This window comes from Emydura macquarii, unplaced genomic scaffold (genome assembly GCF_026122565.2).
Source record: "Emydura macquarii macquarii isolate MOO-44397 ecotype Brisbane River unplaced genomic scaffold, CSIRO-AGI_Emac_v2 contig_2897, whole genome shotgun sequence".
Taxonomy (NCBI): domain Eukaryota; kingdom Metazoa; phylum Chordata; order Testudines; family Chelidae; genus Emydura; species Emydura macquarii.
The window spans coordinates 35,924,546-36,068,724 of record NW_027133034.1 but is presented as its reverse complement, the minus strand read 5'-3'; the positions used below and the strand labels follow the sequence as shown (position 1 = coordinate 36,068,724).

The 144,179-nt window shown below is 40.5% G+C and overlaps 1 protein-coding gene across 5 annotated transcripts; it reads left to right on the top strand.

The window, feature by feature from the left end:
- The first annotated feature begins 45,010 nt into the window (after positions 1–45,010).
- Positions 45,011–143,885, top strand: CAST (calpastatin). Of its 5 annotated transcripts, none has more exons than XM_067569262.1 (32): positions 45,011–45,234; positions 57,043–57,108; positions 68,231–68,302; positions 97,454–97,513; positions 100,200–100,265; positions 102,634–102,684; positions 103,985–104,041; positions 104,175–104,267; positions 107,419–107,532; positions 107,624–107,692; positions 109,092–109,190; positions 110,352–110,432; positions 110,716–110,769; positions 111,349–111,441; positions 111,534–111,629; positions 112,360–112,461; positions 113,588–113,671; positions 115,400–115,447; positions 117,982–118,077; positions 118,506–118,607; positions 119,408–119,509; positions 120,692–120,775; positions 129,417–129,464; positions 129,663–129,758; positions 130,367–130,465; positions 132,141–132,242; positions 134,633–134,722; positions 135,565–135,618; positions 136,369–136,458; positions 139,166–139,240; positions 140,548–140,614; positions 142,580–143,885. In XM_067569262.1, exons 1-31 carry the CDS (start codon positions 45,160–45,162, stop codon positions 140,596–140,598), a joined length of 2,469 nt encoding a protein of 822 aa, XP_067425363.1. In that variant the 5' UTR covers positions 45,011–45,159; the 3' UTR covers positions 140,599–140,614; positions 142,580–143,885. The 5 variants fall into 5 exon arrangements, with proteins under 5 accessions (XP_067425363.1, XP_067425366.1, XP_067425365.1 ...); XM_067569263.1 differs by lacking the exon at positions 45,011–45,234 and adding an exon at positions 46,150–46,254; XM_067569265.1 differs by lacking the exon at positions 57,043–57,108.
- The last annotated feature ends 294 nt before the right edge of the window (positions 143,886–144,179 follow it).

The following is a 144,179-nucleotide window of genomic DNA, read 5'->3' as shown; positions in this document are numbered from 1 at the left end:
TCTCACAAGGCTCTGCTGGTATACGCGACTGGCTCTCCGGCAAAAGAATACACCCAGTCCTTTCTCTGATGCATTACACTGGAGTGCCAGTGCTCTCCTGGCTGGTAGGACTATAGGACAGGGATATCCATTATTATTTGTTTCAGCATGTCAAATGCTTCCTGTTGGGGACCTGTCCAATCCCACTCAACATCCTTCCCTGTGAGCTGACATATGAATTCTGCTACTGCAGTCAAGTGCAGACAGAATTTGGACAGAAAATGTATTATCCCTATGAAGTGCTGAACCACTGTCATATCCACTGGAGCTGGCATGCCCCTGACTGCCTTTATCTTGCTGGCATCTGCTTTCAGTCTCTCTGCTGTGAGCAAATATCCAGTGTATGTGACCTCATTCTATTCGAGTCACATTTTTCTGGGTTGAGTTTTATGTTCTTGTCTCCTCATCACTGTGGAAAGCTTGTCGTTTTCTGTCATGATCTTGTTCAGCTTCTGTATCATTGCTCCCTTCAACTACAATGAGGATATTAACTGCAATTATTTTCACCCCAGCACTGGGATGAATCTTCTCTGGAACAGCTCTGGTGCTTGGCTTATGCCCTTTGGCATGCATGGCCATCCACAGCGACAAAATGGTGTTTTGCAAAGGTTTTCAGCATGCTGGATTTTCTATCCAGGCTTGTGTGCCAAAACCTGTTCTTCACATCACAGACCGTAATGATTCTGGCTTTGGAGATTTCTGGCAAGAGGTCATCAGTTGTGGGCAGTGGACTGTGACATCTTTTCAATGCCTTGTTCAGTGGCTTTGGGTCTATGCAGGTGTGTAATTTGCCAGATTGTTTCCTTACTACCACCATGCTGCTGACTCAGGCTATACTGGCCTCTACAGGTGCTATGATACCCCTGCTCTCCAGAGTTTTGAGTTCCTTGCATACTGGATTACGTAATGCCAATGGAATTCTCCATTTTGGTAACACACAAGTTCCACAGTGTGATCTACTTCCAGTTGCAGCTTTCCTTCCAGGCACCCATCACCCTTGAAAATATCCCCACATATTATTTTAAAGTTGTCTCCATTGCCCATACGACTCACCCTTTTGCTTCTTGCACAGCAGCTATAAAGTTCTGATGCTGCATCCTGAACCCATGGTTTGTATGGCTATATTCCCCAACAGGAGTCTGTGGTGCTTTCCATCCAGCACCACAAACTTCAGTTGGTACTGTCTGTTATTTTTCAGTTAGTTACTTTGAGGTCACATTTTCCTACAGGCTGCATTATGCACTCACAGCGCATTATTAGACCGTGACTGCTCTGGGTGTATTCAAGTCCATTTCACACTGCAGGAGGCCCCACTATCCAGCTGAAGTTACACAGAGCATTTCCCTATTAATATAGTTGCATGCAAGGAGATTGGTATTATCCCCTGTTGCTTGCCTGTCCCAACAGCCTGAACCTGATGTGCTCTTGGACTCCAGAAGAGAGTCATGATGTCAACACTGCTTTCTGATGTGCCGTCCTTCTCTTGTGCAAGTCTGCCTGAATCTTTCTGAGAGCTCCTGAACACAGTGTCAAAGTGGTTCCACTTGCCACATACCTTACAATGCTGTCCTAGTGTAGGGCCCTTCTCCTTTACTAATCCATGCTGTCTCCCACGGTAAATACACCTCACTATGGGTATGGATCCCTGGCTACTTGCTCTCCTTTGCTGTTGTCTCATGACTCATGTACTTCTGCAGATGTTGTGCCTCCTAGGGCTTTTCTTTTGAGGCTTCCACTGCACGCCCCATGAGCAAGCATCTGCCTAATGCGAGATAACCTTCACAGAGCAGCTGCTTGCCAGTGCTGCATACTATCCTGTCCCAAATTACAGTGTCTGTCAAATCCCCAAAATTGCATGTAGCAGTCAGTGTGCAAAAGGCAGCAACATAAGAATTTATCCACACTTCTTTGGATTAGTCTTTAATGACAACTGTGTTGTTCTACAGTTTTGTTCTGCTTTGGCGAGCAATAGGTTCCCAGGGCTCCTAGGACGGCTGTCAGGCTTGGGGCAGTGGTGAGCAGCAGAGTCCTGCAGATCTCTCTGCTTTGTTCCCCAATCCCTATAAGGTAAAATAATACTTTTTCTTTCATGCTGTTGTCCTCCTGCATTGCCAGGCCTGTGCACACCTGGAACTCCTCTTTCCCCTGGATCCATTGCTAGGTTTAGTTTGTGCCTGCAAACTCCAAGGCTCCGGAGCGCTTCAGACCAAGTTCCATGTCTCACACTGCCCGCTGATGCACTGCAGAGCACTCACAGCTCAGTCCATGTGGCTGAATTGCTTCTAGCCTAACTCCCTGCATTCCCTGTTTTTCTAGTGTCCCCTCAGTAACAGTCTGCCCTCCAGGAAACACACGCCTTCTGACTCCAGTTCAACTGATAATGATACACAGAGCACTGTTAAAATATCTCCATGACAACTCCAGAAAGAACATAAATTAATCTATTTCTTCCACAATCCACCCTGAAGAAAAAACAAGAAGCCCATATTGTGGAGGATGGCTGTGTTGTGCAAGGGGTATTTTCATTATATGCAAATTTAAAATGGATATCATGTATTGACACAATATATTAATAAATAATGTAAATAGCTGCTCTTCTAAAGTACAGTGGTGAACAGATTAATTAAGGATCACATTCCAGTCCAACATTCTGTTCATTCACTTTATGCTCTTTGTAGTCTAACTTCACCTGGGTGTCAAGATGTTAAATAAATCAAGGTGCCTTCACTTTGAACCTTTCAAATTATAAAACAGCACTGTGCAAATTGAAAGTGTCTTGATGAACCCATCCTAGGAAATATAATTAACAATTGACCCCATTATGCACATCTAATAAGTGAGATACAATCACCAATAAATTGCAAGAAATTTCTCAATAGAATGTTTCCCCAACACAAAGTGTAACAAAGCTACTACTATGTATTTACAAAGACTGGAAGATCATCCTAGTGAATTAAATTCCTTGAATGCCCCCATACTATGAGTCTCTGGTTCCATAACTAATGGTGTCAGATTACAAATTCTGTCAGACCCAGGCCCGCTCACTACTTAATCACTTCTGTTCTTGGAGGTATAATTTGATGGTAAAGTGAAGTACCAAAGTTAATGTGTTTGCTAACAACCATCAGAACTCACCTGAGCTTTAGTCATCAGAGTTTTAATGATTTTTGGCCTGCATTCTTTTTGACCCTTTCATCTAATCATCCAACTTTCACAATGAGAGTTAAGAACTGTCCTCCTAAGAGAACATGGGTACCTTGCAATTTATTTGCCTTCAGGTGTAGCACAAAGACTGGCCACTAATGTTGATTTAGATTGGGGTGTGATCTGTTTTTTAGGAGTCCTTTCCTTCAAGTCTTTTGAATTTTCTCTTGTTTCTCTTTCTGCAGTGTATTGAATCAGTAAAAAGAAAATTGCAAACATTGTGTTCCATATAGTGTTAGGGCAGAAATTCTCAGGGCACTCGACTCCTTATCTGTTATGTGCTGGTAATAAAAACAACAGATGTCTGCGCATCAGACCCAACTAGTAACCACCCTCACAACTGTAATGGGGCTGATTTTGTTCAGGGAGGGGAAGGGCGAGGTAAGGACACCATTCTGGACTTCTGTCCTCCCTTACTTTGGAGATTAATTGCAGGCAATATGTCTGTGGTATGGCTGTGGCCTTTGTCTAGCTATTTATTATGAAGGTTTACTTAGCCTGGCATGGACTAAGTTTTTTGCTTTTTAGCTGACTACAGGGGACATCCTGCTCCCGGTGCACAACCTTAGTAATCAGTTTGTGCATTGTGTGGGCTTTTTGACTGGGGTGGAAGGAACCCTTCCCTGCCTCAGCTGCAGAGTTGGGGCAAAACCACTCTAGCTGTGACTGGAGCCCTAAGTTTGTGATAGGCTGTGTGACTACGGCTTTCCTGCTGAGTGTGGGGAAATGGCTGGTGGATCCACTTAGGGGTGGGAATGGTCTCACTGGCACTGCTTTCCCCTTGGCACCAATCCATAGGTGCCTCACCAGTGCAATCATCTTATTCTCCCCCCACTCTACAGTACAAATCCCCACCCAACAAAATCACCCCACAGGTAGAGCCCTCCATGCTCAGAAAAGGCTATTCAGGTTTTTGCCCCCCCCCCCTTTTTTTTTTTTTTTTGCAAGCGTGCTAACCAGTGTAAAAGAAAAGGCACCAGTTGCCTTCATGACAAAAGGTAAAGATGTTAATATAATCAGCTAGCAGGGCTAGATAAATCAGATTCATTCAGTAGGGATTCAGGTGCCAGAACAGGGGAGTCAGAATTTAGTCTGTACTCCTACGACGTAGGCTACTGGATTTGTTAACTACTGCAGCACATCCCTGCTAGAATAATTCTAAACCAATTTAAATGAACTTCCTGCTATCTAGAAAGAGAAGAGAGATAAGTTCTAGATTTAGCATTCAGAAGAGCAGATTGTCACAAAGGGTCAGATTCTGACCTCATTAAAACCAGAGTAAGTCAGAGGTAACTCCGCTACTCAGACCAGCCTCAGGCCCAAAGTGAGCAGGGTACAGAGATCTGCAGCCTGCTGTGCTCTGTAGTGTTCAGTTACACATTGAAAGGTGCATAGCAAGAATGAGAAATGGAACGGGATGTTTGCTTCATGTTTGTTTAGCAGTAGCATGGTAATTAAGAGCCTCTCTACAAAACCCTCATGTGTGGGGATTTAAGACCCACAGAAACTGACTGTGAGTATAACATGGCTCAGCAGCTGACCATCCAGTAACATTTCTTCCCTTCTCCTGCCTTCCAAACAAGTTCCCACAGGTGTATAACTTAAGTACAGGGGGCCCAGGTTACCCATTCTAAGTGAAACTGCAGCTTTTTGTATCCAGTAGAACCATGAGCCAGGGATGCTGGAACAATTTTTATAGTGGGGGTGCAGATGATGGAAACCATGGAAGCCCCATATTTGGTGTTTGTTATTACTACTTCAAGTCACGGGGCACCATAGCACCCCCAGCACCTCTGGATCCAGCACCACTGCCGCCAGACAACTGGACAGTCTGCTTTGTCCAGAATCTTCTGTATAACACATACCAGATGCTGTGACAGCTCCTTCAAAGTCACTGTGTTCTGTCTGCTCAAAAATTAACTTCTTTAATGTATATTTTAGTAATTTAGAAAGATGCTTTTTGGCACATTGGCCGATTCCTCAGCCCAGCAGTAAATTAAAAAACGAGCTTCTTGCAATTCAGGGTACAAACCAGGCCAAAACAAAAGTCCATTTCCAACGTGCAAGCCGGGTTACATCACAGAGTAGGTTGCCATTGCACTCGGGAGCATGCCTGGCTAGACAGACGTACTCATTCTGCTCGAGCTAGACTAAAAATAGTAGTGTGGAGGTTGCAGCACAGGCAGTGGCAGGAGATAGCCACCGAGCCCTGGTACTCAGGCAGCTAGCCTGAGCTGCTGCCTGTGCTGCAACATCCCCATGACTATTTTAAGCACACTAGCTTGAGCGTAGCTAGCATGCCTGTGTACCTAGGCTGGGAGGCATGCTCCCAGCTAAAGTGTAGACATACCCATATTCTCTGCTCACACTAGCTGGTCCCCAGCCCTTCCAGCTGCTGAAAGGCCAGATCTCAATGGTTCTCAAATGGGCTGCTCTTGGCATGCCTCTCTTGGCAGGCTTAGAGATTTAATGATCACTGCTCTTGTCCTTTCAGAGTACTGTTTCCTGGAGTGAGATGAATTAGAGCAATGGGGTCTCCAGCAAGAGGCCACAGAGGCCTGCTACATTCCATCCCATACCTTCCCCTGCAAAAAGGAAACAGGTTATTGGTAGTGTCCCAGGTAGCGTCCCCTCTAGTCATGAAAAAAACCTGTGTTCCCATGTTGGGATCACGTCATATTGTGAAACCACAGCAGCCAGTTACCACCATGTAACGTAGGGACTGGTGTCCTTCATTGCCTGCATCCATTTTAAAGAGGGCATGGTCTGTGATTGATTTGAACAAGGCTCCTAGCAGGAAATATCGTAAACCCACTACCACCTTTTGTATGGCCAAGCACTCTCTCACTCTGGTAGAGTACTTGGTCTCCTAGTGTTGGCGTTTCCTACTTAAAATAAAGAACTGGATGTTCTACTCCTCAGAAGTTTTATGAAAGTACAGCTCCTACGCCCACTTCGGATGTGTTAAAAGAAAGATAAATGGTAATGAAAAGGCTGGACATCATAGCACCAGTTGCTGCCCCAAGGTTCTGCCCCTTTATTCTTTGAAAACCTACTTGACATTCCTGAATCTACAGAATCATTTTCTGTGCTGATGCCTTTGTAAGGTCTGTTAACGGAGGGTCCTATGTCATGAAATGAGATACAACAACAGTAAAAAATAGCTAGACTTAGAAAAGCCAAAATTTCCATGTTGGTCTTCAGAACTGGGGTTTTCCTCATGGTCTGAGGATCCCACTTGGGCTGAGGCAGGAGATAGGACTCTGGACACCTGCCTGAGGTGGTAATATTTAGCCCCAGAGATGGAAACGTAGGTATCTAGGGAACATTTACAGTAATCATTTACATGCCAAGTGAGTTTAAGCACCTGCAAGGTTTGGGAGCTGCTGAGTGGAGGTTTTGTGGATCACAGCAGCATCCAAACTTGGGGTTTAGGCACTTGGATCTCTTTGCAGATCTGGGCCTATGGATAGGTCTACGCACTGCAGCTGAGTGCAGGCTTCCGAGCATGGGTGGACATACATGCGCTAGCAGTGTGTCCACAGCAACATGGGCAGAGACTCGGGTTAGCTGCCCACATAGGGACCCACGGGAGTGGGCGGGACTGTAATCAGAAGGCTAGCCTGAGCTGCTGCAGCCACCCTGCCATTATTCATGGGCTAGTTCCAGTAGAGCTAACATGTGTCCGTCTACCCACACTCCCAGCTGCAGTGTAGAGACACCCTAAGTGACTTGCCCAAGGCCACACAGAAAGTCAGAAGCAGAGCAGGGACCTGAATGCATATCTCCCAAGACATAAGCTAGCATCTTGACAGCTAGACTATGCCTCCCTTCCCATCAGAGTGCTGGATTGACAGCACTGGTGATTTTTGTCATGACTGTCAATCAGGGAAACTTCTGGAGTTTGCAGCCAACATTCTGAGGTTTACTCTGACCTCAGTTCTTGCAGATATGTTCATAAACCATTTGTATTAATAGAAGTGATCAGACACCCTGGGAAGGGTAGACCTCTCTGCTTATACATAAATATTAAATAGGAAAACCTTTCTAGCCTCCTTGAGGAGCTCAAGTAAAATAGAGGCAAAGGAGCTCTGCTACTTCTCTCATACAAATTTAAAGGACAACAACATTTTTATTTTGCTAAGAGAGCTTTTTGTTTTCTCAGAGTATCAATAACATCCCCGGTTGCCTTATATGGAAACACTCATTTCCTTGCTGGTTGTTGCCAATTACTAGAGAGAGCTGATCAATAAAATATGATGGGATGCATGAATTTTAAACAATTAGACATAATTTACGGAACATGCATAATTCTAACAGCTTGGAAAAGAGGCTGCTATAAAACTGCACACCAATTTGCAGACTTGAGGAAAAACAAGCCAAACTACTTAATTTGGTTAACGAAGGGAAATGCTAATGTACTGATTTATTTTATTTTTTTTAGCAGTCAGCAATTGTGAACATGGTCAAGATTTATGACTATTATCTTTTTGCTTACTGACGTAAATTAGCTTTCTGAGAAACCTAAGGTTATTTCTCAATATGCTCTTAATGGTCTGAGTCAGAACTGCTGATGATCTCTTTTTCTTTACAAAGGATGTGTAGTAAAAACAAATGGGAAATTATGGGAGCTTCTGTTGTAAGGGCTATAGAAACAGGGACAAATGTTTCATGAGTGTGATCTCATCCTCCAGTGTATTGCAGGTGCAGTTCAATAAATATGACTAACCATGAAAGCACAGTTTACTTTTCCAGTTGGGTCAGAGTAATGATCATTATAATCATTGACATTTGTCTCTGTAAACAAGGAATTTTATTATACCACAGAATGACAATACCCCGTCCCTTACCCTGATGGAAAGCTTCTTGTGTCTAATGTATTTCATATACTTCACTACTACAAGGGGTAAAGTGAGTGATGCACTTTACATCCTTTCTGGAGACTTTAATATGATGAATCTTGCGAAATAAGTTTCTTATCTCTGTTCAGTTCCTAGTAAGCAAATGTCCACATCACACAAGCTCCCATCACAATTGGTACTAAAGAGCACATTGTTGGCAATTGTAGCCAAAAGGGCAAAGACTGGTTGGACTGAAAGCTGAGCAGTCCTCATCAGCAGAGATTGTTCCTCCAAGTCAAGGCTGAAGCACAATGGCAGGGTGGGGAGCTGTAGCTTTATTTCTGCTTGCTGAAGTCTATTGTGTGATTAGGTATGGTAAGGTGTTGTCATTTACCAGTTACTAAATTAACTGAATAAAGAAGGAAAAAAGCCTACCCTATGCAAACTTAATGGTCTCTTCTTCACCGGTGGACACCTGTCCACCTCACAAAAGTCACCATGCAGTTGGTACAAGAGGTAGTCTTTGCTCAAGAAGTCAGGACAGAAATAACAGAGGAGTTGCATGTCAGATGGAAAGGTGAACAGACAGAACTCCCTGGGATAGTTTGCAGAAATCATGTCTGATTTATACTTGGCGCTAGTCAGTGCTGTTAGTATCTCAGGGCAAGTTTATTTTTAAAAATTGATGCCTAGGTTCTTTTTTGAATGGCTCCATGTGGTCACCCTGGACCAGAGAAAAAGGAATAATTAACCTAACATTTTTCACATCTTAACATCAGGCAACTAGACAGCCTACTCCCTCAATATATATCCCATTATGGCAGTTTAGGTCAGCTGAGAAGCTCTTGCTTTTGACTCATCAGTGCTTATGAAGTGAGAGTCCTCTTTGGAATATGCCATCTGCCAGCCACATCTTTCCCCTATGCCACAGACACAGCCCCTCTGTTGGCTTTACACTACATAGGAAGACCCTCATGCTAAAGTTATGAGAAGGGCCTGCATTACAGATAGGAAGCTGATGCTGTGATTCTTGCACAGCTTGTTAACATTTTTATTTTGGGAACAGTTTCCACTAGCCCTGCAAATATCCAATGTTTTACATAGCACCATGCCCATTTATTGTGATAACTAGATCAGAGCAAGGCTATCAATTACACCACATCTAATTCCAACTCTAAATTAGCTAGTTAGCTGTTCGGATTCATATAACTTAGTATTAAGGCATGTCCTGTAACAACTGTTAATTCATACCTAGCAGCTAGTTTCTTGGAAGGAAAATGAGCATCTCTCAAGGTATACATTTGGAGAGAGACTTGAAATACTTGCATGAATTTGGCTAATAGTTTGGCACCCACCTCAAGTTTACAATTGAATTTACTGTCGCAGTAGGTCTACACTACATTGTAAAGCCAAGTTTACAGGACCCACAGCTGCAGACCCATTCTTTCCAAGCTTGCATTTGAGCATCCACAGTGCATTACTGTGGAAGTGCAAGCCTCATCTCCATATTAATGTCAACATGTCCATGCTGCAATAGCCAGATTCAAGTCAAGACTTCGTTGGTCATGAGAGTGTATCACAGGGTTCTTAGCACCCTTGCTAGCCAAAGCTGCTTGAGGCCTTGATTCAGAATATATTATTGAGAGACAACTTGTCCGGAATTTGACTGGAAGTGATCTTAGCCTGCCAACACATTCACCCAAGCCATTTTGGGGTGGGCCTGCTCCCTTCAACCAGAGTCAGCAACATGGATCCACCCCTGGGGAACAGCTCTTGCTCATGATTTCACTTCCATTTCAGCAATCAGCCAGAGCATCTATGAGATACTGATGGACCTGCTGGTGGCGGTATTTGTCCTAGTAAAGATGCCTCTTGACGGGGGATATAGAGATGGCAGCCGTGATCCAGCTGATGCAGCTTGTGTTTGGTGCCCTAACTACAGATTCCCAATATATAGAGCACAGCTTCTGGAGCAGGGGCACAAGCAGACTGGTGGGATCACAGTCATGTGGATTTGGGATGCCCAACTGCAGGTCCAGAACTCTTGCATGAAGCAGATATTCCTGGAGCTGTGTGATCAGCCTGCCCTTAGCCTCCAGTGTCAGGCTACATACATGAGAGAGGCTGTAATAGTCCAGCCATAGGTTATTATGGTCATCTGGCAGAGAAGTTGGCCACTCCAAACTACTAGAGGGCTCTGACTAACTAGTTTGGTGTTGGCAAGTCAACTGTGGGGTGGTGGTGAAAGCTTGTGAGGTGATCAGGACTACGATTATGACCACCACCTTTGGGTAAATCAGTGCTCCAGAAAGGATTGCCAGCTTTGAGAAAATAGGCTTTTGAAACTGCACTGGACTATCAAGGGGACTTCTGTGCCCAGAGTTTACCTGCTGCAAGGAGCACATACGTGCAAAGGGTACTACTCCATCATTATGCAGGACCTGATTGACCCCTGAGGCACGTTCATGGACACCAGCATGGGATAGTCTGGCAGGCTGGCTGATACCAGAATTTTTCTGAGATTGCAACTTCACCTTCAAGGAAGAAGTTGGACCAGTATTCTCCCAAATGCTATTTTTATAAATAAAGCCCCATTTACTGTAAGGGACGTTGCATACCCCCTTTTGCCATGGTTTATGAAACCATACCCTGACTACAGCGGCCCTGCCAAAAGGTTTGACTAGACACACAGTAGCGATAGAAGGGTGCTGGAATGTGCAGTTGGCACTTGTGAAGTCTGACTGCCACTACCATCAAAACACTGTGGAAGCTAATGGTATCCACATTCCAGTGACACTACTGGCTGAGAGGACAACCGTGAGCCTTTTCACAAGGAGTAGACTAAGCCATTGCTGAATTGCAACATGCAACCAGACAGTGTACCTATCCTTACAAGGTGAAGAGCCACCTATGTAACAGCAGTCAGGGATGGATTTGCATGGTGCAATAGATGGGGTAAATGAAACAGTAGTTGTAAGGGGCCACACTCATCCCACTATTTGTAGGGCAGCTTGGGAAGTTGTGTTTGTGAAATTTTGTGATGCCTTTTACACACACTTTATGTAGCTCACAATAGTTTATGAATTACTGTGATGTTCCATTTTAAAAAACACAATAAAACCAGCTTTTGCAAATATAACACTGTGCATATTTAAAACAAGCAAGTGACAAGTAACCATCTAAATACCTGATGGCAGAGCAGCTGCCATCCACACATAAAGCAGTGCATATTAAAAACTTAAACAATGCAAACCAGTCAATGTACATACACTGTCACCATAACAGTGTCGCTGTTCTTAGGCGTCCCCTGTCCTCCTTTGCCATCGTTTCATCCCTGACTCTTCCTTCTTGTGCATTGGTTCCTGGTTTCTTTTCTCTGGCCAATGGAGGTGGAAGTGCACATTGTCTAACACAAGAAAAAAATTCTACCATTTTCCCCCTGGGCTGCACCACTTTTATTTTATTCACACAAAAATCACTGCCCAGCTCAAGAGGTCCTGCAAGTCAACACACATGTAAGGTGCACATATCAAAAAGTTAAAATCAAATTATGGGGATTTATAAAATGTCCTAGGGCTGAGTGTAGAGTCAGGGGCTTCCTCTGAGGAAACCCATCACCAGCTATGGTTGTACAATCCTTTCAGGCATGGCAAGCTCTAGGACATGGATGTTCTGGAGGTCACTGAATGAAGGCATGAACTCTTCCTTTGTGTGCCTTTTTTTTTAATCTTGAGTAAGTGGGTGTCTTATTTTACTACCACTAAAATCAATGACAAAACTCCAATTGACTTCAGTAGGATCAGGATTGGGACCATCTTAAATTTAAGAGTATTAAATATTTGTAACACTTTAGAGCTGTATGGAACTGTTAGTTGCAGCTGAGATCTTTTACATGGCACTCTTCCCTGGAGTCAGAGAGAAAGAGAGAGTAAGTATATCACTAGCATATAGTGCACAATTGACACACTCTACAAGTCTAGAAAGAAGCCCTGAGATCAGACTCTGATTCCTAATCCCAAAGGCCTTTCAATATGAGAGCTCACTGCGCCACCTCATGGTCACTAATATTCTATTTACAATGCTTTTTTCAGACATTTAGTGAGTAAGGTCGTTAGTTATAGAGCTCACATTTGCAAATGACTCATGGAAAGCAGGGAAATTAGTCATATGCACAATTCAAGCTTTTACATTTTCAAAGAAACTTCAGTCGAGTTTTTCCAAACAAAATACATTCTTCCTACATAGACCTATCCTGAAAAATGATTTTTCATTTCTATAAATTGATGGAATGCAATACAAATCAATTCTTACTAGTACCTGAAAGCTCATGCTATCACATGGGTGTAATTCATAGTCATGTATGGAAAAAAAGACAAAAGTGGCTGAGAACTTAAATTGGATTGACAACAGACCACAAATCCCAAGCGATGATTGAACCTGGTGATATTCTAAACAAAGAGAGCTCTTAGCCATGCTTGTAGTTGTTTCCATCACTTCATGCCGATTCAGACTCTATGCTTCAGAGTGACACAAACAGCTGACAACCCTAGAATCCTATAGAGATCAAACAGCCATACAGATGCTCAAATATTAAATTAAATGCAATTATTGAAGCTGATCAGCCAAACGTCAAAAATCCAAAAGTTAAGGAGTGAAATCCTGAAGGCAATGGGAATTGTGTCATTGAAGACATTCAGTGGTGCTGAATGACCCCTTTACTTTCTGGTATACCTTTTAAACCCAAAAGACAGATAAATGAAAACCAGCTTTGGACATTTCAGCCCAAAATAAGTCTGTCAATCTTATAGGCTACTACAAAGGGGATGCAATGGGAGTTGCCTTTCAAATTAACTTGAACATATGTTATGCACCCACTTTAGTACAGTGCATTGCTGTGTTCATTGTGTGTGTGAAAGTTTGAGCTAAGTGGTTCAGCTCCTTTTGAGTTATGCATGTATAAAACAAATTGCCCATGCAGGATTCAAATGGCTGGACCTCTCCCCAAACTTGGTTTGCTTTGTAGATCTCACTGAGCAAGCCAAGCCTGGCCTGTAGGAACTTGAAGGGTGAGGTTTAATGAGGGTAGGCTATTTTGAGCTGAACTGTATAATTGTTAGTTCACCTTTCATATCACTTGGGATTTGTGGTCTGTTGTCACCTCTTGTGGGGCTGCTACTACTTGGTTTATGTTAGTTAAAAATACAATTAACCACCATAACTAGTGTGTACAATAATAGATCTTATAAACGTTACTAAATAGTAATTGGTTAAGTAGTTATGGAGTTCTGAATACCGAATCCCCTTTCCTGGCCTCCATGTACAGTAGCATTTTCAGTTACAGCATCATCTAAAAACAGCCTAATTATTAAAGTTAAGCTGTATATGTTTTGGAGGAGACATTCTAGTGGCTGTGGTACATCCTTACATGTAGCATATGGTCAAGGAGCAAAAAAGCTTAGAGTCAACAACTGCCGCATTCTAGTCTCATCTCTGCCACTGTTTTGAAAGGCTTTACTAAATTGACACCCAACACCCCCAGGAGGTCTGTAAATAACTATAATCCTCATTTTGCATAAGACATAATGAAGCTTGGTGATATTAGACTTCTTGCCAAAGTCCCTTTTAGAGCCCTGGTCTCATCTTCCATAACACACTTATTCAACAGGACCACAGTGCATTCTAGGCATTTAGCTTAAGATGGGTCTAAAGGTTCCTCCATCAGTAAAGTGAGGCTCATACTCATTTGCCTCATCATGGGATTAGGATTAGTAAATTGAGATCTGTACAATACTTGAAAAACAGACCAGTACAGAAGTATTTATCATGAGGTGCTTGCAGAGAGTAACACTGAACTGCTAGAGAGACTACATCTGATCCTAGTTCTATTGCCTTCTGGAGAATCCAGGAGTAGGATGGGTGAGCCAAAGGGAACTTGGGCATGGGAGGAGAAGGATTATTTGGCAGAGGCATTTTCTGGCAAGAGAAGCAGATCTAAAATCTCCCCTTCTGCTCTTTTTGAGGTAGTGCTGGAGGAGTTGGCTTTATAATGAAAGGAGGACTCTGCTCTGAAAAGTCACCCTGCTGGGGAAGAAAACGAGGCCTCCTGCGCTTCCATCTTCATGACTATTAATCCAGAGCAAATCTACTCACTTTAAAAGTGGAGAGGAAGTAAACTCTTCCCCCTTTCCCCTCCCCCAACTGCCAGCCCCCTGTTGATTTGCCAGGTGGTCTGAGTCAAGCTGGGTTCTTTGTGACTCATGCATCATGTCTGTCCATCCTGATTCTTGTGCCACCCCATCTGAAGGCCTAGGCTCCAGCTCCTGTGCATTGTTTGTGGGACCAGAGAGGATCCCAGGGGTTGGTTGAATGGCTGCTGGGACTACTGGCTTGCAATGGGGACACAGACAAAATTAACTGATCTTTGATTACTAGCAGTAAATATACCCAATGACCTGGGATGGGATATTAGATGGGGTGGGCTCTGAGTTAAACAGAGTTATACAGAGAATTCTTTCCTGGGTGTCTGGCTGGTGAGTCTTGCCCACATGCTCTGGGTTTAGCTGATTGCCATATTTGGGGTTGGGAAGAAATTTTCCCCCAGGGTAGATTGGCAGAGGCTCTGGGGGTTTTTCACCTTGCTCTGCAGCATGGGTCACTGGCTGGTGGATTCTCTGTACCCTGAAGTCTTTAAGCCATGATTTGAGGACTTCAATAACTCAGTCATAAGTTAGGGGTCTGTTACAGGAGTGGTGGGTGAGGTTGTGTGGTCTGCATTGTGCAGGAGGTCAGACTAGATGATCATAATAGTCCCTTCTGACCTTAGAGTCTATGAACCTAAAATTTAGGAGATTAACTCCCAGACCCACTAAAGTTAATAGTGAAACTCTCATTGACATTGATGGGGCAGAAATTCACTCTAAGCTTGCAGGATTGGTGATCTTGGACCTAGAGATCCCAAATCAAGCAAAGCTGGTTCAATCCTTCAGCATTAGATAAACTGAATTTCATGCTGTTCACACTAGATTTTTCAAATGAGAATACCAGCCACACAGCAGGTGGGACAAAGAGCCTAGGATGCATTTTGTAACCATTTGAGCCTGGCCAGGTTTCCTGTAAGCATCTGCCCCACTTCTAGCTATAGCCCCTTTATGAACCGGTTGCTTCTTTAACTGAACTTGAAAATTACAGCCAGTTATGTTACAGAGTAATTATTTCATTCTCGATAATATACTGCCAGCAACTTGTATAGTATCTGCATATTTGTTTATCAAAGAGACTGTTATACGTCAACCTTTCTTGCTTGGGGGTCAGCACAGGTTGTGGGGGATCTAGGACAATGACCCTTTCACAGAAACGGGAGCTAGCAGACAGAGAGCCTGTGCCCAAGAAGCATGCCAAAGAAGTCAAGGAAAGACATTGCTGCAGCCTGCTCAGACCAAGGGAAGCTTGAGGGCATGCAGCTGTCCCCCCGCAGTATGAGGCCCAAACCACAGAAACCTGGAGAGAGAGTCCAACATGATCTTTATCATGGGCTCAGACATTACCCCTGCTGTAAGCAGGGCAGGGCCCTGTTGAAAGTCAATGAAGCTAGGCCCGTTTACAGTACTGCTGAATCTGGCCTTTGGAGTTTGAAGCAAGCCCGTGGATATATTAGCACTGTAAGCTGCCAGGACTGGCTGGAGAAATGCTTTTTATCGGTCTGATTTTTTTTCTCCTACAGACATGTGGCTGGAGATAATGAGAGAAGCAAACACAGCTGCCCTTTTTTTAACAGAAAAGCTGTTTGCTCATCATCATGTCTGAATTCAGGGATGTCACAATCATTTTGAAATAATTATGTTCTTTGACTTACTTAAAATAGAGGAATTAATCTCAACCTTCAGGTCAGCTGGCCAGTCTGATTAAAAAAACTTGGAGTAGTTTGTGGGGAAAAGGTTAGGAAAGAAGCTACTGGGGTGAACTGGCAGCTTCCAGAATGCTAGGCTGTGCTCTGCCCACACTGATACCATGAATATACCCACTGATCAGGAAAACGGGGAGGGCGGGGGGAAGAAGAAGAATAAATTGACTCTTACTCTCAACTGGTTTACAAAAAGATGAGCTTTCCCAAGGCTTGTTTTAAGCTGTGGAGGTCAAATATAAAATAATTGCATGCATTTCCCTGCTACCCAGAGCCTTCAGGATACTACATAGCAGGATGAAAATAAGTACATTATACAAACATGTACAACATTCCCCTCTTGAGATACTATTACCTAAAAGGAGGTCCAATTTAAAAAGAGTTGGGAAGGAAGAGTGGCAAATATAGGGTTAACTCTGAGCAGTCCATAGAAACCTTAGGGAAAAAATAGGTTGAGATAACTAAGAACAGGGAGGAATGAAACAAGGAGTTCGGGTGGAGTAAATTTGACATTGTAGTCCCCACTGCAGCAAAACTGATCATTTGCTGACTTCTTACTGGATTGTGCTGCTTCCCTAAGTGACAAGTGATCAAACATCTTCAACAAGGTCCCTGTGAAGTGGCAACTTCAATAATGAAGCTTAGTGATTAACACTGGAACAACACGTTCATTCAGGCCACACAAAATAAGGACCCAGCCAACACAAACTGTCAGATGGTGTTAGCCCATTGGGGGCCCTAAGCAGGAATATTTCCCCCCAACACAAGAAAAAGCAAAACAGGGGACTCCCTCTAAGCAATTGCTTAGGGCCCAGAGCAGCTAGTCTGCTTATGCCTAGTGCTGGCTCTGCAAACTGTACATATATAAAGACCACATGCACCATGTCCAACACCTAGCTTCCGTGGAAAGAGCACAATGAGAACCACCACCAAAACTCAGCCTGATTCTGAACAAATCCCTTCAACCAGCAGAGGTCAAAGGGAGGAGTGAATCTCCTCTTATTTCTGTTCCCTACCCAACAGCGAAACTTCTGCTTTGAGGCTTGAGGATGTCCTCACAGTCAGCTGGCAAGGCCAAGTATTGCTGCAGAATAGAGACAAAACTTGTATGGTCCACCATTTAAGAGATATACAGCGGCACATTGTGATACATTGGTAATTTCTGGTTTAGAAGTGATATCACAGAGAGGTCCATATACACCTTGAGCACCATGGGAAACCAAATCTTTGTGTGATGACTTTTTTCCCATTATTTTCTGACCCATCCTCTGGGTGGGATTGGTAGCCACTGGAATGACGTTCTAGCCACAACAGCACTGTGCTTTATTCACTGAAGCAATCATATTAAAAGCTACTAAGACTAAATGCTCTACATGACTAAAATGCTCATTTGATCTCAGTCTAAAACCTGTCAGATTTTCATTATCCTAACACGTGGCGTTTCAGTTACAAAGGAAGGCCAGAGACCAGGCAGGATCTTACTCAAGTTGACAATGGTGTCCAAGAGCAGCTTTTTGGCTATTATTTTCCTCGTCTCATAATGCAGCTACTAGTAAAACAATTCTAGCCCATATATTTTTACTGTGCGTTAGCAATGCCATCAACTTGAAACCTGAGATGTAACTTGGTCTAGTTCATTTAAAAAAAAAAGTTAGAAATTATTGGTACTACACCTGCCTGAGCACTTCTGTCAAATTTGGGGCATTACAATCACATTTTCCTGTCTTTAAAAGGTTTTTCTCCCCTGCTGCATGAAAGACCCACACTAACATGGGAAACTGGCTAACTGACCAGCGAGAGAAACAAAACCAATTAGACGCAGAATTCTGTCAAATGCATGGAGATAGAAAAAGTTGGTCTAATCTTCCAGTTAAAATAATGTCAGGTGCAATATATAACACTTAAAAAGAAATTCTGATCAATAAGTGTGACTTTTAAGATCACATTCTTAAAGGGACTGTCATTTCATTATGCTGAGTACAGTTTGACCAATGTGTTTCCTCATCAAGTTGTGATACTAAATGAAAAACATTCCTGCTGAAGGCACCATGCAGTCGTTGTGCTGCTGTTCTATTTGCTATATTGTTCGACTCAGATCCACCCTGCAAAACTCCCATATTAAGTCGGTTACTCAACCGGTGCTAAGTGCTAAACAAAACTTCACCACTTTTAACATGCCTGCCAAGCAAAGAGGGCAAAGAAAACAAATGAACAGGAAACTGTACTTATCCTGTCTTGCCACACAGAGTATCACCCTTACTATGTGTTGCTTTGGAAGGCAGTATTTCTAAGGTGCTAGAAAACTATTAATGGGACCCAGCTTCCATGCTGAGTGGTCAGTCTGGAGTTTGATCATCCTTTACGTACATTTGTTTTTATATTTTAGTAGTTTCATTTCACTTTGTGTATTTATTTGCATTTTAATGGAGCTCTTTCTTTCTTCTCTTGAAGCAGCAGCTGGCTGGAAAGTAGATATGAACTCTGGGAAAGAGCTTACACAACCCTCCCAGCCACACATCAGAATTTTAAGTGAAACCCTGAACTATGTATTGCTTAAATATTTCAGGCCACTGCACTTTTCGGAGAAGAGTTCTTAACTTGAAGATGCCGGCATGTAACTGTGCACCAAGACGGCTGCCAAAAATCTACCACATACCTGTAGCTTGGTTATTGTGACATAAGATTCACCTGTCTGTGCTACCAACACAATCTAAGTATAACCAGGATGGGGGTAGTCCTATTTTCACATACTATTGCCCTATTCTAATCTGATTAGAAACAGGATGCACAGTGAAGAGAGGGTATAATCATCAATAGTGGCCTTACTTGTGCATAGCAATGAGGAATATATCTTTTAATAACTACATCGAGGAATGTCATTTGAAACCTGACATTATAAAGGCAAACGTGCACTGCTCTGACAAGGTGGTTTGCTGGTGGTTGTTGTAATAATGCTATGACACACAGGAATTCTAGTAAGAGGCTAGACTTCATTTCCTGGCTGAGGGTGACCCCATCATAAAATGACAGATCCGCATTTTGTAATGTGATGGGTTTCAATATCCTCTGATGTCAGTGGCTGCTATTTCAGTCATGATCTGACTAATTTTCATGAGTGAACAACTCAACTAAACAGGCTGATGGCAGAAGATGCAGACCTCTTATGCTGTAGATAGTAACAGACACCCACATAATCTTCCTGAAGACCTTTCTGTATATAAAATAGAAGGCTCAATATACCAGAATCCAGTGAATATTTGTGTTTGCTTTGCAAATACCATCTGCTTTTAGACACATTCCCCAATGTATATGGATGACAGGTGGATCTGGATATTTGTCCTTTTTCAGGGACAGCATTTCCAAACAAGTAAGTTTTGGTACAGAGTCTGCCATCAGCGCCTTAAACAGAAAAATACAATTTGCAGAGACTATGGATAGTGCAGGTCTAAGAGTACCTGACAGCTCTTTGAATATTTTCCTTCTCCCATAAACACACAACATTGACTCCTTCTGCAAAACTAAACTGCCAATGTCACTGGGAAGGCAAGTCAAATGACCATGAAAATGTTGTTCGCACCAAGAGGAAGCCTGTATATTTAAGTCTGTTTGTTACTATCTTTGGGCCACTTCAGAGGGATAGTCCATCATTTTTAAGTCAAAGAAATAATGGAGGAGATGCATGAGCAGCTACACACCCAAAGGGAATTTTAGCCATTTTTATTAATGATCAGAGCCACATTTGGAGCACTAAGTAAAGCTTTATCACCATTACAAAAAGGCTATCATTGTAGTGAGAAAGTACATTAGAGGCCAACCAGAATGGGAGGGGAAGTCATGGCTGATGTAGACAAAGGTTAAAAAAAAAAATCTAGGCTCCTAATCCTGCACTATTGAAGTTTTTTTTAATTGGAGCAGGATTAGTCCCCCCCCCCTTTTTTTCCCCACAAAGGACCTGTTAATGGAAAATTTACTGAGGTAGAGAGAATACCTGCTGTGGTACAATGTTGTTTATGATCATATCCAATCAAAGATTTCTAGAATCACTTCTCTTTAAGAGCATGACCCTCTGCTGTGATTAAATTTCAAGACATTTTGTTTAATTTAGTAGTATGTGACCCAGATATAAATATCACTGCAGTAGCTTATGAGGTGGCATTGTACTCTATGCTAGCTGGAAGACAGCAAGAGAGAAATAGCTAACATAAACCCCCCCTGATATTAGTAGGAAGTTGCCATAGCTACAAGGTTAGGCACTTATGAAAAATGAAAAGCTGAACCTTAACTAGGCTGACATTCTTGTATTTTAGTTTAAGCCACAAGGATATCTTTTGGAGGACTGACAAAAAGAAAAAATTCAGACTTGACAGCTTCCAACTCTTGCTCAGTAAATTTGAATTTCTACGTACAAAATTAAGTTTAGGGAGAAGGAGCTCCAGGAATCTCTACTTCGCAACAGATTTTTTCATTCTATTGTCTCTTTATGTACATTCAGTACCATTTGAGATGGAGAGAGCCATATAGCAAGTGGACTGAGAAAGCGGAGGATAAATATTCAAAGAGACAACCGGATTTCTCTCCTCCTCCTCAAGCTACAGATATAGCATAAGTGGCCAAGAATAGCTCCTGCATTTTCCCCAGCAAGCTAAGAGAGACACTGATCTTTACCTCTGCTTCTAATCTGTGTGGCAGTAATTCTTCAGCACTGTACCGTGTGAGGTTTACATATTTAGTTTTCAAAGCCATTTAAATGCAATGAAAACAACTCTCTCCTGGAAATAATTCTTTTAAGTGCAGAACTTGCAAGCTCTGTACACTCTTCAACAGTCACCACTCTACATATAAACACCTTAGGTACAAAGGCTTTGCTGATGGAGTCCCTACCCCATTCCGAATACAACTACACACCTTTTCTATTTTTAAACACTCCACAAGTCACTCTTCTGGGGGCTAGGGTATTAACAAAAAGACAACTCCAAATTAATATTGCATGCACACCCCAGCCTAAGCCTTGTCCCCAGGGTTGGTTGCTCCTAGAGTTCCTTCCCTCAGGACCTGTCTGTCCCAAATTCTAGTTCTGTCTGCTAGAGGGTAGAATCTAATAAGCCCTAGTTGCCCCAGTGAGTCAGCACCAGTTAACTCGCAGTTCCTCAGCAGCAAGAAAATCCTGTCACTCACAGCAACTGTAGAGTAGCCAAAAATACTAAGGTTACAACTACAGAGTAACATTTAAATGCCATGATGTCACCTACAGTAGCTGGGATTGCAAAGAGCTTGGAGAAAGGATTTCAAAGCCATGTCCACCAGAAGCAAAAGAGGCAACACTTTAGGAAGGCTTCATAGGAACACAGGAATTGCGAGACTGGATCAAACTCAATGTCCATCTAGATCAGCATCCTGCCTTCAATAGTGGCCAGCACCAGATGCTGCAGAGGAACCATTTAGAAGCAACCAGTCCACTCCCGCTCCCCCCTTTGCAGGGAGAGCCTCCAAAGGAATTCTTTGGACTTGTCCTACTTTTCAGTGCCCTTTTTGGCTCATGTGTGAGAAGAGACACCTGCTATTTGCATGTCCCCCTCCCTCTACTCAATTCCTTGGCACAAGAATGGTTCTTCATAAGTGAGAGAACCAACATGATCTTCTAGTGGCTGGGCAGTCTTTAAATTATCTAATCTTCCTTTAGATAAGGAGGTTTACCCCTCATGGTTTTAATAAAGTCCTGCCCCATTGACTCAGTACCTCACAGCACCATCCACAACTCCCAGTGAATTCTATAGGAGCTTAGTCAGCTCCACAGAGGATCAAACCCCAAATTTATCAGTTTCTTATTCATGTGTTATCATGAATAAGTCATCCTGCTAACTAGCTTGCATTTCCATATTAATGTAATCATAGGCTGTTCTACTGGTCTTGCTTGAAAAGCTGTGTGTCAAATTAAAAGCCACGTGAATTTGTTTCATGTTCAAGATCTTTTAAAGAATTACATATTTAATTTTCACTGTACTGGAAAATACCAGTTCTCATTGAGTGGAGAAAGAAACAAGTCAATTAGCGCATTAAGAGGGAAGATGGCAGGCAGACATGTAACCCAAGAAAACCAAGTATTTAAATAACAAATGTCTCAATTGGAAATCAATAATATACTTGAATTGTCACCATTTATAATACATTAAATGCAAACACTACGTTAATGCAACATTAAGGCACCACAGTTGAAATCAAAGACTCAGGGAATACAGAAGATTAAAACAGCAACACTGAACTGTGCTTAAAACATGAGCTTTAAAACATTAAAGTACACATACAACCAGAATAAAGGGAATATAATACCACTTATGTGCAAAGGAACCTGGATAACAATCTAAAATGCAGTAAAAACTGCAGGGATCCTAAAGTGATAGTATTTTCCCTCCCCCTAAACTGTACATGCATTTTTGGGAGAATTTTTCCATGTGTGTTTCAGTAATATCTTTACGATTTCCCTGATGCAAGTGGTCCCAGAAGCAACTCCTCCACCTGCTGGGTTGATCAGGAGATCTGCAACACTTACCCAGAATCTCAAATTTATCAAATTTAGGTTTTGCCTTGGACTCATTTTTAGTTGCTAGTTAAATACATTTTCTGCTTTTTAAAAACCTCTTGATTTCTAGACTAAATTTTCTTATGCAAAACATCCTATGACTCCAAGTATCTTAAGTAAGTGAATTTAAACCCCCTTTTTTCAGTCTCAGATTTGGCTTTTAACAAATGCATACCCCATGGGATACAAAAATATAAGCATCTATAAAAACAGTAGTGTCACAGAAGGCTCAGTTTGACAGACTTCACATAATAATCAGATGTATTTCATAAAGGCTTCTTTTCCCTGATTACTCAGAAATTAGAAGTAGTGGTACATTGGTCAGGTATTGCTTGCAAGAAGAATTGGCAGCTATAAATCACTTCTCTAACAGGACCAAGAGTGCTAACAAGAAAACACCACCATGTTTCTAACATGTTGAGTGAGAAATGACAAGTCAATGCAGCTTTGTCAGCAAAGACTATGTCCAATGGTGGCATCTCTCAAAGGGGATTAGTACTTATTTTTGAATGAAAGGAATTGATTAGAATCAAAAAAAGTTCAGCAGCATCATTTGAACCAGTGCTCTATAATTCAAAGGTCACATTTTTAAATTTAAAACTAACATTTTGGACCCTGTAATGTGTGTCAAATATGGAGAAAAAAAAAAAAAAAAAAAAAAAGCACAGTATCATTGTCAATTCATATCCACTCACCAAAATCCAAAAAACATACAAGACTGAGATGAGAACCCCGACTGTCATTTAGACTGGTCTCTAGCGTTTGCAAATCCCGTGGACTCATTGGAAAACCATCCTCCCCTATATAGTGATAAGTATTACAACATTGCTGAGATAGCTGGGCTTGAAGGACAGGATAAGGGACAGGAAAGGTGAGTGGTGGCCAGTGATAAAAAAAGCTTTTTGCCAGGCAGAGACAAGAGTCTTGCTTGTATGACAGCCTGCTTCATTGCTCACGAAAGAGCATTTTTGGAAAGGGAAAGGTGAGGTTTCCCCAGATGTCTTGGTATATGTAGCTTTTCCCAATATTTCTGTACAACAGGACCCTATTTATCCCTTTGTGAATATATTTAAAGGGGTGTATTGTACCCAACTTGCAGCCTAAATCCACATTTAATTTGGTCAGCTGTAATGGGCTTCAGCCCCACAATGGAATGAGGAAGCTGATCAACCATACACAGCAATATTATCCAACAGTTTAGGTCAGGAAGTGAAGAATGCCATGTCCAATTACAACAGCAGGAAGAGTTAGGCTAGGCAGATTAACTACCCAGAGTGGAATCCAGCCAAGACATCAGGGGTAACACCTCTATTTTTGTTAAACTTACCATTAATACCGTTAAGGACCAGGATTTGTCATATAGTGATTATTGAACATTTTAATTTGTATGTGTCATATTAGAATAGCTAAACTGTTTTGCTCAAGAGTGAGGATTCAAATGCTTGGTTCATTTCCTGAACTAAGAAAACCTTCCCACACATAGAAATAAATGTAAAATGTTATTGGCCCATAATTTATATTATCTTTAAGGATCCCATCTACCCAAAATTTATCAAGCAGTATCCAAGTTTCACCACAAAACCATGGACTTCTTGAGACTTAAACAGTGATATGAACAAAGCAAACAAGGAAGATGGGGGAAGAACTGGTAGTGATATTGATGTCTGAGGAACTAGTGCCAAACAAACAGAAAGGGGTAATTAAGTCCTAGACATAGCTCTTGTGTTACTGAGCTACTTCCCAACTCACAAAACAGAGACAGGGTAAGGAATTTTAATGTATCAGGGTAACTGCTATTGTCAAGAAAATGTACATTTTAATGCAACATCTATGATAAACAGAAGCTGAACTTCTTTTTTATTCAAATGTCTCCAAAGGAAACTGGTCCCATAGTTGCCCTAGGCCCACTCCAAAAGGACCCATTTTACAAGAAGTTTCTGACATGATAATGGAGGGGGGCTAGACTGTCACCCTATTGCCTCATAGGACCAAAACTACCCTGACAAGGCAGCAGGGGAATCCTGTGGCTTGAGCACAATGCCTCCAGACCTCTCCAGGGCCCAGCATCACAGCCTGTGTTGCAACAGAAGACCCTTTAGACTTCATTGCACTGCAGCAGTTACAGTCTCAGTATCTTATTTACTCTAAATTAGAGCTCCGCCCAAGTTCTCTTTCCTCTAACTCTCACTCATGTCTCAGTGATTTAACAAGTGGATTTATGTGTTTTCATATTTTTGAATCTTAATACGTGTCACTCTGGCTGGATCGAGGGGGAGGGGGGAAGGGGGGGAGGAGATTTAGTATATTATTTGACATCAGTATGTCAAAATCATAATTCATGTAAGATATGCCATGTCTGGTACTGTCAGAAAGGTTATAATATGCTAAGCAAGATGATAATACTTTTGTTCATGTGTTATATGTGTAATGGAAGTTATGGATATATTTGATATATCTGTATTTCAAATTGTGCTGTCTGAAACACACCCCAGACAGGGCGGCAGCAGAACAATAGCCAGCTTAATGGCCCATTGAGACATTCACAGATGCAAGGGGCCCAGGGGGAGAAGCCAGGGATATACCTGATGAGTCACCAGGACTTGCTCATGTGACTCTGAACTCCATTTTGTTCCTGTAAAATTCCAAAAACAGCATGGGAAGGGTCAGGGGGCATATAAGGCAAAGGCCTCGGAAATCTTTTGTTCTTCAGTCAGGATTCAGCTTCAGCTACCAACCTACCTCTGAATCAACTCATCTATAAGTGAACTAAAGCTGTGAAACAAAGGACTGAGACCCATCCAAGTACTGGATGTATGCCAGAGGAACTATATAAGCCTGCAAACTCCACAGTTCTTCTAGAAACCTGATATATATGGACTTTCAAATTATTTGCATGTATCTGATTGCTTTAATCCTTTAACATTTCTCTTATGGTTTGTTTGTTTCTTTCTTTCTATAATAAACCTTTAGTTACTAAAGGATTGGCTGGCAGCGTGGTATTTTGGGTAAGATCCAAACTTATATTGATCTGGTACTGTGGCTGACTCTTTGGGGTCAGGAGGAACCTTTTTAGTAAAGAGCATAGAGTTTAAATAACTGGTCTCTTTACTGGACTGAGTGGCTGATTGGAAACCAGAGACTGAAATGCAGTAAGGGGGCTGTGTTTATTTGTATACTGGCTTCTTGATAACCAGTGTGGGGAATCAAAAGCACAGTTTGTGGCCGATTGGGAAGTCTGGCTTCAGTGCCACCCACCAGTGCTGGGAGAATCTGCTCTCCTTTTACAGCCTAACCTGACCTTGGCATTCTCAGGTGGCTGCCCTAGGCATGGAAGGGTCACAACATAAGCTCTGGGAATCTGTCTATATCACTTCAGTCCCTAGTTGATATTTGTCCCCACAAAAAACCCACCACACAATGTCACAACTATCAGTATCTCAAGAGGACCAAGGCTGAAAGAGTTTGCAAATCAGGCTCTGCCAACATTGGTTAAATATTGGTTTAAACCAATGCTGCTACCTCTTTTAATTAATACTAAATTTATCACAAGTTGCCCCACCCCCAGAAAAAGTTTGGGTTAGAATGTCTCTGGATTTTAATAATATCTCAGTATCCTCAAAATGTTGTAGAGGCAGATTAGTGACTAAAGCCATTAAATCACAGACAACACCTGTTAGAAGAAGGATATGTAAACAAATGTGATGTTAATGATGGAGGAGACTAGATTCTCTCACTCTGCTTCATTATAAAAACAGTACTGCACTGACAATTCAAGGGGGGGGGGGGGGGAAGAGAGAGAAGTCGTCCGTGGAAAACAGAACAGATTCTATCAAAAACACTTGTGAACTAAACGGTCTTGTTTAGTTAGACTTCAAAAGTAGCTCTGCACCCAGAGGGGTTGCAGGAGCAGACCACACAAGAAGTTTAAACCAACACCATCCAACTCTGTTTAAGAGACAGGGTCATGTAGCTTCAGCCCAAAGTGCCTTTTGTTTTTAAAAGTTTTACAAACTCTAATATGAAAATATTTCTCATAGCCATACTATATTTGCTCATGCTAAATAAAAGTGTATTTTAAAAACACTCAAAGTTCCCCTGCAGTGGTGGAAATGCACTGGTGTTCTGCTAGAGGTGAACTCCCACAATGTGAGAAACTGCCTCTCACCACGTGCTCTATTAAACACCCACAGCTGGTCCATGGCAGCTAACTGGGGTTCAGGCTACAGGGAAATTTAATTGTAGTGTAGGTGTTCAAGCTCAGGAAAACCTCCACCATCACAGGGTCCCAGGGTTCAGCCCAAGCCCAAACACCACCATAACCATTAAACCACCCTCTTGCCTGAGCCAGCTGATGCAGGCCAGCCACCAGTGTTTAACTGCAGTTTGAAGATTACCCCCCACAGCTAGGACACTAAGAGGTACATTAGTATTAGTCTACCTACCTCACCTGGGTCCATCAGTCTTCTTTGACCAGATTCTCACCAGTAAGGCCCTCTCAACCCAAAACCCATCTCTGCACTCAGGCCTCCTGCCAGCACTTGAAGAAGGGTTCCTATTTTTGAAGTCAAAGCTCCTGCAGTTATCAAACCACTACAGTCCTTCTCTAGAGCACTGGGTAATACCCTAACAAGTGGGACCCCCTCAGTCTGTCTAGTAAAGGCTTTGTAGAACCTGCTCCCTCCAGGAGTAACTTTTCTGGTAAACTTACTAATGAGTTCTCCTGAGAAAACCCTTTTTTCAGAAGCTTCCTCTTTATGTTCTGGGGCTTCCAAATTGAGGTCTCATAAGTCTTTATTAGGCCCACGTGCTCCTTAGCTAATTAACTACCACCCAGCCACCTAAGTAATTAACTACTCAGGGGTACATCTGGGATGGCTCATTTTCCTTAACAGAGCCTGTCAGAGGTAGGCTGGATGCCTGACACCCTCAAAGGCTAGCTACCCTGTGAAACAGGAGCAGTGTTAACAGACTCTGAACAGGTTCTTTCTAATCCTACCTTTCTAAAGGGTGACCAGAATAATTCAGGGCTTAAAGGTAGAGATAAAAAAGGGGGGTGGGGAATTCAGGTCTTTTCAGGACCACTCTCTTCTCTACTCAGTAAGAAGGAAAATCCCCGCAAAGGTATTTTCGCTGGAATTGTAGCTACACACAATACATAATAGAAAAGGTTCATAAGAATTATTATAGTGACAATATTGTATTCTAGTCAAAATATATTCATTCCCCAATGTCATGCAATTACACCTAAAAAATAAACAAAACAAAGAAACAAAACTTAGGAAAAAAGCACATTCAAAGAACAATCTGGTTGTGAAAGAAGCTCACGGTTCAGTTTGATCACAGGCCACAATTCATCGTTTCACTGCTGGATTGGTCCTGAACCACACCTGCTGGAATGCTGAGCTTCAGCTATTAACACTGCATTAAATACAAGGGAGAACTAGGATGCACCTGTACATTCCACAGCACAGCAAGTGTGTTATTTCAGGATGTACAAGGACAAGAGAAATCAACTGGTTAACTATTTCTCTAATGCACCATCTGGAAGGTAAGCTGAGGTTAGCCTGAATTCTGATTGTTTATTGTTTTTATTAGTTTCTTTTAGGGTCATAGGCCCAAACTGTCAGTAGGCCTCTAAATTTCCAACCACAACATTTATGGTTTTGTTTATTTGTATGTACCAGATCTGACATTTGTGCTCACAAATACCCATTTTCAGATCACATGTAAGATATTGCAAATGGATGCAGCAAGAGATTTTTCTAAAAAGAAAACATGTTATTCTTAAATATACACGTTCCCCTGCAGTGTTGGAAAGCCAAACCCAGAGGTTTCAAAAATATTATTTATGCTAAATAAATTAATCCTGTATCATGTCAAGCTTCCTGCACTCTTCATGTTTTATTTCCTCTTATCCTATGACCCACGTGTAGGCCTTTACAAATCGAGATATTGAAGCTGAGCAGCATGCAAAAAGTAATTTTTAAAAACAGGATAAAGTAAATTAGATGATTAAAGATTTGTTTTTAACTGTATAAGGTATCATGGGTGAAGAAAGAAATATTTTTGAAATATGTAGGACCACCTTCTGTTCTACTACACATGTACAAGTAAACCAAGTTACCCAAATGGGAAAGCAGAATTTGAGCCTCAATTTTTATTTTGATCATGTGCCTTTGTGACGATCCAGCAGGTGGCACCAATGTCCACTGTTTCGCTTTAGTCTTTACTACCTATCACTGGGTACATTTTATTTCGTATTAATTATAGATTGTTCTATTTCTGGTATTGTAGATGCTGCCTTTCTGTATATTTGCACATCAGTAATATTAAATGGTATTATAGGGAAATTATTTTAATCTTTGGGGCCCAATTTCAACCTCTTTATAGCATCCTTCTTATAGAGCATCACAAACATTGATAAAGCCATTTGCAAGCAAAGGGAAAAGGCAGGATTTAAGGTGAAGTGATTTTTTAAAATATCTTTTTAGTGAATTTAATACTAATAGTAAAGACAAAAGCTTATATCACAGAATACAGGATGAGTTGAGATTGAAAGAGGAAATGACTCACTTGCTTGTAGGGACTGGAAGGAAGTTCCAGAGAGATGAAGCACTAAAGGTTGTCAGAAGGACAACAAGTGGAATGGGCTGGTAGAGATGAAGATGGTTATGAAATCAAAGAGGTAAGTCATGGAATGTGGAAAAGCAGGAGGCTAATTTGGGTGTGCAAATACAAAGCCAGTTAAAGTGATGGAAAGAGGGGTGATGGGCCTGGAAACTTACTTTGGTTGAAAGCTTCTTGGGGCAGGCACTGAGGGGTTTTTTTACATATTTGTACAGCACCTAGCACAGAGGGGCCATTGTCTGTGATTGGGACCCCAAGGTGTTATTGCAATAAAAATAATAAATAACTTCAGGATCCCATGAAGCTTACCGACTAGAAATTTCAAAAGATCATAAGAGGGAATTTCAATGGTGAAAGTAAGAAGTGATTAAAGGTCCAATCCCGCAAATAAAGCCACACATGGAGATTCTTGCTTCTTTGTAGAATCAGGCCCTAAAGCATGATAAAGATCTCAGCAGAGGCAGAGCCAGGTAAGGATGGATTTTTGCAATGTTCCAGAGATGATGGGGGCTGATACACAGAAAAGGAGATGTAAACATTACATAAAACATCTTGGAATTAAGGAAAACTCAAAGATTTCTGGCATTGGAAGGAGAGAGAAAAACAAAGGATTCTATATGAACAAATGAGTCAGAATTAGGCCTAGATTAAGTGAAAAGTGAAGTAACAAACATCTCCTTTAAATTTAGCAGCATTATCAGTATTTTCCTTCCTAACGCTTGGTGCACATCTTGTGAATCTGATCAGGAACAGAATGGTCAGTAAGCAAGCCCAAACCTAGATGCAGGGGATGTGGGGGGAGGAGGAGTATGAAAATGCTAGGAACTTGGCCACGAGAATGAAAGTTACACATAACAAACCCAAGTCTCTCAGACTCAGGAAGCGACTGTAATGGGCACAAAGGCTTGTCCCCGGCATTCTATATCAGCTGTTCCTCTCCACCCATATTTTCATTAACAAACAATTACTCTGGAGAGGGCAAAGGGGAAACTCTATTCTAGTCAGGCCTGAGTGTTTGGATACACTGTCAGATGACATGTGTCACAATGCAGGATCTTGTTTGTCACTCCTTCACATTCTTTGGGAATCCCTTTCAGAACTCCAGACCCATATAGCAACTGGGAATATTTAGTCTCTTCCACCAGCCAGTCAATAATTCACAAACATTGATCTGAGGACATTGGCACTTAACCATTTCTTTGCCATGAATATCAGCTTATTATCTACTAGCTGAAGATAGCTTTTTTTGACAGATGATGGTTTTAAGATATATTGAGGGGAATCCGCTGACCTCTCCTGCAAGTGTGTAGCACTTCAATGGGAGTTATGTTTGAGGAGAGAATATACCCTAGTGTTTTGGATTAAGTTATTTCTTCATATCAGGAGTCCACAAACTGTGAGCCACACTGGGGAAACTAGCTGGGATGCTGAGACCCCCATGTAATTTATATAAAATGGAGCAGGCTGCAGCTGCCCTATAGAGGTGTAACATAGAGCGACTGCGAGTGCCAGCAAACAGTAGTCCCTCCAGAGCTGCTTGGATCATGACGGAGCAGTGCATGCTGGCATCTGTACTGAATGCAGCACAAGCTGCTACTCGATGGTAAAGATGACAGCAGGCTTGGGCCATGTTGCAGGATTCCCTGGACCATGCTCTGTCCACCCCTGCTCAACATTTTCTGGCAAAGGAACCCCTAGATGCACATTTGAAATCTGCATTTATATAAACAAAGGGCTGAATCTGGCTCACGTAACAAAGGTCTGTTGCTGCATCATATGGATAATCTTCTGGAGCCTGATCCAAAGTTCACTGAAACCAGTGAAAAGTCATTGCCTTCAGTGAGTTTTGGATTAGGCCCCTAGCAAGCGGCAAGTAGCCCAAATAACCATGTTGTTACACCAAAAGATCCCAGTGACAAAGAGATTTATTTTGTGTGTGCTGAAATCAAAATAAAACCCTTTGATTTGGAATAACTGCACATAAAATCATGAGCTAAGCATAATTATTTAATTTGAAAATTGTTTCATTTTTTTAGATTGAAAAGCTATCTTACTTCCTCAGCACTGAGGATAAGCAGTGTTTATTTTTCTCACAGAGGGGCCATGAGAATTTGCCATGTCAAATAATTATCCACTTATTCATCAGATTATTTCACACCCCCTAAATTGTTTTGCAATTGGCCTGTGACCTCACAAGAGCAGTCCATAGCGAGCAAAGCAGATTTCTCATCCAACATTTGTTGATGATTCAGATCAGAGGTATGAAGTAATGAATATGTTTCTAAAGACACAGCCCATTGTGGATGGGGGAGGGGGGGGAACAACTGCCTTCTTAATACAAATTTAAAAAAAAAATCCAACTGCCCCAGGAGATAGATAGTTTCTGTGTCATTTATTGAGGGTCAAATCCTGGAAATTGGCACACATTCCAAGTAACCAGGTTGTCTTTTCAGGAAAATACATAGGGTAAAATTCTCAGCCCCAAAATACAGCTGGTGTACAGCCAGGCCACTGCTTCTACAGGAAAAGGATTAGCCACTGTTGCCTACTACTTCACTCATGCAGGTTTTGACTTTGTGGAGTGACAGTGTGTATTGATCCATTGGTAGCACCACCACAATGCACACATGAAATTTATTCCCTCCATCTTCCTGCACAGGATGCAGAGTTCTCCTGCACAGACTCTCTATTACCTTCTCCCTATCACCAGTACACTGGAAATACGGTATTTTTGCTGCATTTTGGGGCCTCAACTGACTGCACAGGACTGACTCTGAGAACAATGTTTAGGTTGCAAGCTCTTTGGGGGCATGAACTGTGTATTTGGGGTTTGTATAGCACTAAACATATTGTTGGTGCATCACAAGTAATAAATAGTAATCGTCTGCACATTTTCTGGAAGTAAACTGTCTGAGTGTTTAATTGTTCTGTTAAGAGATTTCAAAGCAAACCAAGTTGCCTCAACTTGGCAAACATTACTGTGCTGATGCCAAGTACTTAACCAATTCCTGTACTGATGTGGAAACACTTTTCCCTGCAGTGCAGTGCTGTCACATAATACAGGATAGCTTTAGGAGACATGTGAAACCAATACAGAGCTTGCAGGCTTAAAATAGAAATGACACATACTTCCAAGAGAAAGCACTACAAATTAATGGAACGTAATCCATTATTAAAATCCATTGTTGCTGCATCAGTTTACACAGGAGTCTGTCTAGAGAGGAGAGACCCTAAAGCCTCAGACACAGTGGAAGACTGCATAACAGAAGCTCTCATCCTTCATCCCTGCTAATGGTTTAAACAGTATAAACTGAGAAAAACAAGAGCCAACAGGCCTTCTTCCACAGACAACAGAGCTGGTACATCAGAGGCGTTGCCACATGCTGAATCATCCTTTGCTGGAGCTAGCAAGCAGAAACGGATGCAGCAGGGCTGTGCTCAGCTTAGTGGACTGAAGAGCTGTTAATACAGTATTACTGAGGTATTTTGCAGTTACAGAATAGTAATGTGCAATCATTTCAATAGAAGCAATTAATACAGAGCACAGTGAAACTTGTCATAAGGTCCCAGCAAAAACTGGTTGCTTAGATACCTTTAACTAAAGGTCAAATTAAACTGTACTGGAAAACTCTGGAGCTACTTTAAAATGATCTTTTAAGACCAACGTTTTGGTCTCATTATTGGAGGTAATACTTAGTGCTGGTTTCACTACATTATAGTTCTGTTGAGCTCATTACAGAAATATATTTTGCTTTAAATTGTGTTGCATGTGTATTGTAAATGTACGTTTACTTTTGCTGCACTGATTTATATTGATTGGTTTGCTTAACTGTAAAGCACCTAGGATACTCGGATAGAACAACTATCTATCTAAATAAAATGTATTATTAACTCTAACAAAGGACAATGTTAGCCCATTAAGATATACCTTCAGTTTATAATTTAAAGAGAAAGGTTAATGGATTTTCTCTCTCTTACAATCAATTTTTGTTGACTGTTAGTTTAATTAATTTTTCTTCCATTTTTTTTGATGATTCAACAAACTTCCACACTTTCAAAGCTATGCATGATTGTGAAACAACGATCACATTTTCCATGTTTCCCTTCCAAACAGTCCTAGCTCTTTTTTCCTCCATTTCTGAAATAGAGGAAAGAATAGTTCCAGGGGGGTAGCCGTGCTAGTCTGTATACAGCAAAAACAACGAGAGTTCTGTGGCACTTTAAAGACTAACAAATTTAATTTTTGTAGGCATGAAAAGTAGATTTACCATGGTCCATAAAACCTTTGGCAATTTTTTTCTTAATTTAATTTGACTTTTTTTGTTAATTGTTTTACATTGAAGTTGTTCTTTTAAAAAATGTATTAAATAGTGGTAATAAATAAGAAAAAGATATTTGCAGATGAGATTAAATCTTATATTCAGAACATTTTCCTTTAGAAGAGCGTCAGCTGCACAACTGGGAATGCCAGAACGTGAGAGTAGAGGCAAAGTGGCAGATGGTTTTTAATGGTTTCAGGGATGTTAGGATACCAGTAGAATAATGACAATTGTTTGGAGTCGTGGTCATTAATATTCATATGGGTTATAGCATCTGGTATTTTTGATGTTCCATCAGCAATGGCACTAGTTAACCAAGTGGGGCATGATGTGAGCAGGTCAACTAATACCTAATGCACAACGCCTACTGGCTCCCATTGAAGAAATTTCCATATATTTAGGGGTGGGATGCTCTATTATGAGCAATAAATATCTTCTGACTTTATTCCAATTAACAAGAGATTAAACAGGTACAATTTTAACAAGGTGGTTTGTTTTGGTTTGGTTTGTTTTTGTTTTTCTGGCTTCAACACGCATGAATGTGATCTTGGATGAAAACAGGGGTGAGACTGGATTCAGGCCTGGACTGAGGAAAGGACATCAAGGGAAATTATTAATAACTTTTGTTTTCAGAGTTGATAGTGTTTTTAAGTGTTTTTAAGATTTAGCATCAGTGAAGAAATAAGTAGTGGTGGAAAGGACCTGGTGTAGATGAGACTTGGGTTCATTCCCTGCTCCTCTACAAACTTCCTGTATAAACTTGAAAAAGTCACTTAGGCCCCAATCCACAAAAGTACTCCAGTTAGGCATCTAAATGCAAGTTTTAGGCTCCATTATGATCCACAAAACTCCTGCTCAACACTGTAGGCACATAAATTCACTTAGTGCCTAATTTTTCAAGGTCAAAATTCCCTCAGAGCCTAAGTTTCTGCCTTGTCCAGATACCTATCTCCTTCCTAAGCCCCAGAGTGATTCACAAACTGGGGGAAGTTCGTCTGCCTAAATCGCGTGCAGAGTCTGATCAGGCAGGCATGTTCAGAGGCCACCTCTTGGATCAGGTCCCATTCAGCAGCTTACCAGTGCTACCCTAGAGGAGGAGGTGGTGCCTACCTTATGACTTTTATCCCAGTGGTTGAAGCAATCCCCTGCGATGTGGAAGAGCCAAATTCAATTCCCCCCTATCCTCAGAGTGGGGGAAGGATTTGAATAGAGGTCTCCCACTGCTCAGGAGAGTGCTCTAACCACTGAACTATGGGATATTCTACTGTGGTGCTCCCTCAGGCTCTCCTCTTGAAGCTGTTCCACTGTGGATAAATAATGAAAGAGTGATTAGCGCAGTGGGACTGGACCTGGGTCTCCCACCTCCCACATGAGTGCCCTAACCACTCCAAGTGACGCTTCCCTACGGGCACCCAGAGTTGTGAGACACCTCCCTATGACCTGCCCTCAGCGTAAGAAAGACTTGTCTGTCCCTGTCAAGGGTCAGTTCCCCAACTCAACTGGCCACAACAACACAAGCACTCCACTCTAAGCTATGTAGGCCCTACTCTCTACAGGTTAGTGTAAAGCATTCTCCAACCTCTGAGCATCTCCCTGGGGTGTCCAGTCCTTGTTCCACTGGACACTCACAGTATTCATAGATATGCTGCTCTGGAAGAAACAGTACACCCTAGGTTACCAGTTCCACCTCAGATTACTGCTCCACTTAACACACAGCACTTAGATACATTTATAGTGAAATCAAGAATAGGTTTATTAATCAAGCATAGAGATTCAAAGTAACAGCAAGTAGAAGTATTGGAAACAAATGGTTATATATAAAATTATAATACGCATTCTAGAGCCTTGACTTAATTAACGATACTCTCACCAGCACTTTACTCACCAGCGCTTTACAGCCAGGCTGGCTGTGGCCCTCTTTTCATGAGGAAAGCCACACTTACCCTGGATCCTTCACTGAGGAGCAAGGTGAATCTCTTGGTATCCCTAGATATAACAGAACAATCTTTTCCCCTGATTCATAAACAGGATACCCCCTGCTGATTGTTTTTTTTTTTTTCCTGTGGCTTTCTTCTCTTGTGGATTTTATAATCTCTTGATTAGCATCAGGCTCAGTATGCATTTAGACTGCCATAGTGAAGCAGACAATACACATATGACCAGACAGGAAGAAAAGCATCCATTACCTCCTGCCTGAAAGGGGCCTATCTGAGGCAAGTCACTTCCTGGTGACCTGTTTTACCTTCAAGACCTTACAACTATAATTTTCAGTACAGAACTTCTTAAATATTATCTATACATTTGTTTCATGATTATGATTACCAGCAGGCTTCTGGCTCCCCGTAGAGATCTTTCATGCTACCCTTGGTGAACTATTATTCACATAGGGGATCCCTGTGTGCCCCCTGTGCCCTCTGCCAGTTGTCATGAAGTTTTCCCTGGATCACAATGGACTACAGAGTCATTCTCACTTGGGCCCAATGATTATTTAAATATTTGTCCACAGTGAAACAATCATTCAGCCAGAGAGTGAGAATGATTCTAGTCCACTAGTTAAAACCTGTGTGGATGTTCTCATTCAGGCATAAAGTAGCCTTAATTCACTGGAACTTAAATAAGGCTGTCTTACCCCTGAATAAGAGCATCCACACAGGATTTAATGTACTTTAACTTATGCACATTGATTTCACATATTTAGCTGATTTGCCTTACCTTTCCTGAGTGTCCCCACTTACACAAGTCCTGAGATTGTGGCTGACTTTTATGAAGGTAGAGTGGACATAGGTGGGAGGACCATTGAACTCTTTCCCTTCTTTTGAACACCACTGTAGGGCTACCCACAACATAACCCTAATGGTTTTCTGAGACTTCAGATGAGATTGCATCCTAAAACTCAGTATTTTGGTAGTATAAATGTCATGTATAGTGTTTATGCCTTTTTTTTTATTTTTTATTTTTTTAATTTGCAGAATGGGTCTTTATTATCTTTGGGAACAGTTTGAATATTGATATTGTATACTATATTGTGGATGATCACATTACTCACAAGTGGCAAACCTATGAGTCATTAATAACGTCATTACAAACAAGTGTAAATAAAATTTTTATACCACACACCATCATCATATACTCTGTATATGATACATTTTACAGAAATCATTTTAGAAAAATATTTTTAAAAATATTTGCCTAATTTTCCTATCCCTCTCCTGTAAAGCCAGACTCTGTTAGTACCACGAATCCAGTGTATAGACCTCTGAGGAAAAGCTAAATTATTTACTAATAAAATTTTAAAGCCTCTACAAATTACCTAAAATATCATAACTATAAAATCTGAAATTTCAGGACCATCCAGGTCTAAAAAGCAAGTGTTGTGTATTAGAACGTTTAGTCCATTTCCAATAGACTAATACTCTGGTTCTAGTCTCACAGGGCCAAGAGGTATCAGACCCCAAACTTATCAATGGTCTTGGACAGAATATTGCCTACCATGCACTTTCAGGCTACGAAGTGGAGGGAATTCTATATTTAGCAGGGAAAAGAAGGCATATTTCTATGATAAACAAAGATTAAGAAGGGGAAAAACACTCAGGGATATGGTCTGTTACGAGTCCAAGTGGAAATTGATTAAGTGGGCTGACTGCAGGGGTGGTCAAAAGTGCATGAAAAATGCAATTTATTACATGGATTTCACTTTAACACAAATTTTAGTATATATTTAGTATATATTTTAAATGTAAATGGTATTTTTAAAAGATATATATTTATTCTGTTATCTGTGCCTTTTTGTTGATTTTGAAAATTCCAAGTGTATAAATACATAAAAGGTGATTTCTCATCATGCAGTGTATTCTGGCTTACCTCACACCCTGCCCTTACAGATTTTCCATTTCTGAAGTATCCATTCTTGAACTAATATAAAAGCACACTTAGAGAAAAAGAGACACATTTTGCTCTTATTTATACCTATATAAATCTTGAGTTCATGGAGTTACTCTAGATTTAGAGAAGGATCATAACCTAACCTGCTTTCCTCACAATTTAATAGTTTACTTAACACACTTGAGAATATATCTCTCTCAGAAAAGTTATTTTTAAAAAAACCAAAAAATTAACAGCAGGTCAGACACTCCCTTATGGTTACAATGTTTGGAATTCATATGGGTGACGCCTAGCTTGTCAAATCAAACTTCCTTTAAAACTTCAGCTTTCAGCCTGAACTCTTTGTTATTTGAATCTATTTAATATCCATAGAAATGCCAGCATTTTTGCCAATAGCTGCATTCATATCAATGCAGAAAAATATCAAGAAACTTGGGCACCAAATATAGCTCCTAGTCCACAGCTGCAGCTATTTTTAGCGGGATCCTCTTAGTTCCTTTGAATCCTTTCTATCCTGCTTCCTCAAACCTGATACCCCACTCTCCTCTCTGCACTGGCTGGCTCCTACAGTATGAATCAGTTGAAGAAGTCCTTGTGCAGTGAAGATTTCAGCACATAATGACTTCATCACTGTCACATTCTGACCAGTGGAGGGGTTGTGTCACCACGTGCCCTGCAACCCTGGGTGCCCCTCAATGTTTTGTTATTGAAGCGCCCATCCTGGGCTGCCCACAAGCAGACTATCAGTATGCAGGTCACACCCTAAGTGTCTGTGTATAGCTGCTGTATTGGTGCAGCAGCTCTGACCCCAGCAGCTTGCCAGAGACACACCAGTCATACTCTGGCTTCCACCAGTCTTGGTTACAACTTGTAGGGTGTCCCCATCATGGTACCAGTACCAGATTTCTCCCCAAAATGGCTGTTCTGCAAGGTCTAGCCCTGTCCAGGACAGTTCAGATATTAAGGTTCATTGCCCCTGTAAGGAGTCAATCTTCAATAGTTTGTTACTTTGACTAGAGTTACCAAACGGTTCAGTTTAAACACAGCACTGGATTGGTTTAGATTAAAAATCAGACAAATGTATTAACCAAAGAAGATATGATTTTAATGAATTCAAGTATAGGAGATAAAGTTAGAAATGGTTACAAATATCTAAAAGTCTAAAACTTAACTTGCAAGTTTTGGTTCAAGACATTTGTTGAAGATGGCCTGTATCACCCAATGTCTTCCAGCAAGAGGGTGACTGATCCTTTCCTCGATCAGGATCTCTCCCAGAGGCCCTTTGTCTTCTTAGGTGCAAGAGAGAGAGTTTTTTGCCCCTTTCTTTTATAGTCCAGTTAACCTCTGAAGTGGATTCTTCTCAAGGTTACCCTCCAAAGTAAAGTTAATCCATGCACTATGGAAAGCGACATGGAATTTGGTGGTGAAAGAGGCTCCTTGCTCTTTCTTCCCCCACTTATGTTTGCTAAAATTCAAATGGTTTTGTTTCCTGCTATCTCTTCACCCTGCTGTCTTAAGGACCCCATTTACTACTTATATGTAAATTGAGGTAAACATACATTCCTTTGTTTAGGATAGGTGTGTCTAACAACTTTTGCCTAGGCAGGGCTGTCTGGTTTTGAACATATGCTAATAACATCATACTGGAGGAATTAATAACTTTGCATATACTGTTGCTACATACATTCCACCATGATATCATTAATCAGTATCTTTTTATCCATCCTCAGCTGAAGCCTTCAGGGACTGAATGCAGTAGTCTATGGTGAGAGGAGAAGGATGGTTTTGTGATTCTGAGTTTAAATCCTGGCCATGCCACAAAGTTCCTGTGCGTCCTTGGGGAAGTCACTCCACATCTCTGTGCCAGATATCTCAACTGCAAAATGAGGCTAGCTCATAGCAATTTTGCACAGATAAGTTCATTGGTGTTTGTGAGGTGCACAGATAATACAGTAACAGGAGCTATATCAGTACATATATAGATGTGATGCCCTTCTGCAAGTGACAAAGTATAAGCCATTCAGATGTGAAAATGTACTACAGTTAAACTTGAAAGCATGCATGGAAGTTAGTAGCTGGAGATGAATATTAAAAAAGTAAGATTTCTTTTAGCCATAATAAAAGGTAACAAAGCCAATTAAGGGGTAAGTAGAAAAAAGTGTTACAGTAAACCAATATGGCTTTGGAGGTACACAATGAAGGGGTATATATCAAAAGCTACACAAGCTACAGCTGAAGGAAAGGTGCACTCCTCTAGTAACTAAAGATTACAAGCATTTGATTGATTTGTTTACTAACAACTGCACCACCAAAACAAGTGACTCTTCTGAATGACTCCAGCATAACTGACACTAAATGTAACGTGTTTGTGTTGATGTATTCGAAGACAGACTTTGCTAAAACTTCAGTAGCAATACTGTTCAAAATGCACACACAACACCTACTAATATAAAAAAATAGAACAAAGGAAATGTAGACTCGGAGAAAATCCAAAATGGCCAGTGCAGACTGTCTGTATAATACTAGATACTACTGCAAATCTTATTATCCTGTGCTCAAGGCCCAGATAAGAGTGGTTACCATCCAATTTCCTCTTTTTCAAAAAATAAATTCTCTAGTACTAGTCTATACTATTTGGATTTTTTTTAACTACTTTATGTCTGATTCTGGCCCCTTAGAAAAGATACCTCAACAAAGTAGTAGGGTTATGGATGAAAATGTATTGGCATGTAAATATTATTATATACCCACAGTTCATTGGGTGAACTAGTTACATGAGAAAAGAAGACTAGTAGCCACAAGGCTATATAGTATTTTCTTCCATTACTTAAGGAGAATGAGCATTTTATTGCTTTACCTGCTTACTAATGGCTGCACTGATGCATAGACTGGCTCATGGAACACATCCACCAAGAGAGATAAAACTGTGCTGACAAATTACAGAACATAATCTACCTCACAATTGAATCTGACTATGCATGCACAGTATTTATTCATACAAGAATCAGAACACAAGGAATGTGAAGGTCTGCCAAAGTGCATATTGACTATTGATAGCTGACTGTAGCTGGGTGCCTATCTTCTATGTAGCTTTTATTACTGGACATTTTAGCAACTGCATATGTTGATTTTTGAGGCTTTCAGGATCCCATTTTCAGAAATGTCTTCCAAATTTGTACACTTAAAATTGTACTCCTCATTTTTCAGTTGTCCAAGTTTTTGCACACTTAAACATGGATGTGGATACCTAATTGTATACACAAAACACTTGTTTGTACTAGATATATAAGAATGTTAGCACATCCACCAATTTAGGAGCACAACTTTAGGAATACAAATCTGGAACTAACTTGAGACCTTTTCAAGTAACTAGCCCTCAGTATTTATCTGATAAATATCACAGCTCTGTGGGAGCTCTGAGAGATATTTTAAGCTATATTTACACACCTAACTAGCCACTCAATGGGATTGCTCACATATTGAAAGCTAAGTAATTAATCAGTTAAAGAGTAATAAATCACCAGGACCAGATGATATTCACCAAGAGTTCTGAAGGAACTCAAATATGAAATTACAGAACTAAGTGTGGTATGTAACCTATCACTTAAATTAACTTCTGTACCAGATGACTGGAAGATAGCTAATGTGACATCAATTTTAAAAGGCTCCAGAGGCAATCCTGGCAATTACAGGCTGATTAGCCTAACTTCAGTACCCGGAAAATTGGCTGAAATTATAATAAAGAACAGAATTATCAGACACATATATGAAAATGATTTGTTGGGGAAGAATCAACATTGCTTTTGTAAAGTGAAGTCATGCATCACAAATCTATTAGAATTCTTTGAGGTGATCAATGAACAAAACTGGGTGACTGGGCAACAAAATGGCAGATGAAATTCAATGTTGAAAAATGCAAAGTAATGCACATGTAAAATGATGGGTCTAAATTAGCTGTTACAACTCAAGAAGGAGATCTTGGAGTCATTGTGGCTAGTTCTCTGAAAACATCCGCTTAATGTGCAGCGGCCGGTCAAAAAAGCTAACAGAATGTTAGGGACCATTAGGAAAGGGATAGATAATAAGTAAATATCATAAATGCCATTATATAAATCCATCATACACTCACACCTTGAATACTGCGTGCAGTTTTGGTCACCCCATGTCGAAAAAGATATATTAGAATAGGATAAAGTACAGTAAAGGGTAACAAAAACGATTAAGGGAATTGACCAGCTTTCATATGAGGAGATTAAAAAGATTGGAACTATTCAGCATGGAAAATAGATAACCAAGGGGGGGGGATATGATTGAGATCTATAAAATCATGAATGGTGTGGAGAAAGTGTATTTACTCCTTCACATAACACATGAAGCAAGGGTCAACTAATGAAATTAATAGGCAGCATGTTTAAAACAAACAAAAGGCAATACTTCTTCACAGAACACACAGTCAACTGATGGAACTCATTGCCAAGGGATGTTGTGAAGACCAAAATTATAACTGGGTTCAAAAAAGAATTAGATGAGGTCATGGAGGATATGCCCATCAATAGCATTTAGCCAAGATGGTCAGGGATGCAACCCTCTAGTCTGGATGTCCATATTCTCTGATTGCTAGAAGCTGGGAAGGGATGACAGGGGATGGATCACTTGATAATTGCATGTTCTATTCATACCCTCTGAAGCCCTGGCATTGGCCACTATTGGAAGACAGGATATTGGGCTAGATGGACTATTGGACTGACCCAATATGGCTGTTCTTATGTAACTGTGTGCTTAAGTGATTTGCTGGATCAGGGCCAGAATGCTAAGCACCAGGCAGGATTGAGACCTAAAATATGGGTTTTCTCACGTATTCTTGTCTAATCACAAATGCTACTGATTGTTTGTTCTCTAATTTCTGTCACTGAGCTCAAAGGACTGTCATCAGGAATAGAGCAATTAAAGGAGTGGTACTCAACTAGGCTCCCTCCTCTTTCTATAGCAGTGCCAGCAGGGAGTATCCTATGCACTGCAGTCTCAGGAATGCAGTACAATCTGTTGGACCTGTCGGTGAGACCCAAAGTTATTTTTAAATTAAAACACAAAGGACACTTGTTAAATTCATATATTAAACCAGTCCCTCAACCTTCCACCCTCCTCTGCATCTCACTCATACACACATCTAGGTTGCAGTCAGCCCTGTATAATTGCTTTATAGGGCTTGACTCTCCTCTTGCTAGTTTCATACTGGGGTAAGTGAGATCATAATGAGGCCTCAGATTGGTACTCACAGTACTTTTATCTGTGTATCCATCTATTTCTGCAAACATGGTTAAAATACAATCAAAATTATCTTAGAAATTTAAAAAGTTTTAAAGTAAAAAGATAAATTTATGAAGTTTTAAATTAAATCATCACAATTATATAAGACAATCATAATAATTTCAGTATAGAAAATATTAACTTATATTTCTCAAGTATTCATTTAATACACTTACATGTATTCAATAGTCTGAATTTTATTATAAAATAACTTCTACATATCTACACTTAGAATAAACTTAGCTGTAAACATAACTATATTTAATATTACATATATATTAATGAGAATTTAATATACAATCTAATTTTAATGTAAATATTTTCTTCCTATTTGAAAACTGAATAGCAATTTAACATAACAAACATTATTTAAACAATTGGAATAGATTTCTCTTCCTTCCTTCCAAATTATTAATTATATCCAACTTGCTACAATCTTTGAGAAATATTGTAATATATGTCAGTTATTCTGATTGCTTCTTCAGAACAGAAAGCTTTGGGCTCCCGATGGACTGGTGTCTTTGCTACCCACTCAGACTCAGAGCCAATATGGTTTCTGATAAGAATGCACATGCATTTCTAAGTTCTCCAAGATGAGCCACTTGCAGGTCTGACCCTTTCCCATCCTGTCTGTTTAAAGCTTAAGGTAGGACAGCATTGCTGCTATTGCCAGGCTCAGCGAAATGCCTTGCATTGGGCCAAATCCTCGAGCCCATGTAAAAGCTGTGGAAGGTCTTGAATGTGGTGAAACTGATGCTATTCTGATGAGGTAGGGGGGGCACAGGATGTAAGGAGCACACTCAGGCCTGGTATACTGTACAAAGTTTAATCACAGGGGGCTTTGCTACTGCTACTACTGGGCCTAGAGTTTCCCAAGCACTCATCTCTTTTACTCAACCTGTGTATAAGCTTGCCTATATGTATGCTTGCAAATTAATCTTGTATCTGTAATTTCCCTATATTTTGGAAGACAATAATTAAAGTGATGGCTTTTCAGTTCCAGGTATACCTCAGTATCTCTGCACAATCCAGACTAAGTTAAATTCTTATTTTGGGGCTATGTTCATGCATTCAGAGTCACAAATGATGATGTTCTGACTTTGGATCAGGGTCAGTCAGTCATGCTGGATTTTTGATTGACCGTAAATTATTCCTCCAGTGTTTAAGAGAAGCTGCTGGTGTCTTACAATGCCCTTCTGCATAAGTGTTTGCAGGCATTTAGAATTTATCTTTTTGAAATGCTAGATTTTGTAATTTTTTTCAGATCTAATAATCTGAGTAGCAGCAGCAAAGGTTAAAAACATACTTAATATATACATTTGAAACCTAATAGTTACTCTTTAATAAGAAAAATGAAGATTTTTGTTGTTGTTTTTAAAGTTGCAGGATACAGGGCAGGCCCCATTAAAACTGATACTGACCAGCAAACATTTACATAGCTTGACCTTTTGCATTGCATGGAATTTTGCATTTACTGGTGTGGCAGTTTAAAGATTAAATGATTGATGATTTTGAGTGACAGGAACATAAAATCCTCTCTAGACCAAATACTGAGCTAAATTCAAGAAGGCTTGGAGTTTTGTACAACAATCAGAGGACATGACCCCCAGAAGGAAGTTTTGAATGGCTCAAGCACCTGCTTCCTAAGCAGGCCTTACTTACTGAAACTGCTTTGATGAAAAACTTGAGCTAGAAATCTCACTATAAGAGGTTTGCTTTTGCTATTTCCACTTGCAGCTTAATCCAGGAAGAGCACAAGACACACAGAATTTAAAATGGTAACTTCCTTTCCAGTGTTTTTCTCAAAGCCTCAAAAAAAAAGTTCAAGTTTGGTTGAGTTTTGGGCATTTTAACAGTTATTTTGCTACCTGAACCCATATTTACAGGAGAAATAAATTTTCAGCTAATTCTTTCTGGCAATTAGTTTTCTGATTACAGGACTGGCCTAAACTAAAACTATGGCTCCGGTCCAAACCCCTAACTCTTGCCAGATGTTCACTTCTGATCAGAACTTTTTGGCTCACCTCCCCAGCCCCCCAGCTTCTTATCATGGAAAGGAAAATAAATCCTAGCTCAGCTCTGAAGCCTGTCAGAAACAAGAAGTACGCCCAGGCCCCGTCCTGCAAGTAAGACCGCAAGATATGTCCTGGCAAGCCGCAAAACCACCACCAACCAAGCATCTTTGTCGACAGTCATCCCCTCCTTCTCAACAAACACCGAGCCCAGCGGGGATGAGCTAGGTCAGAGGAGTGGTGCAGTTAGAGCAGCTGGTCACAGCAACCGAGCCGAGGCTGCAGGAAGAGGAGGGACTTGGGCTGCTTGCAGCGCAGCAGCCTAGACTTGGCTCGGGGTGCCTCGGCAAAGCTGCCTCACGGTTATATGTAACCTGCCCCCCGCTGCCTGCCCCTGCAGCGCCCCGAGAATACTCCGCAGAGAGGCGCCGCGCACGGAGCCGCCGCGACCATGTCTCAGCCAAGCAAAGGGAAGAAGCCCTCCTCCTCCAAGGCCGGGGGAGCTCCAGGCAGGGGGAGCAGAGCGGTAAGTGTCGGAACCAGGGCGCGGGGCTAGGGCGGGGCCCAGCCCCAGCTCTGAGACCGCGCCAGGGCTCTGCGGGCGAGCTGGGCTTCCTGCCTGCCCGCTGCCGGGGCCCGCTCCGCTGCGTGTGTGTCAGGGCGGAGGAATGCGCCAGCGCCGCCCGCGACAGGGGAGCGCCCGCAACGCGGAGCCAAGGGGGTGCCAGCCCCAAGCAGCCCGCTCCGGGCCACGGGGGGGGGGACAGCTCAGCGCATGGCGGGGTGTGTGTGTGTGTGTGTGTGTATATACCAGCCCCGCTCCGGGCCGTGGCGGCTCTCTGTGTGTGTGTGTACCAGCCCCGCTCCGGGCCGTGGCGGCTCTGTGTGTGTGTGTGTGTGTGTACCAGCCCCGCTCCGGGCCGTGTGTGTGTGTGTGTACCAGCCCCGCTCCGGGCCGTGTGTGTGTGTGTGTGTACCAGCCCCGCTCCGGGCCGTGGGTGTGTGTGTGTGTGGGTGTGTGTGGACCAGCCCCGCTCCGGGCCGTGTGTGTGTGTGTGTGTGTGTACCAGCCCCGCTCCGGGCCGTGTGTGTGTGTGTACCAGCCCCGCTCCAGGCCATGGGGGAGGGGGTTGACAGCTCAGCACAGCCCCGCTCCGGGCTGGCGGGCAGGGACGGCGCTCCGCTCCGCTCCGCGGCTGGGCTGCCTTTTCCCAGGGGGATAAGGACCGGCTCGCTGCAATGAACGGCGCGTTGCAAACGGCCCCCACCCAAAGTCCTAGCACTGGGAGGGGCCGCAGCCCAGCCCAGCCCAGGCCCCGCCAACACGGAGCCCTCCCCGGCCCGCCTGCGTTCGAGCTACAGCTCCGCCCCCCGCCACCGTCCCGGGACGCTCAGCCCCGCCCCCAGCTAGGCTCTGCTGCCCGATCCCGACGCGCGCAGTTGGAAACGCTCTCCACCAGCGCTGCTCGAGTTGTGGGGGGAGAGGATTATTTGCAAGGAGGAGCACGTTCCGACCATGGCTTTTGCAAGCTGGTGGTATGCCACGGTAAATACGGCCAGCTTTTCTGCTGTGGATTTTAATCTCTCGGGCAGGGTGTGTGTGGCTCTTGCCAGCGAGTAATAAGGGTGTAGAGAATGGGAGCGCCTTAGTCAGTGCTAAAGGTTAGACACTTAGAGCCACATACAGCCCTTGTTTCGCTCTACTGAATTTAGTGAAATTACAGAGGGGGGAATTTGCTCCACCCCTCTATTTGTGGAAACTCACCCTGTTATGGCATGTGTGAGAAGTACAGGCTGACTTACTTTTGCGGCTTGGATATGTTGTATTCCATTTTTTAAAAAGTAGTTACTTATTTAAAGTATGTGGGACTGCAGGAGAAGGAATGAGGAAGCAATTGTCAACTGCATCTAGAAGAGGGCTATGGAGTCACTGTAAATTCATATTAAATTAGACACTGATGCATTGGTTATGTTGTTCAGGAGAATATCTAGTAAGGAAGGATGCATGGGATCAAATAACTATGCTCACTATGTTCAATTTAAATTAGTAAAGAATAATATTTTTGTGTAGAAGATTCAATCTGATACTTTGAAACTTTGAAGTGGATGTTATTTTAATATCAAATATTGTCCAATTATATTTTCTCTAGCTAACCCATTAAAATACATGTCTTGTAGTTTCAGAGGGACTTCCATAAACTCTTATGTGACTCTTGAGTGAATGTCACATTTAAAAATTATGTTTGTGCAGTTGTTGCTTATTTTCACAACCTTCTGAAAAATACAAGCCCTTTTATATCTGATAATTTCTTTAACCAAAACAGGGAAGTGATCAGAAAGAGAATCTAATAAGCAATGGATTTTTTTTTAAACATTTTTTTAGGGCTAAGTTAATTGTAGACTCTTTCCCACTCTGAATAGATTCTTAAGTGGCACCAGTTTTCATAAAATTGCTCTTAGCTACAGGTAGTTTTTTTTGAACTAGCTTATTGGAACATTCCTAAGTAAAACCATAGTTCTTTGATGGAACATGGTTGGCAGTTTAACTAGAGCTATCAAAGATTATGTTGAGAAAGCCTTTATGTGCATGTATTTTTAAAAGCTTGCTCTTTCTGTGTTAGACATATAGGGAAGCAATCTGACTTTACAGGTTATAGTGAAATCATAATCTCAAATGATGTACTTTATCATTTTATAGTATTTGCATGCTACTGATTTATACCACTAAAATATACTTTATATAAGGTGACTTTGTTGCACCAAAAATTCAGTTCTCTGCCAATGACATTGCTGACTTTATATATATGGATATGAGAAATCCATGACATCGCTAATCCTGATTTATATCAGATCTGCTCTGTAGAGAGTTGTTGGAACATATTGTAATTGATTAATTATACAGTTAATAAGTTTTCAACTTCAGTCACTGTTTTAAGTCAAAACTTACATCCATTATCCAGTGTTGATGAATGATGTTTCTATAGATAATTAGAAATATCAGTTCCGTGGAATTGAGTTGTACTATCAGGCACCTGAGGGTTGGACATTACAGCTGTAAGTATTGCACTGAGTTTGGGTCAGTAGCTTGATGTAGTGAAAATCTTCCCTATTAAAGTATAAAGAATGACAGGGTCTGGAAACAAGGTAAAACAAATTGAGTATATGTTTTGGGACAGAAGAAATACCCCTACTCCTATTCGTTATTTGTGTCCTAGAACACTCTGGAGATCCCAACCAAGATCAGAGTCTTAGGCCTGGTCTTCACTTAACGTTTGTGTCGATATAGTTATGTCGCTCAAGGTTGTGAAAAATCCTTTGAGCAACGTAGATATGCCACTCTAACCCCCAGCATGCATGCAGCTAGATCAACTGTAGAATGCTTCCATTGACCTAGGCAGTGTCGCTCCTATAGCAACGGAAAAAAACCCTTCTCTTGGCATAGGCTATGTCTACACTGTGCGGTTATGCTGGTATAGCTATGGCACTATAACTATGAAGTTGTTGTCCCTGTAGTGTAGATGTGGCCCTATTATGCAAAATACTGTACAAATACATAATAAGTGGTAGCCCCTGTCCTCAAGACCTCACAACCTAAATAGGGAAGAGAGACGACACATGGGAGGGGAAACAGAAGCAAAAGTGGTGAAGTGATTGACCTCTTGTTGGGCAATTGATTCAAAAGAAAACTGCCTCCCTAAGTGAGATCATAGACTTTTCTCTCATCCCGTAACTTTGAGACTCACTTTTCCCCTTGCATCTGAGGAAGTGGGTTGGAGCCCACGAAAGCTTATGCCTGCTGAAATTAAATTTGTTAGTCTTTAAAGTGCTACAGAACTCTCGTTTTTACTTTTCCCCTATATTCTCTCTACCCCCCTCCACCTTTTTTTTTTTTTTTTTTTTTTTTTTTAAATGTTCATTGCCCCTTTAGATTGTATTTTTCTCTTTCTGAAGAACGTCATTTTCTTTCTCCACAGCTGGAGGTTATGGCTTTCTTATTTAGTAATCTAGGGCCAAATTCTCATTTAGTGTGAAATGGCATAGCTCCATTGAAATCAATGTTAAAATCAATAGATCTGTGCTGATTTACAGCAGCTGAGAATCTGACCTATGGACTTCATCTCTTGCCCAGTTACTGTAAGCGTCACTACTACAGTGCTCCAAGCCCCTATGTAATGAAGAGCATGGGCTAGAGCCAAGTAAATGATAGTCTTTCCAGGCCTCAAGAATGCCAAGTTTGTCTTGGAGCTGGGTGTCCAGTGTGGGTCTGCTGTGGTGTCTCCAGACTGAGAGTAGACCTGCAGTTACTGGTTTAACAATTAGCATGTTGTCCTTGTGCTTTTCATTTAGGCCATTTATTTTCTAATTTATGAGATGCACACCTTGCTGATCAAGGCATTAGTGTTGATAAGTATGTCTCTTAAAGAGCATGTTTTCAAGGCATTTTTGCATGCTCCAAAGAACACGATGAATGCCTTAAACTTCAAATTATTCTTTCTTCTATGTGCACCATAGTTATTCTTTTTCTCTATTACTTTGGTGTGGATTCTGTCTGTGGTGAATTTACAAGTTTAAGTTGAGAACTTGTCATTTTGCTTGTTTTGTTATTAGTGTGTATATATATAACATGAGAAAATTACTTTGGGCAAATTTCAGATTTCTTCAAATAAAAGAAATAATAAAGAAGTTGGCTCTAATAAAACTAATACTATTTATAGACCAGGTTATGGGGGATGTTTAATGCATGAATATGTTGGTTTAGTTTAATAGGAGGCTGTAAGGAAAAGCAAGGAAGGAAAGAGTGGATCAAGATAAGCCACTGTTCAGCAAACATTTGAGGGTTGTTAAGGGACAAAGACAGAGCCATTAGCTCTGAGGACTCTGACTTGATCTGCTGTCTAACCTACTGGACTGCTTTTGTGCCGAAGGACCAAAACCTAGCAACACAGAAGAACAAAAGGACTATAGCAGTTTAAAAAGAAACTGTCAAAAAAAATGCGGAAGTTATTTGGGGAATCAGATTGATACTCGGGCACCTGCCAGAGGCATCTGAAGAAGTCATGCCTGCCTGGCTTACTTTTAGGGGATGGTAAGATGGACACATGTCTACATGTGTGTTGTTTTAAAATCCTTTGTTTTCTAAGTGCTACTGTTAAAATATACAATATTTGAGTTTTTAAAAGGCTGTCTGGTCACTAGATATAGCACTGGTCATGGACACTATCTGAACTCAGTCATACTTGCTGGCTAAGCACAGCTAATACACACAGTATTTTAGCCCAGTGTTTGGTCTATGGGTAGGAGAACTGTGGAGTTCCACCCCATGATCGGTAAAGGGACAAAGAGAGGGGACTTGAGAGGGTGTGCTCAGAGAAACCGAAAAGGGGGCAGAGGTGCAGCTAGCCTTGCAGCTATTACAACTTTTTCAAGTCTAAATAAATCCATAGCCAGAAAGGATATTGGACTTCAAATCTATGCTATCGCCTTTACAGCTATTCCCCCACCCTGGCCTAAAGAAACAAACAAAAGCGATAAAACACAGATGGTGTGGAGCTACAGTAAAGCAATGCAAGAACTGTTAGTCAGCCCGCATATGAACAGATACCTTATCAAAAAGCTGCCAGGGTTCTGGTATTTCATACGTTATATTCTTACGATCATATACTGCACTCAGTCTGAATACAGAAATTCCATTGATGTCAATGGGCCTGCACTTCTGGACTGAGGACAATGTATGGCTTTTAGAGTGTCATACAGCTTAGAATAGACGTCCAGAAAATCAGTTTGACTGGGTGGTTTGGTGTATCTTGTGGGTTAACTCCACCAGGAGCTAACTATATTTATGTGGGAAAGCAGACAAATGCTTCAGATAGCCTCATAGACTGGTACTTAAAGGGACAGTGTAGCTGCCATTTGCTGTGAAGTTTCACCTCTGTTCATGGTGAGTTCCACTGGCTGGCTTGTAACCATCAGGATGGGTCTCCGGGGGGAAATTGAATCAAAGAACTTTGGGATTGATAAATAGGTAGTCCCTGAAGAAAAGGAGAGTGAGGCAAGATAGCTGGAGGGCACACAACCTCAGTCTCTAGAGGTTGGAGTGACTGGGATAAGCTAGCCCTGTCTAAACTTTATATAATGGAAGTATGTGTGTGGACCTTTTTCTTGTGTTAAAATCCCTTTGCTCTTGTTTAATCACAACAGTAGGAATAAAGCATAACAATACTTTGTTTTGCAAAGGCTGTTTGGGTCGTTATTTACCACTGGTGAGAGCTCCTGAAGGGAAGACTTGCAGGACCTGAACCCATTCAGGCCTGCTGAGTAATCATGGTTGGTACACAGGGTGGTGCATGGGGTCATCTTGGTATGGAAGAATTGTGGGATTCCATCCCAGGACAGCAGAAGGCAAGAGGGTTAACTCCCGAGGGGGATAGAGAGAGACTGAGGGAGGTCAAATGTGCAGCTAGCTCTCCATTGTAACAAGGACTATTGCTCATATACCAACCGTATAATTGCTGGGCCTCATGAAAATGTGGATGGAATGCCTCTAAGGAAAATTTAGATGTTGGAGGTAGTGCTCATGATTCAATGAGTAGGTGCTCTTCTCTCTAAGCACCCTATCCAACATCTACTGAAATCAGGGGGAATTAGATCAGGACTTAAAGCTATGCTGAACCAAAGAACAAAATAGAGTTAAGGTGCACTTTATTGCTGGAGGAGGCGCTGTAAAACAGAGGTATTTGAATGTCTTGTAGCACTATTCACAAGAACCCTAGTGGTATCTATCTAAATCTGTCTAAATAGTGGCTTGTCTATCTAAATTTTGCCTGTGATTTCATTTGAAGTTATGCTTCATGTCTCCTAAAAACGTTGTCTGTTTTCTATTGGTGATGAAGAACAATTCTTCGAGTTCCTGCTCATGTTGATTCCAAGTAGGTGTGTGTGCGCAGCATGCACAGTCATCAGAAGGTTTTTCCCCTAGTAGTACCCATCAGGTTGGCTTAGGCGCCTTCTGGAATTGTGCCACTATGGCCCTGCATAAAGGGCCCGGCTGACCCGCCGCCTCTTCAGTTCCTTCTTACCACCTGTGATGGTTATTGGAGCTACTTTTTTCTCTTGCTTCGGCAAGCGTCCCCCAAGATGCAGTTTTCATCGTAGATACCTGTAAATAGTTAGAGTAGTAATTAGTTGTTAGTTAAGTTTCAGCTGGGGGATCTTTCCCCTCACCTTTCTTCCCCTCTCCAGGGAGTTGGGGCATACCTTGATCCCAGGGGTTTAAGCCGTGTGGGTCCTGCCATACGTCTATGCCTAAGGGAGACCCCCACAAGTCCTGTCTGAAGTGCCTGGGTGAATCCCATCAGACAGACGGGTGCAGGATTTGCAAAGGTTTCCCCCCAAGGACTAAGAAGGAAAGGAGGGTCAGGCTGAAGCACCTTCTCATGAAGGCAGCTCTATGCTCCCAATCGGCAGGCCAGTGGGACTTTAGCACCTCGGTGCAGAGTGTACTGCTGTCAGTTAGGGAGCAGCGGCATGGAGAAAGAGCTCAGCACCCAGAGACTCCTGACACTGCCTCTCACTGGCACTGGAGTCAGTCCGGCACTGCTCCCAGTAACCAGTGCCATGGAAGAAAACTGATAGAAGGTGCTCATCCATGGTGAGGTCAGTGACGAGAGACAATAATGGTAGGCGTGCTGGACAGGAACACTTGGCACCCACCCCATCAGTAGTGGCACCATCGACTCCGGGCCCACAGAAGGATGTATCGAGTCTGGTGCCCTTCTCCACAGCACTGTTCTCTGTCACTGTCCTGCTCAGCATCACTGTGGTCCCTGCTTGGACTCGAGATTTTTCAGAGGCTGGGTCATACATGTCCCGGCGCAGCCAGCACCAGTCAAAAAGGTGCTGGCACAGATAGGACCTGGGACAAGTCCCTCTTATGGGATCCTGGCCAGCGCAGTGCCAGATGCCCATGCAGTGACCCTTTTGGACACCGTGGGCATATCACCAGGCCCAAGGGACCTTCTCGAGAGATTTTCAGTCTCTAGCCTTGGAAGGACGGGCTCCCCCACTGCCCGGAGGCCAGTGGTCACCATGTGGCACCAAAGGTTGGCACCAAGGCAGAGTCGGAGAGAGAAACGGGAATCGGCACCAGGAACGACCCTGGCACCGAACACTACATCCCCATGTAGGGATATTCCTGTGATCCCAAGGATCAGGAGGATCAGACACAGCTCAAGGCATACCTGTCCTCATTGCCAGATGAGGCAGTGGCAGGAACTTCAACTGCCCCACCTGCCATGGACAACAGGACCTATCAGGAGTTGCTTTGGAAGGTGGCGCAGAACCAAGGGCTCCAAGTGGAGGAGGTGATGGAGTCAGTGGACCTCATCATGGACATTCTAGTGCCAAAAGGCACCTCAAGACTGGCACTACCCCTTATAACTCTAAAACTCCACCAAACCACCTCTAAAACTCCGTGGAAAACACCTGCTTTTATCCCCCCTACAGCTAAGGGGATAGAAAGAAAATATTTTGCCCCATCTAAGTGTCGTGAGTACCTTTTTACCCATCCATAAACAGGGTCATTGTTAGTATCAGCCACGAATGAGAAAGGGAAAGGACCCTGCTGTCCCTGCCTTTCTATGTCCAAGGACTCAAAAAAGCTGGGCCTCTTCAGTAGGAAGATCTATTTTACTGGGAGGCTCCAGCTTCGAATCGCAAACCAGTAAGCTATTCTGAGCCATTATAACTTCAGTTCATGGGACACCATGTTGAAGTTCAAGGATCTGCTCTCAGCTGACTCCAGATCAGAGTTCCCAGCAGTCATACAGGAAGGCAAGGCAGTAGCAAGGACCATGCTGGAGGCCACCCTGGACGTGGCAGATTTGGCTGCAAGGACAATGTCCTCCACTATCACCATGAGAAGAAGCTCATGGCTGCAGGTGTCAGGCCCCCTCCGGAGGTCTAGCAGCCAACTTAGGACTTGCCCTTTGAAGACTCGGGTCTGTTCTTGGGAGAAAACGGACTCCAAGCTCCACAATCTTAAAGATTCTAGGGCAATGTTGAAATCATTGGGCCTGCGTACACCCACTCTACATAGGAAACACTTTAAGGACTAGCCGCCCCCACGGTTCTACCCCACACAGGTCAGGCATGACTAGTTGAGGAAGAGGGGTAGGAATAACAGAAAGACTCCACCTCCTTCCAACCAAGGCCGAGGATCAGCAAGGCAGCCCTCCGGGTCTAAACAATCATTTTGAAAGTGCGCCCGAGGGTGACATACCAGGCCAGTTTCTGGATCCTTACCCCTATTTTTCTAAACATCTATCTCACTTCTATAGGGTGTGGATCCATATAACCTCCTACAGATGGGTACTACGCACGGTACAATGGGGGTATTCTCTCTCGTTCTGCTCCTCCCTCCTGCCCCCACCCCTGCCCCTCTTCAGGGATCCCTCTCACAAGCAACTTCTTATACAGGAGCTGTGAATGCTCCTGATTGAAGGAGCAGTAGCAGAAGTCCCTCAGGAGTTAAGGGGAAAGGGGCTCTACTTCTGTTATTTCCTAATCCAAAAGGCCAAGAAGGACCTCAGGCCCATCCTCGACCTGCAAAACCTCAACAGATTCATGAAGAAGTTGAAATTTCGCATGGTATCTTTGGCCACCGTCATTCCTTCCCTAGATCCGGGGGACTGGTACGCCGCCCTCGATTTCAAGGATGCTTATGTTCATGTAGTAATAATCCCATCCCAGAGAAGGTTTCTCAGATTTGTGGTAAACCACACCCATTATCAATTTACAGTCCTTCCCTTTTGGCTATCAGTGTCGTCTTCACCAAGTGCATGGCAGTCGTCACTGCCTTTCTGAGGCGACACTGGGTTCAGGTGCTCCCATGCCTTGACAACTGGCTGGTCAGTGGCTGCTCCAAGGCCCAAGTAGAGGCCCACATGCCCCTGATTAGGTCGGCATTCAGCAAGTTGGGACTACTGCTAAACATCCCCAAGTCAATCCTGTCCCCCACCCAGGGGATAGAATTTATAGGAGCTACCTTGGATTCTACCCAGGCTAAGGCTCTCCTACCAGAGTCTTGCTTCCACAATATGTGTTCTATCATAAAGGACCTCAAGTACTTCCCTACCATGATGGCGTGGAGTTGCTTGGTCACATGGCTGCCTGCACTTACGTGGTTCAACACACGAGGCTTTGGCTAAAACCTCTCCAGGCTTGGTTGTCATCAACATATCACCCAAAGAGAAATGGTTTGGACAAGATAGTTTCACTCTCCCTTGGGGTTATCAAGTCCCTCTTGTAGTGGCTCAATCTACAATCAGTATGCATGGGAGTACCCTTCTCCAGGCCATAGCCCTCGATGACTGGTCACGTATGAGTTGGGGTGGGGAGTTCTTCAGGGACCCTCAGGACTCAAGGTGTATGGTCCCAAACAGAACTCTCACTTAACATCAATGTGAGGGAGCTCAAGGCAGTCTGCCTAGCCTGCCAAACATTCCAATCCCATCTAAAAAAAGATGCATATCAGTCATGACGGACAACACAACAGCAATGTTTTAGATAAACAGAGAGGGAGGAGCACACTCTTCTCCCCTGTTCCACGAAGCCCTGAAGTTGTGGGTGTTCTGCATAGCCCACTCTATACACCTAGAGATGTCTTACCTCCTGGAGCCTAGAACAAGCTGGCTGACCATCTCAGCAGGTCCTTCTGCAACCACAAGTGGTCCATTCAGCTGGACATCGTGGACTGTGTTTTCCGATGGTGGGGAGTTCTTCAGGTAGATCTGTTCGCAACACAGCTCAACAGGAAATGTCAGCTGTTCTGCTCATTCCTGAATCACAGCCCGGGATTGATCGTGCTGTGGACAGAATGCCTGTTCTGTGCGTTCCCACGCTTCCCGCTCCGTGCACAAGATCTTGCTCAAGGTCAAGAGAGAAAGCTCCAGCTTGGCCTCTTCAGCACTAGTACACAATGCTGCTGGAAATGTCAGTGACCATCCCAATCACCCTTCCATTGGTGCCGGACCTAATCACCCAGGACCACAGCCGCCTCCAGCATCCCAACCTAGAATCCCTCTACCTCACAGCATAGGAGTTTCATGACTAAACCCTATAGAGTCGACATGCTTGGAGCCTGTTAGAGAGCTCCTCCTCTGCAACAGGAAACCATCCACGAGGGCTACATACTTAGCCACATGGAAGAGATTCTTGATTTGGATAATGCAGAAGGGCACCCCTCCAGTACAAGCATCAGTACCCTCCATCTTGGACTATCTGCTGCACTTGAAACAGCTAAGTTTGGCAGTATCGTCCCTAAAAGTGCAGCTAGCAGTGATCTCTGCGTTCCATCCCGGGGTGGATGGTCAATCAGTCTTTGCCAGTCTGATGGTAACTTGTTTTCTCAAGAGCCTGGATAAGCTTTACCTCCAAGTTTGCCATCCAAATTTTGACCTGGGACCTCAGTCTAGTGCTCTCCAGGCTGGTGGGGCCCCTGCTTCGAGCCCTTAGCAACATGCTCGCTCCTTTACCTCTTGTGGAAGGTGGCATTCCTGGTTGCAATAACCTCAGCCAGGAGGATGTCTGAGCTCAAGGCCCTGACATCTGAACCCCCATGCACAGTGTTCTGTAAGGACAAGGTCCAGTTGTGCCCTCATCCAGCCTTCCTCCATAAGGTGGTATCCCAATTCCACACAACCCAGGACATCTTCCCCCCAATGTTCTTCCCTAAACCACATGCCAATAGCAAGGAACAAAGCCACCGTTTCCTAGATGTCAGGCGGGCAGTGGCATTCTACATCGAAAGGACAAGACCATTCTGTATATTCAATCAACTTTTTGTCGCAGTAGCAGACAGGATGAAAGGTGTCCCGGTGTAGTTCTAGAGGATTTCATCATGGATCACATCCTGCATTAGGACCTGCAAAGGTACCAGCCCTGGCACAGGCCTCCTCGGCAGTGCTCCTGGTGCATGCCCTACAGCAGGTCATCGATCCACACTTTCACCTCATATTATGCCATTACTCAACAAGCCAGGGACGATGCAGCATTTGGCAGAGCAGTGCTTCAGTCAGCAATTCTGTGACCTCCGAGCCCTCCTCCTATGGTCAGCTTGGGAGACACCTACTTGGAATCAACATGAGCAAGCACTTGAAGAAGAAGAAAAAATGGTTACCTACCATTATTTGTTATGCTTCCTGCTATTGAGCTTCATTACAGTGAATGATGTGGTCCCTACATGTACTATCTGTAAGGCATTTGAGATTCCCTCTATATAGAAAATGCGGTATATGATTTAGTTATTAATGTAACTGACTTTTTTTTATTCTTACAGCATGGTGACAAGAAAAGTGGAGCATCTTCTAAACCAGGAGATAAAAAAGGATCAGAAGCCGCAGAGGTAAATAAATGCAAAGCACTGTATTATATTAAAATGAGTTCCAGCATGTACAATTATATAGCACAGAATATCTATTCATTCTATAATATTTTTAGGATTGTTTGTTTTTAGACAGCAAAGTAGTAATTTGAAGACAATTGACTGATGGTGTTCACTAATAACTTTTATTTTCCAAAAAAATTATAACTCTATTTTGTGGTGTTGAATTTTATGTGAAAAGAGGTCTGCTCTGATTCCCCTGTCACTTCAGATATGTATGTTGGCACGGGTGGAGAATCAGGGTCCTTGTATTATTTTAGAAGGCACCCTATCTCTATAAATGCTACTTTATCTGGAATTGGTATTTGTAATTCAGCAGTCCAGACAGGACTCCAAGACTGAGCTCATGGCCAGGAGCCAAGAAATCCTGTTGCACAATCCTGGCTCTGCCACTGAGTGTGGCATGTTTTGCTCCATTTAATTTAGAAAAATCCATGGAAGCCAATGTTGTTTGGAACAGCATTAACCATCAGTAGGCACTTTGTGTCTGTGATTGGTAGTGTCACAGGCAGCTGTGGAGGAGCTGAAAGCGGCACAGCAACCAAACCAGGCTTCTGTGTGGAGGATGCTGCACATGCTGGGCAGATTATCTGTGGATTTGAATAAGTATGTTTATAAAAGTACTCTGAATGCTGATTATTTGGGGAATGCTTGTTAGGGCGCTTTTACACAGACATATTTTTAAACTTCTATTTAACTAGTCTTCTGGGACACACCAAATACTTCTCCCAATGAAATTCATGTAATACCAAACATTTTGTAACAAACATCCTGTACCTTTCTATTAATTCAAAAGATCTGAAAACTGAGGAATCGTGTTGGTTAAATCTCAGTGATGCCTATGACACTTCCCAGATAAATGGCTATTTGCCTGTAACATGAGGTCTTCTCTTTTAATTAAGCTGAGGTTTTACCCAGATGATTAAATATGATGCTGCCTGAAGGAACAATGGTTGCTATAATACACCCTCTCTGATTCTGTTTGCACACTCCTTTCCATGCCCAAGTTTTTCCAGCCTACTTGAATAATGGTAAATTAATGTTCAAATCCCCAAAACTTGTAAGGACTAGAACATATGAGTCATACGTAGCCAGTGCTATGCTGCCTAAGCTAAACAGTTTAGTGTGCTTTGGGTTATCTCAGATTTTCTTTTTCTTTTTGTGTTTTTTAACTTGTAAGAATATTTTGGTTTACAACTCAAAAGGGTTTATGACCATGAACATTTGTCTATGCAAAGAAGTGATCAAAAGTGTCATTACAGTTGTACAACACAAGAGCCAACCCTAAAAGAGGAAAAACGTTAAGATTAAAACAGTCTGATTTGTAAGAAGAGGGTGCTCTGTTCTAGTGTCAGTGCTCCTGCTACAGAAGGGAGGTGATATATACATTCCATAATAACTTGTTGAAGAAATAAATGCGTCAGAATGGAAATTAACTATATAAATGACATACTAATTTTGAATGGGTGCCATATTGTTAGAGAGATTTTTTTGTCCAAGAGGCTGAAGCATAAGTGAGCATTGTCTCCATCAGAATCTCTAGCTAAGCTCTTGCTTGAACTCATCCGCTTTAAGAATGTACAGCAGCTCATTGTTAAGATCTGGCTCAGCAAGCATGTACACCTCGCCGTAAAGTTATAACTTCCACTTCCCAGAATATAGTATAGCTACTTCTGCATTTCCATTTGTAAATACTTGCTTCAGCTCCATCTGGGTGCATATTTTACTTAGCTCAATGAACCTGAGGTCTAGGGAAAAGAGGATGTGCTTGTGACATCCAAGGCAAGACAGGTCAGGATCAGTTTATGGGGTTTTCTCTGGAGGCTAATTTAAATTTGTTTATGGGGTTATTAAATGCCTACTTTGTATAAACAACCTAGGGCAAAGTGTTGTCTCCCTGATCCTCTGCATTAAGTGTACCAGACTAATGTTGACAAATGCTAATCAGTGTTCGAATCAGTCTTCTTTCTGGTTCTTGATTCCTTTGTAGCTGGTAAGTAAAAATAACAAAATAGAGAGATTCATAGATAAGTTTATTACAATGTTTGACACTCAAAGCTACTGCTTAATTTAAAAGAAAGAGATATGAGAAACAGCAGAAGGAACAGGAACATCTAATACTTTCTATACAGGAAAAGCTACTATCTAAAAAATAACTCATTGCAAAATATATGTTAGTTTATGTTTTTCCTACACAATATCCTTCCACCTCCTTAGTGAGCTGAGCACATCTTTTCAGCTTGATGCCAAATTCCCCAACTGACCTCTTACTCTTAATTTAGAAAAAATGACCTCTTTGTGGTAATTATGGGAATTGAGAGCCTGCAATTTGAATTTTGGTGTTCCTGTTTCTGGGTGCCTGCTGAAAAGATCTATTCCTAGCTTGCTAGACTCTGAAGAAGGCTATTATTAGACGTCTTATTCTGAGGAAACATTGTGCAGGTTTTGGATCCTAAGTCTGTTGGGTGCATACCTTCTGAGAATTTAGGCTGGGATCCAGGGACTTCGTGTGTTGCAACAGTGAGTGTCACAGCACCTAACTTTGAGGTGCCTAGAAAATCACATGAACGGTACTGGGATCCACAAAGGCAAGTTAGGCACCCTATACAGTGAATGTGGATAGAGAGGCACTTTGGAATGCAATCCACAAAAGCCAAGACACTGCGGGGGAGCAGCGTAAACTAGCTGATAGGAGATTCTGACCAGAGGGGTATGTGCTAAGCCCCGCCTCTGTCTCGGAGATGGGCACTTAAGTCAGGGCTGCAGGGAGTCTCCTAGAGATCCACAACAGGAACCAACGGCTGAAGTCAGGCAGCATAGGCACCTAAACTGCTTTTTGAAGGAGTGAGTTGGATGCCTGCCTCATTCCTCATGGTGCTGGTGCCACTGCTGCTGCCCACTTTATAGCTCTTAGCGCAATGGTCAGAGCACTCACCTGAGATGTGGGATTCCCTCCTTAGTTTCCCTTTTCTGCCTGAGAGAGAGAGAGGATAACAAGGTCTCCCATCTCTCACAGAGTGCTCTAACCCCTGACCTATGAGATATTGTGGTGTGGGGCTCCCTCAGTCTCTCCTGTTGAAGCTGTTGCACTCTGGATAAATAATGAAAGAATGATTGGAGCAGGGGGACTGGACCCTGGATCTCCTACCTCCCAGGTTGGTGCCCTCACCACCGGACTACAGAATCATTCATATTTTTTCTCTCTTGCCAATGACTAAAATGTCAAGGACTGCATATTATTTTACTGAACCTGCTAAACAACTTTAGTTCTAGTATCGATAACCAGTACCTCTGGATTTCTGCAAATTAAAAAATAAAAAGTGGAACTAATAATCCATAATATATGTACTAAATTCCATGTTTCTTGTTCCAGTGAATGTTTCAGAGACTTCTGAGCAATAATAGACTGCAGACTAGTTTACAATGCTATATTTCAGTAAAAAAGGCCAGTGCATTTTGTGGGCTGCCCATGCAGAGGCTTCATATCATGGAGCAGGAATGTTAGTCAGACACATCTAGAATATTTTTGTTTGGTTCTGGCTATCTCATTATCAGAAAGACAATGCCAAATACAGAGAAGCACAGTGCAAACGATTAGGAGTCTTGAGGAATTGATTTATGTTGAAAGAAGAATTTTTAAAAATCACATACGTGTAATTTAGCTAAGTAATAGTTGTGAGGGGATGTGAGTCTGCTTGGAAACTTCTGGGGAATATTAATACCAAAGAGAGAGGAATTATTTAGACTAGTAGAGGGTTTAATAGTAATTATTAAATAAAATTAAGGAAGGGACAGTTTAGCCTGAATATCAGGAAAATCTGACGGTGAACTCTATTAAACTCTCTATTAAAATAATCGGCAAGGAAATTGATGGAAGACCTTTCTTTAGGGACACTGAAAACGAGATTAGAAAAAACATAGCAAATGTATTGTAGAAAGCAATTGGTCAGGAATAATCCCACATAAGTGAGGAGGTAGAGTAGATGACTCTGTAAGACTTTTTCATTTCTAACCTTTTATTCCATGACTTTTTTGTGCTAGTGGCGGGAGTTTATAGCCTGCAGTTTGAAGATAATTATTTTAATGATATTGTAGGTATGGGATATAGGTAATCATTGTAGAGTGCTTATGTAGTTAATCCATGACTGCACGTATACAGATACCGGCTGAAATATACACATTCAGCATGAGGAAGAGAGCTTAGGTCTCTTTGCTGCTAATTTTATCAGGTCTCTACCAGAGTTTGTTGTGGTCCCAGAACTTAGAAGTTTTTTAAAACAGTAGGAAATATCTGTGTGATTGCATTATAAATGTTTAAGACCACACTAAATAACTTAAAAATCCAAACAGTTCTTTAAATGGAAGAGCCATGTGTCTTTGGAGCTTAAAATTCAAGGCTGACTCCCTTGAAGTCAATTGGAATTTTGCCACTGATGTCAGTGAGGCCAGGATTTCTTCCCTGAACTTCTTTCCTGTGCTGTGCTACGCATGTAGTTTAGACAGCAGCTCAAGATTGTGACTACTCTTCATTTACACTTTTTTCCCCAATGTGTCTTACCAGGTTGAGGCGACTGAGCTAGGCATAGTTCCACAGGTAGCTAAGGAGCTAACTGAAGCAGGGACAGCAAGCAGATGAGGCCAGCATCAAGATGCAAGGATATCCATTCTGCGGTGCTATTTTCTTGTCATTGAAGAAAATGGTGCAGAGCAGCCTTCTTTCTCTCCTGCCTCCTCACCAGCCCGTACCTACTCTGTCTGTCTGTCTGTCTGTCTGTCTGTCTCAGCAACCCCTTCTCCACCAGCACCTGCTATCTTGCTCCTTTTCTCCCTTCCCTCCAGGTAGAATCTGCACTCACAGCAGCGTCCTCTGTCCTGTGGCTGTTTGTGAAGAGGAGGACAGTTGGGAAGGAAACCTGCAGTGCCTGGAACTTTTGCTTGATCCCTGCTGCAACCAGTGGGCTTCCCAAAGCTATATTGGGCACAGAGGGAGTGTGCCCACTCTATTCCTCTTTGTATATGTGCCCTGGAATGGCTGGCCACCATGTGTAACTCCTGTTAGTGCTAAATGGAGGGCATCAAAAGGCAAGGCAAGTCAGGTGCATGCACTTCACTGGTTAGTCTGCCTTACCGAATCAGGTTCTTAGGGTCATATTATAGCTGCTCATGTACAGTTGTGTGTGCAAGAAATATAGTTGATGCAGTTTGGCTGAATATACAGTATTACAAATATCCTTTACTTCTGGATCCCCCATGTTAGGTAAACTTATGCAGTCATTCAAATTATCAAAGCATTCCTAAGAATAGTTGTACATTTGTCAAAATCAGTTACCCGGTTGATGTTTTGATGGAAGGTTGTTTTTGTTTTAAAAAACGTTGTAAAAATCAATACATAGGATGCTTGACCACAACATTTAGGATAAAATGCAGCTAGTCTAATATTTCAGAAGAAGAAAGTTCAATATACATATAGTAATAGAAGGCCATATCATGCCACTCTTTTGAGATCTTTCAACTGAATTCATCAGGGAATTCTCTTAAAAAAAATCTGTGTCAGGATTAAAGGTCTGATTAGAAAGTTGCATCTGGTGAAGGAAATCAGTGGCTTTTTATTGTGGTAGGAACTCAAGAAAAATACCAAGAATAGAGGTAATATGTTTCATGTGGCTGTTATTGGTTTCCCAATCTCTAATCACAATAATCAGAATGTTGATTCCAATCTTGTGTACACAGGAGCAGATTGCACATAACTCCATTGAAAATCCCTTATACACAGATTTATAAAAGAATTTAAAAGTTAATGCTTTTTAAGGTACTTAAACTGACTTACTATACAGTGAATTTTAAGAAATTGAAACGGACAGTGTCCCTTTGAGAGCCTGATGCTGTGGAAGTGTTCAATACCTATTGAAGTCAGTGAGACTATTCAGCACCATTTCTTATCCTAAGATGGTAAAAAGAAAATTGGTGTTGGGATGTTTTTAATAAATAAATAAATAAATAAAATAAGTAAATCTGACATTGCATCATTTCAGATTGACATACATGTTAGTACTTAATCACATTGCATAATTCATGATGTTGATGCAAACAGATCACATCTCCTGTATTATTGCCTGGTTAACATCTGTACATAGCTTTTTTTTTTTTTTTTTTCAGGTGCTTCTGTTGTGTATGGAGTTGATTCACATGGGTTGATTTACTTTGTATAATTAACTACACATTTTGGAAAAGGCTAAATCCATTTTATTATATAGAGTGAAATCTCACACAAACTAATGCCCCTATCCAAAGATCTAATCTGTCCCTCACCATGGTATCTGAGCACCTAACAAATGTATTAAAGTGAGCAGGATTGCATTACAGCAGCAACCAGAGGCCCCAGCTGATAAGGTGGTTCCATTGTGCTAGACACTACATATAGCAAGAGGTAGTCCCTGCCCTGCAAAGTTTACAGTCTAGTGCTAGGTTTTCAAGAAGTTTAAGCAAAATACCTGCTGCTAATTTTAATGAGTTATTAATTCCACAATTCAGTTTAAAATGAGAAAATTAGGGAATGGTGTTTGTTTTGAAAGGACACTAAGGTTAACGGGGGTTAAAAAGTGATTTACCTTTAAAATTGGTTTGTTGAAAATATTAAGTTCAGGTTTTCCTTGGGGGTATTTAACAAATTTGTGCAACCATAATGTGACTGGAAGCAATTTGTTAAGTGTCTGGCAAGGCACTGATCCTGTAAACACTTATGCTTGAAATTATCTTTATGAATGTGAGCTGTCCCATTGAGTTGGGACTATTTACATGAGTAAGGTTATGCATGTGTTTAAGTGTTTGTAGATTTGGGGCCTTTGTACAGTATATCTGTTCTTTTAGTATATCAAAATGGATTTTGTAATTATTATTTTGTTTAATTTATAAGTAAGTTCTTTAAAACTAAAAATCTCTGCTTCGCTACTTAGTTCTTTTTATAAGCATAGAATCAATAGGCTATGCAGATGTTAGAACAGTATTTTTCCCTAGTGATTGCTTAATTTACTGATACTGAAGTTTAGATTACTTAATATGTGGGCTGTTAATGTGATAGTACAATATTGAAAGAATTAAGTCATAATTTCCATTAGTTTCACTGCATCCTTTTCTTTTTTTAATACAGTAAATTAAAAGTTCAGGCTTTTAGAAGACGATTGTTATTTCTATAGTGATATAGATGGCCATGGTATTTTATATTTAATAAAATATGTACAGAAAAATAATATAAATAAGATCACTTAAAAATGTCTAGCTAAGAAGGATGGAAATATTAATTAATCTACCTGATGCTGCAGTTCAGGTGACATCTAGTGGTTAAAGGAGGAAATTATTGCTCTAGTAGCACCTAGTATAAATACAATAGCAGAATTTCTTTACTAAGGGTACATCTAAACTGGAATAAGAGACCTATGGCATGGCCTCAGCTGGCCCAGTCAGTGAAATCGGGCTTCTAAAATTGCTGTGCAGATGTTTGGGCTTGGGCTGGAGCACAGGGTCTGGGACTCTCCCTCCTTGCAGGGTCCCAGAGTTTGGCCTCTAACCTGAGCCCAAACACCTACACAGCAATTTTACAGCCCCATAAGCTCAAGTCAGCTGACTTTGGCCAATCCTGTGTGCTTAATTGCTGTCTCGACATACCCTTAGAGCAGCAGTTCTAAATTTATTTACCATTGTGGGCCACATATACAACTTTCTATGTGTTATGTGGGCCTCATCCACACAATATATATACTACCTGTGTGGCCCTGAGAATATCACATGAGCCGCAGCTGTTTGCTGATTGGACCGCAAGCAGCCATGGGTTGAGAACCACTGCCCTACACTTAGAGGCTTACAAAATGTTATTTTGTTGTTTTCCTCTTCTATTTTGGCTTTTCACAGCTGAGATGTAGCCAGTAGTTGAAAAATGAAGACAGAAGTAGCATTATTCTGGCTGTATTTAACACAAGTTGCTCTAGAATGTGAGAGTTCTTACTCCACGAGAACAAATAGAAAATAAGGGGATAGCGTTTCAACAATTTAGAACAAAGGTCCGGGGCAGTCAGCGGAGACAGATTTCTGTATAAAGACTAGGGCTGAAATATTACTTGGAAGTATTGCAGGCTAGTCTAGGACCAGGATTGCACATCTTTCTTTGTGTACTGTTTCCATTTTTCTTTTCTGTAGAAACAACCAAACTGGATACATTCTCATTGAGTATTTCATCAAGACTGTATGCTCATGTGATCCAGGAATTTTGAATATTTATCAGTATTTTCAGCAGCCAAATTACATTGAATTTCTGCACTGGGAAGAACCCAGTAAATAAATATAGTGCTTACATTGAAGAAATGTGCATTATGGGTTCACTTACATTAATTAAACATGGGAAAATTAGCATTCCATTATGAAAATAGTTTTTTAAACTATTTAACTGCCATAATGAAGATGAGCCGTTTATCAGTAGGTGTATGCCACACCTTCGATCCACTGACACATTAGTCCCTATGGGTTGCTAGTTCTAGTTCTGGTAGTTAATTTCACAAAGAAGCTAGGCTTTGACTGATTCATTAGCTCCATGGTTTGCAGTCTGGGAAATCTGATTTGAGCACCACCCCAGGAGTACTGTTTCTCTAGCTTCGCAGGCTGGGACTGTCACACAAATAATACTTTTCCTTCTGCTACTACGAAGGGCTGAAGGGAATAAGATGTGGATAGCATTGCTTGTTTGCTTTATTTATTTATTTTTGAAAGCTATGTAGCTAATGCACCCGGAAGGATTTTTATTGGGGATAAGATGGGGAAGATACATAATGTCATTATTTTGCTAAGGTCATTAGCGTGATCAGATGTGAACTTCTCTACAATGAAAATAGTAGTGTAAAGTTATCAATTTGCCTATTCTTAAGTGTGTTGGAAGCAGATAGGGAGTCCACACCAAAATGTATGGCCTGAACACACTTCAGTATTGAAAATTTCAGGTACAGGTTGAAAGGTTGTGATTTGGGTCAACCTCTGGATACAAGTGAGAGGAAATAGGCAGAAGTTATATTCCTTTAGCAGTGCAGTTAGAAGTCAAGATTATGCCAACTTTAGGAAACTACATTTGTTTAAAATTCATTTGTTTAAAACTAACACTTTTTTGAATTTTTTCAGAATCAAAATTATACAATGCAAGTATAGTTCAGCTACATGTCTAACAACAAGTTATTTCCAATTCTGTTTAGACAAGGCAGCCTATCTAAAAGTTGAATCGGTGGACTTTAGTTCTACAAGTAGTTTATGCTCCTTTCAGAGATACTCAGCTTCCATCTTTTCCCATAGTTAAGTATGGGTAAGGAAGGAATATGTTACATGCAGAGAAAAACTCTTTCAGTTGCTACTAGAAGTCCACCATCTTGCAGTACGAGTTAACTTGTCCTGTGTGCCATATACAAGGAGGACTTCTCATATAGAAGACAAGCCTCACCTTGCCATAAGTAACATTGTCCCATATAGCTTTAATTGCCAATATTTTCTTAATTACCCAGGTGTGCATTCAACACACATACACTAACAGTATTATTGGTTTTGGCACATGATACTCTGTTTCATTGTTTTCATTTCTCTCATTATGATAAATCTAAGCCTGAAACCTTTGGGGAAAAAATACTATCAATTTCCTCCTGAACACACATCTCAGAAAATGTACTGCTGGGCCACACTTAAGTGGTGTAAAGTGCGTGTGTTCACTGACTGGAGTTTGGCTTCAGAATGGCTGCTTCAGTCTTTGTAATTTCAAACTTCATTTGTGTGGGAGAAATTCTCTCCATTCATATTTTGTTTTGGAGCTAAAGTCATAGGGAAAGAACATGATGTGGCACTTATCTTTATGAATGAGATCTTTTGTTCCTGGTTGAGGCTACTAATCTGTCACAGTCCCTTATATCTGATGGTCTGAATATTGATGTTTCTTCATTTTGTATAGTAATTTACTTACCAGGCCTCTGAACCAGCAGCCTGCAGCCTTTTCTTTGTTTAGGGGATTATCCAAAGTATTCAGCTGTAAAATCTCGGGAGTTCACTTACTTGAGAAAGGTCTTCTGTCTCTGAGTAGGTTTTCTCTATCTGCTTTTTGCAAAAATCCAGCATTTCTTTGCATTCACTGCTCAAGGTTGATTTTTTCAGCCACTCCTGATTTTTTCACATCACTCCATTTGTATACCAATGTAACTCCATTAGTATCAGTGGAGTTACACTGGCATGAAACTGGAGTCATACAGAAATGAATTACTTGCTGTGTTTTTCTTCCATCTGCATACACATTTGCTTAATTGGAAAGCCCTCAGATCTACCTTTCAGTATTTGTGCGGGTGCGCGCCTCTTTGCCTCATTTCTCCCTCTCTGCATGTTGCACCACATTGTTCATATGCAGCAATAGTTTACCTGTCTTGACATCCACAATACTGTTCCACAGATGCTATTATAAGTTTTTTTTTTTTGTTATGAAGATGATTTCCTCCAGTATAATTTCTGTGGCATAATCTAAATATGATGTGAAGGAATAAGGGCACGTTGCTGATGCAGGTTTAAAAAAAACCAAAAGATAAATTTTTCAAGCTTGCACTGTGTAAACATGATTTATTTATTTATTTTAAATTAAGAAACAAAACAATCTGAATTACAGCAGTTTGTCTTCTTGGGGCATCATGAGATACAGATGATTACATTTGGCTTCATTGTTAACTAAAATGAGCACATACAGTTTAGGAAATAGCATAGATTTATATATGATTTATAGAAGTATGCAAAAGAATTCAGTCTGTAATAACTACTCTGCTCACAAGAAAACCATCTCAAATGATTCTCTGGGGATATAAGTTCCTGAGGTTATAACTCTGAAAACTGCTTCAGATGGCTTGTGAAACAGACACTGAATAATATAATGAACTTATCTTGCATAAAATGGTACAAAAAACAGAACTCTCAGAGAATCCTATTTTTTTTAAATGCAGTATTTTTCTCAGCTTTACCAGTAATTTATTTCTGACATTGTTTTTTTCCCCCCCCTTTCTTCTGTATTTTTGCTTTTATTTCACAGAAGAAACCTGCAACCACTAGTGCCAGTCAGCCTCCCAGAACAAAGACAAGTGAAGCTGCTCCCACCATTAAGGTAACTTGAATTTTTCAAAGATGATAAACTTGCTCTAGGAATTAACAATACTTGCATCAGTGAGAGTTATAATAAACCTAAGTGTAGACTGGAGGTTTAACTTTATGCTTTTATAAAAATGCATTTTTGGGTTAGTTTTGAAAATGGCTATTTCAAATTTTGGAATCTGTGGAATTAAGCTGTTTATCCTAATGTTTTCTGTTTTGGGGGTTTTTAAAATGTATTCCCTGTGGCTTAGGCCCAAATCCTAAAAGGCATTTAGGTTATTTGAAATCCATGATTTCAGTGTGAATTAGGTGCCTAAAATACCTTTTTCACGTTTTGAGAATATGGGTCCTAGCAAACTGTAGATATAATATACAGTGTCCAAAGCAGAAATGTAGTCATATGTTCCTCCTCTGGAGTGAAATCTCTCACTCTGAGGCTCAGAATGTGTGTAGAAATAGTATTTTCAGAAATAAACTCTGACATAACTCATCTGCCTGTGTTGTCTACTGAAATGCAATGATTTGCTTGAATAGATAAATCTACTTTGGAAATGTATATTTAGGTAGTTTTCTTAACTTCATTAACAAAAATCAACTCGGACATTAAGGTCTTGATCCATTGACATCAAAGGGAATCTCTAAATGAACTGAGTGTCCTACTTAAAAAAAATTAAAAATTAAAGATTAAGGCAAGTAAAAGTCTGTTAAAGCTATGAGGTCATAAATGTTAAGGTATCTAAGAAAAAACACTATATGAGTTAATATACTTTATATTAAGTGAAATAAAAGTTCCACTTCCAGAGCAAGTGGGTGTGGTAGCTAAATTATACTTGTTACTTCACTACAACAACACTTCAGTTTTTTGTTTCTAACTGAGGACCTCAAAGCATTGTGCAAGCAATGAATTAAACTTCACTGCACCTCTGTTAGTTAGATAAAGGATGTATAATATAATTTCACCCACCACTCTGGGGTGAAAAGCAGCTGCTCAATAACATTTCAGTTTAGGACAAGAAATGAAGAATACGCATATTAAACTGGAATTGCAGGCACGTTTAGGTGGCAGAATGCCAGTGCCTACTAATAGTATGCCAGGGCTTTTAATTCAGTTTTGAGTCTGAGAGAAGTGCCACTAATATAGCATTTTGTGCAGCACCTGTGTTGGTTGGAGGTCTCCCATGTATGGGTTAAATCCTGGCCCTACTGAAGTCAATGGCAAAACGTAGTGGGGCCCAGGGCTGCACGCCAAGTATGTAGACTATAAAGATGTGTAGGACTAAGAAAAACAATAGTGAGTGCAAGAGAAAATAATTAGTTGTTTATAGCATGAAATAAAAGCAAAACAGTACATGGAAAACCTCTTTTAAACCCCCCTTTCATTTCTGTTCATGGCACATTCATAAACAGAATTAGGGACTACTGATTTCAGGAAGCTTGACAGGTCCAGGACACTTCCTGCAGCTTAATAATTGGCTGGGGAGAGTCTGCACCTCAGTGTAAAACTGGAAGCTATTAATCCCCAAGAATTAAGCCCTGCTTTGAGCTCATTATTGGTGTTTTGAATTGAAAGCTAAAACATACATAGATATATGGTGTGTGCATTTTTTAAAATTATTTTTATGGCTCACTAGTTTTATAGAATCTCAGATCTTTTCACTTTTGATTTCTGTTAGGTCATCAAGACCTTCTCCCCGCCCAGGAATGATTATTTCCTGTTGTACATGTACTAGTTCTTTGTTTAGTTTAGTTTCTGTGATCTCAAATGATAGGTTTCTACACCCCTTTCTCTGAGAGATTTTCGTGTCTGATAGATCTGACTGGCTGGAAGTGTCTCTGCTATCAGATTACATTTTCACATTCTTAACTTCATTCCATTGCAAAATAACAATAATAATGTACCTACCTATATTATTTTAAATTATTTTCTTCCCCGGTGTTTACATCTATTGAGTATTTGTAAACTATTGCCTTGTCCCCCTACTAATTGTCACAAAGTTAGAATATACATATTTAGTTCCTTTGGTTTTTCTCATAAATCTATTCCCTCATGAATCCCTAATCTTTTTTGTTAGTCTTCTCTAACTTCCCTCCAGTTTTTCTACATTTTTCTAGTTTTGTCTAAAACTGAATGTAGTATTCTGTGTGTGGTTGCACATATAATATAATGCTTCTGCCTATGGATCCTCAGATTGCATTGATCTGATGCTGTGTATCTCATTGCAAACTCATGTCTAAGGGCTTGTCTACACTGACCTGCAGTTTGGATGGGGGTGCAAATGTCTGTGAGCACCAAAGTGCTGTGTGGCAACTCCCCTGTGTGGATGCTGTGGGTATGAAGTGAAAGGTCCCTGATTCACACTAATGTATTCTTTGAATAGGACATAACATGGACCTAACATGATACCTGTGGTATCCCACAAGACATTTCTCTCCCTCCTTGCATACTGGACATGTTGATTATCTATCTGTCTTTTGTTTATCAGCCAATTAATATAATAGTGCTCAAATTACTTGGAGAGAAACTAATTTTATAATAGATTTTCATATGCTACTATATCATAAGCTTTACTGAAATCCAAATGTACCTACCACTTTCTCTAATTTTGTATTTTTATTCATAAAGGCAATTTTTGTTCTTTATAAATCCTTGCTGCTTATTACTTTTGTTTCTCTTAACCTCCGAATGGTTAGTGATTTTTTTTATTTTTTGGTCACAGTATTTTTCAATTTGTTTACTAAAGATAAAAATCAAATTTACAGGACAATAATTATCATGAATTGCTTCTGTCCCTTTCTAAAAATCTGTGCTACGTATTTTTTCTAGTGCATGACACTCCTCTAGTTCTCCATGACAATATTTTCCAGTGACAGATTAAAGTATTCTCTATTTCCCTTATTACATTAGGGTACACATTTACATTAGGGTACACATTTCCCTTATTACATTAGGGTACATGATTCTTCATCTCCTCTAAAGCATCTTTATGGGCATGAGGAGCAGTACAGCATTGCCAATCATCCTGTACGTGGTTTGTTCCTTCATTAATCCGAGCCTGGTCAAATCCCTGCGTATGGTGTCCTGCCATTTAGTCAGTGGTCGGTCTCTAGGTCTTACTGACCTTGATTGTTTGCATTATTTTCTTTTGGTATCCTATCATCTGTTTGTCTTTCACAGCATCCTCACTATCATAATCTTTTCAACTGCAGTCAGTCCTGTACCGTCATCACGTACTACTCTCCTTCTAACTTCATTTGTCTTAAAATCATTCCACTTTACACCTACAATCTTCCAAGAATTATCATTTCTACTGCCTCCAATCATGTGATGTTTGTTTCATTTAAAGCAGCTGCTTCCAGACCATCGAGTAATACGATGGTTTGATGAATTTTCAGTTTGGTACCAAACATGATGTTTTTATCAGTCTCTATAATGTCATCACCTTCTCTGCAGCGCTTGTAGCTAATGTACATCTCTTCTTTTTAACCTCATCCTTGATGAAACCAAGCTTCCTAACTAAATAACATTTTAATTGTTCTACGACTTCACCACTGCTACATGTCAACACTGTATCTATTGTCTGTTTTCCAAGATGCAACCGCTTTTTCTTGTTGGCATTTATTGTAAGTCCAAGTTCACTGACTACATGAATTTTCCAAGGTAAAGAAGAGTATCATTAATTCAAATGTCTGGCAATTATATGTCATCTGCATAAGCTAAAGAGCTTAACTCTAGATCACCCAATGTCATGCTCTCCAATTCTTCTACCATTCTTTACATCCAATTTAAGGCCATGATGAAAAATAATGCTGATTCCATGCCTCCTTGTCTTACACCCAAACTTTGATTCAACCAGTTGCTTAATTTTCCACCAATTCTTATTTCACTTTTGACTTATATAATGTTTGAAATTGCAGTTATCCTATATGGAACGCCATATTATTTTACTACTTTCCATAAGGCTTCCCTCCAAACCGAATCAAATGGGTTTGTGAAGTTGATGAAAAGAGCAAACCTCTTTAATCGCCATTCTTGCTTCTTTTCCCCCCACATCAGTTGTCAGAGTGTGAATGTCTGATTAGTGCAGCTTCGGCCTGGTCGGAAGCTACACTTTTCCTTGCCTCTTGTGCCTCTTCCTTGCCTCTAAAATTGGTCTTAATCTGTTACAATTATTTTCATCATGATTTTTCCCAGTACTGATAAGATTGTACATCTACAATTATTCTGATCTGCAGAATCTCTTTTCTTCAGGATTGATACCACCATTGCCTTTAGCAAGTTGTCTGACACCTCCTCTTGCTCCCACACCTTCTACATATTTTTCCTAAATGTTTTGATAGCACTTGTTCCACTGGCTTTTAGCAGTGCAGCTATTATATTGTCTATTCCTGCAACTTTCCCATTTTAAACTACTTCACTAGTCTTTCTATTTCTTCTGATGGTAGTTCAGTGCTAATATCCATTTTGCTTTGCAAGCTGCCCTATTTATCTGGGTGAACTACAAGGTTCAGCATTTTTTCAAAATGCTTCTTCCATACTTCCAGCACATCTTCTGCATTTGTTATGTGTTCACGGGTAACCTTTCTTACTGCTTGCATCTCTGGCCTGATTGTATTTCCATGTAACTTAACCTGATTGAATTGTATATCTTCACATTTTCCAATGCTCTCTTACCTGCTTTTTCCTCAATAACTATTTTTAAAAATAACTTTCATTACTTCCTAATAGAAAAGATTTCCCTTCTTTATTTATTGTTAGAGTTCATTAACTCAGCAAACTTTGAGCCATTAACTTCAATGCCTTCCTTTGTTAAAACTAGATTACTTGTCCATTTTTAATGGACCTACTTTCTTTCTCTCTCATATTGCAATGCAGGAATAGATACCCTTCTTCGGCCTCCCCCCTCCCTTTTTGACTCCTTTGACTAACAATAACTCATTCTATTTTACTACCTTTTCTTCTCCCTGGAGTCCTTAAATAACTTTATGTATTTTGTTTAGTATCCTCTGTTCCATTTACAATATAGGTTTTATTAACTTAATCTAAAATTTTCTACCAATTTTCTTAAATTCAACCATATGACAGCTCTCTATTCCTTCCATTCAGAAGAATTGTATTCTGTTGTGCCTTAATTTTGGAATCTCTTTCGGTTCCCCAGGCTTACTTTAGAAATGGTGAATGTTAATAATTCTTTTTAATGCATCTTACCCAATAGATTTCTGAATACCCCCCAAATATGCTTTTCTAAAGGTTCCTGCTCTAGTTTTGCTGCATTTGTAAAATTATTCCTTAGCAGAGTGAAATAAAGTAATTTAATGCTTTTATTCCAAAGTTCTCAGTCAATTCACTTTTGTTGATAAACGGTAGATCCAGATGTCTTTTCTGCAGGTTGGAATGTCTGTTTGCCTGTGCTTAATGTCCATCTGATATCTGGGTAGTTAAAAATCCCCAAAGATTATGTATCCTATGATGTAGAACATCCCAAGAGTTGGTCCAGGAATATTTTGCTCCGCAGTCTTATTAGTCTGCAGCCAGTACACGTTCTCGCTTCTTTTGTTTTTCGTTCTTTGTATCCTAACTCAAAGAAATTTATCCCCATATTCTTCATTGTCACATTGTAGCTTCCTGGGACAGCAAATGTTGTTTATCCACCTCTTCTGCTTTTTTCTGTCTGTCTTATGCAAGTTGCATTTGGCTGTATTGTGTGATATTGAGGGAGGGAAAAGTGCTGCTGCTTTGGCCAATTTTATTTTGTTCCTATGTTCTTGTGTTTTTTAAATGTATGTCAAGGGTGCCCAGCGCTTTGGACAAATTCACTTTGTTGTGCAATTTGCATAAGACTGAAATCTGAACAAAGCTTTTCATATTCCAATTACAAATAGATTTTCTTTGTTTCACATTCTGCTTGCATTTTTTAATTTTATTTTTGTATACATGCATTTTGTTTCAGCCTTTCAACCTTATCCTTTCTTTTGTTTCTGGGACCAGCCTGTGCGTGCTTCATACACCAAGAATTTCCAGAGAATTAATGCTCTACAGTATCCAATCCAATAATTTAAATCATCTCTCCACATTCTATTCAATTTGCAGTTACCATTGTGGAGAGCATTTCCTGGCAACTAATGAGTGGCTGAACAAGTTTTGCCTTGAACGGATAATTCAGCCAGTGATTAGAAGGTCACTATCACCATCTTAGAAACTAAACAAAGTATAAGGAAAAACTAAAGTAATTTCCTCTTCTATGTGTTGATAAGTAAAAAGTTGGACTGCACGTTACTGTGGATGTTGTGTTCTTGTTAATGGTATAAACGTGCCAGAACCTTAGCCAACCAGAAACCAGAATTTCAAGTGCAACACTCATTCATAATATAATGTACCAACACTTGAGTTGGAAGACAGAGTTAGATCCAGTGAACTTTCTTGGATTGTTAATGTTGTCATGTGCAGTAATTGTGTTTGTACAGAATAGAGTTTCACCAGTTTTGTATGTCATTAATTTAGCACTGGTACTCTTCATTTGCACTGGCCAAGAGTTAAGTTCCTTGGTCGTTGATGGCTGCTGCACATTGTTGAAATCTCTGTCCAAATCCATTAATCTTTAGTAAAACTTCAAACTGTACCTGGAGAATCAAACAATAGTGGGACTTCTTTAATCTTCAGCCTTTATTTATGCAGCACAAGCTCAATTCTGCTAGACCTAGTAAAATTGTAACTATTACAACTATATTCCTCCTGTTTTCAAAATGGCAGAAACTCTAAATATATAATTTTTTAGCACTTTAATAAAGTGAAATCCTGTCCAGCATACTGTATCTAGCATACTGTTTTTTAATGGCCATCTGATTCCTAATGGTCAAGGCTGCTGTTGACAGACTGACCTCTTCACAGGAGGCCAACCTGTTTCTTTAAAGTCCCAACCTTTATCTCATAAAAGCTGTATAATAGCAAGTGGTGAAGAACTAAGAGAAGGAAAGTTCATGCAAATTAACTTTCTCTAGCTATGCTTCACTTCTTCCCATTCTTAGGCTGTTTTCTCTCTCCCACTTGCACCAAGCAACCTGTCGAAGTCACTTCAGCCCTTTGAGCAGGTATTGGAGTAGCTATCATCAGGGACAATAGAAGACTTCTATCCTGGATTAAAAGAAAATACATCAGAGGGTTCCTTTTACACCTACTCCATTCACCAAGGACTTTCTTCCTTGTCACTGTTGGAGAGGGTGTGGGTCTCTCTCTCTCTCTCCTGTGACCTCCTCCCGTTGTCATTTTATGTATGGAACAGTTAATCTGTGTCCCTTTTGTTGCTTTTCTTGGGCTGATGTCTTGAATGGAGCTTGTGTCCCAGAAGAGCCACTTATGGTCTGAGGATACTCCAAGATTTTTTCCAGGCGATTATCTCCACTCCCCACCCCCCAATAGTCACAACATTCTCAGTATGTAGGGGTTGGGGAGGGATGATGCTTAGTGAGTCACCCAAAGTGAAAATGATAATATAGGAAAATAAAATGATAAATTAGGACTGGGATATTCAAACAGAGGAGCCTAAAAATAGACTCATAAATCCTGATTTTGATTTTTCAAAAGGGCTGAGTAGTCATTTGCTCCCTTTGAGATCAGTTGGAACAGTTAAGTACTTGGGACTTTTGAAAATCAAGCACAGCTGCTTGAATATATGTTTTAAAACACTAACTTTAGGCTCCTGCTTTTACCCAAATTATTAAATTTGAACCCAAATGTAGGCCTTGTTCTTAAAAGTTGGGTCCATTAGTAAAATGAGAAATCTAAACTCTTTTCCCCACACCCTCTCTAATTTACAAGTTTAAAGGATGTGACAAATGTGATAGCTTCTTTTTAGGTGTTGTGCTTTACAACAACATGATTTTGGCAGAATAAACTTTCTCTGTATTGAAAAGTGTATTCAGGAAACAAAAGCAGCAGGAGATGCTACTTACCCCTCTATAATTCTTCCAGTAAATAGCACTTTGCTGGATTTTTTACAAGAGCAGCAGAATAGGAAACAGTTCTTTGGAAGTAATCAGTCTGTAGCAAAATGAAACAAGTGTGGATTATTTAGATCCAGAATAAAGAAATGTTCATAATCAGATTAAATGCAGGAATTTTGGTAGGGAACCTGATCTAAGCAGTCGTATTTTCTTACAGCAAATAACTAGCTCTAAGCTCTAAGCTCTAATTCACTATAGGTTTTATACTACAATATTTCTTTCAAAATGTTTTAAAATGTATAGAATTATTTTATATATTGTGTAAGTGGACCTTCCATTCTGTTCCAAAGAAAGTATACTGATGCACATACATCATATACACAAATCTTACTACTTTTTAGAACTTTACTGGTACCTCAGATAACAGTAAGAGATCTTTAAACCTCAGCCTTCAGCTTCTCCCCTGGACTGTTTCTAGAACACCCCTGAAGAACCTCCTTTGTCCTGGGCCCTAATTTTCCCTCTCTGCCCCAGAGGGACATTCCAACCTCTGTTATATTCTGGCTGGAGCTAAAAAGACCCAGCTGCCAGCAGGATTCAGTATCTTCATGTAAAATTCTAGTACATAAACTCCATGTGGCTCAGCAGAGGAACCTTGCATTTTTATACAGGGCCCTAGAAACTGCCACCCTGTTACAATCACCGAGTACCTTTCATCCTAAAGCACTTTCCAAAATATTTCTATGTACATCACTAAAATGCAGTCACTTATAGTTTACAAGCTGGCAGCCAGCTATACAAAAGTGGCAGGAAAGAAAATGTGGATCACAGACCCCTCTCCTTAATATTCATGAAGAGCAAACAAATAATAATAAAGGTTTTCATTGAAAGAGCTACATGTAAAATGTAAGGTACCCAAGTGATCTACATGGAAACATGAAGGTCTTGATTGACTGCTGAAATTTCAACCTGTGAGTTTCTAGTTCAGACCTGGGGCTTAGACCAGTAAACAATTTCCTTTCACTAAAAATAAAGGAACATATGATTGTCAATATTTTGAGTAATAGTAAAGAAAATATCAAGTACAAATTCATTCTCACCAGCATAGAGTGAAACATATCAATAAAAGTAGATGAGAATTTTAAACAATGGACAGGGACGTTTTTTACATTACCCTTCTGAATTTGTGTGTCTGTGTAGCTTTGTAGCTAAATTTCAAGTACTTTTACCTCAAATCTTTAATATTTGAGTAATCTTAAAGAAAATACCTTCTGTTCAAATAATTTTTCCATAATATTTTAGAGCTTTTCCTCTTAATCCATATAATTTGGATTATTTTGTATTACTGTGGAAAGTTGTCTAATTATTGTAAATCAGTCACAAGTGGTTGCTAGGATGTGTAATATATAATTTATAAATATGGGTCTTACAAGAAAGAAAAGAATACCGTAATCTGACAAATATATACACCTTTTAAAATTGGACTGAGTAAATCAAATAAGTAATGGTAGGAGAGGGGCATATTTTATATTACTATAGCACTACAAAGAGGTCTGATATATTCCTGTTCTATAAAGCTATTCTGTATTTTATGGAAGTGCCTTTTAAACCCCCTTAAGCAGAGTTTGAAAAATCTTTTAGCCGGTGGTGGGTAAGAAACACCTTGGTGAATGATGTGAGCCTAAACCACCAGTTTCTCCATAAATTAAGTTTCTTTTTACCAAAATTAAGTTTCAGTCACTGCAGTATATCGTCATTGTGCATAGAAGCACAGAGGTTTTTCTTGTTTATGAAGAAAACCTCATTGCTGCTAATTTTTGCAATTTTTATTATTAGCATCATTTTAGGTATTCTTTCTTAAAGCCCTAGCTTCTGAATTCATGTGAATAGATGAGAATCTTCTACCCCTCGTGGTTGTGGAGAAAAGGCTGAAAATACAATCAAAGTGTGTGCCAAACACTGAAAAACCAGAAGGCAAATAAAACTTCCCAAAATTATTTATTTTTTTTAAAGCCAGTCTCATGAGTTTTGGGGGCCTGATTTACGTTTGAACAGTTAGGGTTGGCAATATGTAGCCTTCCTAATGTAAACCCAGTGGAATGCTGTTTTCCTGACTCCAAAGACCGCTTCAGTGTTGTTGTTGCTAACTTCCTCAGCATCTGCCAGTGAAATTGAGAAGACTCTGAACAGTGTTGTTTAGAATTTTGTTAGCAGTTGCTGTGGTCAGCTGAACCAAAATAATTTGGCAGGCTCCTTAGTTTTTGTGCAGCAGACTGGAAATTCTGTAGCAAGTTCAGATAAATTAAATCCTGAAAATGATTAATACAATCAGCATAGTGTCCCCTGGTTTGTTTTTTAATATTAAACTTAGTATTTCACTTGGCCATTACATTTTTAGGTTATAATTTTCAATATATTTTTGTACGGCAAAAGCTATCGGGGGGGGAAGGAAGAAATAACTGGGTAGAAAAAAAGCTTGGGCCTTTTGGCCTCTGAATAATTTGTGTAAATTGGAATTACAATACAAAGACATTAAGATGTTACTCTTCATTTTATCAGCAGTCAGTAGTTAACAGTGCTACTGTTTAAATTGTTATCTTTAGATGTTTAGAGTTAATACACCAAATAATGTGAATGGGGCAGTTAACACCTCTTAGAAGTGTTGATTCAAGCTGTTTGTACTGAAGAGACCATCACTGCCCCAGTTCTCATTTTGAAGACTTTCTTTGCAACCACAAGGGCTAGAAACATTTAAAATAAATACAAATAGAGTGTGTATATTGTGGAGCACAATTCTATAGCAAGGGCTCCTTTAGCAAATAGTGGGGCTGTGGAATATAGAGACTTGGCTTGTGGGCAGCAGTGAAAATGACAAAAATCATGTCAGTTTCATGCTGCCTACTGGAGTACTGATTCAAGGAGGCCAGAAGAGACCACTGTGATCATCTAGTTTTACCTCCTTTATAACACAGGGCACAGAACTTCCCCAAAACCATTCCTGTTTGAACTAGACCATATCTTTTAAAAAAAAAAAAAAAATATCCAACCTTGATTTAAAAATTGCCAGTGAGGATCCATCATTATCACTGGTAAATTATTCCAATGGTTAATCACCCTCAGTTAAAAATTGTACCTTATTTCCATTCTGAATTTCTCGCTTCAGCCTCCAACATTGGATCTTGATATAGCTTTTTCTGCTAGATAGAACAGTCCATTATCAAATGTTGGTTCTCCATGTAGATACTTATATCAAGTAACCCCTTACCTTTTTTGTAATCTAAATAGATTGCGCTTCCTGAGTGTATCACTATAAGGCACGTTTTCCAATCCTTTACCCCTTCCTACAGCTCTTCTTTGTATCTTCTTCAATGTACCAACATCCTTGTTTAACTGTAGACACCAGAATTGGACACTGCATTCCAGCAGCAGAGTGGAGCTGTTCATGGGGGAGAACCCTAACAAATATCAAAGCTGTGGGAATAGTAGAGTAGTGGAAGCCTCCTTCCTGCATGGGGCAGCTATTCCTGTTTTGTAAAAAGTTAAGATGTGGCTGTAGATACCAGAGATGATCATCCTGCGTTGTGGGAGAATTGGCTAGAGACTGCAGGGAGCAAAACAACAGGCTCTCACTGCTTTATTATGTAGTGTTTAAATAGCAATAATGTAATTGTTTAACACATGATCTCTGAACCTTATTGCAAAGAAGAGCACTGTCTTTGGTTTATCTTTGGGTGTTTTGCCTCCCACTACCCCCTTATCTCTGAAGATACCCTGCCTCAGCTTTTACACTTTTCAGGGCTCTCTTGATTAAATTACCCTAATAAATTCTTCTCTAATTCAGCAACTCTCTTCCCTGGAGTTGGATTTATTAACATAACAAAATATTCAAAATGAAAGTTCTTAAATTCCCTTCAAGTCAGTGCTTCCAGGCCTTCTAAGCTGAGAGCCTTTTTCCCAACAATTTAGGGGTCTCAACACTTTCTGTGGATTGTCTCTGTCTAGCTTCCTGCTGCGTTTTATAGAAGAATGAACTCTTCTGTGCCCAGCTGGTTCTACTAATTAAATGCCACCCCCCATCCCATGTGTGGCATATAGGTCTAATTGGGACTGGCCAGCTCCAGGTCTCTGGCCTTTGAAGGTATGTCTACACTGCAATTAAAAACCTGTGGCTGGCCCGGCTGGGGCTGTTTAACTGTGTTGTAGAATTCAGAGCTTGTGCTAGAACCTGGGCTCTAGGATCCTGCCAGGTGGGAGGGACCCAGAGGGCAGGCTGCAGCCTGAGCCCAAAAGTCTGCACCACAGTTAAAACAACCCCTTAGCCTGAGCCCCATGAACCAGCTGTGGCTGTCTAATTTCCCCTCTCTGTTTGATTTTCACTGTGGGGGTGGAGTGGATGTGGTGGTTTCCATATTTATCAGACATGTGCTAGCTGCAGCTGATATGAAAGAAGGCACATTGAAGCACTTTACTTTAAAAAAAAAATTTTTTAAATCAACAACAAAAAACCCAGAACTTTCAAGAATTTGATTTTACAAACTGATATGAGAACTAAAAAGTTTCTGTTATCCTTGTGTCTTGATATCTTTCAGTGGTGATAACTTTTTAAACTACCAAATTAATGTGCAGCAGATGGATTTATTATACTTACATTAATGGTCACAACCAATCAGAGTACAGGGCTATTATACAGTGACAAGTGTGTGGTTATTAAACAAATAGTGTTCAGATAACTGCTGTGTGACTGAGGTACATGATAGCTAGTCAGATTTGTCATTTTGCATAACTGATGCATGGCTTGTTTCAGAATTGCTGTATGGTCATTAAACAAATCCTTTGTGACTTGCTGCTGATAGCTAGACCATGTATCCAAAGCACCATGTATCCAAACCCCATCATCTTCTTACCCTTTCTTCTCCCTTACTGTGGGTAGTCCTGTCTCTGACTTTTCTCACTTTCACTTCTAGGTGATTAAGAAGACTTAGTCCTCCCCTCCCTCTGATTTAACCATCTCCTATCTCTCAATTGGAATATTTTAAAAGTCTTGCCTCCTGAGTCCCTCCATCCTCACCCAAGCTGTCCACAGTAACAGTAATCGTTATTTATTAAATGTATAAGGTGAATTGGACTGTGTTGGATTCTTCCAGTCAGCCCTGTTGCTGTAGATGCCATAGCAGTAGGTAGGACTAGGTGCTGTGCAGAGATGCAGACATTTATTTACGAAGGAAAAATGGTACTTTGTATTGGTATAAAATACAATGATTCCAAATTATTCCTGATGCAACTCAACTGACTTCAGTGGAGTTACGTAGAAATCATGGATGAGTTTTGCCTACTGTAATTTTTTATGATAAACCTATGATACACAAACATTCATGGAAAAAAACAAGAGTCCGGAAGCATCTTAAAGACTAACAAATTTCTGCAGGCATAGGCTTTCGTGGGCTGCAACCCACTTCGTCAGATGCATAAAGTGGAATCCATGGATAGGAGCTGTATATGTATACATCCAAGGGTGAGAAAGATAACAACAGGGATGGTAAGTGCTAACAAAGTCAATTAAGTTAGGGTAGACGAGGCCTGTTCACAACCATTGAGCAAACATTCATATTTCCACAGTCAGTATTTTCTTTTTCACTTTGAATTAGTTATTTTAGCTGTGGGAAATCTTTAGAGAGAGAGCGCTTGTTTACACACTAAAAATCCCACACCCAACAACAAACAAATAGGGAGGTGGAGTCTTCTGGGTGGAGGATCCTCCTCTGTGGTGTTGGAATTGGCTGAGTCACCATCAAGTGAGAAAGGGGGTTGGCCAGGATTTCATTAAAACTGAAACCAAGAACAGGACGGTTTAGAAGCTAAAATAAAAACATTTCTGTCATAAGGATCTTGTGCTACAATTAACTAAAAGTTAGAACATAAACCAGCTGTACAAAGTGAGTACTGTTTTCTGACTTGCTTTTCTTTCTTATTATCTGTGCTTTAGGCTAATTACATGATTTCGTTTCTTCTTTCTTCTCTCCCAGCAATGCTCTAAACTAGCTGCTGATCTCACAGGCTTGTGAGATGTTCCTTTTATCTGGGTTGGAGCATTCCCAAACTGGCTGACTGTACAGTGACTCATTTCTAAAACTGTCTGCTGTGTCCATAGTGCTCAAAGCTAGCAGGGGGACAGTCTTTCCAGATAGGAAGGCTGTTTGTACTCTATGTGTGTTTCTGAATATTTATTTTGAAGACAGTTACAAAATAGGCAGTTCATGAGACATAAGCAAAATTCTATAGGGGACAGAAAATTTCATCAACATCCTAATTGCTTTGGGTTCAGCTTCTCTGTTCCATAGGTAACATAGTAACCACAGGTGCAGTTTGGCTTCTCTATTTGCGTGGGTAGCTCCAGTCAGGCCAATGGGGCCGTTTGTGCATAGGGGTAAATTGCATGCCTGCCCGAGGCTTGCAGTTTGGGGGGCAACACCACCCCTGCCACCCAAACTACGCCCATGCTAGTAGCTTAAACTACCTTTGTGTCACAAGCCCATATTTTTGACGCATGAATGCAGTACCAAATACTGCATAGTCAGGGTGTGGTGAGCTGTACAAAAAATGTTTTGGTTGACAGATGTTTAAGTATCGATAGCCATAACAATACACACGTTTTCAAAATAAGTGCTTGATATATGCAGAAGAAACAGAAACAGTTGTTAAATTGTTTATTATTGTTTCCATAGTAACACAGATGAGATTTATTGTGTAGATTTAGTATAGGTTATACATAATATTTCTTATGAATTTTTCATTATATTCATTGTAAATAATGCCATTGATTCATTATCATAATTCCTTTGCTTGGTTTAAAACGAAAAATAAAAAGGCTCCTGCCCCATGTGAGGCAGTGGCTGTGTTATACCCCTCTCTCTTTTACCTACTTGGGAAGAGTGAAAACAAGCTTATGTAGCACCCAGGTGCTTGAGGGTGAATTTGACCAGCTTTGTTGTTTGGTGGTTTTATTTAAGAACTCTATACTTTTTCACCATATGTGGGGGTTAGGGAAGGAAACTTCTTTATTATAAAAGGTACTGGTTTTTCAGCCTTCTAGATAAAATGAGGCCTTGCTTTCTAAACTGAAATATTCCATGCCATCTATCCCTAATGTAGAAATTTGATATTTTAAAGAAAAAGTAGTAACTGAATATGCATTCAAGGTGAAGTTAATCTCTGTGCAGAGGACCAGCTGAAGGCCTATTGCCTGGCTGTGCGATTTAAGTCATGTGCTTGCCATCTGTATCGGGTTGAATTTCACTACTAGATCATACTGGCCTGTGCTATAGCTTTGCATGTTGAAGGAATACTGTCAACTTGAAATCTAACCAAAATTGCAAAAGTAGCTTCAGGTACCACACACCTACCACTTAATTAATCCCTGTGCCAATTTCTATGGTCTTGCAGTTACATTTTCCTGTTTGTATAAATAGGTTTTCTCTTTCCTGTTGCTGTGTTAAAGACCCACAGAAATAACACAAGAAGCTGGGTAATATGCCCCACTTCTGCATGGGCACCCCTCCCCCAATCTTATAGGAGATGGTTTCTTTTCTCTTCATTAATATGCAAATAGAGGGGAGGGGTGTATTTAAGGTGGTATCAGTTGTTCTATAGACAATTGATACAAAACATCACCATTTAGTCACAAACATTTAGTTGTGAAGAAGCATCATTCTACATGTTAGCTGTGACCTGGAGTTAGAAATCATATATCACTAGCCCCAGTGCAGATGACATTAGGGGTGAACCATCTTGCCGTGAGATCTCCCCACAACTAGATCTTCATTGTAGAGGAGCTATAGCAGAACTTTAAAGATCACATGAAATAAACTCCAAGTGTTTGAGCAATTTTATTTTGAAAATTCTCTTCGTAAACAAATTCATTATTTTTGTGGGGAGAGGAACACAGAAAGCAAGAGTGTTAATTCCATGGCATCATCTTAATGTATACAACCTCTTCCAGGTGGGCTTTGTTGCTGGGAAGATAGAAAAAAGGATGGAATTTAGGGGGATAAGCTTTCCACAGCATCCTTACTCCACCTTTCTCGAAACCCATGGGATTTTTTTTAGGTAAATTGATGAATCTGACCCTGTCCATGTTACCCTGCCTGCTTCCCCCCCTCCACTCAGAAACTTCCTGAGCCGGAGGAAGGTGGCCAGAAGGGGGCCCGTGACAGCAGTGTTTTTGCAGGATATGTATTGCTAGGAGGAGCAAAGAGCAAATGTGAAGGCACAGTCTCTGAAGAGATAATCCTGTACCTCTGTGAGTCTTTAAAGATCTGAATTTAAGGCAGCTCCCTGCTTCTCCTACAGGAGATACTGCGTGTTTCTCCCTCCCTCTCCTGTTGGATGACTGCCTTAAAAAGAATGCGTTAAAAATACTGATAGTGAAAACTCTGCAATTTCAAATCACCTGTACTGGGCATGATAGGGCCCTAAGAATATAGAGATCTTAAATGTCAATGTTTCATTGGATAGCGAAGGTGTAGTAAGCTGGTAGGTAGCATGCTCTGGAGGAATGAGCATGGGTTTGGCAGTCAGGAGAAGCTGAGCTGTGCTACTGACTTACTGTGTGACTTGAGCAAGTCACAGCATTGCTCTGCCTCATTTTTAAATGGGGTTAATAACAGACTTCACAAGAGTGTTGTGAGGATTAATGTTTATAATGTGCTTTGAGCATGTGAAGCACTATATAAAGGCTATGTATCATTAGAACTCAGGTGATTTATTTTTTAATTAATTTCTATTGGAAATGCTTTAAACTGACATTCCATTGATTTGATACAAAGCTTTCGATATGGTCTCCCACACTATTCTTATCAGTAAGTTAAAGAAGTATGGGTTGTATGAATGGACTATAAGATGGATAGAAAGCTGGCTAGATCATTGGGCTCAATGGGTAGTGATCAACGGCTCGATGTCTAGTTGGCAACCGGTAATAAGCGGAGTGCCCCAGGGGGTCGGTGCTGGGGCCAGTTTTGTTCAACATCTTCATTAATGATCTGGAGGATGGAGTGGATTGCACCCTCAGCAAGTTTGCAGATGACACTAAGCTGGGAGGAGTGGTAGATATCCTGGAGGGTAGGGATAGAATACAGAATGACCTAGACAAACTGGAGGATTGGGCCAAAAAAAATCTGATGGGATTCAACAAGGACAAGTGCAGAGTCCTGCACTTGGAATGGAAGAATCCCATGCACTGCTACAGACTGGGGACCGACTGGCTAGGCAGCAATTCTGCAGAAAAGGACCTGGGGGCTATAGTGGACAATAAGCTAGAGTCTTAAACAATGGTGCAAATCTGAAGTATCAATGGGAAACTTGATTTAAATCAATGATTTTCTCTTGGTGGTTTAAAATTATGGAAAAAAAAGTGGCCCACGAGGGCTTTCAAAGTGGCCCGTGACTCCCCTTCCGCTGGCTGCAGAAGGGAGCCGCTGCCTAAGGAACCAGGCGGAGTGCGTTTCCGTGTGGCTAAAAGACTGGTGCAGGCTTCTTGCTGCACTCCCCTCCCCCTGGCTGTAGCAGGGAGCATGGCAAAGTGCTCTGCCAAGGTCCATAGGTGCTGGGGTCCCTGCTGGAGCCAGAGGGATGGGAGCACTGATCTCCTGTCCCCCTGATTGCAGAGGGGAGCCACTGCCTAGGGACCCAGTTGAAGCGCACAGGGCTACAGGATGCATGCAGTTTCCCTGCTGCACCCAGGGAGACGGGAGATCAGCGAGGAGGCAGCCTCCTCGCTGAACTCCTTCCATCTGGCTGCAGGTGGCGGGGGGGGGGGGCCTGCTGGTGAAGACTGGTGGCCCTTCATGGTTGTAAAAATGATATCTGTGGCCCTCAAGCCAAGAAGGTCAGGAACCACTGATTTAAATCAATCCACCCTGCCTCCTGAAGTCCCCTCCAACTCTAATCTTCTATGATTCTGTGACCTCCACCTAAGGGTGACCACATAGCAAGTGCAAAATACTGGGACAGAGGGTGAGAGGCACCTCTATAAGACAGAGTCCCGAATATTGGGACTGTCCTAGGTAAACAGTTGGTCTGATTAAGTATGGCAATTCCTGTGTTCCAGGATATATATTGCAAGGTTTTAGAGCATGATTCCAAAGAAGCACTCTTAATAATAATAAAATGTTAGGACTGTGCTAATGATACTACATCTAATCACAGTTTTTGCCAATACAGTTTCAGCTGTTGTGGAAGTAGCAAATGTAGTTTTCTTGTCTCACTTTATTCTGCTGGCTATTTTTCTCTTTTGAGTTCTGTGCAGATAACCATGGCTTCTGAAGCCTTGTTGATTTTTCACCTTTGGTAACAGATGTCTTTGTCACCTAGAACACATGCTGTTCCTGTTACCTCATCCTCCTGCCCCCCATTCTGCAGCAATTCCAGTCTCTGAGTCAGAGTTCTTCTGCTTGTTCTTGTGAACACCATCTGACCGTTTTGAATTTTGTCAAATTTGCTAGGCATATGTTGGAAATTACTTCTCTGAGAACCTAAATCTTAGGTTGTCTAGTTCTTTTATATGTGCAGATTCATTCTATTGGGCTTTCCTGTGGCTTCTGCAGACTACCCAATTCTTTCTGTAATACTTGTTTTTGTTTCATTTCTCCTTGAGAAATTTTACAGGTCTTTTGTACTGATCCTTAGCATGTTCCAGATTAAATGACACAAACCCAGCTGAATTCAGCAATTGTGTGCGGTATATAGATAGTGCTTGATGGCCACCCACATGTATTTCCTTAAAGTAAGTTATTTTTCCAGTTCACAATTCACTGATGCAGAAAGCACTTTAAAACATTTTGATGTTGTTAAAAAACACCACAAAAATGATAGTTTAAATAAAGTAAATATTTAGCTACTTCTTATAGCAGCATATAGTGACATCCCAGAATAATCTCTGACATTTTTGCTGTTGCATGACTTAGAATTGCTTTACTGTGAATAAACCAAATATTTCCAGTACTTGCAGATATAAGGTGTTAATTGAAGCTGGAATTTAGTTGAAAAAGTGGGAAAGTGTTGAGGGTTACTTGTAGGTATTCTGTAACTATTATTGTTACAAATTTCTACCGCTGTTTTTGCTGTGGCAGCTACAGTAGCTACGAAAATTATTACAAAAAATAAAACACAAAGGAAGATACAGCAAAACTGCTACCTCGTAGTTTGGAAAAATAAATGTCTTGCATTGTATTGTGAAGATATTCAGACTCAGGCTCTTAGGGGAGAGCATAAAAAGAAATGATCTGTATGATAATTCCCTTGACTTCAATGGATTTATAGAAGGGATGAATTTGACCAAACACTTTTAAAATGTGCTTTGACTCCGAATATTTCTTAGGCTAAATCCATAGGAAGTTCCACATCGATTAGCATGTTTTGTGGCCACACACAACTTTTTTAGGCTTTTTTACATCACTGTTAATGAAAATAACAAGAAAAAAGGAAATCTCAATAATAATGTGAGTAAAATGCACAAAGAATTAAATTTGAAGATGAAATGCTTTATAAACTTTCAAGTAGGAAAAAAGGAACCTTTTGCAATTAAACAAAGCAAACTGAATTTGACACTAAAACACAGTAGCTTGAGAATTGGATCTGTGATGCAATCTTTACTCTTAACTCTACTTCAGGCACTTAATTTATATGCATGTATTCATAAACTGAGAGTAGTGGATAAAGTTCACAACGGACACATGCTGGCTTGCTTTCTAGACCTCTTCCAGAGTACTTTTGGTAGTCACAATGTGGTCTTAAACAGGAGTTGTCTTCATAGCGATTAGGTGTAGGGCAGAGTGGTACTGACTCCTTATACTGTATGCAACTGATGTTCTTTTTTAGGTCTGAGTTGAACAACATTTCAAACAAACAAAAACTCCTTTTGCTATGTTTTAATTTAAACCAGTGCTGTGGAAATGTGGTTGCTCTCCAGAAGATTCACCTCATTATGTAGCTAAATTCTTTGTTCATTTAGCAATATTTGCATGTGAAATACTGTAAATCAGATCATTTGAAATATTTGTTTAACCACTTTTCTAAAAGAATAATCTAGATGTGCATTGACAGGCAATATTAATGTTTATTAAGTATAACCTTAGACCCCAACGTTGGAAAGATTACTGTGTGCGCTTAACTTAATGCACTGTAGTTTCATTAACTTCAGGGGTCATGTGTAAAGATGAAAACAAGTGTAAATCTTTGCAGGATTGGGCCTTAAAGTTTGTTCTCGGGCTCATACCAAAATCTATGCACCCATAAAATCAGACTTAATATATTATGTTGGCCAAAACTTCTTTCAGTATTGCCAGTTGCACCCTGTCAGAAATTGAGTCAAGCCCACCAAAATCATGAGATTTAAAAAACAATAAATCTTGGGTTCTTTTTATTTGCCTTTGGTGTTGGAACATTTAGGGTTCCTGTTTTCAAGCTTTCTTTGCAGTGATGAAAGTTAGAAATTTACGTTCCCTCTTCCTATTTTTTTTTTTTTTAAAGTGAAAGCTAAGATTCTTGGGTAATAACCTGATTCTAGCAGCAGGGGGCTCTAGCTAAACACAAAATAGCTCAAGCCTTGTGATAAAATAGGGAGAGTTGGCAACACTGTTTAAATGGGATCTTATAGATATAGATGTCAGAATTAGGCCTTATCTGTTTTTATTCTCCAAGGTGAAAATAAGAACCAGAATTTTAGATTTCCCTTAGCCAAATATTACTGTATTAAAAGGATACCTATTGCAAAGACTGTACTGTGTGACATGAAAATTACAGGAAAGATGAAGTTTTAATCTTGGCATTGTCATGATGGCAGTGCCCACAGATTCTTCTTCAAGCATAGATTCTTCATCATGCAGGACTGACTAGTAACCAACGTACTCTTTATCTGCTTGGCATAGTTCACTACGGATGACTCTCAATATTTGAATTTTTGATGCTGGGATCAGAGTAGTAAGAGCATGAACCTAATTGCTGTATGTGAACAACACTGTATTTGCATTTGTTATAATATCATACATGTAATATATGTAGTGTAGTATGGGTTAACCAGATGGAATATCTACTTATAAAGCTTTCCTAGGGTTTACAATTAAGAATGGAATTTGCTGATTAGATGTTTTTGTAGGTTTAGTTTTATCCTCATGTAAAAGCTCCACCCAGCGTTCTTGATGCATACTACTCCTTTGGATTTTTCACCCTCATTTGTTACAAGAAAATACCGTAGTCTCAATGCAGCTTCAATTCCAGGCTTAGTTAATTTACATATTGAAGTTATATACTTTAATAAACCACAGTCCAATGCAGATTGAACTATAACTACCATATTTAGTTCATTCTTGATGTTCTTGACTGTGAGATGTGGTCACACAAGAGCAAACAAGTTTCTGATTCTCTTAGTCCCTAAGGGAGATTCAATTTATTTTAAAAATATTTTTCTTGCGAACTCTTTCAAGTTGTGGAAGGTTTAAGGAATCCTGTGTGAATAATTATATGGGTACATTGATGATTTTCTAACAACAAGGTCTTTGTGTTTGTTAGTTGATCTTATAATGGATGTTTATGTAGAATTATAAACATAGGAAATATGTCTAGGATACACTTTTATCTGAAGATTCAAAACCTAATGTCTATTAAGGAATTTGGCCAGTAAGGTAATGATTCAACGAACTTTGCCAGTTCCAAAAAGCAATTTAAGCCCTGGCTTAACACATGCTTAAATCCCATTGATTTTAATTAGATTTAAGTGCATACATAAATGCTTTGCTGAATTAGGGCCAGTATTGGTTTAGTGGCATGATTTTAGCAGAAGTCCATTAAAGGTTTCTGCAGAAAACCAGAAGTTAGTAATAAAGAGACTAATTTTTACCTCCAGTGATTTTTAGTTTTCCATGATTATCTCCCCAGCAATCAGCATAGCAAATAAAAAAATGTGTGTATAGCATACAATATTTGTAAAATCAAACAGAGATAGTAGGTGCTGGCCGTATGCTGGTACAGGTTTGTTTGTTTTTTTTAATAATTCATGTATGAATGCAATTTTAATTCAAATGGAAGGATTAGAAAAAAAAGTCATGCTGATTATTCCCACATAGTACCTGTCTAAAACAAATCACAGAGGTAAGGCAGTCTTTAAGCAGACGTACATTATAGGTACTTCCCCCCCACATTTACATGATTTTCAAGTACTTAATCTGACTCTTATGTTGTCACTTTCTGTTTTGAATATTTAACTATGTACAGATTTCTCCATATTCCAATAACTTCATTGTGAAATAGATGAGCATATATTTCAGAAAACCTAGTTTTATAGAGTTTAAGGCCAGAAGGGACTATTAGATCATGTAGTGTGCCCTTCTCTATATCACAGGCTTTTAAATTTCACTAAGATACCCCTATAGTAAGCCAAAAGATTTTAGTTAAAGCATTTCAGTCCTCACAAGACTAAACTGTGTGCCACAGGAATGAAATATATGTTCAAAGATGATCCCAGCAGGTGAATCACACCCAGTGCTTCAGAGGAAAGTTTAGAAAAACAAAACAAAACAAAAAACAAATCCAAGTTCCCTGTCAATATGACCTGGAGGAAAATTCCTTCCAGACCTCTACTCTGGTGAGCAGGACCCTGAGCATGTGAGCAAGATACACCAGCCAGGTATCTAGAAAGAGGATTCACTGTACCAACTCAGAACACTGGTCCACCCTGTCCAGTGTCCTATCTCCAGCTGTGACCAATGTCTAGTGCTTCAGAGGAAGGTGAAGAAGAAAACAACCACCCACCTATCCACACAGACTATATCTAACCCATTGTGCTCTCCGGGGGGGGGGGAGAGAGAGAGGGAGTTCCTTCCTGATCCCAGCAGGTGACTGTCTGAAGCCCTGAAGCATGAAAGAAGATTATAGTCACTGTCTTAATGCGGAATTGCAGATGATAGAAGCGTGTTGAGGGCAGTGTAGTCTATCCTGGTCTCCCCATGGCTCTGTAAGGAAGGGAATGAACAGGGGGGATTCAGATTCCAAAGCCAAAAGGGACCACCACAACTACCGAGCCCAATCCCCTGCACCACACACCATAGAATTTCTCCCCGAAGATGGATTCAAGCATATCTGTTAGAAAGAGATCTAATCTCATTTTAAAGCCACCACCTCCCCTCGTAAGCTGTTACAATGTTTAATTATCCTCACTGCTAGGAAATTGCATCTTATTTCAAGATTAAATTTATCTAACTTCAATTTTTAGCCATTGGATTTTGTTATACCTTTGTCAGCAAAGATGGACACCATTCCCCCCTCCCCCCGGGCCTCCACAGCTGTCCCTGCCAAAGCACACATTCAGACTCTGTCTACACTTACCTGTGAGATTCGGTGGCAGTCGATGGGTGTTACGCAAAGTACGCAAAAAACTTGCGTAACTCCCGTTGACTGCTGAGCTTCTCTTCTGCGCTCCGTCTTCGCTGTACTACTTGTGTAGCTGGTCTTAGTACATCGACTTTTGGATTGACTGAGCGGGTCTGCACTGACCACTCAGTTGATCCAGAGAAATCGACTTTGCCACCATCAGTTTAGCCCTAGCCTTAGATATCTTTCCATCTGCAAGTACCTATACACAGTGATCAAAACACTTCTCAAACTTCAGTGTTAAACTGAATAAGTGGAGCTCCTTAAAACCTCACCTCATAAGACCTCTGGATTATTATTGTGGCCCTTCTTTGAACTCTGTGGTATTTCCACATTACACAGTGTGTATACCAGAGCTCAGCTGGGCACTGTATTTTGGTAGTGGTTGTGTACAGAGAAGCAAGACCTCTTCTCGAATGTTCTCTCCACTTGTATATATTCACTCATTAACTAATTTGTCTTAGTTTTAAGAGAGAGACATAATTTTCCTAAATTGTTTTTAAAATGTATTGGAATGACATGTTAGTTGTTAAAGTACAAGAACCAGTCACAGTGTGAGACTGGGTGAATCCAAAATTGTTTCTGAGACTAGGATCCAAATTCGTTAAATTTTTAATCCATCTGATATTTGACTATATCTGCTTTGTGGCTGATTTCAGGGAAGGAATCACCTAGCAATTAAGAGAACCAGGTGAGAGAGTGCTCCAGGTGAATGGCACTTCATTCAGATTTTAACCCCTGCATATCTACACTGTCTGTGTGTCACTTTTTTTAAACTTTTGAATAAATGTTGAGGCCAAATTTGTATCTTGGATACATATGTGCAACTTTTCATCGAAATAACAAGTCAGTGGGAACTGTGTGTGTGTGTAAAAGAGCATAGTATTGAGAAAGCATTAACTTTTTGGGGAAATCCCCATGGATTTATGGCGGAGACAATGCCGTGTGGGGCAGCTGTCTTTGGGCCCGTTTCTTGGCCCCTTCTTACCCATTGAAAGGTTTCCACAAGTCCAAGGGAAGGTGAGATGGAGGTGGCTAAGGTGGTGTCCCAGGTTTTCGTCTCCTCCGTCCATTATGGTGGAGTGAAAAATTTAACTCATAGCATTTTGTACCTTTGAAACATAATTCAAATATTAAGTAACTTATCAATCCATTAACCTTCATAGCAGCCTGGGAAATGGCTATTGTTATCCCCATTTTACAAACAGTCAGCCTGAGGCACAAGAAGTTAAATAACATGCCTCAGGCCATACAGGGAGCCTATGACAGAGCCCCAGGTAGGAGGAAGTACTTCTTTACCAGAAGTACTACTGGGCCAAATTTTGCCCTCAGATACACGACCATAACTGATATTCCTAAAATCAGTGGGATTGCATGGATATTAGTGAGGGCAGAATTACATTCTATAATAAGCGCTCAGAGCATACTTTCTTTTGCCTGCCTCTGAAGCACATTGAGCCTCGTTTTTTCATCTCTGTCCTTCTGCGTTTTCTATTCCACATGAGCATACATTTCAAGGACACTTTGTAGAATCACTTTCTAGTAAGTCCCTTCCTGTGCAAAGCAGAGCTGTGATGGTTCAAATGTATTTTATACTAAAAAGATACTGCACAAATAAACTGATTTTAGTGTAGGAAACAAAAACAAAACAAAAAAAACCCTTCTCTTTTAGTTGTGATAATACAAAAATGATAGTGTTCTGAAACAAATACAGTCACTGTTTTGTGTTAACCATATATGTTTGACCGTGTAATCTTTTTAAGGTGGCCTGTGTGATACAGGCCAACAAGAGCAAATTATTCTCATAGTACAATAGGGTGTGCCCGCAAACATGTTAAAGCCTCTCCAAATTCTATTTAATGAGTCAGCTATTGTGCTAGTTACTAGGCAACATTTTAATGTTTATCTCCAAGCCTGACATGCATTCCTGTGTTGCATCAGAGGACAAAACTTGATCTGTTCTATACACTTAGATTGCGGTAAATGGAGAATACATTTTTTTATAACAGCATGCTGTTGGCTAATGCGCATGGACATACACACCACCACCAAGAACAGTAAAAGGAAACCATCCAAAATTGCCTCACATCAAACAGCCAACTTGTCGGTAGTATAGCAGATATCAAACAAGCATGACAGTTCTACACATTTATTTATTAACATGCTTTCTTTTGCTTACAGATAAAGGGGGCCTTGGGTGATACAAAGATTGGGAGGACAAAAATCCTCCCTCCACTGCCTTGTGATGCCCATTCAAGTGAAGGGTCTGAGGCAGTTGAGGTCCTTGAACTCTGAGCACCACAGGGGGAACACTCCTTCAGTGCATCCTGGGGTGCACTATGCCCCAGAAGCAGCAGGAAGACCCTGTTAACATTGTCCTATCCCCTTCATGATATACCATAGAGCAGGTCTGCTGCAGGAGGGGAACAGCCTGTGCCTCATGCTACTGAGGGAGCCGTTTGGTTTCCACACCACCCATGCTCAGGCCTTTTCTGGGGAGAATGGCTAGTGGATCCACATCATTGTTGACCCATTGAGGCCAACACCTATTCTTTCTCAGACTTTTCTGCTTGGAGTTAACCCCTTCATCTTTGTCATTATTTAATAACAGACATTCACAACGCTGAGTGAAACTGTTCTGTGAGACGTTTTGACAGAGATGGAAACATAGTTATTTGGCATAGTCACATTAAACAGACTGCTTTCTGAAAAAGCATTTTCTGAGAAAGCATTGTCATCTATTTGTAATTTGTGCTACGTGGTGTGCATACATGGTGCTAAAGAGAGAGGAAGCTGTGAATGCTTCTTATTGCATGTATTTCAACTATATGCAAGGATTGCTGTTTCCTGGAAGCTGGGAATGGGCGACAGGAGATGAATCACTTGATGATTACCTGTTCTGTTCATTCACTCTGAAGCACCTAGCATTGGCCACTGTCGGAAGACAGGATTCTGGACTAGATGGACCATTGGTCTGACCCAGTATGGCCATTCTTATGTTCTCATTCTGTCAGTGTATCGTGAGAAAAAGGTGACTCCAGACCTCCTAAAAAGTTTGGTGATAATGTGTAGCATTACATGTTTGGAGGTGGTGTGCTCATCTGTATTAATATGTATCTTTACTACATGACAGTGAGGGTGACTACTGTGAGAAGGGGTGGCACAGATACTTATTAGTCAAGTAGCAAGAACTCGGATGACTTCATATGTGTAATCTGCTTCTGCCTAAGAGTATTGTGTTGTAGAACAAGATACAGAGACTTCATCCCCTGGAGTTTACCTGTTACCTGAGAAAGATAGAAGAGGTTGTCAAAAGGAATATTTGTTTCAATCCTTCATGTAGAAGTCTATGGATTATGACACTTTTTTTCAGAATGTGCCTTTATTTTTCCATTTTAATATTGCATCCATTCCTCTGGAGAGAAAAATGGACTTGTTTACATACAATATGCAGAACAGCTCTATAGCTAGAGGATCAGTTGTATGTTGTGTTCCAAGTATATTTGGAGAGAGTAAATCTATTCCTAATATATCCAGGATATAAGAAAGAGTGGAGAACAAGTTGCTTGTGACTGTTAATTGTGCAGCACAGCTCTATTATTGCCTTAATTAAAGTGACACTATTTGTCACTAAAATGTATTTACGCACAACTTTTACCTATAACTGAGGTTCCTATACTTATTCCGTTTGTTTACTTTGTACATTGTGATGACACTTTTTGTGTATTAGACTTTCACTGTTTATCTTATACAGTTTTTCTTCTTCTGTGTGGGTCTTTTATACAGCAGATGGGAGAGATCAAAATCTCTTTTAAAAATAGAAAAATAGTACTGTAGATCCACAATGTGATGGGGCACGGCTGCTGGATAATGCACTCTTCTGGTTGAGTGTGGGACTAGCAGCCCTCCCTGTTTGATTCCTTCCCTGTCTCCTCAACTCTTCATACACTGGTCTGTGCTGAAGATGTGGCTTAGCCCTCCAGCCAACTCACAAGCAAGCATAACTCCTTCCGGGGTAGCAAAAGTCAAAGTAAAAAGTCCCAACAAAAAAGGAAGGTTCTTCAGCCTTTCAGGGATTTCTCTTCAGGCCAGTCTCTGGGCTACCTTTGATTAGTCTTTCTGGCTCTGGGATAGAGTACTCAGCCTCCCAGGCCAGTTCCCCTGGAGTACCATTCTCAGCCTCTGCTGAGTTTCTGTTCCTTGTTTCCTTCCCTACTCCAATACAGAGCACTGAACCCTCAGGCTAGTCACCTGGAGTACCTGGCGTCCTGCCTGCGATTCCACTCTCAGACTCGTCTCTCTCAGCCATCTTGTATAAGGCCCAGGTGTCCATTACTATCATCCTTAGTCCTGCCCTCTCAGGCTGGAAAGCAATAAATTAATCACAGCTCAGGTGTGACTTAAAAGGGGCCAATCACCCCATGACACACACAAATTGGCAGGTGGGCTCAGGGACAGATTTAGTACCTGAAACTTTTGGTAGCTCATTGTTTAAAAGCCATTAGATTATAAATTGTCCATGTCTCTTTAAACTTCCTTTAGTTTTGTCCTTTTTTTTTTTTTTTTCTATGATGGAAAATTTGGGCTCTGGAAGATTTTTGGAAATGCTTATTGGGACACGTTCACCATTGACTGATCTAAAAAAATTTTCTTCCTTTTTTGAAACTCTCCTAAGAGAAAAGAGGTAAATGAGGAAAGTGACATTGTCACTGTGTTCATATGAACAATATGCATTTTAATATAGTAAAGTGCAAGGTCCTACATTTAGGACCAAAGAATGTAAGTCACATTCCTTGGATGGGAGACTGTATTCTGGAAGGCAGTTACTGATAAAGTTTAGAGATCATGGTGGATAACCAACAGAACATGAACTCCTAGGACAATGCTGTGGCTAAGATGACTACCGTGATTCTTGGATGTATAAACAGAGGAATATTAAATAGGAATAGGGAGGTAGTATTACCTCCATATGCAACATTTTTGAGTCAGTTACTGGAATACTAAGTCCATTTCTGGAAGCTGAAGCTAAGTAAATTCAGGCTAAAAATAAGGCACAATTTTTAAACAGTGAAGTTGATTTAACGGTAGAAACAGCTTATGGAGGTATTGGTGCATTCTACATGACTTGAAGTCTTCAAATCAAGATTGGATGTCTTTTAAAAAAAAAAAAAAAAAAAGCAAAATATGATGTAGCTCAACTACAAGATACGGGCTTGATTTAGGAATCAGTTGCTGAAATTCTATGGCATGTGTTACTCAAGAAGTTAGGCTAGAAAATCATAATGATTTTCATATTGATAATGATTATGATTATCATAATGATAATGAAATTCCTAATTTCTGGCATTAAAAGTCTGACTCTGAGTGTATATTAAACATTTTTGGCAATCTAACAAATCCGAGGTTGTCTTTGAGCAAACACATTAAAATATGCAAGAATCCTGTTTTTAGTATATACATTTCAATATCTATATGTGTTTCTGTATTGGAGAGCAGGATTCTTATATATTCCAGTATTCAGTTAGAAATCTGCTTTCAGCATACTTCAGAGATGAAGCAATTTCTACAGTATAGCTTGGGAACCCTACCTACTCACAGAGAAGCAGAGTTAGGATTATGTTCTCTAGTGCAACAGAGAATTGAAATAAAAGTGATAGGCCAAATCTCCAATCCTCAACCTGAATTTTAGCCTGAGTTCTAACAAGCCTATATGCTTGAATGGTACAAACATCTGTTTTAATAATCAGCTAACATTTTAAGTGAAGGTGAAATTGTTTTGAAGTAATGTTTTGATTTTTTTTCCCCCCAGACACAGCCCACTTCTGCTGTCGAAACAAAAGCACCAGATATGAAACCCACTGAAACAAAGGTATGAAGTCCTAAGGAATGAATCTTTGCAATTTGAGTCAGAAGACCTGGTTTTTACTTCAGACTGTCACTGACTCATATGACCGTGACCAAGTCACTTCTTTGTTTCTCAGTTTCCACATCTGTAAAATAGGGATAAAGACACTTATCCTCTTATGCAAAACACTTTGTGGACTCTGGATTAAGCATTTTAGCTTATTCAGAACCTCTTGAGTTATGCACAAAGGCCCTGATCCTGCAAACCCTTAATTACAGGTGTAACTTTATTTATGTGAATAGTCCTAGTACAGGATTTGAGCCTTAGTCAATGTGAAATCACATGTTCTCATTAACGATACCCTCATTCCTCTCTAGTATCTTCCTTTCTGTTTTCGTTAACACTTGTGTTGTGCCTTCAGTAAGGTTGCAGGCTCCTCAAGGCAGGGGGCTGTTTCATCTATGTCTTTGTAGAAAGGGGCCTTAATCCTGATTCGGGCTTTTTGGTCACTATCATAATACAAAAAAATATATAATAATGATGTTGTCCCTTCTCTCTGCCTATCTGTTAATTCTTGCTCTGGATCAGAATATTGATACTGACAAAAGTCCTGCACTCCAGAATAGGGTTCTTGCTCATTTCAATATGTTGTCAGCTTTCCGGACCAGATCAGGTAGAGAACAGAGGTACAAGATACGGATTTTTCTAATGTTATACGTATGTAAATCAAATGCCAGATTGATAGGTCTAAATTTGATCATGCCACTTGGAGGTTGAAGTCCACTATCAGCCTATTTATATTTATTCACATTAGGGAGAATCCACTTCAACATTCTGATTTAGTCTGCAGTCTGATTTAGCAAGAGAAGCTTCATTTGCCAAACCTTTACAAATAAACAGTAAATGTTAAAATTTTTCAAAGCTGTAGCACCTTTAAAATTACCAACTACTTAAATGTCAAAATATTACGTGGTAAAAGGCAACTTTCTTCTTCTTTTCCTTTGTACCACCTCTGCCAGTTCAAACAGTGTAGTGCTGTAATTGCTCAAGGATGTTTGTGACTCAGGCCGTGTCTACACTTACCTCCGAGATTCGGCGGCAGTCGACTGGAGTTACGCAAGCTACGCAAAAAACTTGCGTAACTCCCGTCGACTTCTCTGTTTCTCTTCTGCGCGCTGTCTTCACTGCACTGCGCCGACGGGAACCGTGTTCCCATCGACACAGCGCTACGCCACTTGAGAAGGTGGTCTTAATACATTGATTTCTGGATCGACTGAGCCGGTCTTCACTGGCTGCTCAGTCGATCCAGAGAAATCGATCTGACGGCGGTGAATTTGCCGCTGTCAGTGAAGACGTAGCCTCAGCTCTTTTGGCAGTTGTAGCCACAGTGGATGCCAAAATATCTAATTTATAAATCTTTACCTCCACAGACAGTCCAAAAAATCTAGATACTATACACCTGACAATAAACTGGACAATTATTAAACTGTTGTCTAATCCTTCATTATCATCACTACTCAGAAATGTAGAGATTCGTTGTCACTGATTTAAGACTTGTTTTCTGATGAAGATAGATTAATTATGAACCTGCATCAAAGAGCGAATGCACTCCTAACATGCTCTTTACGTGCAGCATTATCTGTATGATGGCACCAAACCGGCTATCTATTAATAGAAAAAGTAGTCACTTTTCTATTTATAAATTCAAAACAAGAATGTCTGCAGGAAAAAAACATAACTACAATAGCAGGGCATAAATGCCCACCCTACAACATTTGAAGACTTGAGCATAGAGTCCCGCAGGAATTTACTATCCTATCTTTATCCTGTGTTAGGGGATAGACAGAGCATAGGGTCCCACTTGGAATTCATATTTGGGGACCCATTATGAATCATTGATCAGTAGAAACCCTGGCTGCCAATAAAATAAGAATGGAAGGTGTATAAACTGTTAAAGAAACACAAACAAATAAGAAGCGCTGTCCTCCAGATCCTGGAAAGCTTTTCCACGTCTTGAAATGTAGCTGTTTTGAAATGTAACTTCTATGTTGAATGACAAAGTTAGTCTCCAATTACTGTTCCTCTTCCCCTTCCTCCCAGATTGTGTACGTCTCATTGTTCCTTCACTTTGCCTATCCACCTCTCTGATAACTCTGAAAGCAACATCCTGATATGTTTCTTCATTACTTGCTCGCAAGATCTAAACAGGCAGAAGGAGCTGAAGTTGCATTTGCAAATGAAAACACATCTGGTTATAGATTTTTATTTCCTAAATCAAACACTTACACATCTGATGCTGTCTCTTCTAGTATTTATATAACAGAATACTTTGTACTGTGAACAATTCTGCTTAATGTTAATTTTAAAAAATACATTAACCCCCTTAAGAATTTAAAACATAAACCATCCAGTAAATGCACAATGAGATTTGTACTTTGCAATCTAAAACATTCAGAGAAAGGACTCCTTGCACCATAAGAAAATAGTCACATATGGTTACTAATAACAATATTGGTAAAGCAAGCAGCACAGAGTTTCACTTTAACTCTCAGTAACAGCCATCTCTTGGAGTTTCACTACATCTGTTTTCATGTATAAACATAAATGGTAGTAAAATACTTTATTTTTAATCTCGTTTTCCCCCTACAAGTCTCTACTTTTCTTAGGAAATGCATTTTTTAAAAAAATGGAATTTGTACTTTAATACCAGGCTACGTCAAGCCATAGCCAGACCAGCGGACTGCAGTCTCAGAGCAGGAAGAGAAACAAAGTTCAGGTGATGCACAATTGACTGTGTCCTCTGTCTTCAGTCACTGCAGCAGCATGTTTTCACCACTTAGCACTTCCCCCATGAGGCATGAGCTAATAATCTTCAATTCCAGTCTTTTGTTTATCACGCTTATTCACACTGCAATCTTCCTTATGGGCCCAACACACCTTGGAGATCAATTGTCAAAAACAAATTATTCTGGTTCCTCGTGCCTTCACATCTGTTGCATTTCCTCGTTGCTCCAACCGTCAACTCACAGCAAAAGTCTGTTTGATTGATAGTGCAGTAATGTTAGAACACAATTTCTAGCTTCATCTCTGCACAAACAATAATAACCTTTTTGGACCAGGAGACATGAAAGATTAGGATTACCTACTTCAATAACTGATTTACTTGATTGATGGTGTTGAGTGTGGGTGCGTGCGTGCGTGCGTGCGTGTGTGTGTGTGTGCATGCATCAGAATATGTACATGTATTCGTGTGCATATATACATATGGTTGGCATTTAGTGTGTAAATGCATGCATACAAACTGTGAATGTATCTGAGAAACAAAACTTCTTAATCAGTTTTGTAAATGGAAATCCAGAGGCTATCAGTATGTTTAAAATATATGGTCTGTGAGGTGAAGTGATTTATTTTCAGCGTGGAGTACAGGAATTTCACTCCTACTTCCCAGTTTTATTTGACTTGCATTATCATTTACTGACTGTATTATGATGTCATGCTATATACCTTAATCTGCAGCTTCAAGATCTTTGTGTCGTTTGTGTTCATGCATGCATGTGCACAACCTCCGAATTTCACATGTAAATTTGTGGATCTGTGCATGGGTTTAATTTTTTTTCTTATTTGTTGCGTGCTAAGTAGTGAACTGTTCAGTAAACTTCACAGTGGGGTCAACTAATACAGGTAAAAGCCAAAATACATCTAAATAATTTATAATGCCTCTCAGGTGAAGGAAAAAAGCTTTCAAAATTATAATAGACAAATTGCACACTTAAATAATAATCTAGTGGTTATATCCATTGTTTTATTTTAAATGTGATTCTCTTGTAGATAGCTATAAAAATGTGGCTTCTTGTTAGTATGTCTGTCTCTAAATGTGCCTTCCTTACAAGTAAAAATATGTATTTTCTAACTGATGTCCTGAAACTCAGTTTAGGATCTAAAAGTTAACTTTCCATATAGTTATTGTAGCCAGGATTTCCCTCAGTGATTGTGCAGCTAAAACTTAAAAAGAATGCTGAGCCACTGACTAACAGCTAACTCTCCAATAGCTGTGTTAACTCTGCAGGAGTACAATTAAAAAAACCCCTAAAAATAAGAAGAAAAAAGTCAGGCCATATCCACACTGTGAAGTTTTGCCACTTAGCTATGTTGCTCAGGGGTATGATGAGGTGTGATATGTGACAGACATAGCTGTGCTGGCAGAAGCCCATAAGGTAAATGCTGTTTATACTAACAAAACTGCACTTCTCTTGATATAGCTCAGGCTGGTTGATGCTAGAAAATTAGATTGACCCAGCTTCATTGCTATGGGGTGTGAAAAACCCACACCTCTCGAGCAGCATAGTTAAGACAACCTACGTCTCTGTGTAGACAATAGTAAACAGACAGAAGAACTTAGCTAATGCCTCTTGAGGAGATGGATTTACTTATAGTGACTAGAGAGCCCCTCCTGTCTGCATTGTAGTGGTATAAGTGTAGACATAGCCTTATTTTGTTTGGGGAGAGGAACAAGCTATGCCAGCAAAAGCACAGCTGTGCTAGTATAGCTGTGTCCACACTGGGCATGCTTTGCCAGTGTAGTATACTAATATAACTATACCAGCAAAACACTCCCAATGTAGACAAGGCCTCAGTAAAGTAAGCAGATATGACTACAAGCACCTATATTCAGTAACTTTTCTGGCAATAACCACACTGTTTTATTTGTTGTGGGAATTCATAACCTCCAGACATACAACATATTAATGATACTTATTGTACTTTGAGTTGAGATGAATCATAGGAGTATCATTCTGATGTGGCTGAAACAACTTCAATTTGGGAAAGTGAAATTTTTGGTTATCTTTACTCCGTATTCTTATTTCATGGCCCAAGTGAAATGTGTATATAAATAATAGGTGTGTGTATTCATCTGCTGTGTTTCGGCCCTGCTCCAGTAATTTATAATGCATGGCCGAAGTCCTATGTCCCTGTATTTGTAAGTTGCAGGATGAGGACGCTTATTTATTTATAATACATCTATATTTGAGTGTTTGTGTATAAATATGCAATATGTTTTAAAACATGAGAAGATAATCGTCATTGCAAAGAACTAAGTTGCTTTTTTATCTTTTGTTCTGAATATAATATCTTCTATATTTTAGACCACACAAACTGCAAAAACAGAACCTGGAAAAGTAGCACAATCACCAAAGGTAAGCTACTGCTTTTGTTGAATCAGCGTGTGTTCTTCTTCGGAGAAGTTTGTAATGATAAGCTAAATCCTTTGCCATCACTGGATCAGATGTTTCCATCTTTTCATAAGGGGTAGAAGGAAACAAATGCATTCAAATGTGGTAGGCCCTGGAGCTCCTCATGTTGGGAGTGGAGGTAGCACATTTCTGGGGAGCAGGCACTGTGTTGGGCTTCCACTCCAGCAGCAGATTTCAAAGCAGAAACTAGCATTAAATCCACCCTGCACCTTTCACCCTTAAGGGTCATATGTGGGTGGGAAAGAACGGAGAAAGCTGACCTCATTTATTCTCAGGGAAGGGAGGTGCTCATAGAACATGATGCAAAATCTGTGTTGCTGCATGGCTGTCTTAGAATTCACAATGCTTCTTCTGCCAACTGCTTGCTCTTCTGCAGAGTTTTTCTAGGGAGAGGAATAGGTTTCCCTATCTGCCTAGTAAATTTCAGGGTTTTTTTAAAGTTAGGGTTTTTTTCTCTCTCTTTCTTTCCCTTTCTCTCTTCTGCAGGAGATGGGAGAAGGCACCTGAAAACTAGCTTAAAAATAAAAATAAAACAGAATGATTCCAATAATTTTTTTTGAAGGATATATGCAAAGTTTTGGCCCATTTTTATTTTTGACCAAGCTGAAAGTACATATTTACAAATAAAGATAACCCGTATTTATAGGTTCTTCCAAGATCTTTTCTTTCAAACTTTGAACGGTGCATGAATGAAGAGAGATTCATTTTCACAAACCCCAACTATGCTTTTTCTCATCATATGGGACCAGGGTATGTCTGTGCAATCATCAGCTGAGCTAGCTAAGTGTGAACTGTGCTTACCTTGAGATTAGTTGAGAGGCTAAAAGAAAAATTATCACCGTGAAGTAAACTAACAGGAATGTATAGCTAACAAAAAGGCTTTAAATAAATTGAGAGAAGTATTTTTACAACCCCTTGAAAAGAGCCCATTGTTTTTAAAGCCTGGCTACAACTACTCCCAGATATCGCTTTCCCCTTTTGAGCATAGTAAGCCCATGATTATACTCTTGGGATATATGTAATCTGGTTGGAGCAGGAATTGTGTCTTCCTTTGTTTGTGCAGCCCTGACAGTCAGAAAATAATAATTTCCTGTGTCTCTAAATTGTCTAGTAGAACAGATTACATGTATGTTAATAATTTTTAGTGTAGTTTACTTGAGTGAATAACTCTTAATAGTTAAATATTTTCTAATCTATTCTAATATAGCTATATGTTCTAATATATCTGTATTATTATTGACAGCCAGTTGAGTCTCAAACTAAACATCACTCTAAAGGGAAGCAAAAGCAACATGGTGGGGTGAGTTATTTACATTTTCTTCTGTTTTTGTTTGTATGATTGGTTGGTTGGTTTATTAGTTTTCTTAAAACTAAACAAAAATACCGTGTTAAAATCTGTCTGACACATTAACAGCATATTTATGGTTGTACAGGCAAAAAGCCCATCCAAACAAACTAGTCCAGGAAAAGTGGCCACCGGTCAGACTGACCAGTCAACGCAAGTGTCTTTGGTAGAAGATCAAAAGGTAAAGCAGAAGTGGAAATCCCTTTACTACTTGTGTGTTTGTTTGTATCACGGGAGCACTTACTAGCCCTAGTCACAGACCTGGACCTCATTGTTCTTGGTGTGTACAAACCCTGAACAAAAAGACAGTCCCTTTCCCAAAGACAGACTGTCTTTTTGAAGATATGTGTGACAGAGCTTTTTGTGCTATGTTAATCTACAGTCTAAGATCAATACACATGTATAAAGCTTTACTGTTTGGGATTTAATGGGACCTTTGAATTTTGCTTATTTAACTTTAATAATGCCTTGAATATATTGATTGAAAAGCACTGATGAGCATGGTGTACAGAATATATTATGGCTGAACAATTGATCAGAAACAGCATCTTTTAATAGGTGCTCTGCAATAAGGGTGTTCCTCAAAGCTTCGTATCCTCTCTTATGCCAATCCTAGCTTTGTAACGTGTTGCAGATGTTTTTGAAGGTGAACCATATAAAATCATTGGCAGTTGGGCCTGCCTAAGCCAGAAGTACTGCACATTTGAGACTCTTCTGACATTCCCCTGCAAGCTCTGCATGGCTCAGGCCATTCTTTGGGTCAACACTGCAATGTAAGCCCAGGGTTAGAAGAACTCAAATTAGCAGATTCTGGGTTTGTTAACCTAAGGCTTGCGTGTATACACTCCGTTGTAACCCGGGTTAGGAATTGTTGAATCCTGGGTCACAACCTGGGGCTATAGTGTCTACAGTGCATTATGTAGGCCCAAATCCAACCAGCCATATCCCAGACTTCCTAGCATCCTCCCAAATGTGGCTGCTCTAGCCCTTTGTTCGCAGTGCAGTGTGGAAAAACTTGACTGCCCACCAAATTTGACTGTCCAGAGGGTAAAGAAAGTTGGCCCGTGGAATTGTGGAATATTTTTGAGAGACTCCCATAACAAAAATCTAGTTGGGCTGCATCTATACTGCAAAATCAGTTTCAACCCTGTTTCCTGGCTTGACTCAGGCTCAGACCCTCCACCTCTATGGGGTATTGGGACCCTGGGTCTGAGCCCTGGGTTAACATGATTTGTGTGTAGACAGAAGAGGGGTTAGGCTTGAGCCTGAGTCTGAACTCTCAGCTTACATTGCAGTGTAAACATACCCTTTCTCAATTTGTTTCTCTCTTTCCTTCCTTAATGAAACATGTGAGCATACAGGGGAGCCTAGTGTCAATCAAGGGTGTGTTCTTTGCTCTGTTTAACACCTAAGCACTGCCCTACTCGATGCTTGGCTCCCTTTTCCATTGAGTGTTTCATGCAGATTTTGAAGAGCTGACAACTGGCCTAACTGGAAGGGGACCAAGCTGGCAGTATGTAGGTGTGCAGCACTTCATCATGACCTGTAGGACTGAAGGGAACTTAAGGATGGAGGATGATGGGTTGGGTCAGAGAGGGGAAAGAAGAACAGGAGAGGTAAATTCAAAGAGGTCAAAGGAAAAAGAAGGCAGAAAGCAAAGTGGGATAATCAACACTGAGATTACTCTGTCATTTCATAAATCTCTCTCAGATGTCTGTCTGGGGCTGAGGGTATGTCTACACTGCAGTGGGAGGTGTGATTGTAGCATCAGCTGGCATACCCACGCTAGATTTTTAGTGTAGCTATCATGTCTAAAAGTAAGTGTAGGACAGATCCCACCATTGGCTGTACAAGCACTTCCGGAACCTGAGGTACATCCTTGCATTGCTAGTCAGTGGTGCTGCATCTACACTGCTATGTGTAGTCTTGCTAGCTAGATGAAAGCTCAAGTGAGCATTTCTACCTGAGCTGCAGTCACACCTTTGATTGCAGCATAGAGCTATCCTGAGACTTGGTGACTCAGGTTAGACAACAAGGAACATGTGGCCAGAATCATCCTAGTACACCTGAAGCATAAGACTTCCTGGAATGTAAAGCCCTGCTTTTTCATGTTTTACTTATAGGGGAGTGAGTTCGTCCCAGAACATTGTGTATAAAAATATCTCATGATTTGTGGCAGACTTTGAAATCCCAGATTTTTCAAATTCATTTTAACTCCTGTTTTTGTTTTACCTCCTTAATTTCCTATCCTCTCATGCTGCCTTCCTGGCTTCCCTTTCTTCATAGGTCTTACTTGAGAGAGCTGGATCTGCATCTGTAGCAGGCTGTTCCAGATTGTGCTGTTCCTTATAGCTCCCAGGCAGTAGAAGGCTTTGAGGGAAGACTCCCAAAACTCCTCCCTGTCGCCACCTCCAAAGAATCGTGCCATGTTTCTCTCAGTTACTAGGCATTTCTTTACACCCAGTGTGTCTTCAGCTTTGGAGTATGTGTGTTTGTATGTGTTGGTGAGAGAGACAAGCTTTCAAGTTTACAAAGAACTTTTCTTCAGGCTTTGTGTAAGCTCAAAAGTTTGTCTCTCTCACCAGCAGAAGTTGGTCCAATAAAAGATATTATCTCAAACACCTTAGCTGTCTAATATCCTGGGACCAACATGGCTATAATAACACTGCATACAAACTGTTTTCTTGTATGTTATAGACTTGAGACTGCATAATGTAAAATACAGTCTTTTTCTCTCAACACTGGCTGCTATTATTGGAATTCAGTCAACTACTGAGTCTCAAGTTAGTTCAGTGAAGTTAGCATTTTTAAGAGGAAGCTGCAGTAAAAGAGAATTTCAGAGATTCAGAACTCAGTTTTCCATCTTGGTGTTTTATACTCCTAGTGAAACCTGCATATGAAGAAATATAAACTAGTAGAGTAAAACTACCTATTGTAGTGCATTTGGGGTAGATTATAAAAATCTTTTTATAAAATATTACTAAACTTTAGTACCATTAAAAAGCAAATGAACGTTTTCCTCCTGCAGCAGAAATCACGGTGTAGTTTGTCCTAAGCTATACTATCTCAATGTTATCAGACAAAAGAAAGAGAATCCCACTAAAACTGCACCTTTCCTTCAGCACAGAATGTTGCTTAGCAACAATAACCTTTTTCTTGAAACATATATGCTCATTTTCTATCCTTGAACTTTGCATAAAAGTTGTATTGACAATTGACGTAATGTAGGATATATTAGGATAGAATATTTGTATTATAGTTTGACTGCTTCTCTTTTAAAAATTATTAACACAAGGTCATATAAGCATACATTCTCTTATTTTTTTCCCTAGCCTAAAACTGAAAATAAATCACTAGCTAGTGGTGCAGCTGTTGCAGCTGCAAGTACAGTTGGTGCAGTCACTGCTGCTGGTTTGGTTGCTACAGCTGATAAGCCAAGTGCTGAGGTAGGTAACTGCAATCTAACACAAGTCGACTGCTTTGTATAAATCTAACTCCTTTAATCTGGTTTTCAGCACTATTTTCATCTTTTTTCAGACTAAAGAAAAAAAATCAGCAGCTCCATCTTCAGCTGTTGAAGCTGCACCTAGTAAGCCACCTGAAAAAGTAGGTAACAATATATTCACTTACAAGCCCTCTTGTGTAAAACACAGTTTTTTCCCAATTCTTAATAACTTTCCCAAATCTAACATTGCTATCAATTGTACTTCAGTATTTTTCATCTTTAAAAATAAATCCTTACAAAACATTAACTAGTTAATCAGCTGACTAAAAATAATCTTGTTACTGAAATTGAGAGGTAGCTGCTAAACAATTATCTCTGAAAATATTTAATATCTGTTGAATTTGTATGATTCAGAGCAGGTGTCTAGTTTTGTTTCCAGGAGCAATCTGCAAAGGATCCTTCTTTCTTCCACGTGCTCCCTCCCCCCAAAGTGTCTCATTTATACACCCTTCCATCAAGGTCCTAAGTTGCAATGACCTATATTTAACCAGAGAGGCTAGATGCCTGCTTTGGGGAGGAGGGGAAACAAACCCATGCCACTGAAGTTTATTCCCTCTATGGTAGCTGCCTTCAATATTGTTTTGTTTCTTTGTGCCAGCAGTGCAAGGTGAGACTTGAAGACCATGTTTGCTGCATTTCTGCTAAATTTCGGGTGCCTACCATAGATTTTCTTGCTCTTCTTTTTAGCAGAAATAATCAGTCTCTTTATGATCATGGCTTTTTGGACACTCCTGTTGCTCCATATCCTTATCTGATCTTTATTGATTTTATAAGATTAAGGGAAAGCCAGTAGAATTTCAATCTCCCCCCACATTTAAACCAATAGAACTAGAAACTGAGCAGATAATGCATCGATCAGAGAGGGGGCAGGTGAAAAATCTACAGCTAGAACAGCTCTGTGTTGCATGTTCGCTTTTTCTGTTGAGCCAAATCCTGGCCTTGGCTCTCCTGCAATTTGGAAGCTAGCCAGGCTGCACAGCTCTGGTCCAGTGCAGGCCAGCCTCAAAGGGTCATTATTCTGGTTATTAGCACAGAAAGAGACCTTCCATAAAAGCTACATTAATCTAATCACAATGGTGTCATTTTTCAGGGTGGTTTTTAATAAAGAGGGGCTAGATTACTGCTTTATTTGATTAACAAGCAATAAACTACTGGATTCGACTCTATGTAATGGACATTTTTCTTCTATGACCCCAGGCTCATGTGACATGAGCACTTCCCTTTGCCAAGAATTGACTGAAGACGGGAAAAGATTTTTGTAAATTTCGGTTAACTCCCTTGTATGCATGAATGGAGATGACAGGCACAACAGTAAAATTTTATGTACTCTTGTATGTGCATAATAACCTAAGTGTGGACTTGTTTGTTAGATTTAAGGAAAGACTTTTAAAAAATCTTTTTCTATTTGTTTACAGTCTTATATTAATGCTACACATTGAGACGCATCTTTACATTCTGTGCAGTATCTTAACTTGTATAACTGTCTGCTTATTTTTCTAGTCTGACAAAGATAAGGCCTTGGATGACCTGATAGATATTCTAGGAGGACCTGAAGAACACGTCCCTCCCAGTCCAGTCTACACTGGCCCAGAAATTACGGTATTGAACTTCTCATGTGAAAATAAACTTTTCCCTAAAATACATAATATGTTACTTGTTATCGTATGGGCTCAGTAATTGTCTCTGTGATCTAATAATATTTTTACATATACTTGCCATTTCTCTGTCAAACATATGAGATGCCTACCACATGATTTAGTGTTGTTTTTAGCAATTAAGAAATTATGCAAGTATAGGTACACTGTAGAACACAATGGTGAAATGTAAGCAAACGGAAAAAAGTTGCTATATGAATTGGTCACTAAATAGGGGGTTGTCTGACAGATTTACAAAAGAACACGTTTTTAATCAAAGTTGCTGAAAGGGGAGATAAAAAAGCTTGGGTAGGTGAAGAGAATTCTCACTACTTACTTTTTTTTACTTGCCACGTAGTCTTCTCAGATTCCTAATGCTCTACTCTGTTCATTTATAAATTTGGATGTGAGAGAAGAGAGAGAGATTAAACAACACCAAGGTTGCAAACTCAGTTGATGGGGAGGATAATGGAGTTGTAACTAGTGATGGAGAAGTAAGGGAGTGGAGTAGACACAGGTGTTTCCAAAATATCTAAAATTCACATCTGTATCTACATTAAAAGATTGAGATTGGCCATTTATTGTACTTGACCCTCTCTCTCTTTTTTCGGAAGTATCATTAGTGGATATGAAGAGGGAGCGGGGCCAGTGCACCTGTGACTGGTCTGCTGACCCCAGTTAGATTTAAAAGAAGGTACCTGAGCAAGGGAGAGACACTTGATGAGTCAGAGCCAGAGAGCTGCAAAAAGCAGGAGCAGCAGGCAGTCCCCTGGGAGAGAAAGAAGTGGGAACCTGCTAAGGAAAACGTCCTGGATGATGTGGTGCTCAGCGACTAGAGCATAGAAGATTCGTGAAGGAAGGCTGGAGAGGTAAAGGGGAAAATCCCCTGAGAGTTGTAGCCCAGGGTGCACTGAAGAACTGGTTTTGTTAATTTTGCCTGTGTTGAAAGGATAACACTGCCTGGAAAGAGTCTCTGGAAGTGAAAGTGGGTGCTTTGTGGCTGGGAAGATGGCCGCTTTATTAAAGGGTAGAATATCATTTTATACAGTTATTTTTATAAATTAGTAACTTAAAGTTGGTTTCAACAAACATTAATACAAAAAAATTAATTGGTTTTTTGTTTCAGGATTCATTTTCTTCTGTATATATCGAAGAACTGGGTAAACGGGAGGGTTCTATCCCTCCAGCGTACAGAGAATTATTGGAGGTAAGTAAATTATGCAAAATCAGACATGCATTAGAGCAGTGTTTCTTAACCTGGGGGTTTAGAGGGGTCACAAGTGCAGATCTGGTATTGGGGGTGGCAAGAAAGGCAATTGCCTGGAGCCATAGGGGCGCCATGAAACTAAGTTACATGCCTCAGCCCCGTGGGGGTGGGACTCAGGCTTCAGGGGTACAGTAGTTTGGAAAGGTTAAGAACCACTGCATTAGAGTTCTGTTTTTATAGTGGGAATATCTTCCACTCACCACAGAACTAACTCATCTTTCAGGGTAAAGCTGATGACAAAGCTGTGCCACCAGAAAAAACAGAAGAAAAATCTCAGGTAAGGTTAGATTTAGTCTCAAAAGATGAAAATATATCGTCATCAGGTTCTTGGGAAAGTTTTAATTAACTTCTGCCAACATCAGAAAATGCTGAATTCCAGGAGGTGCCAACCACATGCAGTTCCCATTGAAGTCAATGAGAAGTCTCTGGAGTTTTAACACAGAATTTTTAATTAATATAGACAGTCTTAGAAAACTGAAAGAAGTTGAAACAACTAAATCAAATACTTCTCTCTGAGAGATTGATCCTGATAATCTTAGGTGCTGTTGACATTTATGCATGCAGGAATCCTTTAATACTTGTGTGGCATAGACTATTTAAATCTCTGTGTGCTTTGCAAGGTCATTTCTTTAGGCTAGCGTTTGATTTCACTATAAGCTTACAATTAAAAGAAAACAAAAGGCTACATGTTGATATGAAATGTATGAAGAAGTGAACAGGAGTTTCTGTCACTGCTCTGAGACAAAAGTATAAATACATATTGCTACTTCAGTAAGCACACAGTGCACACAAATAGGTTTTGACAGCCATTGACCATTGAATGTTAACAGTAACCTAATATGCAATTTCTGTTTAGAAACCAATGACAGATGATGATATTGCAGATGCTCTGTCGTCTGATTTTACCTGCAGTACTTCTACTCCTGAAGAGAAGACAATTCTGAAAGCGGTATTGATTTTGCTGTTTGAGGATTTTTTTACTTTGCCTTTTTTGCAAGTTTTGCCAGTAACCAAATGTTTCATTTTCTCCTTACATAAAAGAAACCAACAGAGGAAGGAGAAATTGTACAAGCACAGTCAACAAGTTCAGTCAAGAGCTCAGCTCCTCCTAAGGAGAAGAAACCAAAGCTGGAAGAGGTATAAATATTCCCTTTTTTGACTAATTAAATTATAATGATAGATCTGCATTTAACACACTTCATGCCAAAATGTAGGCATGATCCTGCAAGGTGTTGAACACCCTCGGCTTCAGTTGGAATTCCATTGAACATATTAAGTACAGCGGGAATTGCAGGTGCTGAGAGCCTCTAAGGAGATGTTCTCTGTATCTTACAAGATTGACTCTGAGTGGATCAAATAATTCTGCTTCTGGAATCATCTGCAGGGCTCCCATCAGTCCGATAAACACAGTATGAGAGCTGGTTACAAAAATGAGCTTGGATTTTTTTAGTTGTGTGGCGTGCTTTTAATATCAGGATATCATTGCATTTCCTTGTACTCATAAAAACTGATCTTTCCTTTCCATATCTGGAAAGATAACATAATTTCTGACTTTGGCTAAGACCATTCAGTGAAGTAATCATAGTCTGTAGTGTTGGGGGTCTCTGCTTTCCTCTCTTGAAGTAGTTTTTATTTTGATTAAAAGCTGCAGGTGTGATCAGAGTTTATCATCTGCTGCCCTCTGGTGTTAAGGATGTGTAGTGAAGCAGAGCAGAGATTAATGCCAATGTTCTCTCTTTTTGAACACAGAGACACAAAAGCACACTTCTTAGCACCATACAGATAGTAAAGGGAGACATATGTAAGGTAAATCGTGTGTCTTTTGATGAATTATCACAATATGATTTGCACATTTTCTTAAATCCAGGCAGCAATTAGTGATGATGCATTAGAAGCCCTTGCTGATACTCTTGGTGCACCAGAACCTGAACCCAAAGAAGACCTTGGCTCCATTGTGGAAGTCTCAGAGGTATAATTAAATGTATATTGTATCAGCTCCCAAAACTCTTTTTTTAGGTGTTCAAATCCATGAGAAGAGAATAATAAAAACTTACTTAAAATAACAAAAAAACAAAAAAAACACAGACAAAGGGAGTAGAAATGCGATACAAGCTATCAGAAAAGGGGCCAGAATGAGACCGGTGTGCTTCTTGTCCGTTACACTTAAATATATTTTTAACCATTGTCTTTTCTCAGTCTTTTTTTTTTCTTTAACTCTGGCGGTTGGGTTTGAAAGGAGGGCTACTGGTTACAATTAATAGCCTTTTTTCTTATAAACGGTTTCTGTAATTTTTTTTCCTATTATTTTTGTAGTTAGCCTGATTCTCCTCAGTATGTCTCTTAACTTTAGTGCTCATTTGGTGTTTAATCCTTGCATGTTTTGAGTTCTATCTTTATATATAACCCTCATCTTCTTAGCTTTACATTATTTTATCCCTTGTCCATATTCAGTAATGGCACAAAGCATGGGAGTGACAAGAGGGCAATAGTAAATTAGTTGCTGCTGGGGGTGTCTGGAGTGCTGGTACTAGTGCTCAACTTGATGTAATGTCAGAAGAGCTGACTGGCAGGAGAGGCTAGAGTCATTGAAGGCAGGACTCTAGAGGAGCTGAGTGCTTTGGAGCTTATGTAAGGACTCTGGAGGTGTTAGCCAGTAGAGGGGTGCACTGCTGGGACTCTGTGTCCCCATGTGGCAGCTCAGGGATCCAGTGGAGGAGGGATGCAATCCTACTTGCCCTTTATCTCTTTCTGCTGCTGATGTGGCCAGTGGAGGCCACTAGGAGACTTGGGAGCTTTGTATTGCACCCCCTGAAGGCCTGTAGAGGCAATGACCAGTGAAGTTATCTCTCTGCTCTGTGTCTTTGGGTTGTATTTGAAGTGTAACACATTATGGCCATGTTATACACAAGTGTTAATTTAAAAACAATGTTTATTTTACCTAAGGGTTCCATGCTAACCACATACATTTGGCATGAATAGAGGCCCCCAAAGCATAGACTGATTTAATTTGACTTTAGTGCCTTTCGAACTTGTCACTTACATTGGTGATTTTTCCTGGAATTTCTGTTCATCTATATTTGTATCCTTTCCTTCAGGCAAAAGTCAAAGAGAGAAAAATAGAAAAGGCTGGTGAACGTGATGATACAATCCCTCCAGAATACAGATTAAAACCAGCAGTGGTAATTTTTCATCTCTACTTTCCTCATATAAATTATAGATGTCTAACTAGCTCTGTGTTTGTGTCATAGGCAGGTAGTGAAGTTGGGGAAAATAAAAAGTGGTGGAACTCTATTTATGACTTAACTCTGAATGCACCCTACCTGGATGGCTCCTGTATCCCACAGCCCCTTCCCTGGGGGATCACTTAGAACTCTCAGCTGTCCCTCGGAGTAATGTGATGATATGAAAAAAAGGAACATGTAGACTTGAAACAACGTTGGCATTTATTTGGAATAGCACCTCGTAGAAAGGACCAGACACACCATTTTACAACTGGATAAGTCACTTACGTTTATAGATATGTCTATGGGACTGATTCATGTAGTATCTGAGGCCCTCACAAACAAATAAGGAAGTATTATCCTTAATTTACCAATGGGGACACAGGGAAGGAGACTTGTTCAAAGTGAGGCAGAAAGTCTGACGCAGCCACTAATAGAACCAAGAGCTGTCCAAACCACAAAGCCATCCTTTCTCCATGTCCTATCCATATACCTGCAGGAAAGAATCCTGTAATGGCTGTGTGATGGATTAGTTAAACTAGTAGTCTTTTTCGATCACTAATTTATTAATTCTAGCTACATTTGATAGGACATTAGTTAACAATGTATACATTTCAACTGTCATTAGGTTTCAGTGGTAACACATTCCATTTTGAATGTGGCAGTTTTCAACTCTCAGAGACTTTCAGTGTGTCTGATTTCAGACCTGAGAAGGTGACCTGTGTAAGCTGACATTCAGAAGATATTCTTGAGAACCATAAAGACTAGAAAGTTAGGGCTTCTCTTACTATTGAGTTATCTCCTGTTTTACATTGATGCTGAGTTAATCCAACATAAAACTGGAGTAATGCAGTGATGACTGGCCTCAGGGCCAGATTCTCAGAAGTGTTTTGGCCCCTTTGTGCCACTCAGGTGTTACAGCAGTATCTAACCAGCTGAGAATTCCTCTTGATTTGGGGGTTCTCTCAGCTAATGCAGAGCCAGTATACCTGGGTTCCTATATCATCCCTTCCACCTGGCGTAGGGGCTGTGTTTGAATGGGAAGTAGAATGGGTGTGGCCAAAATGAGATGTGTTCCTACTTGCCCTGCTTGGCATATAGTTCCTTAAAGACGTGTGCCAGTTGCTGTTGGTTAGGTCTGCTTTAATCTGTGATGGTCCTGGAGCCGCCATGTATGAACCCTGAGAATCAGGAAGCCATAACAGGCTCCCAGATGATGCTCTCTCTGCTGCACTGAGTAAAAAGTTGGTGCAGCAGAGAATCCGGAACTAAATGTTTTCTGTAAATAAAGGCTTAAATGCTGCAGTAGGAATGGTCTATTAGAGTAGTATTGAAATATATTCTGGCTCACTTTGTGCCCAGGTCATAGGGTCACAGTTTCTGTGGTCTCCCTCTGTTGGCAGTCCCCAATGCAAGGGGTGAGGAGACCTCTTGCTCCTACCTTGAACCATGAAGATGAAGTGCTATGTCTGGAATTCTGTATTGTTAATGCATGTCAGCAAATGTGATATGGTACAAATTTTGCTGAATGTGCACTTTCATTTGTTTTCTTTAATTCCTGTGTGTATATGTGTTTAGGTACCTTTTCCATTGTAAATAATCTAAACTTGCCATTGTTTGCTGGCATGGAAGCCATATTTTGTGATAATGGAAAAAAACTAACAATATTTATATTTTTCCTTGAAGGATAAAGATGGAAAACCATTATTGCCAAAACCCGAAGAAAAGCCTAAGGTTAGAAAAGTAACAATGTTATAGGATTGTGAATGGATACCCTTGTGGTTTCTCGTTGGTTGGTTTTGTTTTCCATTTTTGCCATCTATTCTCCTATGTTCATAGTATAACTATACAGTCTTGGTCCCTAGTTATAGATACGCTTGTTTACATACTGTATAAATGTAGCTGTTTTTTTACTTTCTGGCCACCTGTCTGAAATGATATTGAAATTGAATATTATTGTTCTGTAGGGGGATCATATGAATATTTGAATAATAATATTTGAATCATTTCCAGGCTGCACAGTCCCTTGACTACACTGTGATGTCCCCAGCTTAAGCAGGCTTATTTTGCCTTCTCCTCAAAGCTGGTACACAGTATACTTGCCACAGGTATAAGTCACCACACAGTTTTTTCTAAGCCAGCACATTTGTTCTTAAGGTAAAAGAAATGCAGGCAAAATATATTAAAAAAAACAATAAAAGAACCTACGTGCATGCTAATAAGCTTACCAGAAATCTCCCCTCACTCAATCCTCAGGCTCTGGCAGATGAAGAGTCCTTCAGATGCCTCCCTGGGATTTTCCCCTGGTTTCAAATTCATAATGCCCTTTGATTAGAACAAGAATACAGTCTTATAGAGTCTCAATATGCCAAAGTCATTCCAACTCTTGCCTAAGGATTGGGGGCCCTCCATGAACCAAAGGTCCTGTCCATTTCATCAGGAAGAAGGCCATGAGTCAGTTTACCATCAGATTATTTATTTAAAAAAATAAATTCTCTCTGTTGTCTGTTGTTCCCTAGTGAATCCAGTTTGAACCTCTCCAGGGGGTCAGGGTGCTTTGGAGATGTTACAGCCTGAGTGACTTTGACTAATCAGCCTCCACCGTTCTGAGATCTTGGAGGAGCTGTATTTTTACCTGAAAATACATATAACCCTCAATAAGCCATATACAATTAAATTTTTAATACAATGGACCCCAAAGATATTTAAATTTAAATCAGTAAACCTTAACCTAATTCAATAAGGTTTACCCAGGATACTGCAGGAGGTTGCCCAATTTGTCACATTAACCAAAGTGTATTAGACAGGGCTCATTTGAAATCACCAGTACGTTGGCACACTAGATGAAAAGTCCTTAGTCATTTGCCTGTATTCCTATTGCTGTAACTTGGTCCTGCATGAACTGTAATAGCAATTCATCCAAGATCTTACAAACTACAGTTTCTTCATTCTTATTGTTACTAGCTGGGGCTGCAGTTGGCTTAGGCCTCAATCCTGCATACATCTAAGTGCATACTTTGTGTACGCGAGTGACCTCGTTACACTCAATGGGACTGTTTGTGTTCATAAAGTTCTAGACATGCTTAAGTGCTTTGCTGGGCTGGGGCCTTAGCTGGTAATTCCTACGGTAAGTAAATATATGACTACATATACTGAGAGGTGTTGGCAATAAAGAAAAGACAGTAGGAAAAAAGACACGTGAAGAATCTTTATCTTTCCACCAGTCTTTCTGAACACTGTGAATTCAGCCCATTGTGTTGCATGTAGAGACAGGCTGGTGACCATAGCTGAGCAAAGATGTAAACTTTTAGAATATTCCACTCTTCACAAAAATAATGAAGCTGTAAGCTTAAAGGGTCATAGGACCATCAGTGACAAGACATAGAGTAAGGACAACTATTTACAGATTGTTCCCAGTTTCTGAAATATTCCCAGTAGAAAGCATTAAGTGTCAGAAATCATTACCCCAGAAAAGACGTTTCAGAGGGCTTAACTTGGAGGGGAAAAGCTGAACTTCACTTTATTAAAATAGCATAGATATCTAAGCATAAAATTAAAAATGAGATAGTCAGATGCTGATAATGTATACCTCCCACTATCTATGCGTGATTTATACTTGAAACGTAATAGTATACTGTCATACTAAATATTAGGCCTGGTCTACACTTAAAACTTAAGTCAATGTGGGTATGACATCAGGTGTGTGAAAAATTCACATCTCTGAGCACCATAGCTATGCCAACCTAACTCCTGGTGTAGACGCCGTTAGGGCGATGGAAGAAGGATTCTGTCGAATTAGCTACTTGCACTCGGGTAGATGCTGTTCCTACAGCAATGGGAAAATGCCTTCCGTCGCCATAAATTGTGCCTATGCTAGAGGGTTATACCGGCATAGCTACATTGCCATAGCTAAGTCAGTGCAGTCCCCATAGAGTAGACATAGCTGAAGTCATTTGTGCTGTTGCTTTTAAATGCTTAGTCGTCTTATGAAAAAAATTATATCTGGCTTTTCAGTAATACTGGAAACAACTTTTAAAATGGAATATTCCAGTAAAAATAATTTTTAATTAAAAAACTGGACAAATTCTGTAAAGGATTTTCTTAAGAAATATTCATTAACTTTGGGTACATAGTACATTTTAAAATGTGAAAAGTGCATTCTGGTTTCTGACAAAGTTTGCTTTGAGAAGTTAATGTAGAATTTTTGTAAAATAAAAACAATTGAATCAGTCATTTTGTACCACATTTGTGTTCATTTTTTATTGCAGTCTATAAGCGACTCTGATCTTATTGATGAATTTTCAAAAGACTTTGTCTGTCCTTCACCACCTGCAGCCCAATCTAAACCCACTGACACATCTAAAGTAAGTCTCTTTTGATCCTCAGTAAAAAAAGAAAAAAAGTTTTAATATTCAGTGTTCCATTTCACGGTCACTGGATGCACTCTTAGGCTGGAGGAACACTAAAAAAAGTCCATGGTTCTCTGGTTTCTGTGTTCCATAATATTCTCTTCCCAGAAATATCTGCTCATCATCTTTCTTTTCTCCATTATTTTTTCTGTTGTCCTTGGTAACCTACACTAGTTCATCTATTGTTAGAGTAGTAGCTGGTTTTTAGCTAAAGTTTATGCTCCTTTTTAGTATTTTACACTGACTGTCATTCAAACAACCTTACAACAGCTGTTCTCTGGTGCATTCTGTTGAAAGGTTTATACCCCCATATTCTCTATATGATTTTCAATGCTTTGTTCTCTCGGTGCATTAATAAAGTTCACTGCATTTGTTTCTTTCAGAAACCTGCAGTTGCTGTATCTGCAAAGGCTCCAGCGGAGGAAGTTGTCTCCTCTGCTGCAGTTTCTGCTGTGCAATCTTCAGCTCCATCAGCTACTACTTCAGTGAGTAACCTGTAGAGAATCGGAATTGGTGCTAAAGTAAATGCTTAAAGCTGTTTTGCGAAAAGTTAGAGAACTATGGCTTTGTGGGATGTTGTTGCACTTTACCGCCAGACGCTTCAGAATAATCTCATCATGGTTTATCTATATGATATAGATTCAACTTCCTAAGGGACACCTATGATTGAACTCTTGTGATGCTCCCTGGCATTTTTTCTTGAAACAGACAATAGTTTCATTATGCTTGAGTGTATGTGGTTCAAATGCTTTCCTATCAGCCTAGATAAACAACTTTCTCCTTATTGCACAAACTGTCTCATGGGTAATGTGTTTACTAAATCCTTTTTAAGATGATGCTGTTTATGAACATTTTATTGCCAGTAAAGATAAACTTAATAAGAGTTTTTATGAGAATACCAACTGCCCTTCTGTATATGTGGAAAGACTATTACTGGCAGACCTCTCGACCTCTGCAGTCGGGGTGTATATAAATCAAAATTTGTGGAGGTGTCTAGTTGTTAAGCAGTCTACCTGGAGAACACTCTGCCAAAATCCTAGAGGGTCTATGCTGCAGTGACACAGTTTAGGGAGAGATTCAATTTATAATTTTTGAGTTTACTAGTATGGATAGTTGTATCTTCTTGAGTTCTAAATATATGTTGGTTGAAAAATAAAAATTACTGTGTTTATAATCTGTGGTTTAGACGTTCTAATCTGTGGTTAGAAATTCTGAATGTTTTTTCAAAAACAGCTTAACATCAATAAATTGCAGTTGTGTCTAATAAAATCTAATGTTTTCATAGGTCGGACAAGTTTCAGATGAAGCAGTGGAAGCTTTGTGTGGTAGTCTAGGAAAGAGAGAGCCCGACCCAGAAGAAGACAAACCTGCTGTGGATAAAGTGAAGGTATTAAAATAGCCAGGCCTTCAAAAACAATTGGTAAAAGTAGTTATCCTGAGTTATGTTGTATTAACTTAGATTAAACCACTCACAGTGGGCCATATTTTGCCATCTGTTTTCAAGCAGAACTTCCTGTTGAAACCAATAGAGGGAATTCAGTTTAAAAACTATTAGCATAAATTAGTGAAGAGTGATTATAAATGCATTTTTAATTCATTTGAGGCATTGCATACGTAGTTTAAGAATGAAATATTTGGAAACACGGAATCCTTTGTACATTCAGGCAGCTCCTGAAAATGCATTATTTAGCATCTAAAAACTAAGCTAAAACCAAAAGTAGTGTATTATTTAAAAAAAACACCAAAAAAAATCCAATCAGTCCCTTCAAAAGGAACCAAACATTAGATTTTGTGCTGGCTTGTTATTTAAGTAAATTTCCCCCTCTTTTTGAACATAAAGACAAAGGAAGAAATGAAATGTATAGCTACATGTCTTTCTAAAGATATACTATGATTAAAACAACAGGATTCAGTATATTATCAGAAGGATCTTTGACTCTATTTTGTTAAATGTTGGACATCTTCATAATCTGAACTTTTTTCTGTCTATCTTAAAAACTTGTAAAACCTTACAACCTCTGGGCCAGGTATTACTTAAAGCAGCCAAAGATAGCTGGTGGAGAATTACCCCTGCGCATGGGAACTCTCAGCGAGCAGCTAGCTGGTGCCACTTCCTTCTGCCCCAGCTGCCTCCCCAATCTCAGCTTCACTAGGCCAATCCTGCCCCTGTGCAACCGTAGCTTGCAGCCCTGAATCTGAACCAGGGAACTGTCTGTGTGTCTGATACCGAGAACAGAATCAAGGCCCATGGGCATTTTTATTGTTGTTGGTTTATACTTATTCTCATATTGACTTTTTATCAGTTTTATACCAATATAATGCTATTAAAATAAATGGAATTACCCTTCATTTTATAGTGGAATAAGTCAGTGGAGAATGAGACGTAAGAAGAAAGCGTCATCAGAAGAAAGCATGAGATTTTCCCTGATAATTAAACTGCATTTGCAAGGGAACATCTGCCTACAATGGTGCTGTACGGGGAGAGTGTCAGTAACTTGCTCACATGAAGTGTGTAAGGGCCTCATGACATTTCTGTTGAGAGAGATTCCATTTTTGTTTTCTCCATTAGGAGAAAGCTAAACAAGAAGAACAAGAAAAACTGGGTGAAGATGAAGAAACAATCCCTCCTGATTATAGATTAATAGCAGCAAAAGTAATTCTTTTAATATATTCCTGTAGTCTTTGCACCCCTTTCCTCATACGTGGATGTTGCTTCAGGCACTACTGTAATACATAATGATTGACTTCATTTAATTTGTGGTTCATCAGCATATCTGAATACTAGGTAGCTTTATTTAGATAGCTAGATATGGGTATAGGTGAACATAAGAATGGCCATACTGGGGCAGACCAATGGTCCGTCTAGCCCAGTATAATGTCTTCCGACAGTGGCCAGTGCCAGGTGTTTCAGAGGGAATGGACAGAACAGGTAATCATCAAGTGATCTATCCAAGGTGGTTTAGCTTGAGGCACCTGAATGTGAATAACTCTGGCTGAGAGGGGTGAATTGGATTCTCTACTACTTGTTCTTTAAAAGAATTATTATTAAGTTCCAATCAGTTACATTGCTGTAACTCAGTTAAGCTGATGAGATTTTTGCATATATCAGGAAGGGGATAATATGATGACAGTAGGGTTGCACAGACATAACTGAGTCCTGCAGAGCCTTTGTTACTGGTGCTGATGTGTTAGAAGGAAATTACCTTCCTTTAACTTAAGTTCTTTGAGTGCTTCCTCATGTCCAATCCAATATACGTGTGTGAGCACCACACACTGTTGCCAGAAGCTTTTCCGTAGTGCTATCGGCTGGGTCGGCTCTGGTGCCCCCTGGAGTGGCGCACTCATGGTGCGGTATATAGGCAACTGCTGACCTGCCGGTCCCTCAGTTCCTTCTTTCCATCCGTGACAGTTGCTGGAACGCTAAAGCGCTCCACAAGTGATTCTCCTTAATGGCTGTTTTCTGTAAATAGATTATAAATAGAGTGTTAATAGTTGATTTTACCAGCACAAGACAGTCCATTTACAACACACACTTTGCTTCTCTACAGAGGAAAAAAGGCTCTAATCTATCTAAAATCCTACATGCCACAAGGGACCACAACTCTGCAACTAACAATATTGTAAATCTGTCTAGTTACACACTCAACCCAGCAGAAGAATCGGTCTTATCTCGGGGACTATCTTTCTGCCCCACCAACCCCACACACATGATACAATTCTGTGGTGACCTGGAATCCTACTTTCGCCGTCTCCGACTCAAGGAATATTTCCACCACACCGATGAACAGCACACTCACCCACAGATCCCTACCTACCAATGCTACAAGAAAAAGAATTCTACATGGACTCCTCTTGATGGACAAAACAACAGACTAGACTTTTACATAGTGTTTCCGCCGACGTGCACAATCTGAGATTGTCGACAAACAACACCGCTTATCCCATAACCTCAGCCTTGCTGAACGCAACGCCATCCACAGCCTCAAAAACAACTCTGACATCATAATCAAAGAGGCAGACAAAGGAGGCGCCGTTGTCATCATGAATAGACTGGATTATGAACAGGAGGCTGCCAAACAATTCCCAAACACCACATTCTACAAGCCTCTACTGTCCGATCCCACTGAAGAATACCAAAAGAAACTAAAACATCTACTTAATAAACTCCCTAAAGAAACACAGGAACAAATCTACACGGACACACACCCCAAGCCCTGACCAGGGTTATTCTATGTGCTACCCAAGATCCACAAACCTGGGAATCCTGGACGCCCTATTATCTCAGGCATTGGCACTCTCACCACAGGTCTATCAGGCTACATAGACTCTCTTCTCAGGCCCTATGCCACCTGCACTCCTAGCTATCTTCGTGATACCACTGTCTTCCTGAGAAAACTACAACCCATCAGTGATCTCCCAGAAAATACCATCCTAGCCACTCTGGATGTAGAAGCTCTCTATACTAACATTCCACATAAAGATGGACTCCAAGCCATCAAAAACACTCTCCCAGATGATCATATGTCACACCTCACAGCTGAACTTTGTGACTTTGTCCTGACCCACAACTACTTCAGATTTGGAACTAATCTATACCTCCAAGTCAGTGGCACAGCTATGGGCACCCGCATGGCCCCACAGTATGCCAACATTTTTATGGCTGACCTCGAACAACGCTTCCTCAAAACTCGTCCCTTAACACCTCTTCTTTACCTACGCTACACTGATGACATTTTCATCATCTGGACCCACGGGAAAGAGTCCCTTGAAGATTTCCACCAGGATTTTAATAATTTCCATCCCACTATCAACCTCAGCCTGGACCAATCCACACAAGAAATCCACTTCCTGGACACTGCAATAAAAATAAAGGATGGGCACATTAATACCACCCAATACCGAAAACCAACTGACCGCAATGCATATCTTCATGCCTCCAGCTTCCACCCTGGACACATTACACGATCCATTGTGTACAGCCAAGCCTTAAGATACAACCGGATTTGCTCTGATCCCTTAGACAGAGACAAACACCTACAGGATCTCTATGAAACATTCCTAAAACTACAATACCCACCTGGAGAAGTAAAGAAACAAATTGACAGAGCCAGACGGGTACCCAGAAGTCACCTACTACAGGACAGACCCAACAAAGAAAACAACAGAACCCCACTGGTCATCACCTACAGTCCCCAGCTAAAATCTCTCCAATACATCATTAAAGATCTACAACCTATCCTAGCAGATGATCCATCTCTCACTCAGGCAGTGGGCGGCAGACCCATCCTGGCTTACAGACAGCCCCCCAACCTGAAGCAAATACTCTCCAGCAGCCATACACCCTACAAAAAATCCTACCCAGGAACCTATCCTTGCAACAAACCCCGTTGTCAGCTCTGCCCACACATCGCCTCTAATGACATCATCACTGGTCCTAACCACATCAATCACACCATAAGGGGCTCATTCACCTGCATATCCACTAATGTTATATATGCCATCATGTGCCAGCAATGCCCCTCTGCCATGTACATTGGCCAAACTGGACTATCACTACGCACAAGGATAAATGGACACAAATCAGACATAAAAAATAACAACATCCATAAACCAGTGGGAGAACATTTTAATTCCCCAGGGCATTCTATCTCTGACCTGAAAGTTGCTGTACTTCTCCAAAAAAACTCCAAAAACAGACTTCAAAGAGAAACTGCTGAATTAGAAATGATCTGCAAACTTGACACATTCAAACTGGGTTTAAACAGAGACTTGGAATGGCTATCTCACTACGGAAGGTAAATTACTTTGCTCACCCAGTCTCACCTCCTACTCAATGGTCGTCATTAGGTCTTAAGTACTGGACTCCACCTCCCCCATTGTTCTCAATGCACCTGGATACCTATAAGATACCTTTGTGTTACCTATTTTCTGTATTACTGCATTCTGAAGAAGAGAGCGAAGTCTCTCGAAAGCTTATGTCAACAAATATTAAATTTGTTAGTCTTTAAAGTGCTACAGAATTCTCGTTGTCTCTGCTGTATACAGACTAACACAGCTACCTCTCTGGAATTAATTAGTCAGTGTAGTTTGAATCTCTGCCTGCGAAGTTAAGCCACGCTTGGGATTGGGGCATGCCTCAGTCCCAAGACTTTAAGCAGTGTGCGACTTGCCCAAAAAAGATACCGGTGAATGATCCTCACATCAGTTGCCTGAAGTACCTTGGTGAAGCATATGTTCTGGCGAAGTGCTGAATCTGCAAAAGCTTTAGATCAAGGACCAAGAAGGAGAGGAATAACAAACTGAAATTCCTCCTAATGGAGGCGGCATTTCACCCTGCTTCAGAACGGCAACCAGACTCAGCACCGAGTACCTCCCTGGGTCAGGAGCACCACGACCTCCATCAGAGTCTCAACGCAGCCCGGGATCCCTGGCATCGACTTCCTTCTAACACCAACACTCCTCCTCAGCACCGAGGAGCTTGGTGCCAGCAGGATGGCACCACTCCCCATCGCTGGTGCCCAACAAGAAAACAAAAAAAGTCAGACTGGGGGAGCTCCCCGACGAAGAAGACGCAGAACGAGTGTGATCCATGTCGGCCCTCTCACAGATAGTTATTTCTCAGCCAACACTGTTGACTCCGGCGCAAGGCGAGGAACCATTGAGTCTGATGAACATGGACTCCCCATCAAGGGTGAGCCATGGACGACACTCAATCCTGGCAGCCCCATCAACACCAGAGGCATATGAGGCAACGAAAGGTTTGCTCACCCTCCCGGTGCCTCCATTTTCCTCTGGGCCATGGCCCACTGGAGACAGCTCAGGCACCACAGGACCTCACCGCCTGGAGACAATTCCCGGTCCTGGGCAAGCCAACAGTAATGGCGAGGCACCAACCCCCATCTTGTGAGGTTTCCTGGGGCTCAACACCACAACAGCAGTTGAAGTCACGGTCCTGGCACCAGTTGCGGTCACAGCACCGATCACAGCTATCGCACTGATTGTGATCTCGGCATTGTTCTGTGTCTTAGCATCGTTATACACCCTTGCACCGCTCAGCATAGTGGCACCGGCGCTGAGAGGTACAGCACCTCCCTGGTCGCCCAGGAGCGGGTCTTTGGGTTCGGATTCACAAGAAGAGTCCTATGTGTCCCAAAGGAGTAGATGTTGGGTGGACCAGAAACATATGCTTGGCTTCCAGGGGGCCATCCCACCATCATAGCTACCTTCCCAATGGCAGATGCCAGCCTAGTGGCCAGTGTGGGCACCATGGACAGCTCACACCCTCCAAGGCTCCTCCTCAGGGCACTCCAAGTCAGCAATTTCTCCAAGGCAATTTCACGACCCATAATGGCCTTGTGGCAATCATCTCTCTCCAACCCACAGCAAAGCAGGTTGAAAGAAAATATTTTGTACCCCTGAAAGGGTGTGAATACCTGTACATCCACTCTCCATCTGGATACCTTGTTGTGGCTGCAGCCAATGAACGAGAGAGGCAAGGGCAACAGGGGCCCTAACCCAAGGCAAAAGATGCCAAGAAATTGGACTTATTAGGAGAAAAATATATTCCACAGGGTGCCTCCAATTGAGGATTTCTAATCATCAGGCCCTTTTAAGTCGTTATGGCTTCAATTCCTGGGTGGCCATATCAAAATTTAAAGAACTTCTACCATCAGACTCTAGATTGGAGTTTGCAGCCCTGACTAATGATGGGAAGGCTATAACCAGGGCGTCCCTTCAAGCAGTAGGTGCAGCAGCTTGCGCCATGGCCATAGCAATGGTAATGAGACGAAGTTCCTTGTTTGCCTTCAGGCGTGCCGTATGAAGTTCAGCAAATGATGCAGGACCTGCTGTTCGAGGGATAATCCTTCTTTTCTGAACAGACGGATGCATGGCTTCATAGTTTTAAAGCCTCCTATGCAACCTAGCAGTCGGTATGCCTCCATCTTCCAGCTCCCTTTAGAAAATACTTTAAGCCCCAACCTATAGGCTGTTTTTATCCACCACAACACCAACAGAGACGTAATTGTGGATAGCAACGAAACGAGGCTTAGGAGGCGACAGATCTGTAACTCCTCATTGGCCTCTGCATCCACGAGACAGCCATTGGGCCCTAAGCAAAACTTTTGAAGGCGCACCTGAGGATGGCACACCAGTCCACAACTTGGATCTTATCCCTACATTTGGAAACCATTTGTCCCAGTTTTACCGGGCCTGGGCTAGCATCACGGCAGATCAGTGGGTATTCCGCACGGTGAAAGTGGGATATATCCTTCAGTTTATTTCTCTCCCTTTCTCCCAACCTCCCTTCCAGTCCCTCTTCAAGAACCTTTCTCATGAGAGACTTCTGACCCAGGAGGTGCAATCACTTCTCAGGGTGGGAGCCATAGAGGAGGTTCCAACAGATCTAAGAGGCACGGGTTTTTATTCAATGCTACTTCCTGATCCCAAAGTCCTTTGGGGATCTCAGGCCTATCCTAGACTTGCAAAACCTCAACAACTTCATGAAAAACTTGAAGTTCTGAATTGTCTCCCTGTCATCAATTATCCCTTCCTTGGATCCAGGGGACTGATATGCCACCCACGACTTGAAGGATGCATACTTTCATGTAGCCATCTTCCAAAGACACAGGAAATACCTAAGGTTCATAGTAGGCCATGATCATTATTTCACGGTGCTGCCCTTCTGCCTGTCGGTGGTTCAAAGGGTTTTCACAAAATTCATGGCAGTGGTGGCAGCCTTCCTCAGGGAAGCAGGAGTACAAATATAGCCATATCTGGATGATTGACTCATCAGGGGCTGGTCCAAGGAATTGATGGAAAAGCACGTGAAGCTACCTTGATCAACTTTCTGGAATCTGGGACTCCTGATAAACAAGCAAAAGTCGATGTTTGCATCCGCCCAAAGGATAGAGTTTATAGGAGCAGTACTCAACTCAACTCAAACCTGGGCTCCCTTCTGGAAAGTCATTTCAGAGCCATCAAAGTTCTTGTAAACCACCTAGGTACAAGTGGTCATGTGACCCAGGAGCTTTAGGCAGATTCTTTCTGTGGTGGTAGGAAAAGTTCTCAGGCTATTTACAAGAGCTTTGATGGCTCTGGACTAGGTAGTGATAATGCTGGCCGTGGCGATTCGCTCTTTCCAGTGGTGGCTTTCCCTTTGCGAGGTCCACCCGATCGATGTTGCTAGTCACTGATGCCTCGCACATGGGTTGAAGAGCTCACTTGGGACTCCTCAAAACTCAGGGCCAGTGGTCAGCAGAGGAACTGACCCTACATATCAATGTTAGGGAGTTACAAGCAGTATGCCTAGCCTGCCAGGTGTTTTGACCCAACCTGTGGGGAAAATGCATTTCCATACTCAGACAATACTATGGCCATGTTCTACATAAACAAACAAGCAGGAGATTATTCCTCCCCTATGCCAGGAAGTGTTGAGCCTATGGGAGTACTGTACAATCTGTTCACCTGGAAGCTTTCTACATATCAGGCTTTCAGAACAAACTGGTGGATCACCTGAGCAGATCATTTGTCTGTCAGCCATGAGTGGTCCATTCGCCTGGATGACTTGAACATCATTTCCCAGAAGTGGGGGTTTCCCCAGGTGGACTTGTTCACAACCAAGCTCAACAAGAAATGTCCCCAGTTCTGCTCATACCTGGGGCACAATCAAGGCTCCTTTTTGGATGTGTTCCTCCTGCACTGGAGGGGGATGCTCCTTTTATGCCTTCCCCCCACGGCACTTATTCACAAGGTATTGCTCAAGGTCAGGAGGGACAAAGCCCAGATGATCCTCATAACCCCAGCCATCATTGGTTCACAATGCTGTTGAACCTCTTGATGGACAAACCAATCAGCCTCCTGTTACTCCTGGACCTGATCTCTCAGGCACATGGACACTAGCTCCATCCAAACCTAGTGTCCCTCTATGTGACAGCATGGAAGCTGCATGGCTGAGTGAAGTGTAGCATGGCTGCGCGTACAGATTGTCCTTATGAGTAGCAAAAAAACAATCAACCAGAATGGCATATCTGGTGAAGTGGAAGAGGTTCGCACTATGGTCAGCATGGAAAGGACTCTCACCAAGTGAGACTCCTTTGCCTATCATTCTGGATTACCTACTCCACTTGAAGAACAAAGGCCTTGTGGTTTCATCCATACGGGTTCACCTGGCCACAATCTCAGCATTCCACCCACTGGTGAATGGCCACATGGTATTCCCAAATCCTATTTGCTAATGACTCTTGAAAGGGCTAGAGTGCCTGTACCCACAGGTATGCCAACTTTTGCCACCATGGGACCTTAATCTAGTGTTGTCAAAGCTCACGGGATCCCAGTTCAAGCCAATGGCAACATGCGTCTTGCTCTACCTATCATGGAAGGTAGTCGTCTTGGTGGCCGTTACTTCGGCCAGGAGAGTCCCAGAGATTTGGACCCTCACCTGTGAACCACCATACAGTCTCTGTTAAGGGCAAGGTGCTACATTTGTAAAGTGGCAACCTGGACATCTACCATATGTTTACTATGCAGTTATGTAGACAGGGAGAAATGATGCAGCCTTTGGCCAAGTGGTCCTGCAGTCAGTGTTGCAACAAAACTCCGATCCCACCACCTTATTTATGGCTTGGGAATCACCTGTATTGGAATAGATATGAGCAAGCCCTTGAAGGGGAAAAAAAAACCCAGTTACTAACCTTTCCTGAACTGTTCTTTGAGATGTGTTGCTCATGTCCATTCCAAAACCCATTCATTTGCCCCTCTGTCGAAGCTGCTGGCAAGAAAGAACTGAAGGGTCGGTGGGTCAGCATTTGCCTTTATACCATGCCATGAGGGTGTCACTCCACGGGGTACCAGAGCCAACTCAGCCGATATCACTAGGGAGAAGCTTCCGGCAATGGTGCATGCATACACACACCTATATTGGAATGGACATAAGCAACACATCTCGAAGAACAAGTTACAGAAAGGTTAGTAGCCATTTTTTCTGGAGTGATTATGGAGGGCTATAGGTTAGGCTTTCATTCATAAAATGGGCATATTTGATGTGGCAATTGAGAGACAATAAACGTGGAAGCTTGCATGGACATTTTTAGTCTCTTTCAGAGCAGAACTGTATCTTAAATTCCTGCAACAGTATTTATGTCAAAAGCCTGACCAATGGCAGTAAGGAGAAAAAAAAAGTGGGGCAGTTAAATATGCTGTGTAATAACTTTTTGTATATTTTTAAACACTTTTGGAAAAAACTTACATTTCATGCTCATAGAAAAGTACTTCGTTAAACAGTGTTTTCCCTGTAGGATAAAGATGGAAAACCACTTTTGCCAAAATCTGAAGAAAAACCGCAGGTGAGTGAGTAAATATTCAGAAAATCTTTCATTGTTCCATCTGTTACTCATTAAATAGAGAAGGAAAGGATTTCCTGTTCTCTAAACTTTTTGGTGTAATCTGATTCTCTAAATTATGTGGGAATAATCAGAGCAATCAACAGATTTTAAACAACAAAAAAGATAAAAAAGTTGGTATCATTTCTTTTTTAATTGTAGCCCATGAGTGAAAGTGATCTCCTAGATGCTTTGTCAGAAGGATTTGCCTGTTCCCCAGCAACAACATTACAGTCTGCACCACTACCTACACCCAGTGTAAGATCTCTGAATTTACTTGATCTGTAATACTCTGTCTTACATTCAAGTTGTTTAAATAATTCGTATTTTCCGTGATTTTTTTATAGTAAATGTAGGAAAAAAACCAGGCCCAGGCTTTCTTAAATGATGATAAAAATCAGGTGTGTTTTGTTGCTTCTAATTTAACAGATGATTGCATTGGTAACACACAATCATTGAGATTTTTCAAAGTAATCTAAGGGATTTAGACACGGGGGGAGGGATCCTAGCTCATTTACATCACTATGATTTGCTCCCATTGACTTCAGGGAGGTCAGGATTTCACCCATTAATTTTAGTGGAGAATATGTGTCTAAATTTACTAGGCTGAGTTCAACGCATTACTTTTGAGGTATGGAACTTAGAAAACAGATGTTTAAATGACTTCCTGTGAACTGTTATGCCCTCTATGGGGACTTGAGGGAAAGTAAATTAGGCTGAAATAGATATAGTATGTTAGAAGAATCAAGTCCTAGATGAACACTGTACAGGATGAAAATAAAATAGTTGTTCATCCTATAAACTTGGAATTTCCTATATATGTTTATAGTACCATACATTGGTAACAACATTATTTTTTATTTTAGAAATCCACAGCTGTTAAATCTCCAGCTGCCTCTGAAGCAGTTGTCTCCACCACTACAGCTTCTGCGGTGCACTCAGCAGCTCCTCCACCTGCCACCCCTGTAAGCAGCATGCATTGTTGTGGATCATGATATTCACACTAAAACCTGTTAGAAGAAGGAAAACAGAGACCTTTTTACAGCTGTTCTTGATGGTGGAGCCTGATGTAAAATTGAACCCTTTAAGAAGATACATTTTTCTCTGGAAAAGAATTCTAGACTCATGCATTTTGTGTAGTATTTTGTTGTATGGCCCAAATTTTGGCTTGTGTTAGATGTATGCACATGCCAGAAAACCACTGGCCATCATCAGGAATGAAGACTGTAAGTTGTCCATCCCTTTTCTGGTTCCTCCAGAAACATGGAAGACATAACAGGATGTGGCTAAGAGTCATGGGCTGTGATTGTATGTGTAGACGTACATACAAGACCCAGCAATAGTCTGTATGAATAGCCCCATTTCAGCTCTCAGTCGGAAAAGATTTTATAATGGATCTGCGAGAGGAACTTGGCCAGAATAGGGGCACACATTCACATTATTTTTTGCAGTGTCCATGTGCACAATTTGTGGGTTTATTATACTTTGTATTTTCCTTGTATGTCTGCCAGAATTTAAGCCTATATTTGACCGACTAAATAAAAGTAAGAGCTAGATCCCCATGGTGTACCCTCACAGACAATGTGGTTTTGTGATTTTTTTGTGAGGCCTGTGCAGGCGGGGTTGAGGCAAAAAATTCAAGTAAAAGTAGAATACAATAGTGTCATTGTGACAAAGACTATTCCATAGAAACGGCAGGAAAAGTACGGGTTAATGGTAAAGAGTGCTGCTTCCACCCCTCCCCTCTTGGCTTGGGTAAGCACTCCTCTTAGACATCCCCACTTCCTTCCTTTGGTGGTGCAATGAAAGCTCCTGCTTCTGTTTCAATCTATTTTAACCACTGCATAGGCAAAACTCCTGTGGCTCAGGTTTGGTTAAGAAAAGAAACTTAACTGGAGACGCTAAAGTTTGCAGTAGGTAAAACCTATTCATATTAGCAAAGTACAGCACTTCCTGGAAGGAAAAAACCTTTCAAATATTCAAATGTAATGGAAAAAATATACACCCAGGGAATTTTAACTTATGCAACTGGTACTTGCTTATCAGATCATCCAAGATGATAGGGTACATCTACACTGCAGTAAAAAACCTGCAGCATCAAATCTCAGAGCCCAGGTCAAGTGACTCAGGCTTAGGCTGTGGGGTTAAAAATCGCAGTGTAGGTGTTCAGGTTGCAAGGAAGGGGGAGTCTCAGAGCTCGCCCATGCCCAATTGTCTACACTGCATTTTCAGCCCTATCCCCATGTGCCCGAGTCAGCTGACCCAAGCCAGCGTCTGTGCTGCACATCTTTTACTGCCGTGTAGATGTACCCATAATGACCATGGCAGAATTAGGTGGCAAGTGTTTAAGATGATTCAGTCAAAAACTGTTTCTAGTGTAGATGTTTTCCTAAATTAGAATTGTAGCAGAAAAAAGCCAAAGAAATTTCTATTTTGCCCTCTACTCTAATCTTTTTCCTAGCTCTGAACATCTAATAACTTTCCAACTGTTGTCACTACATTGCAATTAATTTTATTTGTAGTATTTCAAAGGCAGAGTAGACTTTTCAGTGTTGGATGAAGATAGTGTTTATTATATCTTGTTTAAATCAGTATTTTTTTTTTATGTATGTTTTCTTCAATATATTTTCATTTTGCTAGGGTGAGAAGGAGCAAGGCGATGCCCTAGACCTCCTGTCTGATTCACTGGGCCAAAGAGAACCTGATCCTGATGAAAACAAACCAGTTGTGGATAAAGTCAAGGTAGTGAAAAATATTCTCAACTTGTACCACCAAAAAGAAATGGAACATTTGTCTTACCTCTTTTTAATGTATTTATTTTACATAGAAGATAATATGATACATCTTTTTCAAGTACAAGAATAATTTTAGTGAAGATAAAGCATTTATGTTTGCTATGCTTAATTTATGCATGTCTTTATTCAAGAAGTTACATTCTTAATTAACCAGTTCCTTTCATATTTTAAATCGAAATGATTTAAACACCAGGTAGTCACTTTCATATTCTTCTCAAGTTTTGTGATAAATACATAATTACTTGATACCGTCCCAGACAGTTGAAGACAATTAGGAACTGAAGTATGTTGTAGAAGAAAATCAGAAGTATTTAATCCTAGTACCTGTGCAATCATTTCTGTAATTAAATTTCAGATTTCTTCTCTAATCTTCATTTCTAAAGTGACTTTGACTGCCTGTTGTTAAATTGCGTTTTATCAATTACACATAGCAGAGTAAACTAATAGACTATTAACGATATCCTAGAAATGAAAAATGTATGTTCTACTAGGGTTTATTTCAGGTGTGCGTGTGTGCACGCGCGCGTGCTACCCCCACATACACTTGTAGAGACTTCACATTGTAGCAACCCTTTAGATATAGGGTGCTGTATTCTCCGGTGCTCTTCAGGCCACTTCTTTGGTTGCCCAAAGGTTATTAGCAGAAAATAATGCAAAACTCTGTTCCCAGCTGCAGGGATTAAAGGCCCCATCCTGAACCATTGAAGTTAATGAGAGTTTTGCCATTGACTTCATTGGTGAAGGAATCAGGCCCATGGTAAAAACAATTTTTTTTTCTAAAATGTTTCTAATCTTTAGCAGCCTAAAAAGTTACCAAAGTAACTTCATTCATAGGTTTGCACACTCTACAGCTACCAGCCCAACCAGCGATATTTTTCAGGATGTTGCAGTTCTTGATGGTCTTGGCCAAATAGGCTGTATCAGTCAGTTCCTCTCTGGTATCTTCAGTTTTGTTCTATATATCTCCTTTAACCTTTAATTCAGGATGTTAACATTTCATGTAGTCTTGAAGAAATCCCTGCTTTAAAGCAGTAGCTTTTTCTCTTTGCAGCTCAAAACAGCGGTTTTGACGCATTAGACAGATAAGGCCCGAATTATACACTCACTGGAATGTGCCATTGACTCCAGTGGGATTGCACAGGTTAATAAATGCAGAATTTGGTCCCTAATTTTTTTCATGTTTCTTTAAGGAAAGCTCAGTATACAGTGATATTAAATATTATGCAATAAATTACCCCAAACCGTGTCCAGCAAACTAACTATTGATGTAATAAATGAATATTGGCAAGTGATAGCATGAACCCTGGGGTGGAGAGAATTTGCGTATGTATGTTAATCATCAAGCCCAAAACAAAGTTTGGTATCTGTGCATCACAGTGCAATACATGTATATTAACTGCTATCCTTTTTTTTAAACAGAGAAAATGTTTATGCCAAATTAGGATACTTTGTTTTCAGTAAAAAAGAGGGTTCTCTAAATTTTTCTGACTGTCAACAGCTAGGGTTTTTTTTTTTTAATGTGCTAAAGAATATACAGATATCTCATCAAATACTACATAAAGCAGTCGAAACAAAAACATGCAGATTTGATTTCAAAATGAATGCTTCCCTCTTTCATGTTGTATTCAGGAAATTGTGATGCCATATCCTCTTAATCATATTTATATTTAAAACGGTCTCTGGCTGCAGCTAATTCTGACTGTTTCCTAAGTGATAAGAGACATAAACCACTGATATTTAATTGTGATATTTTGCTGACAGTAACCTTATATTTTTGTACATTCTGAGCACATCTGACAAGCTGCAGCACAAAGTTCTGGTATTATAAGAATGTTAATCTTGTGTTTAAACTGACGCAGTATGTGGATGAATTCTAATGTGGTGGCATAATATGCTAAACACTTAGTAAGCAATTGAGTTGTTACCTTGCTGAGATGCAGAACTGAACATTTATGTGAAGAAAATAGTATCTGTTGTCATTTGTGAGTTTTAACATATTAAAATTGTATATCCATTGAGGGGCAACAATTTTTAAAGCTTTATACACAGTGCAGTGTTCATAGTTAAACAAAAGTGTACACATTTCCACTGATTCTTGAACTCTAATGTATAAAAATGCTGCTGTTCTCATATAAAAGTCCCTTTTTAGATAAATAATCTAAGAACTACTACTCAACAAATTCTTTGTTTAATAAAGTAATCCTAGCATTTCTATTAATTTGAGCCACTTATTGTATGATATGCAATTACAGAAGCCGTAAATACAGATTGCTCTTACTAGATTCCACAGTTCTAATGCAGGAGATCAGTAACAGTGTTGTTTATTCATATTCTTAGGAAGGTGCTAAATCTGAACACAGAGACAAACTTGGGGAAAGAGATGATACAATCCCTCCTGATTACAGGTTTCTGGATTCAGATCAGCAGGTAAACAGAAACAAATACCTCAGTGGCTGCAATGCATTCTGAATTTAGATTGTCATCTTAACACAGTGCAACAAGTTTACACATATGTGAATCAGTATTCCCATCAGCAGAATTGTGCAAGTAACACTGAAGTTGCATTAGTGAGATGGGAGAATAGATCCCCAAACCATTATGTGTCTGATGCAGAGAAAATGGACTGTTTCTTTTACGTTAAACAAAGTCAGAATGGTTAAGTCCTCTCGAACAGTTATCAGGTCAGCCAGGAAGAATTGTATCAGGCTTAAGGTGTCTGAAGATGAGCACCCAAAAACAAGGCACACAAAACTTGAAAATTCAGGCTTTAAAATCGCTGTGACTATTGTTCCTTTTTCATCTTTGTAAAGCATTGAAAGATTTGTGGATGAAAAGCATTACGTAAGTACTATTATTATTGTGGAAGCTGTCAGAAGAAAGTCCATGATGCTGTCGCTCATTTTACTGAGTAACTGCCATGCCAGGGAGTGAATGATCGTGCTCAACAAATGGGAGCCAGACAAAATGTGTCCCAACCAGTTCTCCTCTACTGGAAGGATACAGGGTGAGATGCAGAGCCTGCAGGGGGAGGTTAAAGCAGGGGAAAACCATGGTATCCCAAGAATCTGATGAGGGAGGCAGAATAAGTATAATAAATGGATTGTGAAGTGGATAGGACAGTAAAGCATCATAAATAAAGTTACTGTGAATGGTAATTAGTAGTGTCAAGTGAAGAATGTAAGAGCCTAGTTTATTTTCAGTTTGATCCATCAACTCAAACTAAGGATTAAATTATTTGCATTTATTATATAAACATATCTGTTTTTAAGGGTAAACCAGTAAAGCCAACAGCAAAGGATGATGTGAAACCCAAAGAACCAAAGGTAAAAGTCATTACAGTTTTATTCTGCAGTGATCCCTTCCTTACTGTGCTCTGAATTGAATGTGTTCTAAGCAATGTTATCTTTGATTCAATAGAATTACTATATTCTGCAAATTCTCAAAAATGCTATTGAATAGATGTAGAAATATTGTGCTTATTTTAAGTGAAAGATTTTCAAATGGGCAACGCTTCCAATGTAGATATTGCACACACACAAAATGACACTAAAAGAACGTTAAGGTTGTAAAGGTAAGTACTGAAAAGTTCGGAAATGCCAGAAGTAAGGTTGCATGTGCAGACTGGCATTCTAAATTAGATGGCACCAGCAGTTTCACCTCTAATAAGAACATGGAGCCAAGATTTTTCAAATTAATACTTTAAAGCATATTTAAGAACTTAAAAAAAGTAGCCTGACTTTCAAAAAAGGGCTGAGTGTTAATAGCTGTTGTTGATTTCAGAATAGCAGCACTTTTTGAAAATCAGGAAACTTGGTTAGGTATTTAAATATGGATTTGGGATTTAAAATTTCAGTCGTTATTTCAGGGGGCTGCATCTACACTGGGAACAGAAAGAACTGCTATCTAAATAACTTTGTGAATGGGGCAAACGTGCTAAGGGCCTTTTTTTTTTTTTCTTTTTGGTTGGTTGGTTGTTAGGTTGATTGTACTCTTAAATTATCAAAGAAAGAAAGAAAAACAATCTGATAATCCTGTTCATTCTATACTTTGACTGATTATAGTTTCTATTACAGAAGCCTACAGATGACTCTGCAGCTATAGATGCTCTATCAGGGGACTTTGGTAAATGTGCAAAAACTCCTACCACACCACAACACTCAAAGGTAGGACATTTTCTCCCCAAGGATTTGCAAGATAGTCCTTTTTGCATTACCCCACAGGCATATGTTTGTATTACATTTCTTTGCTTTGGCTTTATTTGTGTTTCGATCTACCCTCTCATATACTCCTATATGGGAAAGTGTAACTTAAGGGGACACTGTTAAGGTTTCAGTGTTGGTCTGACATACTTTTAGAAGAAGTATGAGATTTAACTGGATTCAGAAAATAATTAAATAAGAATTATGGAGGACAGGTCCATCAATTGCTATTAGCCAAGATTGTCAGGGATGCAGCCTCATGCTTTGGATGTCCCTAAACCTCTGACTGCCAGAACCTGGGACTGGACAACAGGGAATGGATCACTCGATAATTGCCATGTGCTGTTCATTCTATCTGACACTGGCCACAGCCAGAAGACAGGATACTCTCTTCTATTGTCTTATACTGGACTAGATGGACCAGGGCTCTGACCTGGTATGGCCGTTCTTATCTTCTTATCCAGAGGATCTCAATTTTTTCAGTTGTCTTCCTTGGATGAAGTTCAGGAGGAAATAAAAGTAGATATATAGGTAGTTCAAGAGTTGTGGCCTTGATAGTGAAGACAAGAAGTCTGAACTTAATGCAGGAGAGAAGAATCCTGTTGAAGTAATTCTCAGAGCAATAATGGAAAGAAAGTGGATTTCAGTAGCATCATTTTTATAGACTGGGGTGGGACAAGATGAAATGGAGAGACAGAGAGGAAAAGGCTTGCCTTTACTATTGCAAGCATGACCAAGGTTTAGGGGAAGGTTGGAACAAAGAGGAAAAGCTGGTTTGTAAAGGTGCTGTAGAAGTAGTAATGGAAATGCAGACTTGACAGAGTCTGGAGAGAGGTTGAATGTGTGAGAGAACAGGGAAGGTTGAAAATTCAAATACAACATCAATATTGCCAGCCCATTTTGAGGAAGGATAAGGGAGTTAACAGCAGGGAAGAGGTAAGAAGAGGATTTGGGATGAAAAATTAACAGTTCAGTTTTTACCATGTTGAGTTTGAGATTGTGGTAGCACATCCACTTCAAAAGGTCAGAGAGGCTGGTGGATATGTGAGACTTCGCAGAATGGGAAAGGCTGGTGGTAGGGAGGTGCATTTGGGAGTCAGCAGCATAGAGATGGTGCCAGCTAAATCTATGTGAATGGATGATGATGCTCTGGAGGAGAGAACAGAGAGAGACCAGGAAGCTGATGTGTGACTAAATCTGGAATTTAAGAAAAGCACTGTGTATGTCATACTTCCTTCATGCTTGCTGTCCCCCTCAACCCTCGTGAGCTGTGCCAGCAAAACAGCACTCTCATGGTCTGGTGTATCATTGGAAAAATGGATCCATCCTCAATGGCTTATTTGACATGGTCAGAACACTCTGAGGTTAAGTGCTAAGTTTCCTGAACTTTTTAAGATTTTTTGAAGTGCTCAGTGCTGGCTAAAATGAGTTTTCATGTACTCAACCCCTATAACAACTTCCTTGCTTCCATTTGCTACCTCTCTCTCCCCGGGATAAATAATCCCTCCAGCTCCCTCGCCCAGAGCAGAAGAAACCACATCACTTGAGTGAGTGAAGAGCCTTCATTCTCCACTGACTTCCCACAGTTGCAGCACAATCTACATGCCAGTTCTTTCATGCCTCACTCCTGGCCACCTGATGTGATCCACCACCTCTGATCATTTCCAGCCTCAGGGTCAAATTGGGACTGGCAGCCATGGAGGGTGTCACTTGAGGAGCACAGTGTTCTTCAAGATGCATTGCTCATGTCCATTTCAAGACCCACCCGCCTACCCCTCTTGTCAGAGCCGATTGGCAAGAAGGAAGTGGAGAGGCAGTGGGTCAGCGGGCCCCTATATACAGCGCCATGGAGGTGCCACTCCAGGGGGCACCTGCACTGACCCAACGGGTACCACTGGGGGAAAATCCTGCTTGGAATGGACATGAGCAACACATCTCAAAGAACAGTAGTTACAGAAGGTAAGTAACCAGTTGTTGTTTTTTTCTCACTAAGACAAGAAGAGTGGTTGTTGGAGCTGTTCTTTGGACTTGTCCCAGATCCCTTAACAGTTGTGCACGCTTATTTTATGACTCTGTCCCCTGACCCATTTAACCACCCTTTCTCATATTAAAACTGATTCAAGCATTAGCCTAATCCTAGAAAGGAACTCTTTGCCTTGAGAGATCAACAAGGCTAAACTAGTCATTTATTTCTGTATCTTTCCAGAACCCGTTCTTCCTCAGTGTGCACACGCAACATGAACCATACATCTTCAGTTAGCCATCTAAAGATACGATGTCTAAATAAACGGTACAAGTCCATAAAAGTATAGTTTTTCTGTCTGTGGAGTGAGGGTCAGATTCTCAGGTGCAGTGCATGTTCTTCGTACTGAAGATGGAATCTGACCAGATAGCCAGTACAGTAGGCCACCGGAGGATCAGCTTCATCACCTCTGCCCTTTCTACTACCAGGCAAGGGGGATCCTCAGTGCAAGACAGGGATCTGGCCCAAATATTCTAGACTCCATTTGTTTCAGGAAGATGGTAACTCTTCTTTCTCTTTGTTTTAACGTGGATTTGTTTCTGCTGACAGGGGTCAGGATTAGAGTAATCATTGATACTCTCAAGTCATCGGGGCTTCCTATTCTAATCTGATCCATTTTTAACTATGATTTTTTTCTTTTGAGTGTAGGACAAAAGTGGAAAGGAAGCTGCCAACATGAAAGCAGTCACAAAGGATGGTGGAAAACCTGAAGATCCTAAAACGGTAGAAATGAGTCCTAATATGGATAGGGGTGAATTTTTTTTAACCATATGAGTGTGGAGATGGGCAACTTGGCTCTGGAAACATTTTATTTGGACATTAGAGTTTGGGGGACGTGTTCTCAAATAGGTTGTGCTTGACCCATTTTTTGTATGTATGCATGCAAGGGAGTGGCACTTAACTATTTCAGGAGATGTTGTGGGCCTACTTGGGCTTTAAAAATTGTCTGCCTCAAAAGAGGGTAAATGTCATGCAGCTTATTAGGTAGATGTGGGCTGTATTATTCATATGTTCCTCATGACACTCAAACTCCTCATTCTCACCTTCAGTGTTCCTTGCCCACAGCCCTGTTCTTGTCTATCACTGCCCTCCTCCCTCCGTCCTTCCACTCCATTTGTCTACTTCTCCCACTCGTGATTCATCTCCTCTCTCTGGAGCAGCCTCTCTCCTCTCCTGCTTCTAGTAACCTTCTCCTATGTCAGGTCCTTCCTCTTCTCTCCTTTTTGTCATATATTTTATGTAATAATTAAATAAAAGAATCTGTGCTTATATATAAATATGTATGCAGAATAAATCTGGTGGAGAGAGAAGGTTTGTTAATTTCTTATGTAGTGCATGACTATAGATGGATATACACTTAATATGTGCAAAATAGCAGAAAGAACCCAATATGTTGCTTGGATTTTCAGCAACCCATAAAGGATCACAGAAACTGGAATTAGACATGGAAAATCGTTAACCCAGCTACTAAACTTGATCCATTTATCCTTTTGAGCCAGACGTAGAACATCATCTATATCATATGTTTTCAGTGATGTGATGAATGAGCTTTTTCTTTTACCATGAAATTGCTTTCTCAGGCTTTTGTTTACAGCTGAGCTGACTTGCACATTTTAATTTAAAAGCATTGCATCAAGAGCATTTTACACTACCAATGAGCAGGACATTTTCTAATGTTAAAAGTTGCTAATGTTGCTAATGTTAAAAGTGGCAGATAGCTACTGCCAATAGCTGTGGCCAAGTAGGAGTCAAGATGATAGTGAGGGAGGAGATCAGCCACAGATACCAAAATAAAACGTGGGATAGGGAAGAATAAGGAGAAAAGGACACACGTGAAATTACAAATACATTTTGTTGAAAGACTGTCTTTTTTTCTCCCTATTACTGCTGATGAGCATGTCTCACAGATACAGATCATTTAGATGCTGTCATCATCAATTCTAATCTATAATTGTTATATTGTTTTTATTTCTAATCTGAAATAATAAAATTATAGCTCATCCATGCTTTGTTTTACTTTTCCTTTTTAGGCAAAGGAGCAGTCCTCCAGCGCAAAACCTGAGAGACAAAAGACAAGTTAAACTTTAGTATTATTGGGTAAGATTTCTTTTTAACCCGTATTCTCTTAGTTACCATAAAGACAATATACGTTAATGAACCATAGCTACACTAATGAGATAAGACCATTTGACAACCCCAACTGGAACCAAGTTTTAGACCAAATACTCAGGACTATTTAAGCAACTTCACTGTAGAGAATCCTAGACAGGAAAGGTTTGCTAGCTCCTCTAATACAGGCTCCTCTCCCCTTCTCTATCCTCAACCAGTACAGAATTGCTTCCTGTGGTTAATTTTCAAGAGCTTTTGGATAGTTTAGTTTTAAATATCTCAAGTTATGACACTGCCATAGCTTCCTTTGTGAGACCATTTCACAGACTAATAACCCTCACGGTCAAAAAAAAAAAAATTATTTCTAATATTCTATGTAAATGGTCTTTCTTCTTCGAGCGCTGGTCCCTCAGTGTATTCCACTGTGGGTACACATGCACTCCATGCGGTCAGAGCTGGAGAATTTTGAAAGCAGCCTCCATGAGGAGCTAAAGGGGGGCGGGGAGGGGGGGACGGAACGACTGCCTCTCCAGTTCCTTCTCAGCTCCTCATGATCTGGGTCAGGACCGCCAGGGTCCAAAGCTTCAGCTTTTTCCTTGATCTGTGAACATATCTATACCTATCTATCAGTAAGTAGTTTTTGAAGTTTTTAGAATTTAAAGTTTTATGTGATAGCTTTAGTGTCTTACAGTTAGTTAGCCTCCCTGTCCCGACCAGCCCCACCCCTGGTACCTTATTCAGTATCTGGTACTGAATTACTCTCTCCAAAAGAATCTCAGAATGGATCTCAGGTTGTATTTTGCTCTGCTCTCAGCTGTCTAATCTTCCTCCCCCTTGTGGCATAGGTGCTTATTCCATAAGAGTGCAAGTGATATCTATGTCATTGCTCCAAGAAGTGCCTCTGCTTGATATCTGCAAGGCAGCTGCGTGGAGTTCCATCCACACGTTTCTGCTTTCGACTCCTTTGCTGATGCATCCTTTGGCATGGCGGTCCTTTGTTGGGCTGTGCCATCTGCATCCTTGCATGCTTCTCCTATTTGAGTACTGCTTGACAATCACCCACAGCGGAATACATACCAGCACTCAAAGAAGAAGAGAAATATACTTATTTTATAGTAACTGGAGGTGCTTTGAGACATGTGGTCCCTATCTGTATTCTACTACCTGCCCTCTGCTTCAGATCAGCTTTCTTGCACTGGAGAAGGAACTGGAGTGACAGTTGATCTACCCCTGCTTATCTACTCAGTCAAGATGAGCAAGGCGCTATGTGTGGGCCAGCAGACTATTTTCAAAATTCTCTGGCTGCGGGCACATGGAGCACATACGTATCCACAGATAGGGAATACAGATAAAGACCACACATCTTGAAGAACCTCCAGTTATTCTAAGATAAATAACTTCTCTTTATTCCTAGATATACTATCTTGTACAATGATACTTTTAAGGATGTAAATACCAAGATAAATATGCGTAGTCAATTATATTAACTCTCCTAATCAGCAATTATTTATATGGTATATATTTAAACCTTTCATCTTTTCTGTAATATTGTCCCTAAAGTCTTTAATCATGTTTGTTGCTCTCCTCTGAATCCCTTCTAACGTGTTAATCTATGTGTCATTAGTTTCCCCAAAAGTAAACGCAATTTTCTATATGTAGACATACAGGGTGAAATCCAGTGTGAGTGTTTGGCATTATCGTCAATGGAGCCAGGATTTCACCCATCACTTCTCTGTATGTGCAGCCCAATATCACTTTTGCCTCTTTTGCATTATTACTCTGCAAATGATAATACCTAAATCACTTTTGGTACTACTTCTTCCTGGGATTCTTTCTCTGTGTTTTGAATTATTCCCTCAGATAAAGTAGCTTATGTTTTTTCAAGTTGAGTTTCTTTTTACATGTCAGATGTTTCACTGAATTTCTTCTCTGGAACCTTTTTTTTCCTTCCAGGTTATTGGCACATAGTGTAAAAAGTCTTCATTCTGCTGGTGGACAGTTACTTCCAAAGAACAAAAGCTAATGCAAGAGCATGAGGTTATTCTGGGTGATTTTTGTACAGTGGTATTTGCTGAAGGTTTTTCATATCATTTTTCCAGGAGTGGAGTAAAGGGTTTTTTCTAACCATTCGTGTTATTGTATTAATACATTTTGAAATTTTTGTGTAATTTTCTTCAGTTCTGAGGGAAAGGATGCTTTATATTTGTAAGAAATCTATTTCATTGTAAGAATTTACTAGCAATTCCAGAAACAGTCTGCAAACTTTTGCACATAATCTCCACATAGTGCCTGTAAATCTCAATAGCGTTCTCTAGGTATGCGCTAGCATTCTTAACATTGCAGTGAATGCATTAAGCATTCTAGGAATTTAATGAGTTTTGGTTATTCTTGGCCTTTCTAGGTTGGCTGTATAAGGTATTTCCTTGGGTGAATTACTGGTGGGAAATCATAGATCAATCACAGATATTTACAGGATGGCAAATTGAAAGCTATATCATGTCGTCATGGGCTCCTAATAATAAAATGTCTGAAGTTTGGACCATGTCTTTGTTGCAGTGTAAAAGAAAGTCTCCCCTCTCTCAAATCATGTCACTACAACTGTACTCCTATTCTCTTTGTGCCAGGAGTTTCTTGACTACAAATGCTAATGCAAGTCACCTGCTCTCCTGGCCATATCACACTGCAAAAGAGGGAAAGGGGGCCCATGAAACTTAACAAGAGTCTAATGAATGGGAGCTCCAAATCAACAGAAAGGATGCACTTCTGCAATAATATCCTGTCTCTGCCTCTCCATCCTCTATTGAGACTCCAAAAGTGGGTGCAGGAGCAGAGCAGAAATGAATGCTATATGGAGTGGCATTAGCTTCCATGAGCTATATTTACATGGTCCCTGGGGAAACAGGTGGCAAAGAGCAGCCAGTCCCTGGCAACCACACTGCAACGTTGACGATGAGGATGTTCTGTGAGCTGTTGTGCATGTGCTATTTTCCCCAATTTCTGTGCCTTGTTCCCTTCTATTTGCTTCACACAGCGGGAAGCATAGTGCTGTAAGTGCAAGATTCTGATATCCTTACTCACAATGAGTAACATGTAACTACTTAGAGTGAGGTAATGGAATGGTCTCAAAATCTGGTCCTAACTATCTAGTGTTCCAGCTAGCCATTTTCCAGAGACTTAATATGGAGGATAATCAGAAATCTAAGAACCTGACAGTGTGTATTGAGAGCCTGTGTTACACTAATAAAGTTTTTAGAATGTATTACTATGTGTATCTTATTGTTTTTTATCTTCCTATTTTCAGTTAGTATTATTGAACAACTCTCTATAGACAACAGAAGTGTGTCCACTACAAATCATTAAAAAGTAGGCTTTGGATATTAAAAGTGAATGCAGTTGCTTTCTACAAAATCATTAAAATGTTTGTCATCAGGTCTTCATGAAAACCAAATGTTTTAAGACCATAAACATAAAATCAATTCAGATATCTAGCTACAATTCTTTTTTTTTTTTTTTTCATTTTGCTTTTAAATGACTACAGAACAGAGTCAATTAG

Excerpts from the sequence above, each read along its gene's own strand:
- CAST (XM_067569262.1), top strand. The coding sequence starts at position 45,160 with ATGTCTCAGCCAAGCAAAGGGAAGAAGCCCTCCTCCTCCAAGGCCGGG. Across the intron at positions 113,672-115,399 it reads ACAGATTAAAACCAGCAGTG|GATAAAGATGGAAAACCATT; the intron begins GTAATTTTTCAT and ends TTTTCCTTGAAG. Across the intron at positions 136,459-139,165 it reads CCACACCACAACACTCAAAG|GACAAAAGTGGAAAGGAAGC; the intron begins GTAGGACATTTT and ends TTTTGAGTGTAG.